A 136987-nucleotide genomic window follows, 5' to 3' on the forward strand; every position below is an offset into this window, starting at 1 on the left:
GCAAAAATTTGGGGGAAGTTTACCTGTGGCTCATGTTCTGTCTCTTTCTCCTGTGGATTCTCTTTAACACGTTGGCTGGGTTGGCTGTCATGAGCATCACCGGTGGGATCACGTAATCATCTCTGTGTGGCTATGAGTATCACCGGTGGGACCAAAAGCTCACTTAAATTTATATTGGGAGCAATTACTGTAGGTGTATTTAGTATGGTGGGCAGCCAACGTTTTAAATTAACCATTAAATGTCTGAAAGTTTCAAGAGTCGCCCTAAAGAAAGGGATCGAACATGATTCTGCCGTCATTATATCTTTACGCACCTCAAAAGACTTCGCGCGCCAATTCCATGGGAAACAATAACGTATAAGTTTCTTGGTTTGTCTCTTTCAGCAAAATGGCGCCTAAAAAAAGAAAAATAAAGAAGAATAAACTCACCACAAAATTGATTTGTCTCTCACGTGCGAAATCTATCATGGCGTCCATATTCTCTGCTAGAACGTATGTGAAGTTCTGTCAAGAGACAACGTTACATGGCCTGAAGCATACTGTTTCCGAGCAATTTCACTGGGTGGAGAGGTAAGTGGAATTTTTATATATTTTTTTGCAAACCATAGTGACGGACACGGGAATTTAAGTGACAGACGTAATATTCTATTTGAGTGACAGTTTTGGTTTAGTTTTTCAAGGGGGTTTGCGGCCAGTTTGATTTGGTCTTTTTAAAGTTTTTTATAGTCTATGAAATCTATGGAGTAAATTGAACTGATTTTAATCAGGCTTTTTAATTATCGTAGAAATATATTTTGCGATATGGATGATATGGATCGCTAATATAGTATGTCAAACAACTTTGTCAGTACAAAGCAAAGAATATAATACTCACAAAGAGAAGCAAAATTTTAATTTTCTAAGGGATGATAACCCTTCGCGCCTACATTTTTTTTGCCTCTTTTTTCAACTCACGGAAATGGCTTTATTTTTATTTTATGATGAATACGCAGGCGTTTGATCACGATCCCACCTGATGGTAAGTGATGATGCGGTCTACGGTGGAGCACGCTTACCTATGACTCTTGCCTTGAAGAGCCCCAGATTGTACTCATGCGGAAACACAGACTCGGTGTTCGCGGTAGGCCCTCAGTTTATCTATTTTTCAGGCTGCTATGGTTCATCGTGACGTGCGCAGCGTTCCTCGGTGCGGTGTACTGCGCGCTTCGGCAGCTGTCAAGATACAACTCGGAGCCGGTTTGTAAAGCCTGTCTACAAACTTTAGGAATTTTTGAAGTAAAACTTCTTTAGGCGCGACTAGCAGATTTTTTTTCTGACGGAAGTAACGCTCAGTAGTGACACACGTCAAGTGCCAAGTGAATGTGTCGCGACTGACGAAAAGTGTATTATTGCTCAACAATTTATAACTAATATTAGAAGCAGAAGGAATTGAAAATAGAGTTCCGGTTACTCTGTTTATAATATTAGCGAAAAATCGTTGAACATTGGACTTTTTGTTTGCCGCTACATCTAGTGTCGAGTAGCAGTACTGATGATTCCGCTACTCGACGCTAGATGTCGACTACGAAATAAAGCGCTTTTTGGTAAGAAAACTGATGTATGGAGTGGAGTTAACACTCTTTCTTTAGTTATATTCCTCTATGGACTTACCTGATGGTAAGCGATTACCCGTAGCCTGTGGATCTTTCTTATTACCTTTAATTTAAGACGATCATGCGCACTTGTTTTTATGTAAACAGGTGGTGGTGTCCCTGAGACGTGATTATCGCAGCTGGTGGACGGTATTTCCGGCTGTCACAGCCTGCTTTCTGGATCGAGTGCAGCGGGCGAAGGCGCAGGATACGATAGAAATGTTTGTAACGTACAGTCGAAGGCAAAAATATCGATCCAGACTAATGGCTCAAAAATATGTGAACACGACTTTATTGTCTAAGGTGTAAGAGCGTACACATATGTGTCGTTTTCAAGCAAAAGGTACCACGTTGTCGCTTGCCATAAGGACGCTCTGACAGGTTGTTCGTGTAAAGATACAAGCAATTTTCGTCCTAATGGTAAGTGACAATTTGGTACCTTTTGATTGAAAACGTCACAGTAAAGTACAAACAGCCACACTCTTAGCTGTCCATCGGTGGATATATGGATTATAATAAGGTTTACAAACAATCAGTTAACAGTGTGGGCGCAGGTACCAACATAGAGTAACTTATACTAGAGCGGTACTGTCATAGTAAATTTTGTAACCCCAGTAAATTCACTGCCATCTGTCGACACACTTTAAAACTAAAAATGAAGATTTATAAAAATACGATAAAATGTATTTAAATATGAATACATGATTTTTTTTATTTGCATTAATTATTTTTATGATTTTGACCCATGTTCTTTCACTGATATGCGTTAAAATGGTTAAATAACAAACGAAACCGTCAACGCCATCTATACAACAGTAGGCCAAAGCTAGTAGCGCCCTCTGAACGAGAATCAAATTTTCTTGATTTTCGAGGCACGTTTTTTCCTTAGACTGTATCCATCTATTACGGAGTTATATCTATCTTTGGTACCAACTATAGTTTAATGGCCCTCCACACTCATGCGCGAATCACGGCGAGAAGCCGCGAACGCGAGTGTGGAGTCTATTTCGCAGATCTGCGACGCCGGCTCCACACTCGCGTACGCGGCTTCGCGTCGCGATTCGCGCACGAGTGTGGAGCGGCCGGGCTATACGATAAGAAAAAAAACAAATAAGGCTAATAACAAAGACAAAATGACAAATTAAATTAGCATATTTATTACAAAAGAACCCATCACGACTGCTAAATGCATCGCATCGTAACTCTGTGAAGCTCGCTCCTGACTACGCGGCGCGAAGCCGCGAACGCGAGTGTGGAGTCGATTTCGCTGATTAGCGAACTAGTCTCCACACTTGCGTTCGCGGCTTCGCGCCGTGATTCGCGCATGACTCGCATGAGTGTGGAGGCACCTTTAGGCTCCGCTAGTGCCTGCTTGAACTTTGCTTTCAGGTTGTGGAATGTGACGAAAGAGTCAGACCCGCACCGCTACCAGTATTATCTGGGCTTCATCGAGCTGGTCTCTGACGTGTCCTTCCGCACCAACTTGCAGGTTAAGCACAGACTTTTTTTAACTTTTCTATGGTTCCTTAACCCATATATGACCCACGCTCTTTAAGGTTACAAGCTCACTCCCCTACTAATTTTAACGTGTAGGAGCTTGTTTTATTCATTGGGTCGAAAACGGCTCAATGGGCATAACTGGGTTAACTGTGTCCCGTGGACTACGCAGAGTTTCGCGTAATATTCCCTATAATATTTTTGCGAGCTGCAGCTGACTTGACTTTCCCAACTTCCAGAACTTCTGGAAATATCAGACCGACGATTCAGTGAAGGGAGTGGACCTGCTGCAATTAGCGCTGGACGTACACCCCACCTTCCCACTCAGGGTTATGGTTTCCAAGCAGGATAAGGAAGTGAGTAGAGTGAAGAGAGTGTGCTGGAACTGAAACGCATGATCATCATCAGTGCAGACTTTTCTTGGTTTGACTAGCTCTATATTTCGAAATTAAACTATCGTGAGACATGAAATAAAACTATGAAAACGGATTATATCGCGTATATTGAATTTATAATACATCCCGACGTTTCGAACTCTTTACAGCGTTCGTGGTCAACGGGTGACTGAGGAAAAATTACAAAATGCAAAAATACCCACATACTAAAATAATGAACAATCATAGACTACAAACTTTAAGGCTGGTTGTACATGCAAAATCGGTTCATAAGGCTAGTTATACACTATAATTATTTTTCAAGTAAAGATATATATATATACGCGATAAAAAACTATGCCGGCTCCAACCCTACACCACGGACCCGAGAAGATTTAATTCCCTCCTAAATTGTAGGAGGGTATCCCAATATGGGACCGGCAACAAACTCGGCGGGACACATCTTTTCAAAACATCAGAATGTCCAGCATCATCCAACACTACGGTCTCACAGTCTATGTCTCGCTTGCTCCTTTATCAGGTGGACTACAGGATCCCAAGCTGGTGGTAGAGAAAAGCCATCTTCCCTATTAAAGTTTGGATATTTCTTAATCTCAATGGCCTCGCGCAGCATTCTGGGTATGTAACGCTTCTCCTTGGCAAGAACCAGAGGCTTATCAAACTTGATTGAGTGATTGGCTTTATCCATGACATGCTCACAGACAGCAGACCTAGGTCGACGGTGCTTGACATCAGCTATGTGTTCCTTCACCCGAGTGGAAATGCTCCGTTTCGTCTGCCCGACATATGATAGGCCACACTCACAGTCCAGCCTGTACACTCCTGCAGTCTGTAGAGGGGTATTGCATTTTACAGGCCTCAGGAATTGTGACATCTTCTTCATTGGCTTGAAATATGTTTTTATAGAAGCACGCTTCAAGATGTGGCTGATCCTGTCCGTGACCCCCCTGACAAAAGGCAGAATGGCAGGCCTGCGCTCAACTGTGGGGATCTTAATGTGGGACCTCTGGTTGACCCGCGGTATCCTGAGCTCGTTTGCCTGGAGCGCGCGCCTGGCATGCTGGAGCTCCGCGGCCAGATGCTGGTCATCACATATCCTCTGGGCTCTCTGAAACAAAGATTTGCCTACTGTAACAAGTTGACTGGGATGGTGATGCGATTTGCCATTTAAGTACCTATCAGTATGAGTAGGTTTCCTATACACAGTGCGACCTAGGGTGTTATCAGGATTTCTTTTTACCAATACATCTAAGAAGGGGAGAGAACAGTCTTTTTCCAACTCCATAGTAAATTTTATTTTGCTATGGATGGAATTTAGGTGATCCAAGAAAGTTGAAACACTACTTTTTGGAAGTATAGTAAAAGTGTCATCTACGTATCTTTTAAATATCTTCGGTCGCACAGGAGCCAATGAGAGTGCCCTCTCCTCGAAGTCCTCCATAAAGATGTCAGCGACTACTGGAGACACCGGAGACCCCATGGCCACGCCGTCGACTTGAAGGTAGAATTCACCATTCCATAGCAAGTAGCCAGATGTAAGGCAATGTTCCAACAGCTTAGCATATTCCTCTGACATGTTCTGCTCACATAACCTCTTCTTGACAATTTCAATGCAGTCTTGTACCGGTAGGCTTGTAAATAGCGACTGGACGTCAAAACTGACCATGATCTCATCATCAGTCAATGTTAGGTCTTTAATCTCACCGATGAAATGGTAAGAATCCTTTGTATGCGTGCTAGTGTTACCACGTAATGCTGAGAGGGCTCCCGCGAGGTACTGAGCCAATTTATATGTGGGAGCATCTATCTGGCTCACTATGGGACGAAGTGGGGCACTAGGTTTGTGTATTTTTGGCAACCCATACAACTTTGGAGGCACGGGGCAGTCAGGAACTAAACTTGCAACATTCAGATCAAGGCTGTCCGAGTAATCACTAATTAGTTCTTTAGTGGTTTTCAATACTTTCATAGTCGGGTCCGTCTTTACATGTTTGTAGGTAGTAGTATCCGCTAATAATTCCCTAATTTTCTGGTTATAATCTGAAGTATTAAGTACAACCGTCGCATTTCCCTTATCCGCTCGAAGAATAGTAAGGTCTGGATCATCGCGTAACGTTTTCAACGCGGCCAATTCATCTCTAGGCAAATTCCTTTTCGGAGGCTTGGCTTTCCGTAATAATGACGAAACATCCTGCCGTATAGCCTCCAAATCTTCCTTCTTTACCTGATTTTTCACCAGACAGTCTTCTACACTAACAATAATGTCCTCAAAAGGGATCTTTCGCGGAGCCACAACATAATTAAGACCTTTTTCTAATACTGAAAACTCAGACGTCGACAATTGTTTACTGGATAGATTGACAACCGACCGATTTGACACTGACAGCGACGTTCCGTTAGCGCTATTATTCTGAAGCCCTCCGTTATCGCTGCGTCTCGTTTTCGATTTTAACTTGTCAAACTTGGCACTTTGTCGTTTCTTGCATTGTTCAAATGTAAATGCGTAACGTTTATTACCTTGTTCAACAACATCATTAAAATCGGTGCTTGTCAACACTTCCTGCAATTGACCGGTGCCTACCTTAATCTGTTGCTCAAGTCTATAAGCCGTGTAACCTACCTTCAACCTACCTTCAACCTACCTACCTACCTACCTCCTACCTTACCTTCAAGTCGACGGCGTGGCCATGGGGTCTCCGGTGTCTCCAGTAGTCGCTGACATCTTTATGGAGGACTTCGAGGAGAGGGCACTCTCATTGGCTCCTGTGCGACCGAAGATATTTAAAAGATACGTAGATGACACTTTTACTATACTTCCAAAAAGTAGTGTTTCAACTTTCTTGGATCACCTAAATTCCATCCATAGCAAAATAAAATTTACTATGGAGTTGGAAAAAGACTGTTCTCTCCCCTTCTTAGATGTATTGGTAAAAAGAAATCCTGATAACACCCTAGGTCGCACTGTGTATAGGAAACCTACTCATACTGATAGGTACTTAAATGGCAAATCGCATCACCATCCCAGTCAACTTGTTACAGTAGGCAAATCTTTGTTTCAGAGAGCCCAGAGGATATGTGATGACCAGCATCTGGCCGCGGAGCTCCAGCATGCCAGGCGCGCGCTCCAGGCAAACGAGCTCAGGATACCGCGGGTCAACCAGAGGTCCCACATTAAGATCCCCACAGTTGAGCGCAGGCCTGCCATTCTGCCTTTTGTCAGGGGGGTCACGGACAGGATCAGCCACATCTTGAAGCGTGCTTCTATAAAAACATATTTCAAGCCAATGAAGAAGATGTCACAATTCCTGAGGCCTGTAAAATGCAATACCCCTCTACAGACTGCAGGAGTGTACAGGCTGGACTGTGAGTGTGGCCTATCATATGTCGGGCAGACGAAACGGAGCATTTCCACTCGGGTGAAGGAACACATAGCTGATGTCAAGCACCGTCGACCTAGGTCTGCTGTCTGTGAGCATGTCATGGATAAAGCCAATCACTCAATCAAGTTTGATAAGCCTCTGGTTCTTGCCAAGGAGAAGCGTTACATACCCAGAATGCTGCGCGAGGCCATTGAGATTAAGAAATATCCAAACTTTAATAGGGAAGATGGCTTTTCTCTACCACCAGCTTGGGATCCTGTAGTCCACCTGATAAAGGAGCAAGCGAGACATAGACTGTGAGACCGTAGTGTTGGATGATGCTGGACATTCTGATGTTTTGAAAAGATGTGTCCCGCCGAGTTTGTTGCCGGTCCCATATTGGGATACCCTCCTACAATTTAGGAGGGAATTAAATCTTCTCGGGTCCGTGGTGTAGGGTTGGAGCCGGCATAGTTTTTTATCGCGTATATATATATATCTTTACTTGAAAAATAATTATAGTGTATAACTAGCCTTATGAACCGATTTTGCATGTACAACCAGCCTTAAAGTTTGTAGTCTATGATTGTCCATTATTTTAGTATGTGGGTATTTTTGCATTTTGTAATTTTTCCTCAGTCACCCGTTGACCACGAACGCTGTAAAGAGTTCGAAACGTCGGGATGTATTATAAATTCAATATACGCGATATAATCCGTTTTCATAGTTTTATTTCATGAGTAACTATCGCGGTAACCGAAGACAATATCGTGAGACATATTTCAAAATATTGCGCAATATCTATATATTGATGGGGCGGGGGGTCCGCACCATCAGCGCGCGCGCAACGAGCGACGAGGCGGGCGGCGCGGACACTCTTGTCTGAGGAAGGATTCCCGAAGAATCCGAAACATGTCGCCAAAAGCGACTAAAAATAATAGTAAGTGAAACCGTACTGATCTAAATATTTTCTAGCTCTATATATATATATTTTTAACAAAATTGATATGTTTAGGTCCAATGGGTCCCCGTAATGACCGAAATGGGCATGTGCATGACCTTTAACTCGGAGTACGCGGTGTACCAGTTCCTCCTTCCCAATGTGGACTGGTCTGTAGACCAGATGCTCAAGTGTCACTACTTGAGCGGGCAGTGCTTCGTGAGGGTGGACTCTATGAACAACGCTATAAAGGTGAGTTTTGCTCACTACAAGCGCCTGACACTCTTTGATAGAGAAAGATAGTCTTATTGCGATTCCTTTAGTCATTATTCTGAGCGATTCCTATAAGAGGAAAGAGAAAATAGTGCCATGCTTTGTCTTTGTCACCGACCGGGTGGCATCATAAGTAGGAAGCGATGGCGAAATACCGAAATTTATAAGAGTGAAAGAGAAAAAATCCTATGCTACCCAAATTTTATATGAATATTCTTTCTCTTACCCCCGGTCCAACATCAGAGGGTCTACGGTAAAAATCAAAAATCGAAATTTCGTTATCTGCCTCTCTATAGTCTCTATCGCTCGAATTTGCATTTGATAGAGAAACAGATAACTAAGTTTAAATTACGATTTTCGATGTTCACAGTAGGCCTTCAGTTCTTGGAGACTGCATATCATATGATTCAAATAAAAAGTGCCAGAATACCTACTCATAAAGTCCGCTCCAGACCACGCGGCTTCGCGCACGAGTGTGGAGAGGGCTTAAAGGCTATAATGTAGAATACACGAATTAATAAACTGCAGATTATGACTGGTAATAGTGATAATTGATTTATTTTGCAGTATTTTGTCCATTCCCCATTTGACATACCCAACGCTCTGTCGAACCCTACCGGAGAAGTTATGCCTGGTGAAGAATTGGTCATGGATTTCAAGGTAAATTACCTATTTATTATTACGAATCTGACTATACCGAGGTACTTATATATAGAGTCAAGACTAACGCCTCATTCTCACGAGCGCTTTTTCAACGCGCGTTAAAAAGCGCTTGAAACTGCCCGCACGCTAAATTCGATTTAAAGACCAAGGCTTAAAGTTATTAATCCAACAACGATTGATAAAAAGCGCTACCGCTATCGTGTGAATAAATACACATGTTTCCATTTGTGTCATTCAACGCTTTTTTAACGCGCGTTGAAAAAGCGTTCTTAAGTATGTATGTATAGTAGTGAAGGGTGGTATTCCACCTGTCTAATGTGTATTTGTGTCTCAAGCCCGCTCCACACTCGTGCGCGAATCGCGGCGTCAAGCCGCGAACACGTGGAGCGGGCGTCGCAGATCTGCGAAATCGACTCCACACTGGCGTTTGCGGCTTCGCGCTGCGATTCGCGTACGAGTGTGGAGGCCCTTCACATTTTGCTTAATGAGAGTGTTATATATTGGACCAAGAAATTGGACAGGTGAAATATACCATGCTAAGCACTGACTGACTTCGCAGCAACAAAAGAACGACAGTTTGGTGTTTATGACGGTGCTTCCGCACACAACAAGCAATTACATTTCCATCTTCACCAGAACCCCTAGAGCCCCTCCAGACTATGTGCGTGAATCGCGGCGCGACTATCGAGTGGCGAGTATTTGTGACCTTGCATGCCTAAAGGGAGCATATGCACATGGAGCATATGCACATGGAGCATAAGGACCCTTTAAGGCCTAACACACCGTCGCACCGCACCAAGGTCATTGTGCGACGCAACCATAAGTAAGAGCGAGAAAGCGATATCTCTTTCTCGCTTTTACTTATGGGTGCGTCGCACAATTACCTTGGTACGGTGCGATGGTGTGCTACGGCCCTTAGGCATGCAAGGTCACAAATACTCACCACTCTACTAAATTACTTACGTAGTCCGAACTAGGCTTAAAAGGGCGTACTTCCATCTCAATTTATTTATTTATTTACATTTATATCATTAAAAAAACTGTGGTTAGTGAAGTCATAGAGTAACTTATACTAGAGCGGTACTGTCATAGTAAATTTTGTAACCCCAGTAAATTCACTGCCATCTGTCGACACACTTTAAAACTAAAAATGAAGATTTATAAAAATACGATAAAATGTATTTAAATATGGATAAATGATTTTTTTATTTGCATTAATTATTTTTATGATTTTGACCCATGTTCTTTCACTGATATGCGTTAAAATTGTTAAATAACAAACGAAACCGTCAACGCCATCTATACGACAGTAGGCCAAAGCTAGTAGCGCCCTCTGAACGAGAATCAAATTTTCTTGATTTTCGAGGCACGTTTTTTCCTTAGACTGTATCCATCTATTACGGAGTTATATCTATCTTTGGTGAAGTAAAACCAACTATTAAACTATATATCGCCTGTCTCAGACCGTGGAAATCCAAGCAGCTTCAGGAGTGAAGAATCTCCGGCCGGAGCAGCGACGTTGTCGGTACCCGGACGAGTGGATCAGCGACTCCATCCGGGTACAGAACCATCTACTTAAACCAACTTAAACTGTAGAATTTGTGGCTATAATATTTTTTGATACTTCTATCCTTTGTCCCAAGCTCCCAAGGGACCGTGCTCTTTGAAGGGGTTTTCCACCCGGGGCTTAAATTGTAAACTAAAACATTGAAGCTGTAAGCTGTAACGGAGGGTTTATCTATATGGACTTATGGGTCTGAAATAAAGATATATTTAATTTAATATTAACTTATCGCGAAAATCAAAGTTCTAAACTTTATGTGCCTCTCTATCGCTCAAATATGCAAGAATGAGAGTTTATTATAAGCAATGCAGATTTTTGAAGGTTATTAAGGCAGTTGTCACACGCGTCACTTCTCTGAAAAACTAGACCTTTTTGTGGACCGCCCCCGCTGCACATGTGTCTCGCTCACACACCAGAGGCTTGAAGACCTGCATCATGTTATAACCGCTACCATTTATTTTCGATTTTGTAGGCATACAGCTTCGGGCTTTGCCAGATGCACTGCAGAAGCCGCATGGCGATCATGTTTTGCGGATGTCGACCGTTTTTCCATATTAAAGGAGGTAAACATGTTTACTGCCTACCGAGGGCGTCGCCAGGGGGTGCTCCCTCTCCTCTTGGCCATCGGCCACATCAACTCCCCCCTAGGCCAATATCAATATCAACTGCCTCCCCCTAACCCATCAGCTGGCGATGCCCATGCTGACTACGTATTGTTAAGCCATTCATTAAAAAATATTAACAGAAATCAAGGCGAGACCAAAGAATATGGCGAGACGAACAAGCACCCAGGTAGCAAAATGACGTCAGGGACGTCATAATGACGGTATTATTACGTCATAATGACGTCGCTGACGTCATAATGACGTATAAATGCTACTGGGGCATTAACTCCGCAGTCCGCACACACCGTTTTCTTTTTGTGGTGGGTAATAAATGGGTAATAATGTCAGTAAAAAGTTTAATTACTTACCTTACATAACAAACCTCCAACATTGTACCGTCTTCATGACATTTAAAAACTGGCCGTCAAAAAACACATTCGTCAAACTACAACTGACAAAAAACCCAAGAAACAATCCCGATTTGCAATATCACGTAATATATTTCAAAATAGTGTTAACGAGCTTCGATTTTATTTAAAATAGTGTATATCGCCGCCATTTCGCGTTCCGTGTTTTTCAAGATGGCGAAGTGTGCGACGCGCACGGCATGGCGTGTATCGGACGGAATGTTGAGATTCTCATCAACCTGCCAAAGAACCTGGCCAAATGCCCCTGCCTTCCTCAGTGTGCCGAGCTCAACTACTATTCTCATACCAAAAAGGTCGTTATTAGGTAAGTGCAGTCTGATTTAAACAATTAAAGTGTCGCTACAATTTTTCCTCCTCACGACACGCGATCATGCGTTTTTATATTGATACTTGCGTTTTAAATGACATTATATACAAATCCATATCCATACTAATATTATAAATGCGAAAGTCTGTCTGTCTGTCTGTGTGTTCCCTCTTCACGCTTAAACCGCTGAATCGATTTAGATGAAATTTGGCATAGAGATAGGTTGAGTCCCTGAAAACGACATAGGATAGATTTATCCCGAAAATCATCCCTTAAGAAAGTAAAAAGCGGGGTGGAATTGAGATAATTAATGAAGTGCCTGCTAATTTGTGTGCATAATATGCTCAAACTGAAGGATTGCTATGAGATTTTTTCCAGGCGCTATACTTACTTTAGCTGCTGTTACTAAGTCCACGCAGACGTAGTCGCGGGCAAAAGCTAGTTCTAAATATTACAAATCGGCCGGAACGCAGTGGCGTACCTAACTATACAAACTAAGCATGCGCTTGTCAAGTCATCGTATTGGTCGCCTGCAGCTACAGCTTCTTGGTGAAATTGGGGTCCTCTCGAGCCTCGTATCAGTTACTTACTTGACGTTTTATCAGGCCTTCCTGTGAATAGACGAGATTCTAAGATTGATGCCATAATGCGATCCTCATGAAATAAACGCTCACTACTATCAGTATACTTACTTCGGTGGCTCAGCGACCCGAAGTGGATCTTGGCCTCCGACACTAGATTTCGCCATTCCTTCCTGTCCTGTGCGATCCGACGCCATTCAGCCGCTTGGCTGTCACACAGGTCTTTCGGGACAACATCGATCCATCGGTATCCAGGCCTTCCGATCGGACGCCTCCCAGTTGCCCCAGATAAGCTCTCTTGGTCTTGGCAGCACGATCCTCTTTCATCCTCTCCACGTGGCCGAGACAACGAAGCCAGCCTTGCTCTCGCCGATTATGCTCGCCCACCAGTTCTTCCACCTCCAAGTTCCTCCTCACTCTCCAAGATCCATTATCATACGCTCTTTCTAATTTTGGATACGAGAATAACTTAGTCTGTCTGGGTAGAAACGACTCGGATTCTGACGGTGACGAAGGTCCGGTGGCAGCTGTCCGCATCAACCTGATGCCGCCGAAATTACGTCTGCACAGGGACGTCATCTTCACACTCGAGGACTTATTCGGTGGGTCAAACGGGAAAGTACATTCTATGTGAAGCGACTTAACGTCGAGAATTGCACTAGTGTTATGCTTGGATCTGCTAGAAATACCTGTGAGCGTCTTACCGTCTTCGTATTTGTATTTGGTCTTTTTAGGGTTCCGTACCCAAAGGGTAAAACCGGGACCCTATTACTAAGACTCCGCTGTCCGTCTGTCTGTCACCAGGCTGTATCTCATGAACCGTGATAGCTAGGCGGTTGAAATTTTCACAGATGATGTATTTCTGTTGTCGCTATAACAACAAATACTCAAAACAGAATAAAATAAATATTTAAGTGGGGCTCCCGTACAACAAACGTGATTTTATTTGCCGTTTTTTGCGTAATGGTACGGAAGCCTTCGTGCGCGAGTCCGACTCGCACTTGGCCGGTTTTTTTTATATATTTTTGCATGTCACTAGTGTCACCGCGGACGTTATCTTAATTCACACTTGACTTGAGGACTTACTCGGTGGGTTTCAGGCCAAAATACATTCAATATTCATTGAGAGATTAAAATTTGAGAATTTTATTGCACATACTGTATTGCACTAGAAATACCTGTCTCACCTATTTTGCACTTGCATTTTTGCCACGTTTTCTGTGTGTGGACGTCAAACCTGGAAAACGTTTACTTTGGAGCTTGGGATACATGGGTACCAACCCAACGGAAGTGGAGGGACTCAGATATTACTTATTGACCTTATTGTTTTGTGCTTTTGGATGTGATTGTGATATTTTTTGTGGCTTTGTGTAATGTGCCTGTTCTATTGTTTTAAAGTAAGTACCGATTTGTTTAATTAGGGTTTTTTTAATGTAAACTTATAACTTCACTACTTTTTTTTATGAAATAGGAGGCAAACGAGCAGACGGATCACCTGATGGTAAGCCCGCAACACCAGAGGGGGACTGCTACTTACTGTTTAACTATTACCTAATATGTTAATCTGTCTTACATCAGCATGAGCAAATATCTAACGACCGCTTCAAACTCGTGCCATATGACTTGCATCCTGGCTTCCAAGGTGACATTGCAAGCTTCTAACCACAGATTATATAATACCAAAGATAGATATAACTCCGTAATAGATGGATACAGTCTAAGGAAAACGTGCCTCGAAAATCAAGAAAATTTGATTCTCGTTCAGAGCGCGCTACTAGCTTTGGCCTACTGTCGTATAGATGGCGTTGACGGTTTCGTTTGTTATTTAACAATTTTAACGCATATCATTGAAAGAACATGGGTCAAAATCATAAAAATAATTAATGAAAATAAAAAAAAAACATTTATCCATATTTAAATACATTATATCGTATTTTTATAAATCTTCATTTTTAGTTTTAAAGTGTGCCGACAGATGGCAGTGAATTTACTGGGGTTACAAAATTTACTAGGACAGTACCGCTCTAGTATAAGTTACTCTATGATAATACTATTCTAACCATGTAGATGGTTTGCCACCAAATGGCATTGCATCCCGACCAAGGTCAGGACCTTGGACCGTCAGAAGCTTGGTTGGTTATCATGGCCTTAAATTTCGTTTCTTCTCCAGCATCCCTAGGCGGCACTACAGCATTATTCGTGGGCGCCAGCGTGCTGACTGTCGTGGAGACGGCGCTCTTCATCATCAGGCATGTGGTTGACTTCTTGCTGGGCAGGGGGACCGGCAGGACCGTGGTGTTGGAGTATAAGGATTAGGGATAGGTGTGCTATAAAGAAGAGATAGAGATAGATTACTTTCTTATTATTATTTATTTCGCATGTTAGTATGTAAGGAAATTATTCAAGTTTTTGTACGCCATCAGGCAGGGTATAGTGCTACAAATATTTATTTACCGCCACTGTAATCAGTTTGACATATACTCACAAATAAAAACACTTTGAACTTTGAACTTTGTCTGCGGTTATTGATCTAATGATAGTAACCCAAAATATATTTTTAACTTAATGGTGCACAAATTAGAAATTCATAAAAATTAGCACTTATATAAAGCCCGCTCCAGACAACGCGGCGCGAAGGAGTCGTGGCTCGATTTCGCTGATTAGCGAACTAGACTCCACACTCGCGTTCGCGGTTTCGCGCCGCGATTCGTGCACGAGTGTGGAGGGGGCTTAACAACTGCCTTGCTCTTCTCGGCATTTTACGCAACATATTTATTTAATTTATGTGAATTTTCACCATAGGAATAAAATCATATTTACAGTACACTTTCTCGCACTAGTGCGTAAAGAGCACTTTTCGTGCATATGTCGAAAGTTTAAAGGGCCATATGCACTGTAAAACGTTGTACGATACACGTGCGAATAGGTAATTCGCAACTCGTGTCGATTAAAAACACTCCCTGCGGTCGTGTTTTAATTTATCGCCACTCGTTTCAAATTTCCTCTTTTCCGCACTTGTATCGTAAATAACTATTCTCTCTGTGTAACCTAGTTTATTTGTTCAACTGTTGTTAATTAAGGTGTGCAATAGAGTTATATTGTATTGTAGGTATTATTCGCACCTGCTTCTATTAAAGAGTTTTTTTGTACTCGTCGACTGTACTGGTTGAATTAAGATTTCGTATACCAAACTGTAAATGGGTACTTTTCATGTATGGGCTCCCAAGTCTCCCAACTCAACTATAATATTCATTTCGAAACGGTTTAGTCAACTACAATGAATTTGACCAATCACGTGGCGCCGCGGTCCAGTGGAAATGACACTAACGCGCGACTATTTCATGAGTAATACCTATTCATATATTATATATGCACGCGTTGATGTCTTTTGTACTACTGAGATACAAATTTTCTTAAATGTTTAGGTTTTATAGTAGAAAAAGTATTATTTTAAGCGATATTTAGACTAGCAAGAACTTGCATGCAATTTACGTTACATTGCTGACTACTAAGGTAAACTGCATTCAAAATGTTTATCAGATACCGCAATGTAATGAAAATTACATGCAACTTCTTACTAGTCTAAACCTCGTTTTGTGCTTCAATCGCGCGTAAAGATTACTCGCACACACTTTTTATTTATTTAATTTAGATTATAATAAATAAATAAAGAATTATTGTTTTAAACTTGCTTATTCTTTTATTTTCGACGTACTTAGAAAGTAGAGACTTTCAGGGCATGAGAAATGAAAGGTACAGTCAAGGGCATAAATATATATACATTTCCAAAGTTTAAAACTATGTGTACGCTCTTACACCTTAGACAATAAAGTCGTGTTCACATATTTTTGAGCTATTTGTCTGTATCGATATTTTTGCCTTTGACTACATTGTCGTCACCGTCACCTTCACAATGGTGGAGGTTGTAGAGCAGTTGTACATAAGGTTTTGTGTAATGTTGCTCCTACAAAAAATAGCGCATATGATATGACTAAGTCACGGATGTAGATTTAATAAGCCGGATGGAGTACTCAGTACAATGGTTAAAAAGTGTGTCCATATGAGAACTCAAAGTGGGCGGTTGCATCTCTTTCTAATTAGGGTGACAATAAGTCATATGTATGTGGGATATTAGGATAAGTTGGAATGTGTCTAAAAATAAATAAATCTAGTTGGTCAAGCAAATCTTGTCAGTAGAAAAAGGCGGCAAATTTAAAAAATGTGGGCGCGAAGAGTTATCGTCCCATAGAAAATTTGAATTTCGCGCTTTTTTCTCTTTTCATTAATATAAGATGGTATTTAATTTCAGTAGTATATTGATATAAATACAACCACAATGGTATCTTTTTAACATTGGCAACATGTGCGAGTGAGACACCGCGACCCCCTTTTGCTATCTCATGTGGACCGTTTTCTCTAGCCTGGTACGAACACCTTTCTGGCTCGGTGATACGGTTCAGTTTAGTATGGCAAAAAAGTGACATCTCGCTCCACCTTAGTAGGTTTTTTCAGTGCCATCATTTGGGTAGTTTACCTGGTACAAAAATCATAAATGCAGTATAATCTAAACGCACTGTAGTATTTGCATTTGACACGAATCGAAATTCAGTTAATCTTTTAGAAACATGTTTTCTCTAATGTGGATTAAAATACATAATAAAAGCGTTATTACTGGAAGTGAGTAATTTTTTTCAGAATTGAATTCTCAACTACCTATTTTAACTCCTATGTTTATTTTTTTCAGTTTGCATTATATTGAGGTTAATTTAGCCATATGTATTTGCATAGTTTCCTTTAGATTTTAGAATGCCATAATAGTTATTACATAATTATGATTTCAAAACGGAGGAATATCAAAACGCACCTGTCAAATAGCCCCTCCCCAATTTGTATTTATTTTCGATTTTTCGATTAACCTAACCTAAACAAACACTAATAAATACGAACGAACGACCGAAAAATGTTTACAACGATGTTTAATATTATCTACAACAGTTTTAGTTACACATTTTCGTTTATTTACTTTATTTTCTCTCTTATTTACGTAGTTTTACCGTTCGGACTGGACGTTGGTCTGCTCGGCATAGGCGCGTACTATTGTACGCGTTTAAAGAAGCCAGACCCTGTGAATGTTATGAGTATATTCGGTCCAGAACTTGGGTCTAAAGAGGCTGAAGCCAATCCCGACCAAGTGGTGCAGTGCATAGCTCATAGAGGCGCAGGTTTGGACGCGCCAGAAAACACTTTGGAGGCATTCAAATATGTAAGTTTCATCGATTTTCTCTTTTATTTTAATCTATTATCGTTTGTTTATATAGTTTTTAGCAGGTTTAATAAGTATCTTGTTTTGATTGTTAGTTTAAATGGTAGTGTTACATTAGTAATTTGTTTTTATATTTAAATTTTCTATGGCATGATTATCCTTCCTGCCGATATTGTAAAAATTTGCCGCTTTTTTCTACTGATGCTTGACCGCTTGGCTAAATGGCTTGACGGACTTTATGTAAAAAACTACTTCAAAGATTTTATTATGCTGTTTGTTAGTTACATCACAAGCATCTTTTAATTTCATCTTGTTTTATTGTTCCATGTTCACAAGTGTACACTACCGCTCATAACTATTTAGGCACTCATTATTTTTTGTTTGTTAGTTACATCACAATCATCTTTTAATTTCATCTTGTTTTATTGTTCCATGTTCACAAGTGTACACTACCGCTCATAACTATTTAGGCACTCATTATTTTTTGTTTGTTAGTTACATCACAATCATCTTTTAATTTCATCTTGTTTTATTGTTCCATGTTCACAAGTGTACACTACCGCTCATAACTATTTAGGCACTCATTATTTTTTGTTTGTTAGTTACATCACAAGCATCTTTTAATTTCATCTTGTTTTATTGTTCCATGTTCACAAGTGTACACTACCGCTCAAAACTGTTTAGGCACTCATTATTTTTTGTTTGTTAGTTACATCACAATCATCTTTTAATTTCATCTTGTTTTATTGTTCCATGTTCACAAGTGTACACTACCGCTCATAACTATTTAGGCACTCATTATTTTTTGTTTGTTAGTTACATCACAAGCATCTTTTAATTTCATCTTGTTTTATTGTTCCATGTTCACAAGTGTACACTACCGCTCAAAACTGTTTAGGCACTCATTATTTTTTGTTTGTTAGTTACATCACAATCATCTTTTAATTTCATCTTGTTTTATTGTTCCATGTTCACAAGTGTACACTACCGCTCATAACTATTTAGGCACTCATTATTTTTTGTTTGTTAGTTACATCACAATCATCTTTTAATTTCATCTTGTTTTATTGTACCATGTTCACAAGTGTACACTACCGCTCATAACTATTTAGGCACTCATTATTTTTTGTTTGTTAGTTACATCACAATCATCTTTTAATTTCATCTTGTTTTATTGTTCCATGTTCACTAGTGTACACTACCGCTCATAACTATTTAGGCACTCATTATTTTTTGTTTGTTAGTTACATCACAAGCATCTTTTAATTTCATCTTGTTTTATTGTTCCATGTTCACAAGTGTACACTACCGCTCATAACTATTTAGGCACTCATTATTTTTTTCATACAATTGTATACAAAATCGACTTTCAGAATTATACCGCAAAGTCGCAGTCGGGTAACAGTTTTTTGTGCAGTTAACTTTTTTAATTTAACAGAATATTCGTGTACATTGCCTATTTACCAAATGGCAAGCGTAAAAAAATCCATAAATAGTTTTCCAGTACAAAATCGTTTTATTTTGTATGAACTAGTACATAAGGCTTTTTTAAATCGTTGCATACAGTAAACTCGATTTTTTAAAGGATGTCTTTGGCAACAATTTGAGGCTCAATATATTTACCTTCTTAATCTTGTAACAAAATGGCCAGGCCCAGCTGGAAAGAGAAGAGCGGGAAGGCAAAGAAAAAGATGGGCAGATGACATTGTACAGGCTGCGGGAAAAAAATGGATGGATGTTGCCACCGACAAAGAGAGGTGGAGACAGATGGAGGAGGCTTATACCCTTGGGGACCACTAATGTGGGATAAAGCTAAATAATAATAATAATAATATTTACCTTAATAAAAATTCAATCCAACATGTAAGAGAGTCATTTGCCTGCAATCAAACAGTATGATTTTGAAAATAATTTTTGTATACAATTGTATGGTGAAAATTGCGGGTGCCTTAATACTTTTGAGCGGTAGTGTATAAGTTTGTTAAAAATAAAAACAGTGTGTAGAACGAGAATGCAACTTTGTGGAACTGGACGTCCGGACTCTGAAGGACGGGCAGCTGGTGCTGCTGCACGACCAGGGGCTGCAGCGGCTCTCCGAGTCCAGCATCACGGACGTGACCACGCTCAGCTGGGAGGATATTAAGGATATCGATGTTGGTGTCACACATCCTAACCGGTAAGTTTTACAAACTCAGTTGGGTTTCCTTTGTAAGCAGAGAAGTACTGTGTTAAACAAAGCTCCAGCAATGTATTTTCATACAACATTGATGGCCTAGGCCAGCAATTACCACTATTAGGCAGATACTCGTGCGGAAATGTCATTCTTCACTCGTCCTCGGTACTCGCACTTCCCGCACTTCTATACTACCAAAGATAGATACACACACACACACACACACACACACACACACACACACACACACACACACACACACACACACACACACACACACACACACACAATCTTTAATAAACATCATCCATGTTTACTTGTTCTAGGCAACGCTATAAAGAAGTAAAACTGTGCTTGCTGGACGCGGCGCTGGACTACTTGCTGGAGCAGCGTGTACGCTGCATCATAGACGTGAAGGGCGACAACAAGGAGGTAACCTCATGTTTACTCACCCAATTGTAGAAGAAAACCGTCACCTCAACCATTCCAACCAAAGTTACATCATCATCATCATCATCATCATTTTATTCGTAAAGCTAATTTACATGTCGTCTGGAACTTTGGATACAAATTAGAAAAATTACTAAATATAAATAATCCCATTAAATATCAATTATAAGTTATACATCAATAAAACCAAACAGATACAACATAAAAATACAATTATAATTGGTACATTGATACACAAAATCTAATTGTAAGACAATTTCGTGCTTCAAAATTTCAGACTCAAAACTTTATAGTTTTTGTTTAAAAAAAAACGAAATATGATGTTTCTTCGATATCTTTTTTTCTAGCTTGCCGATTTTGACGTGCGTCACGTATGTTGTGCGTATAGTAATTACAGTTATATGACATCAATTATAAGATATAGTTGGTCAAGCAAATTTTGTCAGTAGAAAAAGGCGGCTTTAAAAAACGCGACGGGTTATCGTCCCATAAAAAAATTGAATTTCGCGCCTTTTTTTACTAACAAGACGTGCTTGACCAACTATATAGCTATTGCAATAAAAAAAATTAAGTACTTTCAGATCAGAAACCGCTCCAAGTTTTTCACCAAAGCGCCAAAGCTAGCCTCTTTAATGAGCTACAAAATGAATATTTACTTAATTTTATCTATGGGAGAACAAGGTGTTTTTTTTTTCTTGAATACATCGTTATACATTTTCTATACCCGCTCGTACAAGCTAATCTATAAACTAAACCCGTAAATTCTAATAAAATAAAATAAACTTTATTTCAGATCAAAAGCGATCCATATTTTGTTAGTAACATTTTAGCCTTAATACTAACTACACTAATGATATTGCTTCAGGTTGTAAATGGCATCATTAAGACGTTCGAGACTCGGCCCGCGCTTTACAAGTCCGCTGCTGTCACTTGCTTCAATCCTGCTACGCTTTATCAGGTACTGTTTTAATAATGTAAATGATGGCACAGTACTACACTGGGGCCACTTGCACCATCCCACTAACCCGGGGTTACATTACAAACAAACATTTATTCAGCAAATAGGCCACATAGAGGTAATGAGTTAAAGTTATAGAGTTGTTGGTGTTGTTGTTGTGTTGTGTGTTGTGTTGAGTTATAGTGTTGTGTTGTTGTTGTTGTGTGTAGTTGTTGTCTCGTTCACTGAAAAGATCGCTCCCAACTAATACAATCTCACAACTGTACTAGTTTGGTCTTTAAGTACAGTAGTACACGGAGAGAGTCGACGTTTAGTTTTAGCATAGAGTAACTTATACTAGAGCGGTACTGTCATAGTAAATTTTGTAACCCCAGTAAATTCACTGCCATCTGTCGACACACTTTAAAACTAAAAATAAATATTTATAAAAATACGATAAAATGTATTTAAATATGGATAAATGATTTTTTTATTTGCGCTAATTAAATTTATATGATTTTGACCCATGTTCTTTCACTGGTATGCGTTAAAATTATAAATAACTAGTGGCGCCATCTGATCGAGAATCAAATTTTCGTGATTTTCGAGGCACGTTTTTTCCTTAGACTGTATCCATCTATTACGGAGTTATATCTATCTTTGGTTTTAGTTCGGTCGGATGAGTCGGATCGCTTTGCTATCACTGTCACTCTTCGGTCCTCGCTCCCATTCTGTTTCGTTCGCGTGTAGTGTACTAAAACGTACTAAGAGCATAATCATTAGGGAATAGTTCGGTCTAGTACAGTGGAGGGAATCATGTCTTTTTGATTTTAGTACATGTACTACACAAGCCTACTGTACTAAAATATCGAACTAGTACAGTTGTGAGATTGTACTGGTTGGGAGCGATCTTTTCATAAAGGAGCCAAGCCAAAGGAGCTTGTCATATTATCATTAGTCATAACTCTGAAACTGTTAACATTTCAGGATTTTCCTCGGGTCATCCTATAAGACAGGTTAGGTTAGGTTTGTTTTATGGCAATCCTGAAAAGTTACGCGTTTCTGAGAAAAATCAAATTATGACTAAAGGGGCCCACACTGACTAACAGTCCGCCGGACGATATCGGCCTGTCAGTTGTTCGGAACTATCAAATTTTTGTTCTAACTGACAGGCCAATATTGTCCGGCGGACTGATAGTCAGTGGGCCCCTTAACTAAAATGTGGACAAACAATATATTATGACTTAAAACCATGGAGACTATATAACTTAAAACTATATGGGAAACAATAGAGAGCCGTTCAGATATTGTGGACACCATGGCCGTTCCGATATATCCTGGGGCCCGTTTCTCAAAAGCTTGTAACTTGTTATACAAGCGGATGTCACTTATTGACAGCTTTTATTAGAAAAAGCATGGAGACTATATAAAGGAGCCAAATCTCTATGTATGAAAAGTGTCCATCCAAAAACAGTAATTAGGCGGCGCCACCATACACCGAAATACTACCAAAAACAACTTACGTAATTTGGTCGGGTTATTTGTTGCCTTATATTATGGTTCATGTTATACTCATGTTCCAGAGCCTAACTAGCGCCACCGGAGAGATTAGGAACTATTATTTAAAGCTGAAAGCGGTCACTTTTGCAACAATTCTGCCATAAGAAATTGGCATCCTTTCTATACCATCCATATTTTCAGTAAACGAGCATGCACAACTCCAATATAAATTCCATAATAGCAAATCGTTTTGACAGTTCGAAATAAGAAACTTATTTGACTAGTAGTCAAATACCCTATACGTACAATTTCCATAATTTGCCGCGATCCAAAATGGTTGGCCTGACTATGACTATTAGTTTTTTGTTCCACAGATAAGGAAAAGGGACCCGAAGATAGTAGGAGCCATCAGCTACCGGCCATACTGCTTTAGTGCGCAAGATTTTGATGCGGAACACGGCCCGACTAATCCCAGGTGCGAAACATTGAAACTAAAAGTTTGATATATTGTTTATTTAATTTCTATCTGTGAGTACTCTGTACACCCCAGGCCAAAAGTATGGAAACAAGCTTGTATTTCAATAGAAAAGTGTGATCTTTAAGCGATGGATTTTATACTACTCATTGACAATTTGGTAAAAATAATAATAGAACATTTTAAAAGTAAATTACTCTGGCTGTGATAGTTGCCAATTCAACATTTTGTCATGTAATTAAAGGGTAGGTATAATTATGTAACTTTTTCCTACTTTATTTTTTTAGCTTTTTGACAATATTTTAGGATGTTTTGATATTAAGCGTGTATTTTTAATCTTTTGGATTTGCCTAATGTAAGTCTTAGTTTACAAATATATACAACAAAGATAGAAACATGAGACATTAAAGAAAACAACGTTGTTTCCATACTTTTGGCCTGGGGTGTAATTGTCTTTGTATTGTTACCTAAATAAGCATAATGTTTTTGTAGCTGTTGGTACTACTTAAACAATAAAATAAAATATAATCAGTGCTTTAAGCGCGTTTACCTATACGTCCATCAGAAAAAAAAAACATTACTAATTTAGTAAGTGTTTTCAAAAAACTGACCTGTAAAACGGCAAGATGAGAAAACAGTACTTGTTATTTCTTTTACGTATCAAAAGGTGTACAATTTCTGCTAAATCTATCAATTTTACATATTTGCGACTAAAATCGATAACGGGCTCTTAAATCTAAAATAGGCCCTTGAGACATTGTGTACCAAGGATGCTGGCGGCATTTCCTCGCTGTATCGCAATGCTGATACGTTGTGCGAGGAAGCCGCCAGCTCTTCGGTCACCATCTATTATTATTGTGTTAAGACGAGTCTAACAAGTCCATGACAGTTTGTCCTTATCCGTCATTTTGATATTTGTGTTTGTTAGAAAGGGACAAAATTTAACAGAGTCTTGCTGGTTTAGATTCGGCGACAACCTTCCCGTGCACGTAATGCTCCGCTTCCTGGACCTGCTGCACTCACTGTTGTGGCGCTGGACGGCGCGCTGGTGTGGCGTCAGCGCAGTACTGCTACATAAGGACACCGTCAGCCTGTGAGTTACAGTGGTTGCAGGTGTATGGGTGTGACAGCCTGGACCTGCTGCACTCGCTGCTGTGGCGCTGGACGGCGCGCTGGTGCGGCGTCATCGCAGTACTGCTACATAAGGACACCGTCAGCCTGTGAGTTACAGTGGTTGCAGGTGTATGGGTGTGACAGGCTGGACCTGCTGCACTCGCTGTTGTGGCGCTGGACGGCGCGCTGGTGCGGCGTCAGCGCAGTACTGCTACATAAGGACACCGTCAGCCTGTGAGTTACAGTGGTTGCAGGTGTATGGGTGTGACAGCCTGGACCTGCTGCACTCGCTGCTGTGGCGCTGGACGGCGCGCTGGTGCGGCGTCATCGCAGTACTGCTACATAAGGACACCGTCAGCCTGTGAGTTACAGTGTTCGCAGGTGTATGGGTGTGACAGCCTGACCTGCTGCACTCACTGCTGTGGCGCTGGACGGCGCGCTGGTGCGGCGTCATCGCAGTACTGCTACATAAGGACACCGTCAGCCTGTGAGTTACAGTGTTCGCAGGTGTATGGGTGTGACAGCCTGACCTGCTGCACTCACTGCTGTGGCGCTGGACGGCGCGCTGGGACCCGTTTCTCAAAAGCTTGTAACTTGTAATACAAGTGGAAGTCCCTTTCTAACAAAAGCTGTCAAAAAGTGACATCCGCTTGTATTACAAGTTACAAGCTTTTGAGAAACGGGCCCTGGCGTCCGCGCAGTACTGCTACATAAGGACACCGTCAGCCTGTGAGTTACAGTGGTCGCAGGTGTATGGTTGTGTGGCACCGTAGTCTTCAACAGGTGATTTGGATGCGTTTTTTTTTAATTTGAAAGCAGGTCTGGCGACAGTTCTTACGCTTCTCAGACATTTTTTATCAAAACCGGTCCATCCGTTTCACTGCGTTGTTTTTTTTTGTTTTTAAAACTAACTAACATCTAAAACCAGCCCATTTCCAAAGCTATGTTCCGTTGAGAGGCCATTTTCTAAATTTCCTTTTTTTTTCAGATGCGAAGTTCGCTACTGGCGTACGCTCGGCGTACGCCTGGCGGGCTGGAGCGTAAACCGGCCAGTCGAGAAGCTGTACTGGCGTTGCGTGCTCCGCGCGCCTTATCTCGCCAATACGCTCGCAGGCGAACGAGAAAGAGAGAAAGAACCACAGGTAAAACTAGCATACTATTACTACTAGAGTCCCCGGCAAGCTTGGCCGAATTGCACATTCCCATACAAACGTAGTTCCGCTTTCATTTTAAAACTACGTGTTGGATTGTAATGAAACTTTGCACATACAATTACATGAGGTATATCTAGATCTGAAATTATATAGCTCCAGTTTTAAAAACAAACGAAAATAGAGTAAAAACAAGTTTTGTATGAATAACATAAATTCGCTGTATTTTATGGAGAACCGAGGTTTTTTTTTAAAATTATAAACTGATCGGCGATTGGCCCTAGTCACAGCTTTCCGGGGACCCTTCGGCTAAACATTAGCTGCGTCTGCGTGCGCTAAAATGTTGAAGCCGAGCACACAATAAATTAGTACCACTGAAAATCCGCAAAATGGCGAAGATCAGATTAGTATACACTAGCGACCCGCCCCATCTTCGCACGCAGGTTACACCCCCCCCTCAAAATTGCGTTACGTAACATTTGAACGCCCCCAAAAGGCCTTTTTATACTGTGCAGGTGAACCGAACCGAGCGCTGACCGCCCCGCCAGCTCACTGGACGGTGAGTAAGGTCTTTTAGGGGGGCGTTATATGCAAAAAAAATAATTGAAAAAAGTATGAAATATATTAATGTATTTAATACATTAATGTATTATTTAAGTGTTTCAAGGAAAATTTGTTATTAAAACGTGATAAAAGCAGGGACCGGACAACCCTTTCCGCGATAAAACCCTTTCAATGGGCGACACTTAAACACGGCTAACACATTGAAAGACTTTCCCTTTTGAACTGCAAGCCCATTCATACCCTTACCTTTGACTAACCCTTACCGAAAAGCTAACCAAAAATAAGGCTAGCTCTTAATAAGGGTTACCCTTATCTTTAAGCGCTTTTTATAAAGGTTTCCCTTTGCGTGAAAGAGACAGGATTAGTATATATCTACGGTAGTGTATGATAAGGAAAGAAAATACGTGCCTAGTCAAAGAACGCCGCCGTCGCCGCCGACGATCGCTCGGATTCGAAGTAATGTGTGCTTTATGAACAAGTTAGACGACTTAAATTAGCACGCTTATATGCTAAAAGGGAAGCCCTTTATAAGGTTAACCCTTATAAGCAATATGCAAGGTGTTGGTGAGCGGATGATAAGGGTTTTGTAAGGGTATTTGGGCTACCGATTACTCAAATGTGGTAGCTTTATATAAGGGTTTTTAAAAGCAAAACAAAGGGTTTCGTCTGGCAAAGGGTATGGTGAGTTAAGCCTTATGCAATAACCCTTATAAAACCCCGATAAGGGATAGCGGGCCGGTCCCTGGATAAAAGTATTAGTATAATAGGGGATATTACTGCAATGTTCTGCCACCAGAGTGCAGCACTAGCCTTTTTAATAAACCATAGAATAACTTATAGATACTGTACCTTTAACAGGTTTTTGACAAGTTTTCAGAGATAATAAAATATGACATTGATGCATCAAGGCAGTTTGCTTACAGAGGACCTAGCGTGAAACGCGAATCCGAAATTTCGCTATCTGCCTCTTTATCGCTCGAATATGCAAGAGTGACAGGGATGTTAGATAACGTAATTTCGATTTTCTTGTTTCGCGATAGACCCTCAGATTGTGGTAGTGCCGCCCCCTACGCAGAGTTTCGCGTAATATTCCCTAAACAGTAAATGTGTATAAAGGCGAACTGTCAAAAAGTGAAAAGTCAGGCTTGTCAGTAAGGCGCTATTTCCATATAGCTTCAATTAGAAATCAACCTTATCGACAAGCGACAATGTGGTACCTTTTGATTGAAAACGTCACATTTAAGTCGTTAAGTGGCTTCAAATCGAAATGTCGTGCACACTTGTTACAAATTCAATTACAGACATCACAGTAACATATCAGTCACTCACTCGCACACTTATCACACACACTTTTACATTTCCGCGGCAATTTGATGATTTGTTTTAGTTTTAGTCTTAAGTTTAGTTCGTTCTGGTGTTGGTTTTTTCTGTAACTTTCGTTATAAATATATTTAAAAAAGGCGGTTATTAATATTTTGTTTGTCTTAATTTTCTGTTTAATAATGTTTGTATTTTTATGTCAATGTAAATTTTATTTGTGTGTCGTTGGCGTACGTGTCGCCATTATTTTTAGATTAAGCCAGGTCCCCACAGAAAACCAGCGCCACGGTTTGCCGCGGCACTATGCTGAGTGGGGATCCTTTTTGGCGTCCAAATGTTTTTTTGTCTGCATGCTTTTCTTTTTTATGTACTATGTTGTGGCGTCAAATAAATGTATTTTCTTTCTTTCTTTCTTTCTTTCTTCTATTTAAAGTAAAATATGGTTTTAGGCTAATTATCATCTTACTCGCGTTATCCCGGCCTTTTGCCACGGTCCGGTTTCCTCACGATGTTTTCCTTCACCGAAAAGCGACTGGTAAATATCAAATGATATTTCGTACATAAGTTCCGAAAAACTCATTGGTACGAGCCAGGGTTTGAACCTGCGACCTTCGGATTGCAAGTCGCACGCCCTTACCGCTAGGCCACCAGCGCTTCTATGGGTGTTTTCTATGTATATAAGTATGTATTTATCTATATAAGTATGTATATCGTCGCCTAGCACCGATAGTACAAGCTTTGCTCAGTTTGGGGCTAGGTTGATCTGTGTAAGATGTCCTCTAGTACGTATGGTTAGTAGCGGCTGCGCCCGCGCCCCCCCGCGGTAGGCCTATTGCTAATAAACCAGTGTGCAAATAGCTACGGTGCGTTTCACTCGTGTCCTCATATACATACCAATTGGCGGCGATGGCTGGTACTTTTGGGTTAATTTCGGTTTTTAATCATGAAACACAGGAGTGGAGAACCTACAAGAATCGGCTGACTCAGTGGTTCATAGCCAACGATATTAATGACGAGACAGATAAAGCGGAAGTGAAACGTCGTGCTATCTTGATAAGCGCACTCGCCGAATCTACCTACCGGCTGGCAAGTAATTTAGCATTACCGGCTACATTAGAAGAAAAAGGATTTTCGGATGTAGTGAAGATTTTGGACGCACATTTCACACCAAAACGCTGCGGGTACGTGGAGCGATTCCATTTTTATTCGGCCACCCAGCAAGCGGGCGAAGGTCACGTGCAATGGGCTGCGCGTCTGAAGGGCCTCGCCGCGCACTGCGATTTTAAAAATATGGAAGACGCTATTCTCGATAAGTTTGTAATGGGTATGCTCCCCGGCCGAGAGCGTGAAAAGTTATTCGCGCAAAATGTCGGTGAGCTCACATTGACTAAGGCGATAGACTTGGCGGAGAGTATCAGAGTTGCTCGCACCGGTGGCGCTGCCACCGCCCCAGCTGGAGCCCTGGTGGCTACGGAAGCCAGCAGCCTGTTCCAGATTGAAAAAGCATCTGCGCGCTCGTCCGCATCGTCGTCTAACGTCCAGTGTTCGGTGTGTGGTAGATACAAACATAGTGCTACAAAGTGTCGTTTTAGAAATTATAAGTGCAGAAAGTGCCAAACAAAAGGCCATTTAAGTAACATGTGCAAGGCGGTAAAATATATCGAGTCGGAGGAGGTGAACGAAAGTGATGACGGTGAGTTTTTTCATATTCGTTCGGAAGGTGGGGCACCTATGGTCGAAACTATAAAGGTAAACAACATTTCGATTAAGTTCCAGATAGACAGTGGGGCGGCAGTCTCGGCTATCTCAGACGAAGCTTATAAATTTTATTTTAGCGACGTGCCATTGTTACCCCCAAAGAAAAAGCTATTCGGCTACACGCGACAGACATTCGATATTACGGGCGTAATTAATGTACCGATATTCTATGACGGCCGCGAAATCTATTTGGACATTTATGTGATTCCAGACGGTGGACCACCGCTCCTAGGTCGCGATTTTATCTCGAAATTCCACCTAGAATTAGCACGAATTTCCCCCGTACCAATCAATTATTGTACCGATACAGATATGGTACAACAAACCCTATCTGACTATAAGGATATTTTTGTAGACCGCCTGGGCTGCTTTAATAAATACAAGATAAATTTAAACTTAAAAGAAAACGCACAACCAGTATTTATTAAAGCTCGCCCAATTGCATTTGCGCTTAAGAGTAAAGTGGAGAACGAAATTGATCGATTAGTGGGCTTAGGTATTTTGGAACCCGTGGAATATTCAGAGTTTGCTTCGCCTATTGTACCCGTGTTAAAACGTGACGGCTCCGTGCGCATCTGTGCGGACTACTCGCGCACTATCAATAAACAGCTGATTGTGGAGACCTATCCGCTCCCAACGGTAGATGAATTATTCGCGAAACTACACGGCGGAGTTCAATTTTCGAAGTTAGATATGTCTATGGCCTACAATCAGTTTCCCATAAATGATCCCAATAACATAACATGCATAAATACCACCCGCGGATTATTTAAGTATAAAAGATTAATTTTTGGGTTAACAAGTTCTCCGGCTATTTTTCAACGCGCCTTAAATACGTTGTTAGCAGGAATGGATGGCGTATTATGCTTTTTGGATGACGTGTTGATAACGGGGCGGGACAAGACAGAGCACCTGCAAAGATTGAATAATGTACTTGCGAGGTTCAAGGACGCCGGCTTAACGCTACAAAGAAACAAATGCGAATTCTTTAAAGATGAGATATCGTATTTAGGTCATGTAATAAATAAACAAGGTATTTCAAAATCGCAAGAAAAGGTAGCTGCAATTAGTAAGGCACCGCGACCTGACAATGTAGCACAATTACAGTCCTTTTTAGGTCTAGTTAATTATTATCGTAACTTTGTACCTGACGCATCTAGCATTTTAAGCCCTCTATATGACCTAATAAGGAAAAATGTTAATGGTCGTGGACGCCGATTCATCAAAATGCATTCGAGACAATTAAGCGGCAGTTGTCCTCCGATCAGGTTTTAGCGCATTTTGACCCATCGGCTAAAATAATTGTAACAGCTGACGCGTCACCAGTCGGCCTGGGATGTCTGTTATCTCAGGTAGGTATTGATGGAATTGAACGGCCCGTTTCCTTTGCATCGCGAGTCTTACGGGATGCCGAAAAAAACTATTCCCAAATTCAACGGGAAGCAACGGGAATAATTTTTGCAATTAAAAGGTTTCATCATTATCTTTATGGTAGATCGCAGCCATTTGTTCTCCGAACAGACCACAAACCGTTACTTTCTATATTTGGGCCTCAAAAAGGTATTCCGGAGGTCACGGCAAATCGTCTACAGAGGTACGCAATCTTCTTATCGGCATACAATTATGTTATTGAGTACGTACGAAGTGAGAATAATAGTGCAGATTATCTCTCGCGCGCGCCGCTTACACTTGACAACAGCGCCTCGTCGCCGGGGCGTGACGTCACCACAGCTCAAGAGTTCGATGACCGCGCGGCGTATATAATAGACCTGTACCGCTGGCTATATTTTGACCCCTAGGTTATAAAAATATTAAAGTCAATTCTGTTTTCGCTTATGAATACTTTGTTAAGATGTACATCTTACATTTTGTTTTGTGTCATATATATAATTTGCTTTTCTAGTAATTTGTTATTTTGTGGTAATTATTTTTTATTTTGAATTATCTTGGAGAAAAAAATATTCGAGAGAAAACATGTAACTGTGTTGCATTTAGGATAGTGTTTTTAGTGTGAAAACATAGTTTGTGTCAATTACATCCACTGCAATCTGATACTATGTCATAATATTCTAAATGACACAAAAAAAAAATTTGAGTTAAAAAAAATTACTTAGGTCGAATTTAATCGTTTAAATAGGTCCATTAAATGATTTTGTGTCTTATTAAGGCATAGCTTCATAAGATATTTGATGATTTTGTTGTAACAGGCTGTCACCGTTACAAAAGAATATTAAAGATATTAGAGTTTACATCTTATTAATTTGAAATGCGGGATAAATAAGATGTATGAATTTGTGTCACTTGCATCCACTGCATAAACAAATATTACAAAAATATTATTTGCGTTCAAACGAAGCTAGCGGGCGGTCTGAATGGGCAACGGAGGCCGTGCAGGGTGGGGCCGCGGCGTGACCTTGCCGTACGCAACGCATGTTTACTTCGCCTGTGCGCCAAATTAACGCAACTTATTCAAAGAAGTTACGCAAACAACACAACAACAAGCAACAAGCAAGCAAAGAATGCGTCGAATTATCTTTTACCTATTTAAAACTCATAGATATTGTACAATGTCACCATTATGCAAAAGAACTGTAAGTACATGTTTGATTTGCGAGCGAGCTGGCAACATTGCGCAGGGAAATCTTAAAAATATCGCGTTTACGTGAACGCCACATACATTTGTGACAGTGATAGGGAAAAGGTACCACTAAAGTAAAATTTGGTTATTAATACCGTGACTTTCTTTCATTCTTTGATAAAAAAAATTGCTATTTATGCAACAAGTGCGGAAATCATCTTTACGCACGTGTATCATACAATGTTTTACTATGCATTGTGCGAGTAAATAAAAAAACATGTCATGGCAAATAAGTTTAATTATTAAAAGGAGTGTTTTAAATCGACACGAGTTGCGAATTACCTATTCGCACGTGTATCGTACGTTTTACAGTACATATGGCCCTTTAAACTTTCGACATATGCACGGTAAGTGCTCTTTTCCGCACTAGTGCGAGAAAGTAGCACCATATGTACTGTAAAAAAAAATTGAAAACAAAAAGCACTAGTGCGGAAAAGCAGTACTTTCCGCACGATATGGCTCCGTAGGAAACGCACTTTTCGAGCACATGCATTGTAAAAATATATATAGGACTGTATCTCCTAAACCATGCGTCGTAGCGCAAAAATAATAAAATTTTCGTTCCCCTTTATGTAACCCAAAAGTAATACATGAAAAATACAATGAAAAAAAAAGAAACAAAATCTTTATAGGGCTGTATTAGCTGTATCTCCTATATCGTGCATCGTAGCGCAAAAATAATCAAATTTTCGCTCCCCTTTAAGAAGCCCCTAATTAAGATTTAAAAACGCAAAAAAGAAAAAAAAGAGGAAAAAATCTTTATAGGGCTGCATCTCCTAAACCGTGCATCGTAGCACAAAAATAATCAAATTTTCGTTCCCCTTAAGAAACCCTTAATTAAAACTTAAAAAAAACCAGGAAAAAAACTTTATAGAGCTATTATAGCTATATATATAGATATAATATCTCCTAAACCGTGCGTGGTGGCGCAAAAATAATAAAAATTTCGTTCCCCTTTATGAAGCCCCAAAGTAATATACTAAATACACAATGAAAAAAAAGAAAAAAAAATAACAAAAAACTTTATAGGGCTGTATCTCCTACACCGTGCATCGTAGCGCAAAAATAATTAAAAAAATCCCTTTAAGAAACCCCTAATTAAGATTGAAAAACGCAAAAAAGAATAAGGGGAAAAAAAACCATTTTAGGGCTGTATCTCCTAAACCACGCGTCGTAGCGCAAAAATAATAAAATTTTCGTTCCCCTTTACGGAACCCCAAAGTAATATACAAAAAACACAATGAAAAAAAAAAACAAACAAAACTTTATAGGGCTGTATCTCCTAAACCGTCGTAGCGCAAAAATAATCAAAATTTCGTTCCCCTTTGTGGAACCCCAAACTAATATACAAAAAACACAATAAAAAAAAAAACAAAAAAAAAATCTTTATAGGGCTGCATATCCTAAATCGTGCATCGTAGCGCAAAAATAATCAATTTTTCGTTCCCCTTTAAGGATCCCTTAATTAATACTTAAAAAAAAAAACAAAAAAAAACAGGAAAAATCTTTATAGAGCTATATCTCCTAAACCGTGCGTGGTAGCGCAAAAAGAACAAAATTTTCGTTCCCCTTTACGGAACCCCAAAATAATATACAAAAAACACAATGAAAAAAAAAAACAACTAAAAAAATCTTTATAGGGCTGCATCTCCTAAACCGTGCATCGTAGCACAAAAATAATCAACTTTTCGTTCCTCTTTAAGAAACCCTTAATTAAAACTTACAAAAAAAAACCAGGGAAAAAAACTTTATAGAGCTATTATAGCTATATATATAGATATAATATCTCCTAAACCGTGCGTGGTGGCGCAAAAATAATAAAATTTTCGTTCCCCTTTATGCAACCCATAATTTATATTTTAAAAAAAAACGCAAAATTTAAAAAAAAAATCATTATAGGGCTGTATCTCTTAAACCATGCGTCGTAGTGCAAAAATAATTAAAAAAAACCCCTTTAAGAAACCCGTAATTAATACTTTAAAAAAAAAACAAAAAAACCAGGAAAAAAAACTTTATAGGGCTGTATCTCCTAAACCGTGCGTGGTACCGCAAAAACAATAAAATTTTCGTTCCCCTTTATGCAACCCATAATTTATATTTAAAAAAAAAACGCAAAATTTAAAAAAAAAATCTTTATAGGGCTGTATCTCCTAAACCATGCGTCGTAGCGCAAAAATAATAAAATTTTCGTTCCCCTTTATGCAACCCATAATTTATATTTAAAAAAAAAACGCAAAAAAAAAAAAAAAAACATTATAGGGCTGTATCTCTTAAACCATGCGTCGTAGCGCAAAAATAATTTAAAAAACCCCTTTAAGAAACCCGTAATTAATACTTAAAAAAAAAAAACAAAAAAAAACCAGGAAAAAAAACTTTATAGAGCTGTATCTCCTAAACCGTGCGTGGTACCGCAAAAACAATAAAATTTTCGTTCCCCTTTATGCAACCCATAATTTATATTTAAAAAAAACGCAAAATTTAAAAAAAATCTATAGGGCTGTATCTCCTAAACCATGTGCCGTAGCGCAAAAATAATAAAATTTTCGTTCCCCTTTATGAAACCCCAAAGTAATATACAAAAAACACAATGTAAAAAAGAAAAAAAAAACAATAAAAAAATCTTCATAGGGCTGTATCTCCTAAATCATGCGTCGTAGCGCAAAAATAATAAAATTTTCGTTCCCCTTTATGCAACCCATAATTTATATTTAAAAAAAAAACGCAAAATTAAAAAAAAAAACATTATAGGGCTGTATCTCTTAAACCATGCGTCGTAGCGCAAAAATAATTTAAAAAAACCCCTTTAAGAAAGCCGTAATTAATACTTAAAAAAAAAACAAAAAAAAACCAGGAAAAAAAACTTTATAGAGCTGTATCTCCTAAACCGTGCGTGGTACCGCAAAAACAATAAAATAATTTTCGTTCCCCTTTATGCAACCCATAATTTATATTTAAAAAAACGCAAAATTTAAAAAAAAAAATCTTTATAGGGCTGTATCTCCTAAATCATGCGTCGTAGCGCAAAAATAATAAAATTTTCGTTCCCCTTTATGAAGCCCCAAAATAATATACAAAAACACAAGAAAAAGAAAGAAAAAAATAATAACAAAAAAACTTTATAGGGCTGTATCTCCTAAACCGTGCATCGTAGCGCAAAAATAATCAATATCCGTTCCCCTTTAGGAAGCCCCTAATTAAGATTTAAAAACGCAAAAAAGAAAAAGAGAAAAAAATCATTTTAGGGCTGTATCTCCTAAACCGTGCGTCGTAGCGCAAAAATAATAAAAATTTCGTTCCCTTTTATGAAACCCCAAAGTAATAACAAAAAACGCAATGACAAAAAAAAGAAAAAAGAACAACAAAAAAAACTTTAGGGATGTATCTCCTAAACCGTGCATGGTAGCGAAAAATAATCAAATTTTCGTTCCCCTTAAGAAGCCCTTAATTAAGATTTAGAAACGTAAAAAAGAAAAAGAAAAAAATCTATATAGGGCTGTATCTCCTAAACCGTGCGTCGTAGCGCAAAAATAATCAACTTTTCGGTCCCCTTTATGTAACCATTAATTTATACAAAAAAAAAAACGCAAAAAAAGAGTTTTTTTTATAGGGCTTGATCTCCTAAACCATGCGTCGTAGCGCAAAAATAATTAAATTTTCGTTCCCCTTTATGAAACCCCAAAGTAATATACAAAAAACACAATGTAAAAAAGAAAAAACAATAAAAAAAACTTTATAGGGCTGTATCTCCTAAACCGTGCGTCGTAGCGCAAAAATAATCAAATTTTCTTTCCTCTTTATTCAACCCTTAATTTATATTTAAAAAAAAAACGCTTTCACTAAACTGCTGTAACTCGGAAACTTAGAATCCACAAAGGGGACTTTCTAAATTATGACACATATTAAAGCCTGACCAGTAATATATGATCATTGTCAAGAGGGCGCTGTTCATTCTCATGTATAGGGTGACAGTTCAGTATAGTATGAAAAAATATTGTATTTAATGAACATCATCATCAATGTAATTAATGTTGCTTGCCACGCTTAAACATAACAAAAATCACAATAAATTGCGTCTTAAAATAAACTTAAAAAGTCTACTAAAAATCGAAACAAAAGTAATTTTTAAGTCGCTGTTGTGACATTCTCAATCAAAAGGTAGGTACCACTTTTTCGTTTACCATAAAGACGAAATTTGATTATATCTTTATACAAATAACCTGTCAGGGAAAGTGGTACCTTTTGATTAGGAACGTCACAAATGTTGGTCAGTATGAGGAGTGCAGCCTACAGTTTATTTTTAATTATATTTATATACCTACTACGGTAAGATTGATAAGACAATGTAATTATGCCTCCGAATGAAATAAATACACTGTATCGCAAAACTAAGTGGCGAGACAGCTCATAATGCCATCTCTTGGTTGGTCTTAACAAGGGTAAAGGAGATAGTATTAAGATCTCAGTCGCCAGCTGATATTGCGGCAAGTATAATAAGCACCCCACCCGCGTAGGTACCCTTCCCCGCGCACGCCCTTCTTGCTCAATTGAGTTTTATTTTGCCAGATAGTAAAAAAACCGTGGATCAAAATGACCCAAATTATGAATGATGTCTCAATGTGGTATTATAATATTGTAGACGTAAACTTAATAATATGAATTTTTTTTTGTGGCAGATACAGGGTGTTAATTAGAAAAAAATTTTTTTTAAATAAAAGCGGTGGATGAATTTGACACAGATTTGTTTGAATAACATATAACAATGTTCTGTAAAGTACAACACTTCACTTACCGACTCTAATATTTTTTTAGGCGTTTTAGGATCAATATTAGGTATTTATTAAATGCCATTATACCCGTGGATGAAAATGACACAAAATGCGTGTGTACGTCGGAAGCCACTTTGCCTTTACAGGGAAACAAAGAATTTCGTCTCGAATATTTTTTTTACAGAATGCTGATTGAAAAAAGAAATACCTAAATTTCTACCTAAGCAAATACCTAGGATGACACAAAATATTATTTTTAGGTTTAGTATATGGTCTGGAAACTATATATAAAAAATAAGCAACATTAATATTCTTATAACCTCAGAAGTTATTGGTACAGGTCTATAAACTTCGTAGTAGATGGATGCTTACCTTTAACAGTTGAAGATTTGCGTCGCGAAACGTTAAAAGATATTCAGCTGCATAAAGTATGTGACTTTGTTAGGAAGGGTTGGCCGAAAAAAGTTAGTGATAACCAATTAAAACCGTATCATTTGTGCAGAAACGAATTATCAGTCGAGAACGGCTGCTTAATGAGAGGGCACAAAATTGTTATACCGCTAGCGCTCAGGGAACAAGTTTTGCAGGAAGTTCATAGTTCACATCTAGGAATAGTTAAATGCAAATCGGAAATTCGTTCGAAATTTTGGTTTCCTGGTGTGGACCAAGCAATTGAGAGAATCATCGGCGCTTGCAACGAATGTATTCAGCTACGTCCTTCTCCTCCGCGGGTAACAGTAGTGCCATGGCCGTATCCTGAGTACGCGTTTCAAAGGTTGCATATCGACTTTCTCGGCCCAATAAATAACCACTCATATTTCGTTATAGTTGATGCTTACAGTAAATGGGTCGAGTGCTTCGATATGAAATCAAACACAACGACGCATAGTGTTATTGAAAAACTCTGCGAAGTTATATCTCGATTCGGGACCCCGCAATGTATAGTGAGTGACAATGGCACGGCGTTTACGTCAGACGATTTTAAACAATTCTGTTCGCTAAACAAAATAACACATTTAACGAGCGCGCCGTACCACCCCCCTAGCAACGGCCAAGCAGAATCGTATGTGAGAGTAATTAAAAAAGGTATAAAATCTGTACTTATGTCAAATATTTCCAATGCTAAAATTAACTGTAAATTAATGAAGTATTTATTCGACTATAGGAATTCTATTCATTCGACCACTGGTACTTCACCAGCGCAGTTAGTTTTTGGTAAAAAGTTGAAGTCCAGGTTAGACTTATTAACCAATGTAAACTCACCGCCGTCTTCGTCCACCAACTTCGCCTCGTCGGTTAAAGATAAACAGTCCTCACAGGTTAATTACCACGGTGGCGTTGAAAGAACCGGTTTTAATATCGAGGACCAGATATTATATAAGAAATACGTTAATAAAAACAAATTCTACTGGATAAGAGGAAAAATAACGAAAAAACTAGGACAACGCTTGTATTTAATAGAAGATCAAGAAACATGTAACATTATAAAAAAACATATCAACCAAATTGTTTTATACAAAGGGAAACCAACCGATTCACCCACTACGGAAGGTATGGTGGCCACTACACGCATGGTGCCGAGCACACAGGAGCCAACCGTATTCCTGCCCGTGCCTGGCCCGGTCGCCCCCACCAGCGTCAGCCAGCCAGACGTAAGGCCGACTTTGCCGGCGCTTCCAGGGAAACCCGAAGTCTTGGACACATTTCATCCGGCAGAGGGGGAAGAGGGTAATAATATATCTCCAGAGGGTCAGTGCTCTCAGCAATCCGAGAACCTCCCCTCAAGACTACTCCCAGACCCTCAAGACACGAATGCCCTAAAACCCTTGCCACCGCGGCAAGCTAAACTTAATGTAGATTTTAAGAAATACTTTTAAGGTATTGTTAGATAAAGGTGGAGGGATAGTACGTATGGTTAGTAGCGGCTGCGCCCGCGCCCCCCCGCGGTAGGCCTATTGCTAATAAACCAGTGTGCAAATAGCTACGGTGCGTTTCACTCGTGTCCTCATATACATACCATCCTCTAATATTTATTTATTTATATTTTGTTCGCAGGTCGACACACAGAGCGCGGTGAAGACACAAAAGCAAGATAAGGAATTGGCCTAGATTAACCGACGTGATTATTTTTGACATAATGTTAGATGGGGTAAGCTAAAACGTTGGGACAAGAGAAACACTTATAAATAATCCTCATACTGTTTATCTTGCCCTGAGCAGGGGGGTGTCACTACGCAGTTTAGGTACATTTGGCCGGCGCGCCTCCCGGGCAGGCGTATGGCAATGGGCTGCCGCTCGACTCGCGCAAAATTGAAAATACATAATGCCTTCGAAACCTAAATCTATAGATATTGTTCTGTTTACGGATGTCTGAATAAACGGAAGAACAAGGAAGCAGAAATAACTTTTTTTTTAATTCCGGACTATATTGACCGACATATTTTCAAAGGAATAAGTACTTCTGTGGCATAACTACCTCCGTGAGAAAAAACTATGTTTACAGAGTCAACGTTTGTAATTCCTACATGTTTATCTTAAAAATAATAAATCAGTAGGTATAGGTACAAAAACTTGTCAAGTGACAACCCCGTGCCGACACTCGCAACTCGGTCATAAAACTGCGGCGCGCAAAGAAGATTCACGGTTCGTGCGCGGTTATAAGTTTCAATTTTGCTTGCAGGCGGCGAGTGTAGGTATAATTTTATACCTAAATCTGACTTTTGTAAAGGAGTGAAATTTCTGTACGGTAGTACTATTAGTTATTCTGTGCCCTGAGCAAAATAAACTATGCTTCTCTTACCCCACATAACTTAATATTTTTTTACTGAGGTACAGTCGCGTTTAGGATATATCGGAGCGGCCATGGTGTTCACAATACCTGAACACGCACTATCGCCTTGACAATGAGGGCTATCGTTTTCGTGCTCACCAGTTGGCGCCACTGTAGATGTAGGTCCAGAAAAACAGATCTCAAAATTCTTCTATGCTTATTTTTATAAAATCAATACGTTTAAATATACACAAAAGTATTTTAACGTCTAAATGTGCCATTTTTTCATCCTGTTTAATTTTGCATATATTATAGTTGGCACTTGTAGTGGTTTTTAAACCAATAACATTTATTGAGCTATATCTATTGTTTACCATGATTACACAAAAATGGACCAAGATTTACCACAATTATGAATAAGGAGTGAAAATTCCCGATAAAAAAGCTTGAAACCCCCAAAGCTTCTATGCATCTGACTTTGAAAGACCTCCATCTACACTAGCGCCCCTAGCGGCGAAATTAAACGCAGTAGCCCTCATAGAGGCGTGTTCAGATATTTGTGAGCGCCTTGGCCGCTCCGATATGTCTGATGGCGACTGTAGAGTTAAATAATTTAATTTTCTACCGATTTTGTACTTTGTCACAGTGACAATAGTATGAGGTATCTAGCGACTTTCATATTGATTGTTACTGTGACAAGGTATTAAATGGGTCGGAAACTAAATTTTTTCCTAATGAAAATTAAAGTATTCTTTAATAGACAATTATTTTGTTAAAATAATAAAAGGCACCTACGCTTTTATATGCACATATTTAAAATAATGAATATACCGATTTTAACCGTTATTGTGATGGCGCCAAATATACGTTTGCAAACGAAATTATATTTTTTTAATTAATAACTTTAATACCAATAATACGAGTTAATTGTATTCGAAAGCAGTATTATTGGGAAAATACTATTAATTTTAACGCCACGGCGCCATGATTTTGTAGGATTATTAATTATTTCAATTTTTTAATTTCACTTTCCATCAGGTGTGACTAGGGCCAATCGCCGATCAGTTCATAATAAAAAAAATAAAAAAAAGATACATTAGAAACCTCACAATTTCAGAACAACTAGTGATACTCAGTTAATAATAAATTATTATTTTTAATTGTAAAATAAATAATTTATTAAAAAAATAACAATACATTTGTTAAAAACGAACATCTATAAAATAAAACTAAATTAAAACTAAAAACTAAAACTAAATAAAACTAAAATATATCTTGAAAATGTGGCCCCTTTGGCATGGTGCCGAGGATGCTGGCAGCATTTCCCCGCTGTATTGCGATGCTAATACGTTGCGCGAGAACACTGCCAGCTCTTATTTTTAATTATTTATTTAATTTACGTACATAATACCAAATGGACTAAATAGCAATATTATTATAGCTTTATACAAATTAATATATAAAATAGATTTTATTATAAACTAAGCTTTTTCACTATACCCTGTATTCCACTGCCAATGTTGTGATATTATTTTAGCCTTTTTAACCAATTTTTAACATAAATAAATGTCATATACGAAGAAAAGTGACCAATGCCTCCAGTGACCAGGGCTGGAATCGAACTACCCAGGTAGCAAAGTGACGTCAGTGACGTCATAATGACGCAATTATGGCGTCATAATGACGCAATTATGGCGTCATAATGACGCAATTATGGCGTCATAATGACGTAATTATGCCGTCATAATGACGTAAAAATGCTGTTAGGGTAGCGTCCTCTGCTATCACGGCAGGTGCCTGAGCCCCTCTGCTATCTTGGCCACGCGACATGGGTCGAATTTTTCCTAGTATATGCCTTTGATCTGTTGATCGCCACTTTTAGTACAACAAGCAAGCCACAAGCAATAGTAAACTTTATTGATAATGTATTAAGGTTCATTTAAATCATAAAAAACTCGAGTTGCGAATTACCTATTTGCACATGTATCGTACGTTTGACAGTACATATGGCCCTTTAAATTTTCGACATATTTACGTAATGTGCTAATTATCGCACTAGTGCGGTAAAGTAGCACCATATATACTGTAAAACATTTTATTAATAGCTTTTAAACTTGCTTAAAACTTGATACTTTGTTCAAATACAATAGTAAATGTGGTATTTTCTATAAAAAGGGACCTTATTGTCGATGGCGCTTACGCCATTATTAACGATGCTCTGATATAAATACATATCGCCACCGACAATTGTATTGTATTGTATTCATTTAATTCAAGCAACATGGCTCATAAAAGCTTTGAAACATAAAGATCTATTAAAATTAAAATACAAACTTAAAAATTAAAATATGTATTAATAAGGTCCCTTTTCATAGAAAATGCCCCATATGGTGGAAATATTCGCTGTATTGTGTACGGTCTTGGTAGCTCAGATGGCAGCGCACTGGGCTAGCGATTCAATGGTCGTGGGTTCAAGACCCACTCAAAACAGTGAATTTTTCCACTTTTGATTTGTTTCTAAGCTTGATATTGTTAACCCTTAAATGCATATAAAAGATTCAACAGAAAAAAGCTTAAATGTGCCATTTTCAACCAAAAGGGTACTTATTGTCGCTTGTCAGTAAGGCGCTATTTCCATATAGCTTCAATTACAAATCAACCTTATCGACAAGCGACAATGTGGTACCTTTTGATTGAAAATGTCACAAATAATTAGATAAAAACATTTTTTCCAACCAGAAATAATAAATCATGCACTTTGCGTATTTATTTCTACGTGTTGGTTGATTTATTTTATAGACATAGTTTTATATTTATTTTACGTTTTTTATAAAACGCAATGAAGTATTATTATACCAAATATAGGTAGCTATAAAGGGGGCCACTGACTATCAGTCCGCCGGACGATATCGGCCTGTCAGTTAGAACAAAAATTTGACAGTTCCGAACAACTGACAGGCCGATATCGTCCGGCGAACTGATAGTGGGCCCCTTAATAATTAGTTTTGCACAAATTCTCGTATGGCAACTGATGTACAAAGTAATATAAGTTGTATGTGTGCGTTTAGACATTGTGTTTGATAACTTTGATATAATTCAATAAAATTGTTTATCTATAGTTGATCGTTTTATTTTCACTTTTGAGCATTTAAAAAAAAATTTAAACCTGATCCTCGCAGATTCTTGTTTGGGTTCTTCCAACTCAGAATCACTAGCACATTCAATCCTGATGCTAAAAAAATGTTAAAAATTTGTATGGACATTTTAATTTCCACTACATCACGTACATACAAACAAATACAAATAAAAAAAAACACATAAAACGGTCATGTTTAGAGTTATATATTGACCGGGATATAGACCGTGATTACCTTTAAATAAGTAAGTAAGTTTTATATAAGTCTAGTGAAACTAACCGTGAATCATTCAAAACTCTTATTTTTAGGGTTCCGTACCTAAAGGGTAAAAACGAGACCCTATTACTAAGACTCCGCTGTCTGTCTGTCCGTCTGCCACCAGGCTGTATCTCATGAAATTTCCGCAGATGTATTTTTGTTGCCGCTATAACAACAAATACTAAAAACAGAATAAAATAAATATTTAAGTCCCATACAACAAACGTGATTTTTTTGCCGTTTTTTGCGTAATGGTACGGAACCCTTGGCCGGTTTTTTTAACGGTAGGATAGAGAATGCTGACGATTCTGTGTAGAATGAGCCCAAGAAAGTCAAGATTCGTAAGAATCAGATTTTCAGTATTTTTTTTTTAACGCTCTTCCCAAAATCCTGCCTGTCCCACCGACATAAGTGGGTCAAATCATAGACATAGCATATACAAGTAGTTATAGACGCGCCACCGAGCGACCGGGGGTAAGAGAAAGAATATTCATATAATATTTGGGCAGCATAGTTTTCACTCTTATAAATTTCGGTATTTCGCCATCGCCTACTACCTATGATGCCACCCGGTCGGTGATAAGGACAAAGCATGGCACTATTTTCTCTTTCCTCTTATAGGAATCGCAATAAGACTATCTTTCTCATCTTTCTCTATCAAAGAGTGTCAGGCCCTTGAGTGTCAAACACAGATTTTAAAACAAAAGTTGTCACTTCTAAGAGTGATGACGATAAAACTAAAACGTAGTGGTTATAATACTCTTTGGATAAGACTAACAACCCAGAATCCATAACACACCACCATTTCGCACTAGCAGTTGGTTGACACTTTAAATTTTACTTCTTTTTTTAGGGTTCCGTACCCAAAAGGTAAAAACAGGACCTTGCTATTACCTATTACTAAGACTCCTCTGTCCGTCTGTCACCAGGCTCTCCAGCACAGATTTAATATATATGGTATATTTATTTCTGTGCTCTCCAGGCTGTATCTCCTGAACCGTGATAGCTAGACAGTTGAAAATTTCAGATGATGTATTTCTGTTGCCGCTATAACAATACTAAAAAGTACGGAACCCTCGGTGGGCGAGTCCTGTCTGGTTTTTTGTATAATTTTTGCAACCGTATCGCCATCTAAAGGAGATCGTATGAAGTTGCTGCACTATATTTTTCGGTAACGTCAAGTAGCATCCAGTGATTACAAGTCTCTAAACGTATGAAAGATGGCGCTGTTTACAAAAATAATTGTGTAACAAATCATTAAAATTTTAGATTTACCACCACGAGTATATATTATATATTTTTTTTATATTTATGTTTTGTCTTATTATTTAACAGCAAGTTTGATTGAAATTGTCTTAATAGAAATCACAACCAAGTCATGATTGTCCTAAATCATTCATGTTTATCTTTAACGATGAAAAAACGCCTCTGCGCCTTCATCACGTTTTTGACAGGTGGAAGCCAGCGCCGACCAAACCGAGCAACTGGATCAATCGAAATAAATGTAGGTCTCCTGGCCTCACGACCAAAATTTCGTTAAAGCAGCGTCAAAATATAAGTGAAGTATCAGTTCCGTCATCCTACACACGTAAGACACGAGCTATCCTTTAAATAACGCTTCAAAACCGATGTGGACTCGATAATCTAACACGGTGGTGCCGCCTTGTCATGAGACCGAGGCTTATGTAACATTTTTGTCCGTGAATTTAACCAAACTGTGCACTGATTACAATTGTTTACCTAGGTCAGGAGGTAAGGGTGTGGTTTTTATCAATAATACTTGTGCCAATACTTACGTATTTGTTAACCTTGAAAAAATCTCATGCTATGTGCTTTAGCAGTGCATTTTGTGCATTGAAATCTTGTTAAATATCAACAATAACGCAAAAAATCTGCTTTATATTTCCTTATTTTATAATTTTCAGCAAATTTTATTCATACTTTCACTTCTCGTTTCTCTGCTAGAAATGACATCAGGCATTGATCCAATTTCGCAATTGTTTTTTTTTTAAGAAATTCACGGAAGGTTATACTTTCTTTTTGATTGTCTACACCATAGACAATCAAAAAGAATTTTATGCTTTTAACACTTGTTGCAAAGTGCTATAAGTACTAATTATTAAAAATTAATTATTACACCACTGCCCAGAAAAAGAAGTGTATTGTTTTTAATCTATTATTCCCTATGGGTTAACCTAGTAACAAATAATGATATCATCTATTGTCACTATTATCAGATACCGTTGCTATGGTGTTATCTTGAGATTTGTTGATTTAATATTGATTAGGAGGATGCTGGCAGCATTTACCCGCTGTATTGCGATACTAACAGCAGCTTACTTAGAATAAGTATATAGAATATGTAAAAATGTGACCTCACTGCTAAGAGAAAGAGATACTTGTTATATCAATAATAAATGATTGTATTCTTAATGGCAATCAAATTACTTACTAATTAACAATTAATGTGATTGTAATAAATCATTAATCATCTCTAGTTTATTCTGGTTATAGATATATTTGCTTGGATTTTTCCTATTTTGATTTGATTTAATTTAATTTTTAATAAATTCTAATAACTTTTAAGTGTATTTGACAGCAGCATCAATCTAATCTGTTATCAGATGAGTCTAATCAGTTATTTAACAGTCAAACCATGTACCGACAGTATGAAAAATTGAGCCCACAAATTTTAACATTCATCCTATGTCAAGCGTGATTAAACTTTTTTGGACTTTAGTTCCCTGACTGGCGAGACTTGTTTAGATACATTACAATCACCTCTTACCTTTGAGCAAAATAACAACCGTGATAAGATATTATACTATCACACTTATAATTGCTGAGGGTTATCTAACAAAACAAGGTGTTTTGATTTAATAGGTTCTGCAAAGCAACTTACTACGGGGCTAACCCTAAAATCACAAAAAAGTTGCTGTTTTATACTTTTTGGTTGATCAGATGTTGATGTGTTTATATGGGAGAGATGGGAGACAACATTTTTTTTGCAATTTCAGGGTCACTCCCATATTAAGTGTTGAAAAAACAACCTATATTTTCATTACAGAAAACTTTAGTTTATGCTCTTCTTGTCTGTAACCAAACTCATATATATAGTAGGTATATAGGTAGATTAGGTAGTAGGTATAGACATTCCATAGTATCTATGAATTGCATAATAATTCAATGTTCAGTTTTTATATTTGTTTCTGGCATATCTTATGTGGAGAATCAGACATTATGTAAACATCACAAGCATTATATGCCAGCGTAAATAACAGTAGCCGCCAAATTTGCATTGCCATTTAATTCTCAACTGTATGTAATGATGTACAAGGTCGTTTCGAATTGCATTTGACGGGATCACGCCAGTTTGGCTGATAATGTGTGGGTGTCATCTTAAACACAGCTACTATGTACAACTAGCTATGGTTATAGCCGGTTAGTCATGTGTTTTTTAGTCTAACTTTTCAGTTTGTTTTTAATTTCATAAACATTTCTTTGATTGAAAATATGTTAAAAGATATAAACTTCTTATATACTTTTGGCTTGCTTAAATGAGTCAAATTGCCGTTTTAGTACTTTTAGTATTGGGGATGTTAATAACATTAAAAATACACAATAATTGTTAGGTGCTTATTATATACTCTTAATTGATTTGAAATGGTGAAATATTTCTTAAGTTTATTTATATTTTAAATTGACAGATTGACTAAAAACCACGTTATTAGTGTTATTACCCACTTCCAATTGAAATATTTTTCAAAAACTGAAACAAGAAAAACCTTTAATAAATTATTGAACTTGCTGACAACACCTTAACAGAATCGGTTGAGAACTAACAAGTTATAAATGAGAAATACTGTACAGATGCACTCACAAAAGCAAATTTTTGCCAAACTGATGCGCAGCACTCACTCAATCTATAAGTAAAATATATATTGTTCTAGGATAAAGTAACTCACGTCCAGGATGCTCCGACGCTGCTCGAGCCACCTGCAGAGCCTGTACCGGCGGCAGCCGGTGCGGCTCCGCTCCACCAGGGTCCTTGCCCTGCCCCGCAACACCGTCGTCGCAACTAAGCAGGTGACAAACTGAATTTTTGACTTATGTCATCTTGTCCATCATTTCTTCTAGCTTTCGTCAGTGACAAGGTTTCGTGGTTTTTACGCCATTTTAGTCATGGGAATTAGGTATTATCATGACAAAATTCTAAGATTACTGGGATATTTTTTATCAATATGCTTAAATGAGTAGACATCAATTTAATATTTTTATAATATACAAAAATCAACATGTGATTTTTTTTCTTTTTTGACAAAATGAGACACTGCTGTGTCACTAATATCTGTTTTTAGTTCATTCTATAATCCATTTCAATTCTCTTCCACGCATCTCTGGCAATATCAACCCAATCGTCTTGAAAGTCGTCCAGTTCGTGCTGCCCTTAGAAGCTAAACTACTACTACTATTAAACATAAACTTACGTTTAATTCCAGGCGCTCCCACTGGTGTCCCACAATCAAGTGGCGCCCATCCACTTCACCAGCCCCCTCTGGGAGACGCAGGACGTCATGACGCCCGGCTTCCCCGACTCCGTGTCCGAGGGCGACGTCAAACTCGGCAAGAAAGTCGGCGACGCAGTCGCCGCCGACGAGGTCGTGCTAGAGATCGAGACAGACAAGACCGCTATACCTGTCATGGCGCCAACCCATGGTATAATTAAGGAGCTGTATGTGAAAGATGGTGAAACTGTTAAAGCGGGACAGAAGCTGTTCAAGCTTGAGATTACGGATGCGGCGCCGGCTAAAGCTGCGCCTACACCCGCGGCTGAGCCGCCTAAAGCTGCCGCTCCACCGCCGCCACCACCCCCAACACCAGCTGCGGCACCCCCACCACCACCGCCAGCGGCCGCCGCTCCTCCACCACCCCCTAGACCGGCCACACCTCCCGCAGCCCCTATCTCATCCATCCCAGTTGCTGCTATTCGTCACGCGCAAGCGATCGAAACCGCCTCCGTCAAAGTTCCACCCGCTGATTACAGCAAAGAGATCGCCGGTACACGCACGGAGCAGCGTGTCAAAATGAATAGGATGAGGCAGCGTATCGCCCAGCGCCTCAAGGAAGCCCAGAACACCAACGCCATGCTTACAACCTTCAACGAACTCGACATGTCCTCCATCATGGCTTTCAGGAAGAAGAACTTAGACGCTTTCACTAAGAAGCACGGCGTCAAGCTGGGCTTGATGTCGCCTTTCGTAAAAGCTGCAGCTAACGCGTTGATGGACCAGCCTGTGGCCAACGCCGTTATCGAAGGAAATGAGATTATCTACCGCGACTACGTTGACATTTCCGTAGCTGTAGCGACTCCTAAAGGTCTAGTTGTACCTGTGCTGAGAAACGTTCAGAACATGACCTATGCTGATATCGAGTTGACTGTAGCAGGTTTAGCGGAGAAAGCTAGAGATGGAAAGTTGACCGTTGAGGAGATGGACGGTGGCACTTTCACCATCAGCAACGGAGGAGTCTTCGGGTCTTTAATGGGCACTCCGATCATCAATCCGCCTCAGTCAGCCATCCTGGGTATGCATGGAATCTTTGAGCGACCCATTGCTGTGAACGGACAAGTAGTCATCAGACCGATGATGTACATCGCGCTGACATACGACCACAGACTAATCGATGGACGCGAAGCGGTTATGTTCCTAAGGAAAATCAAGCAGGGAGTGGAAGACCCGACCAGCATTATCGCTGGCTTGTAAAGTACTGGCCAGTTGTGATTGTGAGTTACCAAGACATAGACTCAGCTGAACTTTTTTTGGCAAAGGAACTTAACTTGCCAGCCAAGTTATTTTAACTTTTGTCATTCGACACTGACAAGACGTCATTTAGTCATTTCAATTTATTCTCCTATTTTTCTGATCTAATTATTTGTCTCAAGAAAAAAATCATTATGATTGTTTGTGAATGTTATTTATATGTGTTAGTTAATTTTTGCATGGATAAATCCATGTAATAAACGGGTTAATTAAAAGACAAGGCTGAGTCTGTGTACCATCTAATATGCTGGCAATAAGAAAATTGTGAAGATCATGTAAATTATGTTTATTAGTAGTAATCGAACTGGCACCGTGGGTGTATTTATTTTACGTACGCTCGACTGTATGTGATTGTATTATTTATCATGTTTTAAGTAATAATATACGAAGCAGTACATTTCTCCTATGTGAGTTCGTCTTTTATTTATCTCATTAATTAATCTGTAGTACCAAGTAGTACGTACACCTCTCGTGTCGAAGCCAGTTACTATTAGCTGGGCTTAGTTAAAAATAAAATTATAAAAATTTATGTTTGTACTGTAATTTTATTATATATGTTTTTACAGTAAATTTGTGCTAAACTTCCAAAAAATGTACAAAACATTTTACGTAACAGCTACTCCATACAAAAAAAATAATGTCATAGACTGTTATTCGATATGAGAGGTATAAAAAAATATAAATTGAACACTTGTTCTTCAATGAAAGTACCACCGCTAGAAAGATGAATGTTTGCTCTAACTTTTTCGAGTGACGCAACTATTTAAAGATATATTTGTATAACAATAAAATACTTGATTGAACTAGAAACTTTAATTAAAATGAAAGTTACGTGGCTTTGCCACTCTACGTCTGCATGTCATATTACTTCTTGGACTACAAAAAAAAGGTTTCATTTCGAAAAAAAAAAAGCCAAATTACATATAGTCGTATCTATGGCGCCACCGTACTTGTAAAATGTGTGTAAAAAAAATTAGATCCTTTTTCGCCACATGTTCGCCACCGACAAATAAATTTTCATTTCTCATGCTCTGAAAGAGGGTCATTGTTGTTCTAAAAGGTGTGCAGAAAATGATACGTGTCTGCACTAGAGCATTTTACGTTCGAAGTACGATTTTTTGAATTTTTTTACGATAAGCAATTGAAATTTGAATTTAAATGTATTTGTTATACAATTTCCATTCTGATATTTGACTCTCCATTCTATAAATAGAGACACTTGCCTAAATTGTTAACTGAAGGTAGGGTACCTAAAAATACTATAAAAAATTATACTTGGTCATGTTTTAAAAAAGACATGCATTTTACTTTCCTCGTATTCGAAATGAAAAGTAGAGTGTTTAACTCGGGTGAAAGGCATCATTTCAGCCTCGGACTATTAGCGCTCTCACTGCGTTCGAGCGCCAAAAATACCTCGGCAGAAATGACTGCCTTTCATCCCTTGGTTAACAATCTACTATTGCAGTAGTAGTACAAACAAAGATACCTCGGTCGATAGCGGCGGCGCCACTGTCTATGCTAACGTGTGCCGATTCTAAGTAACTACTTTAGTTCCTTTTTTCGTCGTTGTATCAATAAAGCTTTGTTGTGTCAAATTCGTTACCATGACAACGAAATGTATTCTTTTTGTACGATTCTCATGAAATTGCGAAAATAATATTTAAAAGTAATTATATATACGTGTTAAATTAAACTGTTGCGAATACTTTTAATTTTGAAGTTTTTTTGTAGTGACACAATTTTTACTGTTGACCCATAATTGTTATGAAATGATGTCAAGGTAAGTCAAATTATATGTAATTGATTTTCTATGAATAAATTCGCATCGCAGTTCGTTCATTGTCTGCGTCGTACAGCTTATAACTTAACTCAGGCGTTTAGTGAGGTATTGGTGTGATGGTTTACTAGAAGTTCTAGTGTAGAACTTACTTTGGGACTTAATACCTCATTATCTTCTTCGCGTTGTCCCGGCATTTTGCCACGGCTCATGGGAGCCTGGGGTCCGCTTGGCAACTAATCCCAAGAATTGGCGTAGGTACTAGTTTTTACGAAAGCGACTGCCATCTGACCCAACCCAAAGGGTAAACTAGGCCTTATCGGTATTAAACCGGTTTTCTCACGATGTTTTCCTTCACCGAAAAGCGACTGGTAATGTCAAATGATATTTCGTACATATAAGTTCAGAAAAACTAATTGGTACAAACCGGGGTTTGAACCCGCGATCTCCGGATTGAAAGTCGCATGCCCTTATCTCTAGCCCACCAGCGCTTAAATTAATACCTACCTACTATTTAATATTTACTTTGCTGCCATACAAATGAAGTGTATGCTCTCATTTTATGACGAGAATCTGAAATAACATAAAATTTGTCATGAATATTCAAGGGATATACGCGGTGGTTAAAAAAATAAGTGCATTCCCGTTGCCACGGAGGTTTTGGGATTATGCTGAGAAACTGAGAATGCCTGCTAATGGCTGCTCCGTTTGGTTATATCCTCCTAGATTTTTGTATAGTAGTTTATAGCGTGTGACAGAGACGGGATGCCTAAGCGTGCGTTAGTACGAGATAGCACGCCTAGTGGGCATTTTCCCAATAGAGCTAATCTAAGTAGACCCCGGCTCGCGTATTAACAGACTAAGCCGCGGGTCAATTTATAGTAGTCGCGTGCGCGGCCATGTTTGAGTATCGCGCGGAAGGCAACAGCGCTGCGCGCGAGTTTAGGTCGGTAGCCGGTACCTTTGTGTATAGACGTGTGCGCGTATCCGACCCTACGACCGATCACGAGTATCATAACATTGAATTGTAATAGTTTTTTAGTAATTTTAAAGTATAGTGGACTGTGTTGTATCATAAACCGTGTTCTTTAAGTTTAATAAACTGTTTTAACTTCAGTGCCGGTTATTATTATACCTACACCCGCTATAAGTTTTTCATGTAAGGGAAATGGGAAAGTCTCTAGTATCGTGAAATTGCCACATTGTAAATTTTCAGAAATTTCTCACATATTTGTTTAGAGATCGAAATTTTCCGCCTCCAAAATGAAAGTTTCCGTAGTTTCGTATAAGATCTCCAAATTTCCGAGATCTTTTCCAACTTATTTGAAACTTTCCACAATTTGCATATTATGCAGTTGTTTGCATAAGTAAGCTTTGGATTTTTTACTTGAAAATTATTTTTACTTCAATACTCTAGTAAAGATAGACTTATATCAGAAGTTGTAACATTTTAGGTGTTTCTGAAAACATGCAAGCTGCCAAAAAAACGATAAAAAAAACTACAAGCAAAGACAAACTGCAAGAAGAAAAAATTAAGCTTCAAGATGAAAAACTAAAGAAAAGCACTTACAATGTTTCGACTCCGCGGAACTTCGTGCAAAAGTCCTCTACCGCTGATATTTATAAAACTCCAAAAAAATTACCAGGGTCTTCAAAAGACCATAAAAGTTCACCAATGAAAGATTATTTAAAATCTTCACCGTCGTCCATAAGTCAAATTAGTAATTCAAGCAAAATTAGTACTAGTAGAACTAATAATAGTACTAGTAAAGTTAGTAGCAGACCTAGAATCAATGAAGCCAGTAATAGTACTAGCAAAGCTAAAACAAGTAGTACTAGCAATGTAAGAGCTAGAACAGCTAAAGATTTACCATTTGTGAATGTTACTGTTAATTCTCCTATAGCTAAGAGGAAATTAGATATAAATATAACTAACGATAAAGCTGTAGATAAAACTAAACAAAAAGAAAATAGAAAAGTTAAAGATGATAAAGAAGTTAAAGATAATAAAACGAATGAAAAAGATCATGGGGAAAGAATTAGATCGAAAACAAGGACTTTAGATGAAGATGAAGTGAAAGAATTGACATCTGATAGAATAGATAATAATGAGGAAATGATAAATTTGAAGCAGAAGTTGGTGGCGAGACCGAAAGCTTTCTACGTGGGGCTCAACGAAGATAAGGATAAGGTATGTGGAATGTTTAGATGAAAAATACTGTTAGACTACAATTTTGGTCATAATGTACAAACAGCAACACTAAGTGTCCATCGCTGGACTCAGGGGCGTAGCTAGAGGATATGGCGCCCGGGGCACAGTCACCAAATTTGCGCCCCCTGACGACTGCTGCTGCCTTATGCCCATTTTGGCGCCTCCCCCCCCACCCCTTGGATGGCGCCCGGGACACTTGCCCCCTCTGCCGGGGGCCCCCCCTCTAGTTACGCCACTGGACATGGACTTTATGCCTTTTATAATAAGGTTTACGTACTGTTAGTTAACAGTGTGAGCGATGGTACTACTAGCTGTAATATCGGTGCCTGTTTTTAATTTTTTTGTTGCTCTAAAACCGACCAAGGCTGCGAGAAATGAGCGAGGATTCGTAGCGAGGGGTGTTTGTTAAGAACCATCTTCATCTGTTCATCATTCATCTTCCAAATTACCACTTTAATGGCTTATGCGCTTTATGATAAGGGTTCTGACCGAATTTTGCAGTCTTTTATTTAACTTGCAATGTACCTGACGATGACTGCTTCCCATCAGGCGGCTCGTCTGCTCGTTTGCTGACTATAACATAAAAAATTAAAGACAGCGACTCGACTTAATTTCAACGTAATTTTGATACTTAAACAATCTACTGCAGTTGCTGGAACTATTATTATACATCAATTTGTATAATTTACCACCGTAATTTTTTGATGAATTTTTAAAAACTGCCCCTTCTCTTCATATATTACCGGTAACGCACGCTCGCGACCTCATTATTAAAAGGCAAGATGAGAAGACGTGCTAATAGAAACCAATACTTGTTATTTAGATATTACGTAACAAAACGTGTATAATTTCAACGACTAAATCAATCAATTTTACATTTTTGCTCCAAAATCGACTACGGCCTCTTAACTGACAGTTCGTCAACCTTATTACAATAGGCATAAGTTCCACCGTTGGACAGTTGACTGTTGCTGTTTGTACATACAGTCGCCCTCAGATATATCGGAGCGGCTGAGGTGTTCACAATATCAGAACACGCACTCTAACGCCTTGACAATAGAATACCAAAGAATTTTGTCCTTACACAGGCTCCAACTAAAAGCGACGAAGAAGTAAGTTACGAGGATGACTTTGAAAGCTATGAATCTGACTTCGACTCTTACCATAGCGAGAATAGTAACCAAGGAGGCTCTGAACAGGAGACTGAAGGTGGGAGAGGGATAAAGGTTGGAGACGAGGCGGGAGAAAGAGAGAAGGAAAAGGATGAGGAGAATATGCTGGATTCAGGTATGATCTTTATTGCTGCATCGGTGGTCTGTTTGGATATTAACGCATTCACTTTCAGTGCGAAATTTTGTAGCGAAAAGTGCTTATGAACATAGAATTTGCGTATACCGGTAGAAGATGCCCACAATAATGACTGTTTAGATTAACTAGGTACTTAAAATTTAAATCATTCTTAGGGAGCTTTGATCTTCGCGAGCAGCGCTCAGCCAAATCCAAGCCGGCGGCCATGGAATTCATCCCGGAGACAGCAGAAGACAAGGCCAGTTCGCTGGACGAGGGCTTCCAGGACAGCTCCAGTGCTGTGTCCAGCATGAGGACAGTGGAGGTGCTGGAGAGGTATTTATCATATGTGGATTATCCATCAGAGAAGGGTCCTTATGCTCTGGAATCTGCTATCATGTGGCCTTTGAACTGAACTTTAGGGGTAATGCGCACTCCCTTTCTAAAGTAAAGTAAAGTAAAGTAAAATAAAGTAAAATAAAGTAAAGTAAAGTAAAGTAAAGTAAAAGTAAAGTAAAGTTAAGAGTAAATGTCAAGTTTAAGTTTTCGATTTAGGACACAGGGTGACTGGCACTCCAACTGCCTGGCGCGTTTACTGATAATATCAAACAAAAAATACGGAACCCTAAATATTCTCTTTAGGCCCAGCCCAAAATATCCAAAATTAACCAGTGAAATTTGAACCTATAACGTAGGAAATAGAGTAAATTTTGTTTTGTTTTAAAATTAATGTATTCGTCTTTTCAGACCTCTCTTTATAGATTTCAACAAATCAAAAGAGAAGAAACGTAAGAAACGCATAGTCGAAAACATGATGCGTCGAGCAAAAGACATTTTGAGCATGGTAACACTGCACGAAATGTCATTCACGCTCTTCGAAATGAAGCCTATATCCTACGACTTGTATATGGCAACATTCGGCCGAACGAATTATAGTCAAAGTGCAGTTCAAACTTTTGATGATGGTATCACTGAAGAAATTCAAACTGATGAGATTGATGTGGAGAATAAATGGACGCAGCATCCCGTTAAATTTTCTAAATCAGATGTATACTTAAATGATCATACTTTAAAGAAAAACAAAAGGAATAGTGATGACTATACGTCTAAATTTAAGTTTTTATTTGAAGATCGTGGGACCAATGATTTTGATGCATTCAAAGAATACAAAGAGAATGAATTAAGGATTTTACTTGAGCAAAAAAGTGGGGTTGGCAGTTGTGAAATGTTGCCATATGAAACATATAAAAGTAAATTAAAGGATGATTTTAGTACAAACGCATTGGGAAGGTTTTTAAAGAAGGTTGAAAGAAAAGTCAGCCATGTTTTAAACTTAAATGGCCCCGTATCTGACAATGTAACAAAATCAAACTTGCCGTTTAGTTCTGGATATGTCGGTATAACAACAAAAGAAGTCTCGAAAGAGAAGTATTTTCTAAAACACGCAAAAATTACAAATTTAATATTTTCAGAGGATAAAAGCAATTTAATTTTGACAGTGCATAGGAAATTTACTAATGGAATTTTGGCGGGAAAAAGTCTCGTTTGTCTATGGGATGCTAGTGTTGCCAGGAGTGAGCCGACAAAAATTTTGGTTGCCATAGATAATGTGGTTTTAGGAAGATTTAGAGGAAATACTGATGGATTGATTGTAGCCGCTTTAGAAGATGGGTAAGATTTTATATTAGCGATTTACATAAGGTTTTATATAAGCAGAATTTAATCAGTATTTGATGTCCGATATAGGTGAAATTTAGAACACTTTAGTACGGTGATTATAGAGTCAGGCCAAGTTAACTCTGCACGGCATTTGCAATGGCAAAGTGTAACAATGTAATCCAAACCAAATCCAAATTCCATGTTTCCATTTTCAAATTTTAGTTAAAATGACGGTTATAATGAATAATGACACTCGCTCAGTTAGTTCTATTCAAATCGGTGCAAAGTTAGCTTAGACGGACTATATACCTAGTGAGACCAAGATATTTCTACAGCGATTTTGATAGCATAGACTGTGCAAGTGTTATTTACACGTCATATTTTCCACTATATCATACAAGTTTGACGTTTAAAAGAACACTTGCACAGTATATGCTATCAAAATCGTTGCAGAGTTATCTTAGTTTAACTCTACAATGTTTATGGTATCATCAATTGTTTTTATTATAAAAAGACAGTAATATCTGTCAAACAATAATATAATTTCTTCGAATTTGGGCTGGCTAGAATCCTCTTAACATGAACCTAGTTGACGCTTGTAACAATAGTGTCATCTTTCGTCATATTTTTTATTCTAATGTGTTGAAACCGAAGATCATTACGGAGATATAGTTTGTCAAGGGACTGTCTCATTTCAAACATAGACAGAGAGAATCATACTATCTTTGTCTTACACTAGTACTAGCACCCAAAAGAAAAGGATGAGTATAGTTTTCTTTGTTCCTATTTACTGACAAGATTTGCTTGACCAACTATATGTATTTTTATTGAAATAATTTTAGTTCCTTGCAACTATGGGACTTATCAGAAGAACCGTCATGGCGGGACGATGTTGCCAGCTCAAAAAAAGATGAAATGGTCCAAATAAATACGGAATTATTGACCGCAGCGGAAATTGATAGAGAATTTAATCAGAAGAATATCAATGTTAATGATCAGGTATTTATTATCCTTCCTGATATGTTACTTCTAAAAGCTGTAACGGATGGGCGTACCGGACTGCGACCATGGTCCAGTCCGAGGCTTGTTCGATCGTGCGGCCTTCCGCCATCTTACGTTCGCTAAGGATGCATCTATAAGTGAGAGTGAAAAAGAGATATACTGATCGCGTACTGGACCGATCAAGGTTACGGTCCGGTACGCCCGTCTATAGAGCCCTCCACACTCATGCGCGAAGCACGGCGCGAAGCCGCGAACGCGAGTTTGGAGTCGATTTCGCAGATCTGCGACGCCCGCTCGCACGCGAATGTAAACTGGACTTGAAAGCAGTAGTATATGCGCCAATGCCATTTTTAACCTCATTGACGTGTTAATTGCAACATTTTATTGACGTACTTTCAAAATTTTACGGTTTCTTTGACAGCGCCTACAGATACCTCAAGCCTTACAAGCGTGCGGGTACACGAGCAGTGCTGTCAACTTGACGGACGGAGAGGTCATTGACCGCACCGTTGGGCTGGAGTTCCTCAGAGCGACGCAAGCGCAGGACAGCGGGCGGAGAGTTGTGGGACAGGTATAGTTTGTCAAAGGAATGTCTCATTTCAAACATAGACAGAGAGAATCATACTATCTTTGTCTTACAATAGTACTAGCACACGAAAGAAAAGGATGTATAGTTTTTTGTTCTTATTTACTGACAATTTGGTTTGACCAACTATATGATGGAAGTACTACTGATCTGCCGTTGGAATGTTTCTAAAATTGCGAAATTTTCAAATACGTTGGTGTGTTATATTTGTATGGAACATGAAAATTACCATTTCAAAAATCTCCTTTGTTACTTGAGAAATTTTGCCAGAATTTGGTATCCGGAAATTTTTATTTTTAAATTTTTGGAAACTTTTCGCTGTTAGCCACTAATATATTGTTAGAGATTAGTAGTAATTTAAAATTTCGTAGTAGGCCCTCTGGATTACTAGTGGCGATGGAAAGTTTCCGAAATTGCGAAGCTTTTCACATGATATCGGCACAATTTTGGAAACTGTCTACAATATAATCAGGGAAGCGAAATAAAAGATCTTTTGTAATTATCTAGATATATCTGAGATTATTTTCCAACTTTTTGAATTTATTTGCAACTTAAAAAACGGAACGTTGCCACTCGTCTTTCCTTTTCACCGAGATTGTAAATTAGTAACTCAAACTAACAAAACTAGGCCCAGTAAGTTCAAATAAGTACATAACTTGTCATCCTTTTATGTTAACTAATAACTAATTCTTACAGGTCTGTTCATTACAACGACTAGGAATCCTAACAATATGGACGGTAATTCAAGAAAAATCCAAAACTCACGACTTAGGCAAAGCGTTCTGTTCCAAAATGAGACTAGAGAAAACTCAAACCATATCTATAGCCAAACTTCTAAGCGCTAAAGACATAAGCGACAATGCTTTTAATTTAAACGCTGGTAAAAAGAGGTTATTCAAAAGAAAACAAGACAAAATACTGGCCAGAAATTTTACGCGCCAAAAATCGGCAGAGAGTGACATTGACAGACCGCGCAGTGTTGCCAGCGCAAGAAAATTGCCAGTTGAAAATAATTTACCCCACGATTGGGAAAGTGGGATTGTGTGTTGTGATTTGAAAATAGTGCAGTACAATAATAGTGATAGGTTTTTGGTGGCCAAGAATAATGGGGAGGTTTTGAGTTGTACGAGGAGTTTGGGCGCTGTGAAGATTGAGAGGCTGTGTGTTTCTAGTGAGTATAAATCATTCATTTTTTACCCAACTTACCTGTTAAAACTTAGTGGGAACACAAATAAATGGATACTTATATTGACAATATTAATTCCAATTTTTATTACATATTCCGTAATCTAATCTGAATTTTTAAACGGTCTCTAAGAGTTCCAAATTCGAAAACAAAACAACTGTTTCTGGGTCTCAGGACCTCAAGAGGAGATGCTCAGAAACAATATCAAAATAAGTGAGTAACAAAGAATGTGATAGAATTTATAGTACTTTAAACACGAACCAAAAACTAGTCTTAAGTTTTTAGAACACTACTTATTTCCGCGAATTATCATAAGAGAAATATAAATACCACGGCTGGATTTAGCATTGCCAGCTTCGTGTTACCTAATGTTCGCTTGTTAATCACTCTATCTGGTAATACCCAATCTCCGGCTCTAATATTAACCACATAATTGCAGCGGACACCTCCTCCATAACTTGCCTGGAGGTTTCACCCCATGGACCCTATTTCCTCGCAGCATCAGACGCTGGAACTATCAGCCTGTATTCTCTGGTGGAGGCCAGAGTGCTGCTTACTCTTGACTGCCGGTAAGGTTACATGACGTTTTTCCCATCATGGCGACCCCGCCAGCCTTTGACTTGGCTCTAAACAACCGAAGCGGCGATCTTCAACAGGTCGCATCACTCCATGGACCCTATTTCCTCGCAGCATCAGATTCTTGTACCGTCAGTCTATACTCTCTGGTGGAGGCTGGGAGTGTTACTTACTCTTGACTGCCGGTAAGGCTACATGTAGTATTGATAGAAACTTACAGCGGACACCTCAATAACTTGCCTGGAGGTTTCACCCCATGGACCCTATTTCCTCGCAGCATCAGACGCTGGAACTATCAGCCTGTATTCTCTGGTGGAGGCCAGAGTGTTACTTACTCTTGACTGCCGGTAATACATGACGTTCTACTCATCAATCATCATGGCGACCCTGCCAGCCTTTGACTTGGCTCTAAACAACAGGCCGCATCGCCCCATGGACCCTATTTCGTAGCATCATCAGACACTGGTACCGTCAGTCTATACTCTCTGGTGGAGGCTGGGAGTGTTACTTACTCTTGACTGCCGGTAAAAGCTACATGTACAGTCGCCATCAGATATATCGGAGCAGCCAAGGTGCTCACAAATATCTGAACAAGCCTCTATTGTCATGGCGCTTGGTGCGTGTTCAGATATTTTTGAGTCTCTCGGCCGCTCCGATATATCTTATGGCGACTGTAGTATTGGTTAGAACTTACAGCGGACACCTCAATAACTTGCCGTGAGGTTTCACCCCATGGACCATACTTCCTCGCAGCATCAGATACTGATGGTTCCAGTATGCATTATCTGGTGGAGGCCAGAGTGCTTGAATGCCGGTAAGGCTACATGTCAACCGCAACTAACCGTGAACATAGAGTAACTTATACTAGAGCGGTACTGTCATAGTAAATTCTGTAACCCCAGTAAATTCACTGCCATCTGTCGACACACTTTAAAACTAAAATTGAAGATTTGTAAAAATACGATAAAATGTATTTAAATATAGATAAATGATTTTTTTATTTGCATTAATTATTTTGATGATTTTGACCCATGTTCTTTCACTGATATGCGTTAAAATTGTTAAATAACAAGCGAAACCGTCAACGCCATCTATACGACTGTAGGCCAAAACTAGTAGCGCCCTCTGAACGAGAATCAAATTTTCTTGATTTTCGAGGCACGTTTTATCCTTAGACTGTATCCATCTATTACAGAGTTATATCTATCTTTGCCGTGAATCATTCAAAACTCTCTCCATGTTGTCAGGGTTTCTGCGAGCGAGAAGAAAAGCATAGTCAGCGATAAAAGCTTCTATCAGAATGAGATTTAAGAGAAAGCTTATTTTAATCGTCGTTATTTTGATTATTTCCAGCAACTGCCCTCCACAAGAATCGTCGGGACCGCAAGCTGACTTCAAGGGAAGGTTCGTTGATAAATCACGCAGTCACATCAGCCATAGCGGGGATATCAATTTAACTAGCAGAGTAAGTTTTAATAACAAAACTTCCGTGAGACACAGACATATTAAATATATTAATAACGGTTCACTCACGTGTTTTAAGTCGAAAACGCTCGACATGTTTCACTCCGTACCGAGGAGCGTCATCAGGAGCTTGCGTCGACGGTGACGGACCGGCGCAGACTGCGGCAGAGGGGGGTTTTCGACTTAAAACGCGTGAGTGACCGTGAGTTATTAATATATTTAATAGAGTAAGTTTTTATGACGTTTTCAACCAAAAGGTACCACATTTTCGGTTGTCGATATGGTTGATTTCAAATTGAAGCTATATGGAAATAGCGCCTTATTGACAACCGACAATAAGTCCCCTTTGGTTGAGAAAAGCACATTTATTTTATCTTAAGCGGAATGGGGACGACCGCTTAAAACGTAGTCCCCTTTTTCCTCTCTTATCGACATTATGGAATTTATTTTTACATAATTTAATGATTTTTACATAGTGATGCCCCTTTGTTTGACTTTTTTCGATTGTTTGATTATTATAAGAAATAAGAGCGAAAAGCCAATTCTATGCAAATTTTAAAATACTCCTAACTCTTATAATAATTAAAAAATCAAACTAAGAGGCATAGCGGCGGTTGATATACATCAAATTGTGTAAAAATATATTCCATAATGTCGATAAGAGAAGAAAAATGGGACTACGTTTTAAGAGAAAATCTATTTATAAATTAACCTGGACATTTAATATTTAGCATCATTATTTTATTATTTTACTAATTTTCTAAACGAACTTGACATTTAACGTTGCATAAACGTCGATAAAATATAAAGTTATAAATATAGATTTAATTGCTATTTGTATGAGATGCATGTAATTTTACCTAGACTTAAGAAAATTGAGTGCCCTGACAGGGTGTCATGTACCTACCATCCTCAAACTGTAACACCTAATGTATTATGAACATGACTGCAATACAATAAAGAATAAAGAATAAAGAATAAATTGACAAAGCAATATCTCAATATTCAAAGAATACGTAACGTGTTATCCACAAACTTGCTATAGTTTGTCAAAGGACTGTCTCATTTCAAGCATAGACAGAGAGAATCATACTATCTTTCCATGTCCATCATATCCCGGTCAATATAAGTCTAGTGAAACTAACTGGGAATCAATTAAAAACTGTCATACTATCTTTTTCTTACACTAGTACCAGCACACAAAAGAAAAGGATGTATAGTAGTGTAGAGGATGTGTAGACACACACACACACACACACACACACACACACACACACACACACATCTTTTCTATATTAAGTACCCCATAGTAGTATAATTACATTGAAATCATGTTTAGTTGTTTTGTTAATGTTAAAAAAAAATGTAATTAAATATACTTTATATACTTCTAAGATAACTGTTAACTAACCGCGTGGAAGAGCGGTGCTCTCTTAGCACAAGTGTTTTCTTACTTAAAAAGAGGCACCAGCGCAGATATTGTAATTTGTGTTTTTTAAGCTACCGAATAAAAATATTTTGATTTTTTGATAGTATGTCAGCTGAGCCACCTTCCCTTTGTAAGCATTATCGTGTACTTTTATTATGTACCTATGTTCAAACTCAACACCAGGCGGGCCGTATGCTTGTTTGCCACCGACGTAGTCATCTTCCTCGCGTTGTCCCGGCATTTTTGCCACGGCTCCATGGGAGCCTGGGGTCCGCTTGGCAACTAATCCCAAGAATTGGCGTAGGCACTAGTTTTTACGAAAGCGACTGCCATCTGACCGTCCAACCCAGAGGGGAAACTAGGCCTTGTCGGGATTAGTCCGGTTACCTCACGATGTTTTCCTTCACCGAAAAGCGACTGGTAAATATCAAATGATATTTCGTACATAAGTTCCGAAAAACTCATTGGTACGAGCCGGGGTTTGAACCCGCGACCTCCGGATTGCAAGTCGCACGCTCTTACCGCTAGGCCACCAGCGCTCTTTTATGTAGTATAAAAAAAAACGAATAAACGTCTTTTTTTTTGTTCTTATTTACTGACAATTTGGTTTGACCAACTGTAATATTAATTCGTAACATTTTTTCCAGCTGTCCTTGACATCAGTCCTCTGGTCTCGCGTCAACCCGTTCTGCATCTTCACGGTTTCCCCGGAAGGTCTTTCCTGCTGGGAGCTCACTCACAGCGATATATACCCTAAACACACTGGAGTAAAGTCTACAATCACCTGCATGTCCAGCGATGGAACTTTAGTAAGGATATTTAATTTGGCCATGTTTAACCCCCGACACAAACAGAGGGGTGTTAATACCTATGTTTGACACCAATGTCAGGCTGTCTGTGTGTCTGTCTGTGGCATCCTAGCCCTCAACGGTTGGGCCGATTTCGATGCCGTTTTTTTACGCGGTGGTTATTAACTATGTTTCATAAAAATCGATCCAGTAGTTTGAAGAGTAGCAGCTCTTTACCAAAATGATGTAATTACTTTTGGCATTAAATTTAATGGATTTTGTTAGCAAATTTTAAATTTAATGGTTATTCAATTCAATTCAATTCAATTCAATTAATTTATTTCAGAATAAAAATTCCATATACAATTACATTTACATTTAAAATAAATATATTTATTTTACATTTAAAATAGTTATATTGAAAGTTGTAGTTTTTAGGGTTCCGTATCCAAAGGGTCAAAACGGGACCCATTACTAAGACTCCTCTGTCCGTCTGTCTGTCACCAGGCTGTATCTCATCAACCGTGATAGCTAGAAAGTTGAAATTTTCACAGATGATATATTTTTGTTGACGCTATAACAACAAATACTAAAAAGTACGGAATCCTCGGTGGGGGAGTCCGACTCGCACTTGTCCGGTTTTTTTTATGTTATTTCTACTCAGAATCACGGGCTCTTGCGATCTTAATCGGAGTAAAAACAGGTCTCAAAATCTACATACTTTTTTGTTTCCATTTCGTAACCGTCATACAGTCTAAAAAAAATTGTAACTGCGTAAAAATAAAAATCTTGCAACAGTTTTTTCTCTAAGATGGAAAAGCTCGTGATTTTGAATAGAAAATATATAAAAAAAAATCCAAATAAGAAAAGAGGTACCTAAGTACCTACAACTTTAAATGCTAAAATTGCTGGTCGCTTCTAGAATTTAAATTGACGGACGAGTGCAACGAGGCTGTTTAGTAACACGAGGCTGGCAATTCCGCCGATTTATATTTTTCCAAAAAATGCGCCGTGATATTACCAAATTTTCAACCAATATTACTTATTTTTATTACCCAATTTATCCAATATAACTTTTTCACAGGCACTGGTGACCAACGAAGGAGACGTCCAAGTACATCGGCTGTCCGACACCAAAGACAAAACCATAGACTATTCGAATCTATTCCACAAATACATAGCACTTTTATAGACCATAGACCAGCCGTATGTAATTTAAAAAAGCGCTGAACCGCACCACCTGATTTGATCAGACAATTTAATCAAATTGGCTACAAATCGTTCCCGTTTGGACTGGCCTTTATCTCTCTCTGGGCTGGCTCTGGGCTGGCTCACATTTCGCTCTATTCAAGTGGATGCAAAGTTAGCTTAGCCGGATTCTAGTGAAATTATTTATTTATGTAGAGTTTAACTTTCACAGTTTTTGGACATTTCTAATGAACCCTTTGGCTTTATGTCATAAAAAGGCCAGACGAGACGAAAACAATTTTGTTGTCCGATCAAATCAGGGATATAACCGCGAAAATCGAAGTTCGCAAATTGCGGGCATTTTACTCTGTCACTCTAATTACGCCTACATTGGAGTAAAAGAGAAAGATCCCCGCAATTTGCGAATTTCGGTTTTCGCGGTAGCCCCTCAGGCCATAATCGGCGGTCGAAATCAGCGAGCCAAATTGGCGTTTGCGTCCGCACGGCCTGATTTGATCGGACTATTTTATCAGGTTGACGAAAAATTGTCACGTCTGGACTGGCCTTTATACATCCCATGTAATCATATAGGTATTTTGATCATTTAAAACTAAGCTTATGTCAATTAAAGTAATTAAACTTATTAAACATTATAATTAACTGAAATAAAATTCACGCAAAACTTTTTGAAACGATTTTTACACACATTTTTAAAATATGATTGTTAAGATTCAAATTTGTTTTTTTGTCTAAGATGATTGTAAATATTAATATTGTCTATATATTAAAGCAATAAGATTGTCCTTGCACTGATGTCTTGAAATAAATTAATATTAAGCAGGTTATTTCCATTTTATTTTATGCCTATATTAAGTCAAAGTTAATATTATACACTTAGTACTACGTCAAGACATTCTTCTTTCTTCGAGGCGCACCCAACAAAAATAACTAAATACTACGAACAGTTAGCGATTTGATACCTACTATTATTTAATTTATTATTTGGGTCATTTTTAGGGTTCCGTACCCAAAGGGTAAAAACGGTACCCTATTACTAAGACTCCGCTGTCCGTCTGTCCGTCTGTCCAAAGATAGATATAACTCCGTAATAGATGGATACAGTCTAAGGAAAAAACGTGCCTCGAAAATCACGAAAATTTGATTCTCGATCAGATGGCGCCACTAGCTTTGGCCTACTCTCGTATAGAGGGCGTTGACGGTTTTGTTTGTTATTTATAATTTTAACGCATATCAGTGAAAGAACATGGGTCATAATCATATAAAAATAATTAATGCAAATAAAAAAATCATTTACCCATATTTAAATACATTTTAACGCATTTTTATAAATCCTTATTTTTAGTTTTAAAGTATGTCGATAGATGGCAGTGAATTTACAGTGGTTACAAAATTTACTATTACAGTACCGCTCTATCTTATTATATCCTCTTTGGTCTGTCTGTCACCAGGCTGTATCTCATGAACCGTGATAGCTAGGCAGTTGAAATTTTCACAGATGATGTATTTCTGTTGCCGCTATATATAACAACAAATACTAAAAAGTACGGAACCCTCGGTGCGCGAGTCTGACTCGCACTTGGCCGGTTTTGAATTTTCTTGTTGATTTTATTTTTTGGTAGGTTTTGATGAAAAATGGTAGGTTTGAAAAATCCAAATTTCGGACATTTTTTTTTATGAAAACCATCATGTATCATTTTTTTTAGGAAAATTACATAAGTTTTCCGTAACTCAGTGGAAGATTTTGTAGGACATACGGTGAGATTGCGCTTATATTGTATACTAAATAGAGAACTCTTGTCCCTACCCACCAAATTTTATCAAAATCTGAGAAAAATTAAAAAAACCAATTAAAAATTGACTTGATAAAAATAGCTTTTGACTTTTTATAAAATAAAAATGATAATAGTCGTATAATTTGTTAAGGGTTGTTAAGGGTAACCCGTGCGAAGCCGGGGCGGGTCGCTTGTGTACAGGATAAAATTCAACTTTGCCCACTGATTTAAAAAAATCGGCCAAGTGCGAGTTGGACTCGCGCACGAAGGGTTCCATACCATTACGCAAAAAACGGCAAAAAAAATCGCTTTTGTTGTATGGGAGCCCCACTTAAATATTTATTTTATTCTATTTTTTGTATTTGTTGTTATAGCGGCAACAGAAATACATCATCTGTGAAAATTTCAACTGTCTACTATCACGGTATTCACGGTTCATGAGACATAGCCTGGTGACAGACGGACAGACAGACAGACAGACCGTTTTTACCCTTTGGGTACGGAACCCTAAAAAAGAGTGTGATAAAAGAATAATTGTTCCGAGATTCTATCTCCGTCTAAAAGTCCAAATCAAAACTTAACAAGCCTCTTTTCTTTCCCCTAAAAAAAATCGGCTAAATAAAAACTAGGCTTATTGTCTTCCTTCATTCTCGCGTCATTCTTTCGTGAAAATCTGTGAAAATGGCGATCTTTTTAGCATTACTCTTTATCAAAACTTGTGCCTGCATAACTATGCCTGTTATACTTATAGATCCTCAGGCAGTTTTGAGTCCAGACATTTCTAAAAACCCCTTGAAGGACATGTCTTCCGAAAATTTTGCTTCTATCGCCCTTGATGCGATACACAAAGGCGACGGAGTCCTCATTTTCGTCGAAGAAAAGTTTAGCGTAGAAGATGTTGCATCTAAAGATGAGCTCGGAAATCCCTACAGCTATATACATAATAACTTTCTAGAAGATAGGGCTAAATATATGCCTAGAGTTGTAGAACCCTTAAGGATTTTACAGAAGGTTCTTCCTCCGAAAGGAGATAATGTTATGAACGCTGCTACTATGAAGTTTGATGATAGATTGAACTATCATTATATACATTTTGAGGAGGGTATAGACAACGAAACTAGAATACAGATGCTGAGGCGACATGATGGTTTTATTAAGAATGCTTACATGAATTTTCGGTCGAAGCATAAAGGTATGTTTTTATGAGTTTTACTAGTACTTAGTCTACTTACTGCTGTGGCGCGACGACCCAAAGTGGATCTTGGCTTCCGACACCAAAGACCGCCATGCTACTCTGTCCAAAACCGTTTCTGTCTAGTCGACGGCGCCGAGTTCGCTGAGGTCTTTCTGCACTTCGTCTCTCCACACATTATTCCCCGAACATCATTGGATTTTACAAGTACTTACTACTTACTTACTCCGTTGGCTCAGCGACCCAAAATGAGACTTGGCCTCCGACACAAGACAGCGACACTTTTCTCGATCCTGTGCGACCTCTCGCCAATTGGTGACTCGAAGCTCGCGCAGATCCGCCTCCACCCTGTCGCACCAGCGATACCTGGGGCGTCCAATAGGACGTCTTCTTGCTGAGCAGCCCAGGTATGCTGTTTTCACGTTCCGATCCTCATCCATTTATTAGTAAATTTGCTATTTTTTTTAATACCACGACGGTGGCAAACAAGCATACGTCCCGCCTGATGGTAAGCAGTCACCGTAGCCTATGGACGCCTGCAACACCAGAGATATTACATGCGCGTTGCCGACCCTTTAAAAACCTGTACACTCCTTTTTTGAAGATCCCCATACTGTAGCCCCTCGGGAAAACCTCGGCAGGGAGCTCATTCCACAGCCGAAGCGTACGCGGGCGGAAATTCCTCTTAAACCGCACAGTATATTCTTTAATCGATTTTGGAAGACCTTTCCATTGAGGCGGAGATGACAGTAGACGTGCGGGAATCAACCATTGGTTGTATTGTATCCACACACGCCGTAATATAGACAGTTTCAAACGGTCAAACAACTCGTGCAGAATAACCCGCCAGACCGGGCGCCTGCTGCCTGTGCGGCGTAGACTGGCGCTGCTCGACAAATCACCGCGCGTAATCGGCCCTGCATTCTATGAACGCCTACTAGACCTGTACCGCTGGCTATATTTTGACCCCTAGGTTATAAAAATATTAAAGTCAATTCTGTTTTCGCTTATGAATACTTTGTTAAGATGTAAATCTTACATTTTGTTTTGTGTCATATATATAATTTGCTTTTCTAGTAATTTGTTATTTTGTGGTAATTATTTTTTATTTTGAATTATCTTGGAGAAAAAAATATTCGAGAGAAAACATGTAACTGTGTTGCATTTAGGATAGTGTTTTTAGTGTGAAAACATAGTTTGTGTCAATTACGTCCACTGCAATCTGATACTATGTCATAATATTCTAAAAGACACAAAAAAAATTAGAGTTAAAAAAAATTACTTAGGTCGAATTTAATCGTTTAAATAGGTCCATTAAATGATTTTGTGTCTTATTAAGGCATAGCTTCATAAGATATTTGATGATTTTGTTGTAACAGGCTGCCACCGTTACAAAAGAATATTAAAGATATTAGAGTTTACATCTTATTAATTTGAAATGCGGGATAAATAAGATGTATGAATTTGTGTCACTTTCATCCACTGCATAAACAAATATTACAAAAATATTATTTGCGTTCAAACGAAGCTAGCGGGCGGTCTGAATGGGCAACGGAGGCCGTGCAGGGTGGGGCCGCGGCGTGACCTTGCCGTACGCAACCACGGAGTAGGATGGAGATGGCAAGTGGGCGTTCCCGCCTATCCGACAGTTAGTAGCGACCGACTCACTTTATGCACAGTTGTTGTGTAAACTTCATGCTCGAATGACATTCACGTAGTACGTACGCTCGTCTAACAAAAATTGATAATTAAATTTAAAATGCCGTATTGTGCAGTATTAAGCTGCAGAAATCACAGCGGTTTAAAAAATCTTTCACGTGGAGATATTTCCTATCACCGGTGGTTATTTATTTAAATATAATCCGATAAATACGAAAAATCTGTTTATTTTGCATTATTTAGGAATGTTCGTTAAGTAAATCTATATTTTATCAGTTAGAACTTAGAGTTCACAATCCTTTGTCACTATTCTTTACTTTTATCTGGAATATTCGCTATCCTAAATGTCAAATAACTTCGCTACTCAGATGCTGCGCAATGTCGATATTTATATCGATAAAGTTAAAGTTACGATATTTCAATTTTGGGGGTTATTGTTGACTGCGTCCGTAGGCGAAGCACATGTGCTTCTTGACTCTAGATACCCTACACGTGGCCCCCGGGTAGTGCTAAATGGTCAACACAATTCCTTCGGGTAGTGGGGTTTGTCAGTGGCCCCACGTAATTTCAAATCACTGTACATAAGCTGGTGGTAGAGTCCTAAAGAGGACGATCATTACAGTCCAAAGGGTTCGTCTGGATAGCAACCACCTTCGCGTTGTAGTTGGCCGCAAAGCATCCTTCCCTGCTGATGTGTTCCGGTTGAGTGCGCGAAATCCAGCCCCCTCGTACCCGATCAACTAAAGTTCCGGCAGCCCTTGGTCTGTTGAGGCCTGTTACCTTGCACTGCTGCTTCAGGCGTGCTTCCTTGGCGCGGGGGCCAGGGAGACCCGGTGAAACGGTTGTCCGCTGGCCGCCCGCTGGTTCGTAGAGGACCCGAACCCCGGCCGTCCCTGCTGGGGAGGCTGTCCTGCCGCCAGTGAAAAAAGCCTGTGTGTTGGTCGCTGCGCCGGAATGGGAAACCGGAGTGGAACGTAGCGCTTGACCACGGGTCGGACCGGGGGCCCTTCCGTCCCCCGTGCCAGGGAATCACTCTACCTGTTGCGCCCAGGTGAGGATTGGCCCTGCCTGTGACCTTGTGACTGTGGGTATTTTGGTTGATCCTCTTTTCTCCCTTTATTACCCGCTCATTCCAAATATGAAAAAAAGACGAAACAAGAAAAACCGTAATACAGCGGCTTCGTTTTCCACACTCACTGCGGATTTTTGTAACGTCAGAGGACTCCACTCCAACCTCAATTCCGTCCATCACCACCTTGAGACAGACAAGCCAGCCTTGCTTTTCTTGACGGAGACACAGATATCTACCCCGGCCGACATCTCTTACCTTATGTACCCTGGATACAGCCTCGAACACAAGTTCGTGTCACGGGCTGGGGTGTGCATATTTGTCCGGGACGATATCTGCTGTCGTCGTTTGGGCAGTCTTGAAGATAGAGATCTGTCACTTATTTGGGCGCGCGTAGATTACGGTGGCCACGTCCGTATCTATGTGTGCTTATACAGATCTCACAGCGGAGACTCGGAAACCAATCGTCTGCTGGAGCGTATCCAAGTGGGACTAAGCGAAGTTCTCGAGCGGCTTCCCTCGGCGGAGTTAGTAATCCTCGGCGACTTCAACGCGCACCACAGCGAGTGGTTAGGGTCAGTGCGCACTGACTACGCCGGGAGAGCTGTTCACAGTTTTGCTGCAGCGTATGATCTCTCACAACTAGTCGATGGTCCCACTAGAATTCCGGACATTGAAGGTCATACCCCTGCTCTCTTGGACCTACTGCTGACCTCGCATCCAGAACGCCACCAGGTATACCGTCTCGCACCCTTGGGTTCGTCAGACCATTGCTTGGTGCGTTCTGTTGCCACCACGGAGCGGACAGGGCAATCTCGACCTCCTGGGTTGCGCCGTGTCTGGCACTATGGATCGGCGGATTGGGATGGACTGCGGGAGTTTTATGCGTCCTACCCTTGGGGGCAGCTCTGCTTCTCTTTGGATGATCTTGACAACTGTGCGAAATTCGTTGCTGACACGATCCTGCAAGGTATGGAATGCTTCGTTCCTAGCACATTAGTTCGTGTTGGCAATCGTTCTCAGCCCTGGTTTGATAGAGCGTGCGCTGAAGCCCGTAAATCAAAGGAAGAAGCTTACCAAGCTTGGGCTGCTGCTCGTCAGGTCAACGATCGTAACTGTTCCGAATTGAAGAAGCGACTTAATGCTGCTACTAGGTCTTGTAAGAAGCGAATTGCTGCAGCCAAGTATGAACACACCCGCAGAATTGGTGAGAGACTAGTCAGTCAACCCTCTGGGTCCCGAACTTTCTGGTCTCTCGCCAAAGCTGTTCAGGGGACCTTCTGCAGGGTTTCCTTGCCATCTTTGCACAAACCCGATGACTCACTGGCTCATTCCGCAAAAGAGAAAGCAGACCTTCTATGCTCTCTATTTGCGTCGAATTCAACACTGGACGACGGGGGCAATTCACCTCCCACTATTCCGCAATGCGAGTACTCCATGCCCGAGGTGCGCTTTACGCAAAGCGCAGTAAGGCGTGCACTCTTTGCCCTCGACGTCAAGAAGTCCAGTGGGTCAGACGGTATTCCTGCTGTTGTGCTAAAAACGTGCGCTCCAGAGTTGACTCCGGTTCTGACGCGACTATTCTCGCTCTCATACCGCTCAGGGAAATTCCCGTCTTCCTGGAAGATTGCCTGGGTTCACCCTATACCAAAAAAGGGTGACCGTACCGACCCTTCCAACTATCGGCCTATTGCGATCACCTCCCTGCTCTCTAAAGTAATGGAGCGTGTGGTAAACAACCAGCTCCTTAAGTACCTCGAAGACCACCAGCTAATTAGCGACCGGCAATACGGGTTTCGCCGTGGTCGCGGCGCGGGAGACCTTCTTGTTTACCTCACTCACCGATGGGCCACCGCCATAGAGAGCAAGGGAGAGGCACTGGCTGTTAGCCTGGATATCGCAAAGGCCTTCGATAGGGTTTGGCATAAGGCACTTCTTTCCAAACTTCCCTCGTACGGGCTTCCTAAGGGGTTGTGCACATGGGTCTCCAGCTTTCTATCTGGGCGTAGCATTTCAGTCGTCACTGACGGAATATGCTCGGATTATAAGCCTATAAACGCTGGAGTACCCCAAGGATCTGTACTATCGCCTACCCTGTTCCTTCTGCATATCAATGATATGTTATTAACTAACAATATTCATTGCTATGCAGACGACAGCACTGGCGATAGCTGTTATACAGGTCGTGCAAACGCCCCCCCTGAGCAGGTGTCGGAGTGCAGGATGCGACTTGTGTCTGAGATCGAGACGTCCCTTGAACAGGCCTCCGAATGGGGTAGACGTAACCTCGTCCAGTTCAACCCCAGTAAAACACAAGTCTGCGCGTTCTCCGCCAAAAAAACCCCATTTGTCACGGCGCCAAAGTTTCAGGGCATTCCCCTTACCACCGCTAAAAGTATCGGGATACTTGGTGTCGACATTACGAACGAAGTCCAGTTTCGTAGTCATCTGGAACAAAAAGCCAAACTGGCCTCCAAAAAGCTTGGGGTGCTTAACAGAGCCAAACAGTACTTCACACCGGGTCACCGACTTTTGTTATATAAAGCGCAGGTTCGACCCCATATGGAGTACTGTTCTCATCTCTGGTCTGGCGCTCCACAATACCAGCTCCTTCCCCTTGACTCCATCCAACGTCGGGCAGTTCGTATTGTCGGCAATTCCGAACTTACTGACGGCTTAGAACCTCTTAGTCTTCGGAGAGACGTTGGCTCTCTTTGCATGTTCTACCGTCTGTACAATGGGGAATGTTCCGAAGAACTTTTTGATCTGGTGCCATCGTCTCGTTTCTATCACCGCACCTCCCGCCAAAGGAGCAAAGCTCATCCTCACTTCTTAGACACATGGCACACCATGAATAAGCGGGCATCCCGCTCGTTTCTTCCTAGAACGTGCAGAATGTGGAATGAGTTGCCTCCTGAGGTATTTCCTTTGTGCTACGACATGGGATTCTTCAAGAAGCGGGTATTTAGGGTTCTCAAGGGTCGGCAATGCTTAAGTGGCTCCTGTGATGTTGCTTACGTCCATGGGCGACGATGACTGCTTCCCATCAGGCGGCTCGTCTGCTCGTTTGCTGAACATCACATAAAAAAAAAAAAAAAAAAAAATTTCAAGTTTGATGTTTGGTTCGGTAATAAATTATTATTTTAGACACGTTTCTAATTATTATTTGGGATAATCAATGTCTTAGTAAATATGGCAGATCTGGTCATCAAGCACTAAGTTAAGTCGGGGTCATTTCATGGCAACCTTTCAAACCTTCGTATTCCTTTACATACGTTTTTGTTTTTTACACCCATCATATTTTCATCGTTAATATAATTAGACTAGGTACTTAATGCACTTATGCGTACAATGCATGCAATGTGCCATGAATAAACGTTTTATATTTTCTATTTCTTTATTATTAATTATTGTAGGTTACCACAAGTTGCCGATATTAAAAATAAATGGATCAATGCTACTGGGCAAGAAAATTAGTTTTCGCAAAAATATAGCACCATTTGCTAGGAGCATTTCTTAGAGAAAGATTTCTGGGGATAAAATTGCCATACATCTCATCTAGCGTCCACACGCAACTTAGTTACTAATTTAGTAATTATTAGTGACATTCGGGCTCACTAAATTAATAAAAAGTGTTCCGTACCACGCAAACTAGCGTCAAATATTGGAATTTTGCCGCCCCCCTTCCTGATTTGATAGGTCACAATCTTACAATCAAATCAAGTGGGATCGATGAGCCAGTTTCATGTATGCTTTCACACCATACAATTAATTTGACAATTTAATCAGGTTGTCCCGTCTAGATTGGCCTTAAGTGCTGCTACAAGTAAATATATTGTTAAAGACGAATACTTACCTATGTAAGTAATTGCAGATTTGTGATTACAAAATAACAGCAATACCGAGTTAATAGACCTTTAAAGAACTATGATTTTATCTGTTTGACTTTAAGATATATTTAATGTTCACATTAACAACCTAGTTGGTCAATTAATAAGAAACAAATTTCTAGTTAGATATTTGTTGTACTGTACTACATATTATTTTTCTTACAATCACGATTATCACTACCTATATTATAATCATAAATAAAGTATCATTTAAATGTGTTAAAACATACGGTAATTAAATATCAATACCTAACTGAACACACAAATATCGATAAAACACTCCGATTACACTGTCCCCTCCCTATATCGTCGAATGGAAAGAAGTTCCAACGGTTAGCTACTCGCAGGCGTGTAGAGATCTCGAAAGCACCAGTGTAACGTGACCGTGAGATCCGTAACAAACCATGCGTAATTAGACCTTACTTATACTGGTTTTTTAGCCCTTTTCTCGCCTGTAATAAGTAAGTGATTTTAAAATTATATAAAATAACGCCATCTGGTGTTGAGTAGTTGTATTAGGTGAACGTTGAGCGAGCTTTTGTGAGATGAATGAGATAATGAAAGAGTCGTATGTCATATAGCTTTGACATTATATTTTAAACCGTCACTCATGTAGCCTACAGTTGATATTCGTTCGAGAAATGTCCACCGGTAATAACCTTTTGGTATGGATAGTTGCTACGAATCAGAGCAATTTTGTAAGTGTGTGACATATTTTAACGTGGCTATGAATGTGTGAGTTTAGCGACACTGGTTTTCATACTAAATAGGAGTCATTTCACATCCACTAGTTTATTAATTCGTGTACGCAACGCATGTTTACTTCGCCTGTGCGCCAAATTAACGCAACTTATTTAAAGAAGTTACGCAAACAACACAACAACAAGCAACAAGCAAGCAAAGAATGCGTCGAATTATCTTTTACCTATTTAAAACTCATAGATATTGTACAATGTCACCATTATGCAAAAGAACTGTAAGTACATGTTTGATTTGCGAGCGAGCTGGCAACATTGCGCAGGGAAATCTTAAAAATATCGCGTTTACGTGAACGCCACATACATTTGTGACAGTGATAGGGAAAAGGTACCACTAAAGTAAAATTTGGTTATTAATACCGTGACTTTCTTTCATTCTTTGATAAAAAAAATTGCTATTTATGCAACAAGTGCGGAAATCATCTTTACGCACGTGTATCATACAATGTTTTACTATGCATTGTGCGAGTAAATAAAAAAACATGTCATGGCAAATAAGTTTAATTATTAAAAGGAGTGTTTTAAATCGACACGAGTTGCGAATTACCTATTCGCACGTGTATCGTACGTTTTACAGTACATATGGCCCTTTAAACTTTCGACATATGCACGGTAAGTGCTCTTTTCCGCACTAGTGCGAGAAAGTAGCACCATATGTACTGTAAAAAAAAATTGAAAACAAAAAGCACTAGTGCGGAAAAGCAGTACTTTCCGCACGATATGGCTCCGTAGGAAACGCACTTTTCGAGCACATGCATTGTAAAAAAAAATATAGGACTGTATCTCCTAAACCATGCGTCGTAGCGCAAAAATAATAAAATTTTCGTTCCCCTTTATGTAACCCAAAAGTAATACATGAAAAATACAATGAAAAAAAAAAGAAACAAAATCTTTATAGGGCTGTATTAGCTGTATCTCCTATATCGTGCATCGTAGCGCAAAAATAATCAAATTTTCGCTCCCCTTTAAGAAGCCCCTAATTAAGATTTAAAAACGCAAAAAAGAAAAAAAAAGAGGAAAAAATCTTTATAGGGCTGCATCTCCTAAACCGTGCATCGTAGCACAAAAATAATCAAATTTTCGTTCCCCTTAAGAAATCCTTAATTAAAACTTTAAAAAAAACCAGGAAAAAATCTTTATAGAGCTATTATAGCTATATATATAGATATAATATCTCCTAAACCGTGCGTGGTGGCGCAAAAATAATAAAAATTTCGTTCCCCTTTATGAAGCCCCAAAGTAATATAATAAAAACACAATGAAAAAAAAGAAAAAAAAATAACAAAAAAACTTTATAGGGCTGTATCTCCTACACCGTGCATCGTAGCGCAAAAATAATTAAAAAAAATCCCTTTAAGAAACCCCTAATTAAGATTGAAAAACGCAAAAAAGAAAGTGGAAAAAAAATCATTTTAGGGCTGTATCTCCTAAACCGTGCGTCGTAGCGCAAAAATAATAAAATTTTCGTTCCCCTTTACGGAACCCCAAAGTAATATACAAAAAAACCCAATGAAAAAAAAACAAAAAAAAATCTTTATAGGGTTGCATATCCTAAATCGTGCATCGTAGCGCAAAAATAATCAATTTTTCGTTCCCCTTTAAGGATCCCTTAATTAATACTTTAAAAAAAACAAAAAAAAACAGGAAAAAATCTTTATAGAGCTATATCTCCTAAACCGTGCGTGGTAGCGCAAAAAGAACAAAATTTTCGTTCCCTTTTACGGAACCCCAAAATAATATACAAAAAACACAATGAAAAAAAAAAACAACAAAAAAATCTTTATAGGGCTGCATCTCCTAAACCGTGCATCGTAGCACAAAAATAATCAAATTTTCGTTCCCCTTTAAGAAACCCTTAATTAAAACTTAAAAAAAAACAGGAAAAAAAACTTTATAGAGCTATTATAGCTATATATTAGAGATCCACGCCGCAGCCAAAAAACCCAGCGGCGGCGCGCTGGGTTTTGAACCCGGCGCGGCGCGGCGTCGCCGGCGTGAGGACATTTTTTAGGAGGAATAATTAAAAAAAAACATAACTATGCTAGGAATAAACATTTATTTCTTATCTCCATCAATCACTGACTAAAAATTGTTTACAGTACAGCTACAGTGGTTGTAATTATCGTGAATAAAAAATATTTTGTTCACCTTTGCCGGATTTAAGCGCGATCGCTTAGCAGTCAAAACCATCCCAGCTACAGAACACCCTTTCACTGGGTGTACTTGTAGCTGGAATGCTTAAAAGTGACCGCGCCAACCCTGCAAGCTAAGGAAACATTTTTTTTTGTTCCCAATACAATATCGCCTACCCTGTTCGTTCTGCATATCAATGATATGTTATTTACTAACAATATTCATTGCTATGCGGATGACAGCACTGGTGATAGCTGTTATACAGGTCGTGCAAACGCCCCCCCCTGAGCAGGTGTCGGAGTGCAGGATGCGACTTGTGTCTGAGATCGAGACGTCCCTTGAATAGGTCTCCAAATGAGGTAGACGTAACCTCGTCCAGTTCAACCCTAGTAAGACACAAGTCTGCGCGTTTTCCGCCAAAAAAAAACCCATTTGTCACGGCGCCAAAGTTTCAGGGCATTCCCCTTACCACGGCTAAAAGTATCGCGATACTTGGTGTCGACATTACGAACGAAGTCCAGTTTCGTAGTCATCTGGAACAAAAAGCCAAACTGGCCTCCAAAAAACAGAGCCAAACAGTACTTCACACCGGGTCACCGACTTTTGTTATATAAAGTGCAGGTTCGACCTCATATGGAGTACTGTTCTCATCTCATCACTGGTCTGGCGCTCCACAATACCAGCTCCTTCCCCTTGACTCCATCCAACGGCGGGCAGTTCGTATTGTCGGCGATCCCGAACTTACTGTACAATGGGGAATGTTCCGAAGAACTTTTTGATCTGGTGTCATCGTCTCGTTTCTATCACCGCACGCACCTCCCGCCAAAGGAGCAAAACTCATCCTCACTTCTTAGACACATGGCACACCAAGAATAAGCGGGCATCTCGCTCGTTTCTTCCCAGAACGTGCAAAATGTGGAATGAGTTGCCTCCTGAGGTATTTCCTTTGCGCTTCGACATGGGATTCTTCAAGAAGCGGGTATTTAGGGTTCTCAAGGGTCGGCAATGCTTAAGGGCTCCTGTGTTGTTGCTTATGTCCATGGGCGACGATGACTGCTTCCCATCAGCCGGCTCGTCTGCTCGTGTGCTGACTATCACATAAAAAAACTAGTCAAGCCAATCACTGCAATGAAGTGAGTGAGCCAGCGTTCGTTCTTTCACTTCACTCACGCGGCGTGATGGATAGATGATGCGGTGGGGATGGGGGTCAGTGGAGCGGGCGGGAGTGATGCATGCAGCGACCAGTCGCTAGCGCACGGAATGGCGACAGCGCATTGTTTGTTTTGGTCGGTTTGTTCATCATATTTATTCGAATTTCGAGGTCGGCGCGAAATTTTGAACGAATATAATATCTCCTAAACCGTACGTGGTGGCGCAAAAATAATAAAATTTTCGTTCCCCTTTATGCAACCCATAATTTATATTTTAAAAAAAAACGCAAAATTTTAAAAAAAAATCATTATAGGGCTGTATCTCTTAAACCATGCGTCGTAGCGCAAAAATAATTTAAAAAAACCCCTTTAAGAAACCCGTAATTAATACTTAAAAAAAAAAACAAAAAAAACCAGGAAAAAAAACTTTATAGAGCTGTATCTCCTAAACCGTGTGTGGTACCGCAAAAACAATAAAATTTTCGTTCCCCTTTATGCAACCCATAATTTATATTTAAAAAAACGCAAAATTTAAAAAAAAAATCTTTATAGGGCTGTATCTTCTAAACCATGCGTCGTAGCGCAAAAATAATAAAATTTTCTTTCCCCTTTATGCAACCCATAATTTATATTTAAAAAAAAAACGCAAAATTAAAAAAAAACATTATAGGGCTGTATCTCTTAAACCATGCGTCGTAGCGCAAAAATAATTTAAAAAACCCCTTTAAGAAACCCGTAATTAATACTTTAAAAAAAAATAAAAACCAGGAAAAAAACTTTATAGAGCTGTATCTCCTAAACCGTGCGTGGTACCGCAAAAATAATAAAATTTTCGTTCCCCTTTATGAAACCCGAAAGTAATATACAAAAAACACAATGTAAAAAAGAAAAAAAAAACAATAAAAAAATCTTTATAGGGCTGTATCTCTTAAACCATGCGTCGTAGCGCAAAAATAATTTAAAAAACCTCTTTAAGAAACCCGTAATTAATACTTTAAAAAAAAAACAAAAAAAAACCAGGAAAAAAAACTTTATAGAGCTGTATCTCCTAAACCGTGCGTGGTACCGCAAAAATAATAAAATTTTCGTTCCCCTTTATGAAACCCCTGTAATGTTTAGTAATAAAACGTTTCTTCAGTTAACACCGAGTTTATTATAATAATCCTTTAATGTTTCGTTTACACAAGCACCACCATTGATCGTCCAGACAAGAGAGAGAGATCTAATATTGCTAATCCTATAGTTACACAGTTCATTATAATCTGACAGCGTCTGTACTCAGAAACGACGCTCGTTGTCCCCCCACTCCCGTATGCATTGGGTCATTATAAGCAGTCTGTAGTTGCGTTCTGTTACAAGCATACATTACTACATCATCCCCCTTTTACAAAAAATAAAAAATAAAATCATAAGCTAAGTAGACCAACAAAACAGTCTTACAAACTCAAATCATCCTTAACTTAAGTTACAGCAAAGAAATGCAATGCTCCCGCACTACACATTCACAACAAACACAGTAACACCGAATTATTGAGGTCGAACATGAAATGAAGTTCTAGTATATCTAGAACCATAACTATCTTCTATATTATGAGATCTAAAATTATTATTACTAACAATTTTACCCAACAACCATTTCTTAGAACTAGGGTCTATTTTAAACCAAACATTTTGGCCTACTTGAAAATGAGGCTTCTCTTTAGTATTTTTATTATAATTAGTTATGTTTCTATTCCTAACTTTATCAAATTCCATCTTAGTATTATAATTTAACTTTGGTTTCAAATATGTATAAGTACAAGGTAATTTTGTTTTTAAATTCCTATTCATCATTAATTGAGAAGGTGTAAAATGTGTGCCCGATACAGGAGATGATCTATATTTTAACAAAGCCATTCTATAGTCTGTTTTATCTTCATTACATTTTGTTAACATTTTTTTAGCAATTTGCACCCCTCGTTCTGCCATACCATTGGACTGTGCATATCTTGGACTTGAGTAAATGAATTTAAAACCCCATTCACTCGCAAACTGTTTGCATTGAAGTGAATCAAATGGAACATGATCCGCTACTATTTCCAATGGTATGCCAAAACAACTGAAAACATCTGTTAACACATTAATTATGCACTGAGAGGACTTATTTGAAATGGGTTTAATATCTAACCATTTCGACATGTAATCATAAATAACTAGATAACTTTTCCTCTTAAACTCCATTATATCAATTCCAATTTTTACAAATGGTAAGGATGGTACATCATGACATAATAATGGTTCTTTTATATTATTATTTTGATACATTTGACAGATGAAACATTGTTTAACAAATGATTCAATGTGAGCATCCATTTGTGGCCAATAATATAAACCCCTAACAGTTTGCTTCATCTTGGTTATTCCTAAATGACCTTCATGTAACCTTTTTAAAATTGTTAATCTTAGTGACTTTGGAACAATTAATCTGTCATTCATAAAAAGCAATTTCTGATCTATAGTAACTTCATGTCTCAATTTAAAAAAATGTTTTACAGTATCTGGTACCATATTAATAGTCTCTGGCCATCCTTCCTGTGTGTACAACAACAATGTTGTTAAAGTGTCATCTTTTGAAGTTTCTTCAATTAATTCTTGTTTCTGTTCATCGGTACATTGTAAATAATTTCCTAATCTAATACAATGTATAACTTCAAACATGTATGATTGATCTTCATCTACTTCATTTAAATAACTACGTGACAACAAATCTGCAATATGCATCAAGCGGCCTTTTAAATATTTAAAATCAATATCGTATTTTAATAATTTTAGTTTAAGTCTTTGTAATCTAGCCGAAGGGATTTCATGTATTCCTTTCTTTAATAAAGTTTCCAACGGTTTATGATCATTAAGGACAGTACATTTTTTTCCATAAATGTAATAATGAAACTTTTTCGTGGCCCAAACTACACTCAACAATTCTTTCTCAATCTGTGAAAAATTTTTTTCTGCACTGGTAAGACTTCTTGATGCATAACATACTGGCTTGCCCTGCTGCATTAAGCAGCAACCTAAGCCGTCCTTACTAGAGTCACATTGTATTGTTACAGGTAGGGAAACATTAATTTTTTTTAATACAGGTGCCGAACTTATGCATTTTTTTATATCACAGAAAACATTTTCATGTATTTCTGTCCAAAGCCAACCCACATGTTTCTTCATTAATGCTTGTAAAGGTGCTACCAAATCTGCCAGATTACTAATAAAATTTCTTAAATAATTTACCATGCCCAAAAAAGATTGCAGTTCAGTTTTATTTGAAGGGCTTTTAATATTTAATAATGCTCTTATTCTTTCTGGATCAATTTTCATTCCCTCTTTTGAAAATACATGACCGAAATATTTGACCTCGTTTACTTTATGTTGAAATTTTCTTTTATTAAATTTTACATTGCTTACTCGGGCTCTTTCAAAAACTCGTTCTAATATTTTATCATGTTCGTCTTCATTATCAGCACAAATCAACAGATCATCACAGTATATGACCACACCAGGAATGTCACCAAAAGTTTGTTCGCTATATTTTAGAAAAATTTCAGGAGCTACAGACAAACCGAAAGGTAATCTTAAAAATTTATAACAACCAAAAGGACTACTAAAAGTACACAGATCTGTTGAGTTATTTGTTAATCTAATGTTATAAAAGCCATCTGACAGATCAAGTACCGAAAATACAGATTTGTTACTTAACTTTGTAAGCATTTCCTCTAATGTTGGTATGAGATGATACTCCCTTATTAATACCTTATTTAATTCCTGTGGGTCGAGGCAGATTCTTAAATTACCATCACTTTTCTCAATTATTACAAGATTACTTACAAAGGATTTCGGATGTTCGACTTTCTCAATAATTCGCTGTTCTTGTAGACTCTTTAATTTACAAGCCAGACGCTCCCTTATTGTATGAGGAACTCGCCGAGGTGGCTTTACTACCGCCTGTGCGCCTGGTTGAATGTGTAGTTCGAGAGGTACCTTAAATTCTCCGACTCCCTGGAAAAGTGACAAATTTTTATTAACTATAGCCTCCTTGTTATTAATATTAATACTGTTAATGCTACTATTCTGTAGTAAATTTAATTCAATTAATGAGTTTAAACCCAAAATTGGTTTCACATTTTTCTTAATTATTATGAACTCAGTGTCAACCTTTTCATATTTATTTACCCCAGTTTTCAATGTTATTTTCCCTAGTGGCTTAAGCTTATTACCCCCAAATACTTCTAATATTATATTTGTCTCAGACCACTTAGGATTTTCATCATTGACAATATTTTTTAAATCATTTAATGAGATGACATTTACCTGAGCCCCTGTGTCACATTTAAAAGTCAATTGTTTATTTTCAATGTGCAAGTTTGACAACCATTCATTATTATTAATGTTACTAGTACTTCCTATAGAGTGAACCAACTTAACTAGTCACAAATCATGTACTAGGTTATTATCCTCAGTATGCTCTACTTCAATTGAAGTTACATTTTTATTTTTGCAACCCTTAGCAAAGTGATTTAATTTTTTACACTTATGACATGTTTGGCCAAACGCTGGACATTCAGCTGGTCCATGTTCTAGATTACATTTCAGACACCTATAAAATTTACTACTATACTTCATGTTTTTCTTAGAATTATTAAAATACTTAGCTTCACGCTTTGGCTGACTTGACACAAGATCAACCGACACAGGTTCTTGCTTCCGGATCACCTCTGCATGTTCCTTCGACAGCTCAGCGACCCTGCACTTGTCCACCGCTTGTTCTAAAGTAAGGTCCTGTTTTTCCAATAATTTCTGTTGCAGCTTTCTGTCCCTGATGCCCATGACAATTCGGTCCCTCAGCATTCTATCTTCCAGGTCCTTGAAATTACAATTTTTTACTAATTTTCTGATAGCGATGTAGAAGTTGTCAAAAGTCTCGCCATTTTCTTGTTTTCTGCTATTGAATTTAAATGTGTTAATGAGTTCATTTTGCTTGGGTTCAAAGTATTGGTCGAACAATTTGAGCAGATCATCAAATTTAGGGGTATCTTCAGAGTCTTTTATTAAGTTATAATACAGTTCCAGCCCTTCTTGTCCGATACAATTCAACAAAATTGCCGACTTTCTTGCTTCATTCACGTTTGTTAATCCAGCGGCCGTAATAAAAATCTTAAGCTGTTGCTTGAAATTCGTCCACTTTAGCAACATATCACCAACTGAATCCAATTGCAGCGGTGCAGGCATTTTAAATTCTATACCCGACATAATTGTTTCTTCTGTGCCTTCCTTGTTCTCCGTTTTGTATTAATTTATTATTCACAATAAATCTTAATATGTTCGATTGACGGCTGCGCCATGTAATGTTTAGTAATAAAACGTTTCTTCAGTTAACACCGAGTTTATTATAATAATCCTTTAATGTTTCGTTTACACAAGCACCACCATTGATCGTCCAGACAAGAGAGAGAGATCTAATATTGCTAATCCTATAGTTACACAGTTCATTATAATCTGACAGCGTCTGTACTCAGAAACGACGCTCGTTGTCCCCCCACTCCCGTATGCATTGGGTCATTATAAGCAGTCTGTAGTTGCGTTCTGTTACAAGCATACATTACTACAACCCCAAAGTAATATACAAAAAACACAATGTAAAAAAGAAAAAAAGAAAAAAAAAACAATAAAAAAATCTTTATAGGGCTGTATCTCTTAAACCATGCGTCGTAGCGCAAAAATAATTTAAAAAACCCCTTTCAGAAACCCGTAATTAATACTTTAAAAAAAAACAAAAAAAAAAACCAGGAAAAAAAACTTTATAGAGCTGTATCTCCTAAACCGTGCGTGGTACCGCAAAAACAATAAAATTTTCGTTCCCCTTTATGCAACCCATAATTTATATTTAAAAAAAACGCAAAATTTAAAAAAAAAATCTTTATAGGGCTGTATCTCCTAAACCATGCGTTGTAGCGCAAAAATAATAAAATTTTCGTTCCCCTTTATGAAGCCCCTAAATAATATACAAAAACACAAGAAAAAGAAAGAAAAAAATAATAACAAAAAAACTTTATAGGGCTGTATCTCCTAAACCGTGCATCGTAGCGCAAAAATAATCAATATCCGTTCCCCTTTAAGAAGCCCCTAATTAAGATTTAAAAACGCAAAAAAGAAAGAGAAAAAAATCATTTTAGGGCTGTATCTCCTAAACCGTGCGTCGTAGCGCAAAAATAATAAAATTTTCGTTCCCTTTTATGAAACCCCAAAATAATAACAAAAAACGCAATGACAAAAAAAAGAAAAAAAAACAACAAAAAAAACTTTAGGGATGTATCTCCTAAACCGTGCATGGTAGCGAAAAATAATCAAATTTTCGTTCCCCTTAAGAAGCCCTTAATTAAGATTTAGAAACGTAAAAAAGAAAAAGAAAAAAATCTATATAGGGCTGTATCTCCTAAAGCGTGCGTCGTAGCGCAAAAATAATCAACTTTTCGGTCCCCTTTATGTAACCATTAATTTATACAAAAAAAACGCAAAAAAAATAGTTTTTTTTTTATAGGGCTTGATCTCCTAAACCATGCGTCGTAGCGCAAAAATAATTAAATTTTCGTTCCCCTTTATGAAACCTCAATGTAATATACAAAAAACACAATGTAAAAAAGAAAAAAACAATAAAAAAAACTTTATAGGGCTGTATCTCCTAAACCGTGCGTCGTAGCGCAAAAATAATCAAATTTTCTTTCCTCTTTATTCAACCCTTAATTTATATTTAAAAAAAAAACGCTTTCACTAAACTGCTGTAACTCGGAAACTTAGAATCCACAAAGGGGACTTTACTAAATTATGACACATATTAAAGCCTGACCAGTAATATATGATCATTGTCAAGAGGGCGCTGTTCATTCTCATGTATAGGGTGACAGTTCAGTATAGTATGAAAAAATATTGTATTTAATGAACATCATCATCAATGTAATTAATGTTGCTTGCCACGCTTAAACATAACAAAAATCACAATAAATTGCGTCTTAAAATAAACTTAAAAAGTCTACTAAAAATCGAAACAAAAGTAATTTTTAAGTCGCTGTTGTGACATTCTCAATCAAAAGGTAGGTACCACTTTGTCGTTTACCATAAAGACGAAATTTGATTATATCTTTATACAAATAACCTGTCAGAGAAAGTGGTACCTTTTGATTAGGAACGTCACAAATGTTGGTCAGTATGAGGAGTGCAGCCTACAGTTTATTTTTAATTATATTTATATACCTACTACGGTAAGATTAAGACAATGTAATTATGCCTACGAATGAAATAAATACACTGTATCGCAAAACTAAGTGGCGAGACAGCTCATAATGCCATCTCTTGGTTGGTCTTAACAAGGGTAAAGGAGATAGTATTAAGATCTCAGTCGCCAGCTGATATTGCGGCAAGTATAATAAGCACCCCACCCGCGTAGGTACCCTTCCCCGCGCACGCCCTTCTTGCTCAATTGAGTTTTATTTTGCCAGATAGTAAAAAAACCGTGGATCAAAATGACCCAAATTATGAATGATGTCTCAATGTGGTATTATAATATTGTAGACGTAAACTTAATAACATGAATTTTTTTTTGTGGCAGATACAGGGTGTTAATTAGAAAAAAAATTTTTTTAAATAAAAGCGGTGGATGAATTTGACACAGATTTGTTTGAATAACATATAACAATGTTCTGTAAAGTACAACACTTCACTTACCGACTCTAATATTTTTTTAGGCGTTTTAGGATCAATATTAGGTATTTATTAAATGCCATTATACCCGTGGATGAAAATGACACAAAATGCGTGTGTACGTCGGAAGCCACTTTGCCTTTACAGGGAAACAAAGAATTTCGTCTCGAATATTTTTTTTACAGAATGCTGATTGAAAAAAGAAATACCTAAATTTCTACCTAAGCAAATACCTAGGATGACACAAAATATTATTTTTAGGTTTAGTATATGGTCTGGAAACTATATATAAAAAATAAGCAACATTAATATTCTTATAACCTCAGAAGTTATTGGTACAGGTCTATACCCGCTAGTCTCAGAAACGAAACCTCTGATGATATTTTTGGACGCCGACTCAAAGAAATGTTATTAACAAAATCGCTGTATTCTGTTAAAGAATACACAAACTTGAAACGCGATTAAAATGTATAATATTTTTTCTATAATAATTTAATCTGACATTGTTATTTTTATGTTCTATTGTTGTTTTTTATTTCTTATTGTTTTAGTTACTTTGTTAATTAGAATTTTATTTTAATTTGACTTTGCAATACTATTATTAATTCTGACATCATATTAACTAGGGTGCCCTAGCAATATATATATTTTGTCCGCTTATTTATACTCTGAAGAGATAATTTTTGACATTGTGTTTAGTATAACTATCATTACTTTCTGACATTTTATCTCACTGTATTTGACTTTTAATTTTTTTATTTTGTTATGATTTGTTTGTTTTTATTTTATTTTTTAATTATTTTACTCAATTATTATTTTTTACAATTTGACGATCTTTTTGTGAGTTCATGTTATTTAGATACATTGTGACATTGTTAAATATCATGTAATTCCCAATAAGAAATATATTAATCTAATCTAATCTAATCTACATCTTTTCTCCGCTCCGCTAAATTACAACTAAATGCTATTAGTTGATTTCCGCACCTTTTTTTTAATACTACGTCGGTGGCAAACAAGCATACGGCCCGCCTGATGTTAAGCAGTCTCCATAGAATATGTACGCCTGCAACTCCAGACGTCTCGTCTCATATCCGCTATTCTCCGCCAAACGACCCGGCCACGACATCGCGCGGCGGCGGCAGCGGCGAGCGGGGGACATAGGTGGGAACGAAAGGTCCGATCGCTGTGTCTCGCTCCAACCTATGGCCGCCGCTCGCCGCCGCCGTCGCCGCGCGATGTCGTGGCCGGGCCGTAACTTGAGCGCCGTCATAGCGGCCGTCTCCATACTAAATACTACTCCTTACTACACTACTACACACCCACACTACTTACTAAATACTACTTTTACGCGATTAAGTCCCGTCGTTGTTGAATAATAATAAATACTACTCATCCATATTTAGCCGTATTATTTTGTACGACACAGGTATCCTAGGAAAACAGAGGGCCTATCGCGAACACCGAAATTCGCAAATTGCGGGTATCTTTCTCTGTCAGCCTAATTACGCCTTTATTATTATCAAAGACAGATCTCCGTAATAGATGGATACAGTCTAAGGAAAAAACGTGCCTCGAAAATCACGAAAATTTGATTCTCGATCAGATGGCACCACTAGTTTAGGCCTACTCTCGTATAGAGGGCGTTGACGGTTTCGTTTGTTATTTATAATTTTAACGCATATCAGTGAAAGAACATGGGTCAAAATCATATATAATTAATTAATGCAAATAAAAAAAAACATTTATCCATATTTAAATACATTTTAACGTATTTTTATAAATTTTCATTTTTAGATTTCAAGTATGTCGATAGATGGCAGTGACATATTAAATATATTAATAACGGGTCACTCACGTGTTTTTAAGTCGAAAACGCTCGACATGTGACGGACCGGCGCAGACCGTTATTAATATATTTAATATGTTTATGTCTTACGGAAGTTTTGTTATTAAGATGGCAGTGAATTTACAGTGGTTACAAAATTTACCATGACAGTACCGCTCTAGTATAAGTTACTCTATGTTATTATTAATATGTGTCATTTTCAACCAAAAGGGTACTTATTGTCGCTTGTCAGTAAGGCGCTATTTCCATATAGCTTCAATTAGAAATCAACCTTATCAACAAGCGACAATGTGGTACCTTTTGGTTGAAAACTTCGCTATATATGCAAAATTAAACAGGTTGAAAAAATGGCACATTTAAACGTTGAAATACCTTTGAGTATATTAAAATGTATTGATTTTATAAAAATAAGCATATAAGAACAAGATAAAAGCTTGTATCATTTTTTTTGTCAAAAAACTTGTTTAACCTTTAGAATCTTTAGATGCATGAAGTCTTGTTGTCTTGTAATACTTTGTGATCTAACCCTCAGATTCTAAGGGTTATGTTTTTTTTTATTTCAGGGCCAATAATTGTCTTTTACACGGGCAAGTCCAACCCCATGCTGGACACCGACCGGACATATAAGCGTCCCAGCCTCAGCAAGCGAGACACGCCCTCCGACACCATCATGTTGGTGACTGAGCACGCGCTCATTCGGCTGTCTGGTACGTATCTATTGCTTAAGTTGACGATATTGTCGGTGTTGGGCAGTGATGGATAATGTTGGACAACACTAGTCTTCTACACGTGCAAGTCCAACACCATGCTGGACACCGACCGGACATATAAGCGTCCCAGCCTCAGCAAGCGAGACACGCGACACCATCATGTTGGTGACTGATCAGGCGCTCATCCGGCTGTCTGGTACGTATCTAGTATCTATTGCTTAAGTCGGACGATATTGTCGTTGTTGGGCAGTGATGGATGATGTTGGACAACACTAGTCTTCTACACGTGCAAGTCCAACCCCATGCTGGACACCGACCGGACATATAAGCGTCAAAGCCTCAGCAAGCGAGACACGCCCTCCGACATCGTTATGTTGGTGACTGATCAGGCGCTCATTCTGCCGTCTGGTACGTCTTGCTTATGTTGTACAATATTGGATGATGTTCGAAATTTTTTTTTGTAAATTAAGTTAGAATATTAAGCATTGAGAGATTAGAGTGTACTAGCTTTAGAGATAATACATCTATGTAACCCGTGTACTGCGTTTGGCGTATCAACCCTCCCCCTCCGGCGCTCCACTTATTACATGGCGACCGTGACAGGACTTGTTCTCGGCCTGTCTCGACGAGTGTGTAAAGCCCGCATGAAATTGTCTTTTGTTAAATAATTAAAAAAAATAATTTTACAGAAGTAGTACACCATGAAGGTCCAACGCGCACGCATCTGACCGAGCCGCGCGCGTCCACGCGCAGGTTCGCGAGTCGGCGTGCGTCGACGCGCGTATTTTATGATGGCGATTTTGAGTTGGACTTCAACTTCGAGTACCTGAGGGATGGCTGGCTGCTTGGTATGACGCGTATATGCGTTTTTGGCAATAGTAGTTATATAATTCACAATGACTTGACTTAACCGCGTAGAAATAAGTTTTAAATTTACCTCCTCTTTATTTACCTTACACACTTCATAGAACTTTGTTTGATGTTTAGTTGTTTACAGATAGCGTTGTCCTATTAGAGGACGGCGAGGAGGTCGGGCGAACGCCCATGGGCGTCGGCGCGCCGTACGACTGGTCCTACTTCTGTAGTGAACCTCTCGTCATTGGCAACTCCAGGGATAAGAGCTACGTCACCATATCCAAGTATCAGGTATGTGACGCCTATGTGCGTCATGTGTTACGACTGGTCCTATTTCTGTAGTGAGCCTCTCATCATAGGCAACTCCAGGGATAAGAACTACGTCACCATATCCAAGCATCAGGTATGTGACGCCTATGTGCGTCATATGTTACGACTGGTCCTATTTCTGAAGTGAACCTCTCATCATAGGCAACTCCAGGGATAAGAGGATTTTCACCCCCATATATAAGGACGGACCTAAAAATGAACCTTGCAACTATAGACCTATATCCCTACTTAGTGTCCTTTCGAAGATTTTAGAGAAACTAGTCAATAAAAGACTCGTCAGGTTCTTAGAAAGGAGCGGAGTACTCTCTGAGAGACAATTTGGCTTTAGGTCTCGCAAGTCCACTGAGGATGCCATCTCGCTCTTGGTCAATCTAATATCTGCCAACTTGGACAATAACATAAACTGCATCGGCGTCTTCTTGGACTTGGCCAAGGCCTTTGACACGGTGTCTAGACCAATACTCCTTCATAAGCTTGAAAAATTGGGGATACGGGGCGTGTCACTGGCCTGGTTCGATAGTTATCTATCTGGCAGAATGCAACTAGTTAAAGCGGACTGCCACAAGAGCGAGCTGGACAGGGTGGATTTTGGGGTTCCGCAGGGGAGCGTGCTTGGCCCCACATTATTTTTAATCTACATTAATGACATTCACAACATTCCCCTTTCCCAAGCGGAAACAATCTGCTATGCCGATGATACAGTGATCCTTTTTAAAGGCGACACTTGGGAGAGTGTTTTTACTGCAGCAGAAAAGGGTATGAGTAACGTCGCCTGCTGGCTCCGAGATAACCTTCTAACCTTAAATAGTAAAAAGACTAAATTCCTGTGTTTTCATAAATCTGCCGCTTCCAGCCCCTCTAATGCTAGAGACTCAATCAAAATTCATAATTGCAATAATGTCAGTAACTTATCATGTACCTGTGAAGTAATATGTCGTACCGACTCTATAAAATATCTCGGCTTACTTTTAGACGAAAATTTAAATTTCAAAGCCCATATAAAGTGCCTCTCCAACAGAATTAGGAAAACGATGTATATATTTAAGAAACTTAGACATTCCGCAGACTTGAAACTTTTAAAGAATATATATATATATCTATATGTCAGTCTCTAATCACATACGCCATCTCAGTATGGGGTACTGCCGCCAAGACGTTTATCATAATGGCTGAAAGAGCTCAACGTTCGGTCTTGAAGGTAATGCTCAAAAAGCCCTTTCGATATCCGACAAACAGCCTTTACCAAGATGCTGAAGTACTTACAGTCCGCCAGCTCTACATACATAAAGTCTGTCTTTCCATTCACAAAAAAGCCGTTAAGTCTGAAAATTATGAGAAATTACTTGCTAAACGCGTGTTTAAGTTACCTATCCCGTGGGTTAACACGGCTTTTGGGAGACGATTTGGCGACGTCCTCTGCTCTTCGATTTATAATACGGCCGTAAAGCGCCAGAGCGAATTAATCGGTTGCACTGTGCAGGTGGCTAAGAAGTTACTTTTTAGCTGGTTATCAACACTTGATTATGATGAGACTGAGACATTACTTTTGAAAATTGTTTAACACAAACTGTAATAAATACAAAACTAACTAAGTTAGACTAAAATATTGTAACTTTATAAAATTGTTTAATACAAAGCCGTAATAGATATAAAACTAACTAAATTAGACTAAAATATTGTAACTGTATAAAATTGTTTAACACAAAACTGCAATAGATATAAAACTAACTAAATTAGACTAAAATACCGTAACTTTATAATACTGTGTAACACATAACTGTAATAGATATAAAACTAGCTAGATTAGACTAAATATCATTCGAATATAACTGAACTAAACTAAAGTTGTACCTAGAAACAAATTTAATAGCAATAATGTAATAACTAATAACAGAAATTGTATTTATCTTATTCCAGGTATATAAACCTGAATCTCATTTTTGTCCTCAATTGTAAAAATTCTTAATCCAGGTATATAAACCTGAATCTCATTTTTGTCCTCTATTGTAAAAATATTATTCTAGTTAACTCGCATGACATAAAAATGTACATCTGGTCTCCCGCGATACAGGCCTAGCCTAGTGCGGGGACTCCTGGAACCTCCGAATGTCAATTCAGTTATGCACCAACTCTTTTCTGTAATTTGTGATATGTACCTACTATGTACTACAATTGTATTCGTTCTGTGCAATAAAAACATTTTTTATCTTTTTATCTTTATCTTTAAGAGCTACGTCACCATATCCAAGTATCAGGTACCTGACTCCTATATATAGACGCTTAAAGCTCATTAATTTGGAAATTAAGTGCTATTTTGTAACCTTTGTCGTATCATCATTTGCCTGCCCTTTTCCCATCATTTGGGGTCGGCGCAGCATGTTTTTTTCCTCCATACCTCTCCGTCGTTCATCATCTGATCATTTATCTGCTTCCTTTGTCGAATTTGTCGTATGTACCTATACCTAAAGAAAATTATATTTTAACTGTTTAATTATAATTAAGTAATACCCTTAATATATTATATGTTATGTTATAGGATAACATAGGATACTCCAATACTATAGATCAATACGGATAGATCCAACACGTAGTTTTAAAATGGGAGCGGAACAACGTTTCTATGGGAAAATGCAATGCGGCCGAGCTTGCCGGGGCTCTTATGCCTCTGATGCGGGCCCCCGGGCGGTGGTAATCGCTTAGCATCAAGCGATTCGTCTGCTCGTTTGCCTCCTATATCATAAAAAACGATTTACAGGTGGAGCCACTACAAGTCAACTCGAGCAACTTTAAGTTACAAGATGAGGACGCACCGGCACCACCTGCTGATGATAGTGGTGGTGGTGGAGACAAGACGGGCTTTACTAACACTCAGAGCTGCGGTAACTATGCAAAAAGCACACATTGTCGCCTAAACTTGCAAACCTCTCATGTCCTCTGAAATATATATCATCATTTTTTTTTTGCTCACTTACTTTCTCCTTCTAGCATCATTCTATTGTCCCCAGGCACAAACTTCTATATCATCATTTCTCTTTTGCTCACTTACTTTCTCCTTCTAGCATCATTCTATTGTCCCCAGGCACAAACTTCTATATCATTATTTCTCTTTTGCTCGCTTACTTTCTCCTTCTAGCATCATTCTATTGTCCCCAGACACAAACTTCTATATCATTATTTCTCTTTTGCTCACTTACTTTCTCCTTCTAGCATCATTTTATTGTCCCCAGGCACAAACTTCAACTGCCACATCCTAGCGGGTCTGTTCGTGGCGTTCATGGTCATAAGCATCACGTTTCTTGGCATCACCTTACTGTTCGACGTCAAGAGTAACGATCGCATGGACGATCCTAACCAGAAGCCTCTAGTTATTGTAGCTCAGCTGTAGTGTAGTTGTAGTGCCACGTGACGCATATGAGCGTCACTGCAAGACTAACATAACTGCGCCATCAAGAACGCAAAGACGATCCTAACCAGAAGCCTCTCGTTATTGTAGCTCAGCTGTAGTTGTGTAGCTGCAGTGCCACGTGACGCACGTGAGCGTCACATACAACTTCAACTGCCACATCCTAGCGGGTCTGTTCGTGTCGTTCATGGTCATAAGAATCACGTTTCTCGGCATTACCGTACAGTTCGACGTCAATAGTAACGACCGCATGGACAATCCTAACCAGAAGCCTGTCGTTATTGTAGCTCAGCTGTAGTGTAGCTGTAGTGCCACGTGACGAACATGAACATCACAGACAACTTCGCCACATCCTAGTGGGTCTGTTCGTGGCGTTCATCGTCATAAGCATCACGTTTTGCGGCATCACCGTACTGTTCGACGACAAGAGTAACGATCGCATGGACGATCCTAACCAACAGCCTCTCGCTATCGAAGCTCAGCTTTAGTTGCGTAGCTATAATGCCACATGACGCACATGTGCGTCATAGTCCTTTATGACTGCACCAGAAACGACCGCATGGAAGACCAAAACTAAAAGCCTCTGGTTATAGTAGCTGAGCTGAAGTGACGTAACTGTAGTGCCAGTGCCACATATGCGTTATCGTACTATAGGACTGCGCTAGCAACGACCGTATAGATGACACTAACCAGAAGCCTCTTGTCATAGTTGCTCGGCTTAAATTGCGTAGCTGTAGTGTTATATGACGCACCTGCATGTGCGTCACTGTACTATGACTGCGTTAGAAACCAATGCATAGACGACCCTAACCAGAAGCCTCTTGTTATAGTTTCTGAGCTTTAATTGGGTAGGTAAAGTTTTTTGAAGATAGGCAAATTATATTTTTATCCGATAGTATTCGTCTTAGCGATCACGGAAATGCAGCTCTTTTATTTTTATTTCGTATTATTTATTAAATATATATTTTTAAGTGACCGAGATGACGTTTGTGAAATTTAACAGCAGATCGCACTAATGCCTGTGCACGTGATTTAATTGATGAGATAGAAAAAAAACGATGACAACTGTCAGTGTCACTTAGCCTTAGCTGTCATTGCCGAAAAAATAAAAATAACGGCCCAACCTTTCTGTTACCTTGCGTTTTGCGATTTACTGTTATCATTGAGATTTTTGACGACCTCAGCACGACCCAAGGACTTCTGATTCACCACGACATCTGCGAGTATTTGGACAAAGATTGAATCTACTTTCGACAACTTGGCACTGCTTATTGGACAACGTTTTCTTCCCTTACGACGACCCGACCCCTGCGCTGACTCTTGGACTAATAAATTAGTAAATTAAGATCACAGACACCATGGAACCAGAATCTGAAAACGCACGAATGGATCTATAATATTACAGGGATGAACTTTAGTGTTTTGTGCCGTCGTGTAAGAAGCGCAGACTTTACCACGTCGGCTTATTTAAGCATACCAAAGTCTTTACAAGCGATTTGGTGCCAAGCATTGGAGATATATTGCCCAAAACGCAACTTATATGTATGTGAGGACCATATCAATGTAAGTATTGTTTATTATAATCTACATATGTGGTGTTTTCTATAAAAAGGGACCTTATTATCAATGGCGCTTACGCCATTATAAACGATGCTCCGATATAAATACAATGCCGCGCGACGCTGTGCGGCGTAAGCGCCATCGACAATAAGGTCCCTTTTCATAGAAAATGTCCCATATTAAGATTGTAGTCTTTAATGTAGGTCCTTTTTGGCTACAAAGTTGCCGTGTTCTTTCGTTAACATCATTATTCTTCATTTGTCAAATATTACATATTTTTTACACATTGCTACTGTAGGTATTACTGTCTAAAATCATAACCCTCTAGCTGCAGTTTAAGGAATGCTGTTTAAAAACTTAAAATCACTTTAAACAAGTTCTTTAAGGCTTGTGTAATTAATTTACTCACAACCAACTTGGATCATTTTGTGTTAGTGACAGTATTAATCTTAAGGCTAATAAGTAAACATTTTTAAATGTTTTAAATGTTATTGAACAAAAGTTTTATCGTTTCAGGAAACTGCTTGCAACTTTCTTCGAAAGAGACACCTTCCAAACCCGAGGTAATACAAACCAAAGTGATCGCCAGCTTGCGGGTACACATGGAACATGTCATACGGCGGTTGAGGGAATCCGCATTCTTGGAACCTCACTCGACTGTAAACCATAATCATGTCCAGTATGTAGATGAAGCCGTTTTGATAGCATGTGCTCTAGTAAACTTGCAAAGCAGTATAATAAAAATCAAATATTTTTTATCTCGTTTTATTATATAAATCCACAAATGAATATCCTTTTACATAAACAAACACTTATCAAATAAATCATATAATAAGTATTAGGGGACATCCTACACGAAGATCGACCTAGCCCCAAACTAAGAAAAGTTTGTAAGTACAGTCCCCATCAGATGTATCAGACCGGCTAAAGTTCTCACAAATATCTGAGCACATCTTTATTGTCAAGACGTGAGGGTATGTGTTCAGATATTTTTGAGCACATCGGCCGCTCCGATATATCTGATGGCGACTGTACTAAGGGTACTAGGAGACGATATACAACATACCAATATAGATGAGTACATACTCATATACATAGAAAACACCCATGAGTCAGGAACAATATCTCTCTTGTTTATTAAAAAACTGATGAGAAAGTTGTATTTTATCCACATGTGGGGCAAAGTAATCAGATGCAAATTTTGAGTTGTTTCCTTAGGTTAGCTGGTGGAATTGACTTTTAAATGATGATTTTGAATGATCATTTGGATTTGGTCTTGTTTGATAGTTAATATTTTCTTCGGGTTGGTGTGGTGAAAATTTTTGTGTTTCACTCGGGGGCAAAATTTGTTTAATCCTCGTGCTTTGAAACCCTTGCAACGCTCAAAATTCCACTTTAAACAACAACTTTGCCCCCCTGTAAAACAAATAACGATTGCTCAACACACAAATACCAGGGGCCCATTTCTCGAACGGTAAGGTACATACCTGCATCAAACAAGGGCCATTTTAATACAAATCTAAATATTTTGTAGAAATGAAGAACAAGAATAAAACGTAGGTTATTATAGTACTTAATATTCACTTTATTGACCGTCTGAAAAAGTAATTCACTGTGACCCGCTCTCCCCTAATTTGAGATTTAGGTATCACTACACTACAATGATTTGAAGTTTGAAAAAAAAAAAAACATTCTAAGATTCAGGCATTTAAATAAACATTTATAGCGCCCCGGCTTCGCACGGGTTACACAAAACCTTAATGTGGGCTGTACACACTCGTTCTCGGCCTGTCTTGGGGTGTCTCGATAACCGATTCTGTGTGCCTTTGGGCACTTATTATAAGACTATTTACCAGCTGATGCAGGGCAATCCTCACTATCACATGATGCATCATTGACATTATTATTATTTTTGTCTAAGTGAACGGTCACAATATAATTTTTTTTTCTTAATTTGGTCTCCGTTACAACTTCAGCCCGAAGAATACATTCTGTGTTGCTTCTTTTTATTTCGACATAGCCTACATTATTTTCCACATATCCGTTCCTTGATGCCCTAAAACAATAAAAAATGAATGAAGTTAAGGTTTAAGGTCTATATGTAGACTAAACATTGCAGGTAAAATATAAATAACAAAATGTTTAATGTATGTATTTCACTGATACGTACAGGAGGGCCTTCGCTCCTCTAATTTCGGCGGCATTGCTGTGCTTATCACTGTTATGATAATAATTTAAAATCATAACTAGGTCCATGTGGGGCAAGTTTGTACAATCTGCTCGCATAAACTCGCTCATCCTTCTTGCAAAACTCAGTCCAGGGTCTGCGCAAGGGTCGGGTCGTCGTGAAGGCAAGAAAACGTCCAATATGCAGTGCCAAGTTGTCGAAAGTAGATTTAATCTTTGTCCAAATACTCGCAGATGTCGTGGGGAATCAGAAGTCCGTGGCTCGTGCTGAGGTCGTCGAAAATCTCAATGATAACCATATGATAACACTAAATCGCATCAGAATATGCTTTAGTTATTATTCTGAGATTTCTGAGGTTATTTTTCGGCAATGACAGCTAAGTGACACTGACAGTTGACTTGACATCGTTTTTTTTTCTATCTCATCAATTAAATCACGTGCACAGGCATTGCAGTGCCTGATCTGCTATTAAATTTCACAAACGTCATCTCGGTCACTTAAAAAAATATATTTAATAAATAATACGAAATAAAAATGAAAGAGCTGCATTTCCGTGATCGTTATGACGAATACTATCGGATAAAAATATAATTTGCCTATCTTCAAAAAACTTTACCTACCCAATTGCGTAGCTGTAGTGCTATATGACGCACATGCACGACACTGTGATGTACGACTGCGCTAACAATGATCTTTTACAGTATTTTGTTTTCATTAGTTCACGAGTATATTGTTAGGATTATTTTAGGTAAAATAAAATTAACAATTTTAATTGCATAGTTAGTTCGATTTGTAATAAAATTATTAAAAATAGCATGCCTTTTACTATCCACGCTGACCACGATCTTAGGATTGATTGTTAATGTATTTTTCATCACACTTGCACGAAAAAGATCATATTCCATGCAGGTGTACTATTCTAAAAGGATTTTTGTCGCAGAAGTTAGGGATTGTAAAAAGAACTAACTCCCTAGGGAGTTATAGCTTTTACACATAAAACATAGGACCCTAAAATTATAAGCTCCGTCATTGCCAAGATCACACAACGACCTCGTAAAACATATCGCCAACGCCGCCAACCAAATAGAGAGGTTCACAACTTGATCGCCAGCCCAGCGAACAGGTTGCATATCAAAACGGGTCGGTTAAACGTCAATAACTTATTTTTACCTTGAGTTTGTGTTTGTTCGAGCAGACGACACGTCTTGGCTTAATAAGCCGGACGTCAGGATTTTTTTGTTTAAAAAAAAGTTGACGCGAATTTAGGCGGGAAGTTTTAGGTTCTTTTTGAGAGAGATTTATTGGTGTAGTTGTTTTATGATTTTTTTAAAGGTTCTTTTTGAGATTGGTGTTATTGTTTTATGATTTTTTTAAAGATTATTCGTTGGAGTTTCGTGTGTAAAAATGTGTTTAAAGGTTTTGTTTTTGTTTGTGTTTGTTTTTTTAAGTTCAGTGTCGCCTCAGGGATCAGGATCAGGGACTGATGGAAAATGTAAGTTTTTATTTTATTTGAATCATAGGAAATTTTAAATCTTTTTCTTCTCTCGTGTCGAGGTTCCCCTAAACAGTGGATGCCCAGAAAGCAGCGGAAAAATTAATAATCAATAATTTGCGACGCTATGCGACGTAACGTAAGCGCCAGCCGCCATAAGGTACCTTTTGCCGTTAAATGTCACATATCTTTATTATTTCATATTTAGTGAATCTCGAATTCATTTCTCGAATCGCGCCGAAAGAATATTGGAATTGTTTTTGACTTCATAAACGAATATGTTATCCCATAGTTAAGTAATAAGATGTTATGTGGCAAAATAACGTGTCTATTATATTTTTAATATTGTGTAAGAAGATAGCTACCGCGAAATACACAAAATGTTATAACTTATGATTTGATTTTATTGGTGGTTTTCTAATATTTTGACACTGTGTACCTACTATAAGTATACGTGGTACTACAGTTTATGTGACGAAATTAGGTACCGTTTTGTATTTGATTTGCATTCTTGAAATTTCTCGGTAAATTACAGCGAGTAGAAGTTACATTTTTTAATTATTACTTTATCTACTTATGACTGACTTGTCGATAAAAGATTTATCGATGTTTCATTTACTCAAACACTCGTTTTTGCCACAAAAACTTCTGTGTCTAAATTTATTACAATTCCGGGGCGGATTAGATCCTGACCATTCTGTATAAAAAAATATTATTTAATCATGGATGTAAGTAAACATCTATGTATTTAATCTATTTTAGTGTCCGACCGAAACCGGATTTTATCCGAAATCGAAGGTTAGGTTTTGCTCAAGTATTGACATTGACCGAAAACAAACATGATTTTTACGTCGAAACCTGCCGAAACCTAAACCAAAACTTTGGTCGGACACTAATGAAAACAGGACAAGTGCGAGTCGGACACCCACCGAGGGTTCCGTACTTATTAGTATTTGTTATAGCGGCAACAGAAATACATCATCTGTGAAAATTTCAACTGTCTTGCTATCACGGTTCATGAGATACAGCCTGGTGACAGATAGACAGACAGACAGACAGACGGACAGTGGAGTCTTAGTAATAAGGTCCCGTTTTTATCCTTTGGGTACGGAACCCTAAAGACTATTAAGGCGAAGGCACTTTTGGCCAGACAAATACGCCCCCGCAAAGTCATCAGGAAAATCCAAATTAATCCATTAGCATTGCCGGATTAATTTGATTAACAGTAATGTTATTATTGTATGCTGTTAAATACTTCATTATTCTGATTTCCCTATACTCGCCCTCAACCAAAATGACGACTAGGGCAATAAAACTCTTAGCTCGCGTTATCAGTTTCCCATTGTATTGCACCAAAGATAGATATAACTCCGTAATAGATGGATAAAGTCTAAGGAATAAACGTGCCTCGAAAATCAAGAAAATTTGATTCTCGATCAGAGGGCGCTACTAGCTTTGGCCTACTGTCGTATAGATGGCGTTGACGGTTTCGTTTGTTATTTAACAATTTTAACGCATATCAGTGAAAGAACATGGGTCAAAATCATAAAAATAATTAATGCAAATAAAAAAAATCATTTATCCATATTAAAATACATTTTATCGTATTTTTATAAATCTTCATTTTTAGTTTTAAAGTGTGTCGACAGATGGCAGTGAATTTACTGGGGTTACAAAATTTACTATGACAGTACCGCTCTAGTATAAGTTACTCTATGGCATGGAGCGAGCGGAGACCATTAGTGCTGGTAGTAAACCCACATAAAGTAATGTCGATATTGTCGATAAGTTGAGTGAGTAAATAGGTACATTTCTTGTACATGAATTCCATAGGTATATAAATAAAATTCAATATACGCGGTTTTTCCTGTAACATGAGCAATAAATTAAACTGGAGGCTGTACGCCTCACTGACCAACATTTGTTCAGCAACTTTTTAATATTATGAAATTTATAGATTATGCCTATTCATACTAATTAATTATTATTTTCAATGTACCCTGCTATCTGTGTGTTTGACGTTGCTTGTCACCCTTTAAACATAACAAATTTTGCAATACATTGCGTCTTAGAATAAACTTTAAAGTGTAATGAAAATCAAAACACAAGTTATTTTTAAAATTTGCTGAACAAATGTTGGTCAGTTTGAGGAGTACAGCTTACAGCTTAATTTAATACTCCTGTTACAGGAAACACCCGGTATAAAATAAGTGACAGTCTAATTACTTACAGTTAAATGATAATAAAATATGTGATTTCTTAATTAACGATATTTTAACGGCCAGAACCGGTTAGGGTAGATACTTAGATAGACAAAAATGCAAGTTACACAATAGGGTACTTGACTACTAGTCAAATCAGTTTCTTTTTACAAACTGTCAAAACGATTTGTTACTATGGAATTTATGAAACACTAGCATGTGACGTCACAATCAAATTACCTACTCTTTATAGTTTAATACGGGTTTTAAAATTTGTGTCTAAAACTAACTGCTGTCTACGTTTCTCTATTAATCTTCTGGTGCTTTATTTCATGCATGGTGTAAAATAATTTATTTTAAAAACAGTCAAATACCCTATTGTTAAAAGTACCAAAGATTAATTTATTGTAGGTACCTACCTACATATAACGGAATTTTATATAATTTAGAATGTTATTGCTATTGGTTATTGTTTAACCTCTTCTTTTCTGTAATGAGGTGTGCAATAAAGAGTATTTGTATTGTATTGTATTCTTATTTTAGAAAAGTGTATTTCGTATATCTCTTTCTATTTGTGTTTATATTCGTATAGTTTTTATATCTTATTATGTATGTATAGGTAAAACTCCTTTATACGGTTACCTATTGTTTCCTCTTCACCCCGATGGTTATCTGGTAAAGAATGCATGTTGGCTTTAAGTCCACCCATTGTTACTTGTATCATTTGCAGCATGTGCTTCTGTGACTAAATATAGTTTGTCAAGGGACTGTCTCATTTCGGGCGTAGACGGAGAGAGTCATACTGTCTTTATCTTGCACTGGTGCTGGCGCCAAGAAGAAGGGGATGAGTGTAGTTTTTTTGTTTCCATTTACTGACAAGATTTGCTTGACCAACTATAGTTTCATTACCTACTTTTATTATAATACTTACGATTTAAAAAAACTGACGTTCATTAAACGCAAGGGCACCGCGGTTTTCTGACCAAAAAACACCTAATTATCATGACCTAGAAAAAGTTTAATGTCTATGCTTCCTATATATAGGTATGATTTAAAAACTAAAATTTACAACGCACAGGTAAACACATTGCATCATCAATGCAAAATACTTTATTCGCTATCTACATTTTTTGATTCACAAAAAATATACGATTCAAATGTTGGCATTATAATTAAGACACGCCTTGGTATTTATTAACCTAAAAAAAACGCTGACGTAAGTATCCGCGGGAAAACATTTTGGCTGTTTCTGGACATTGTTTGTAGGCCATTATGGCCAAGAATAAAAAATATTGTTGCCTTGTATAATATTTTGACGTGATCAATATTTATTGTGATTATTTTTAATAAAAGTAATCGCTTTCACCTAATCCTTCATTTTAGATTTCGTCAACTCTCAATAGTCCTGACACCTGGCGGGTGCTGCCTTTACTGCGTCCCATGACACGGGCAAGGGCAGCAACCGCTCGGCGTATCAAAAGGGCCTCTACTTGTTGGCTTCGGCTCCGCGCACACCTCTCAAATATCCAGAACACGTTGTTGCGTGATGGGAAAGACTATAATTTTTAGTCAGTAAATTTTAGGGCAATTTTTTTCGACGTAAAATAGGTGTGCCTTATGCTTATGATAAGGGCATTTGTAAAAAAGTGTACCATTTACTTTTTCTTAAAACCCCCACAAATAACATTGATTCGGATATTTCTTCGTGTAGCGAGCTGCAAAGGGCCTACCGCGAACCACGTTCGACGTGTTGCTCTGTCGCACTTGTAAATTCATACGTAAGTGTGACAGGGAGGCAAGGCAACACGTCGAACGTGGATCGCGGTAGGCCTTCCGAGAGTCTACCGCGAACCACGTTCGACGTGTTGCCTCTCTGTCGCACTTGTTAATTCGTGCGTAAGTGTGACAGGGAGGCAACACGTCGAACGCGGGTAGTGCAGTCGGGTTTACACGCGGGTATTCCCAGACTACTTGTAAGTTATTTACTCGCACTTTTTATATGTATGTAAAGTGCGAACGTAAGGTGCTAGTGCTAGCAGTATTTTAACTCCACCCGAAGTTTTCTTCTATTCTTCCTCCTCGCGTTATCCCGGCATTTTGCCACGGCTCATGGGAGCCTGGGGTCCGCTTGACAACTAATCTCAAGAATTGACGTAGGCACTATTAGTTTTTACGAAAACGACTGCCTGACCTTCCAACCCAGAAGGGAAGCTAGGCCTTATTGGGATTAGTCCGGATTCCTCACGATATTTTACTTCACCGAAAAGCAACTGGTAAATATCAAATGATATTTCGTACATAAGTTCCGAAAAACTCATTGGTACGAGCCGGGGTTAGAACCCGCGACCTCCGGATTGAAAGTCGCACTCGCACGCTCTTACCACTAGACCACCAGCGCTTTATTAAGGGCAAAGGGAGCGTGCATAAACTGTAGGGGGCAGCACAGGAGACGTCAGATTTTTGGCGCGAGGCGTAAATGTGTAGTTTATGCTTCCAAAGTAGCCCACAAGATGGCAGCACTTGCTTTAGTGTGAAGTGTCAATGTATATGTGATGTACATGTTTATGGTTCCGATTCAGGCCACAAGATGGCAAGCCCTTCAACGCGCACCGTCCCTATTTGTAAGGTAAGAAGTCAGTTTTGACAGTTGAACCTTATATTTATGACACTAAGGCTATCAGTAAAAACTAGTAAAAAGTTGTTCATAACTGTCAAAATTGACTTCTTAACACGACTATACATGCTCTTTCGTCGCTTTTAACTCTTGCGTTGGTACACATGCTCCACTTACAGAAGTTCGGAAGAGCAATAGGGAGCGTGCATGTACAGTAAAAGGGAAAAAGATCCATCCAGACAAACGGCTCAAAAATATGTGAACACGACTTCATTGTCTAAGAGCGTACACATATTTTTGAAACTTTGGGAATGTATATATATTTATGCCCTTGACTGTACCTACTGTGGGAGGCAGCACAGGAGCCGTCAGATTTTTGGCGCGAGGCGTAAATGTGAAGTGAAGTGTAAATGCAATCATTGTGTAAGGTCTTCTGCCCGTCCGGCAAGGTCGTCTGACTGTTGTGTCTTGTGTCGCTATACCAGTCCCACACAAAACGAAGTATACTTAATAATTTGCTATTAGTAGCTCATCCTGAAGTCATTGTACTGATTGTATTCATTGTGTAAGGTCTTCTGCCCGTTCGCAAGGTTTTTGTGTCGCTATACCAGTCTCACACAAAACGAAGTATACTTAATAATTTTAGTAGTTCATCCTGAAGTCATTGTACTGATTGTATTCATTGTGTAAGGTCTTCTGCTCGTTCGCAAGGTTTTTGTGTCGCTATACCAGTCCCACACAAAACGACATATACTTAATAATTTGCTATTAGTAGTTCATCCTGAAGTTACTGTACTGTCAAAACCTTTATTAACATAACTCTTATAAGACACATTTTAGGCGTCTCTAAACAACATTACAGACAGTTTAATTTAACTATACATTATTAACAAATTTCAATAACTTAAAAACTACTACATACATAACATACATTCAATTGCATCACTTAACACAAACTATTACTACACTACAAAAACATACATCAACTACTACAGTACAAAAAAAACAAATAACCAAACCAATTATAACTAATTTTTTTTATACTACGTCGGTGGCAAACAAGCATCGGTTTGCCGCTGTCTTTGTCACATTTCGCAAGAAAGAACGGGAAAGAACATACACGCCAAGTGTCAATTTTGATCAAATTTTGTCGGTTTTTATTTATTTTAAAAACGTTACCTTACAATATTGAAATTCTAAAGCTATGAAATTACTATTTATGTTAAGATTGTATTTTCTTCTTTTTTTGTTTCTAGTATCACATAATAAATAAACGAGTAAAGTAGGATTAAAAGTCAGAGTTAGAGGTTACTTTGGGAATTAATTGTATCGAGCGAAGTTTCATAATTTGTGTATCAGAAGCTATGTTGTTAAAGATAATATAGTCAAGAACTACATATATTTTTTCCACGTCTACGAATATCAACGCCTCGTAGAAAAACATGATCATATCATGAGATTTTTCGCCTTCTGGCTCAGGGAACCGCCTTAAGCAGTCTCCGTAGCCTATGTACGCCTGCAACTCCAGAGGATTTACATGCGCGTTGCCGACCCTAACACTCCTCTCCCTCGAGCTCTGGCAATCTTACTCACCCGCAGGAACACAACACTATTAGTAGGGTCTAGTGTTATTTGGCTGCGGTTTTCTGTAAGGTGGAGGTACCTCCCCAGTTGGGCTCTGCTCTAGATCTGGAATGACATCCGCTGTCCTGTGCCCTACCACACAAAGCGAGATGTCATTCACAGTGCCCATACCTCTCTTTTGGACGTAGTTTAAGAACGGTATGTCCGGGTACTGTTTTATATTGATAGTGTAAGGTCTTCTGCCAGTTGCAAGGTCGACGGACCGGGTTTTTTGTGTCGCTATACCAGTCCCACACATAACGAAGTATACTTAATAATTTTAGTAGTTCATCCTGAAGTCATTGTACTGTTTATATTGATTGTGTAAGGTCTTCTGCCAGTTGCAAGGTCGCCGGACCGGCTTTTTTGTGTCGCTAGACCAGTCCCACACGAATAAACGAAGTATAGGTACTTAATAATTTGCTATGTCCTTGACTGCACAGTACACTATAACCCGTTTAACACGAGCACGTTTAGTAAAGTCGCCATCAGATATATCGGACCGGCCAAGGTGCTCAAAAACATTTTAACATGCACTTTAATTTCTAATAGAGGCTTTGCTCAGATATTTGTGGACACCTCGGCCGCTCCGATATATCTGATGGCGACTGTACCTACAGTCGAGTTTATAAAAATGTATACATTTCTTCACCTTAATCCACTGCAAATTGTATACATATTTATGAACTCGACTGTATAGTGGAATTCAATTGAAATGGCAAATATTGTAAACAAACCAATTTACGGTAAATTTCTTCCTAATTTCGCACTTTTTGTGACAACCATGATTTTATTAATAGTTTCTATACTTTCTATACTTAAATCTTTTATTTACAGCAAACTAGTAAATTAGAAACTATTAGTAAATTACTAGCAGTAGATGTCCCCTGATATTTATTTATTATTGCCAAATAATAAATAAATATTAGGGGATATCTTACACAGATCAACTTAGCCCCAAACTAAACAAAGCTTGTACTATGGGTGCTAGGCGACGATATACATACTTATATACATAGAAAACACCCATGACTCAGGAACAAATATTTGAGTTCATCCAATTGAATGCCCTTACCGGGATTCGAACCCAGGACCATCGGCTTCACAGGCAGGGTCACTACCCACTAGGCCAGACCGGTCGTCAAATCGTATATGTGCAATATATGTTAATTATTAATATTTCAATGAAAACAAGCACCGTAAAACTTTTACGTTACTTACACCATAGAGTAACTTATACTAGAGCGGTACTTTCATAGTAAATTTTGTAACCCCAGTAAATTCACTGCCATCTGTCGACACACTTTTAAACTAAAAATAAATATTTATAAAAATACGATAAAATGTATTTAGAGTTTTGAATGATTCACGGTTAGTTTCACTAGACTTATATTGACCGGGATATAGACCGTGATTACCTTTTGTATTATTTGTGAGCTCCCGATATTGCGCGTCGGCTGCGCAAGAATGAGGGTAGACAGAGCGCTGTCTACACAACTTTGACACCCACCCGCTATCTTCAGTCACCCGTGAACATGATGCATGTAACTGCGTCGAAATATCGGGAGCTCACAAATAATACAAAAGGTAATCACGGTCTATATCCCGGTCAATATAAGTCTAGTGAAAATGTATTTAGATATGGATAAATGATTTTTTTTATTTGCATTAATTATTTTTATGATTTTGACCCATGTTCTTTCACTGATATGCGTTAAAATTGTTAAATAACAAACGAAACCGTCAACGCCATCTATACGACAGTTGGCCAAAGCTAGTAGCGCCCTCTGAACGAGAATCAAATTTTCTTGATTTTCAAGGCACGTTTTTTCCTTAGACTGTATCCATCTATTACGGAGTTATATCTATCTTTGCTTATACGCCAAATGCTAAAAAAATCTGTCATATGTTATTTGTTTACATTATTCGCAATTTCTATTGTACTTCACTTTATATGCACTTGAATCAATGTGTTAATTTGAAAGTCACATTGAGTTGTATAAATAAAATCATGAATCATATTGTAAAGTTCAACATGATTGCCGGGCCTTGGCCGCCGTTTACCCAACATGAGGAAAATGAGAACATTATATCTTCCTAATGCGTTTACTCAACTGTGACGTTACCAGTGGCGTAGCTAGGGGGGGGGGGGGGCAGAGGGGGCAAGTACGCGGGCGCCATCCAAGGGGGCTGCCAAAATGGGCAAAAGGCAGCAGCAGGGAAACTTTTGTCAGTCGTCAGGGGGCGCAAATTTGGTGACTGCCCCGGGCGCCATATCCTCTAGCTACGCCCCTGGACGTTACCACTATATCTTGACCTTCAGGTCATAGATATGGGGTGGTCTCTAAAGAGAGCGTATTAACATTGTTCGATCCGATATCGGATGTTGGATGATCTTTAGAGATAAAAAGCTGCTAGAAAATGCCCTAAAATGTGACCTAGTTTATTCCTATTCTCGATTCTCCATTTAAGTACCCAAATAAAATTAGCGTTACTTAGTTTTTTTAAGCATACCAAGTACTATTATTTATTCTGTGGTATAACTTAGTAACTTGCTTACACTCGGCCTAGAAGCCCTAGAATATCGTCTTATAAAAACCGGCCAAGTGCGAGTCGGACTCGCGCACGAAGGGTTCCGTACCATTACGGAAAAAAACAGCAAAAAAATCACGTTTGTTGTATGGGAGCCCCATTTAAATATTTATATTATTCTGTTTTTAGTATTCGTTGTTATCGCGGCAACAGAAATACATCATCTGTAAAAATTTCAACTGTCTAGCTTTCACGGTTCATGAGATACAGCCTGGTGACAGACAGACAGAGGGACAGACGGACGGACAGACGGACAGCGGAGTCTCAGTAATAGGGTCCCGTTTTTACCCTTTGGGTACGGAACCCTAAAAAAGTAGGTATCATATTTTCTGATGAGATGGGCGTAAACTGTAAATGTATAACTTCGATAGAAATAGTATAGTAGATTGTGTCACAAGAGAGCAAAATGACATATTTACGGCGTGGGCTTCACAACGTTATAAGTTTATAACATTTCTGCTTTTCAAAGATGATATGAGGAAAAACTATCAGTAAACACAAGAGGTAATCGACATACCAATATCCATCAAAGTCAAATTGACAAGATCATTAGATCATTACCTATAATTTGTATAATAACGTACCTAATAACATAATAAAATATTCCTTTGTATCTGCAATAATTTACGAGCAATTTTATAGTGCAGTTCTTTTTCAATTAGTTTTTTCAAGCGGGTTAACTGGGGACAGATGGGGTAACTATAGACAATATTTTTTGACTGAACAAATTTGGCTAGTTAAAAAATAGACCCAAGACTGTTAATTCCTGTCTTAAAGTTTGTAAAAAGTACACTGCTGTCAGCCATGACGTTCATATAATTGGGGAATATTTCCTGTCTAATGTTACCCCTCCTGTCCCTAGTTATTCCACTTGACGATTCACGTCTCTCCTGTGGACAATATAACTCTGAAAGACTGCTTTTGTGTAGGTAAGTATGTCCCACATACAACCCATTATAAAACGTTTGCTAGGAGATTATTTGTAGGCGTTTGATTTTATGTATGTACTTAACTGTTCCCGCTAAAGAATTTCAATATGAATCTTCCTAATATTTTCATCATCTTAGCTTATTTAAAAAAAAACTAGTGCCTGCCCGCGACTGTCTGCGTGGGATGATCATGATCTCCTCCCCTGGGCCTCAAACTATATCAAATTTCATCTCAAACGGTTCGGCTTAAACGTAAAGAAGTAACAGACAGATAGTTACTTTCGCATTTATAATATTAGTAGGGATATAGGTATAGTAAGGTTTTTTTGGAGCCTTACGTGTCCCACTGCTGGGAAAAGGTCTTCCCCAATTTCTCCACAGATCTCTGTCCAATGCTGTGTCTGGCCAGTCCTTCAAAAAGGAGTCAAGCTCATCCCGCCATCGCCAGCGGGGTCTGCCAAGTCCCCGATTTGAGTTTTCGGGCTCCCACTCTGTGGCGATTTTGCCCCACAATTCATTCGGCATTCGGCAGACGTGACCAGTCCAGTCCCATTTTAGCATGGCCGCCTTCCGAGCTACTTACATCAACGATTTGGGTTTTGGAGCGCAGCGTGGTGTTCCGGACTCGATCCACCAATTTGACACCTAATATGCTACGCTCCATGGCTCGTTGGCAAACCCCGGACTGAGCTTTTGTCAAAGACCAAGTCTATACCATAGGTTAGAACTGGGAGTATGCACATGTCCATGAGCTTCCGTTTGAGTGACATTGGAAGATTACCTTTCATCAGGTGTTTTATGGACCAATAGCTCCTCCAGGCGTTTTCAATCCGTCTTTCGACCTCTTTTTCCTGACGCGCCTGGAAGGAGATTAATTGGCCCAAATAATAGTTATTTGTTATACAAGGGTGCAAAGTTGTATTTTACCAGCGAGTGTTTCAACACACAAGAAGTAAAATACATTTGCACCCGTGTGTAACACAAAACTTTTCCCCTCACTATAGCGAGGAAAGTGCAACATCCACAGCTAACGCCTGTGGAGATCATCTTCATCACTGGAATCACTTATTTTTGTACGATATTATAACAGAAAACACTGGAAATTTTGATTTTTACGTAAGTCGGTGAGAAGTGTTTTTAAGTAAAAATTTTGTTGACAATGTTGACATTTCTGTTCTGACGTATGAAATGTCAACGATGCGTTTTGAAATTGCATCGACTCAACTTGTGCGTTCAGAATTATATTTAACATCATTATAAAAAAATCTAACGTTTCTTATGGAATCTTAAGGTTTATGACTTAAAATTATTAAATAAAGCTAAATTTGGTATTTTTTATTAGATTATCAAACCATTTATTTAATGATTATTAATATCGAACGAACCATTATTATGAGCATTTTACGTTTTGTTATCTGTCAAGCTACTTAAACACGCTCCATTCAAGGTCAAATTACTTTCCCCACTATTGGATAAAATGCGTTTTTCCCCGCTTGTTTTAAAGGATAAAAGACGGCTTTCCGAGCTAGTGAGGGGAAATAGTTATTTGTTATACAAGGGTGCAAAGTTGTATTTTACCCGCGAGTGTGGAATTGAAACACGAGTAAGCGAAAGGATTCTATAGTTGAACCACGAGCGAAGAGAGTAGTTCTAAAATAGAATCCTGAGCGTAGCGAGTGTTTTAACACACGAGAAGTAAAATACACTTGCACCCGTGTGTAACACAAAACTTTTCTCCTTACTATAGCGAGGCAAGTGCAACATCCACAGGCGTTAGTTACTGGAAGTTGTGTATTTTTACGTGTCGGAGTCGGTGAGAAATTTTTTGTTGACAATGTTGAGATTTTCGACGATGCGTTTTGAAATTGCATCGACTCAACTTGTGCGTTCAGAATTACATTCAACATCATTTAAGAAAACAAATGTTTCTTATCGAATTTAAGGTTTATGATTTAAAATCATTAATAAAGCTAAATTTGGTATTTTTTAATCAATTCTCAAACCATTTATTTAATGATAATTAATATCGAACGAACCATTATTATGAGCCTTTTACGTTTTGTTATCTGTCAAGCTACTTAAAAACGCTCCATCCAAGGTCAAATTACTTTCCCCACTAGTGGATAAAATGCGTTTTTCCCCGCTTGTTTTAAAGGATAAAAAACGGCTTTCCGAGCTAGTGAGGGGAAAATGTATACTCATAGTAAGGTTTATAGTTAATAAATTATACTTAGCTTTTTCAAAGTTTCCAAAGCATAGTAGGCCAAGGCTTATAAGTAGGCGTAATAAAAGTGTTGACAGTTAAATAATAACCGGCCGCCATTTTGAATTTTGTTATCAATCACAGCGTATTGGTGGGTTGCTTTTGACGTAGATTTATATGGGTTCATTGTTATAACTTGTAAATGAAAAGTTCAATGATAAACGTACAATTGTGTTTAGACATGTCGGAGTATGTAATTAGTTAAATAAATAATTGTTATTTATTTAATTAAGTATATAAGTACAATATTTGTGTCGTTCACAATTAAAAGGTACCACATTGTCGCTTACCACAAGGACGCTCTGACAGGTTATTCGTATAGAGATGCAAGCAAATTTCACCCTTATGGTAAGCGACAATGTGGTACCTTTTACTTAAGAACGACACATTTAAAACTCGCGTTTTGAACACATATTAAATCACATTAATTAATGATAACATGTTAGTTGTAAATGCTTGCCTTAGCCTTAGAGTATTTTCACATTGTCCTATCCGATATCGGATGTCGGAAGGAAGTATAGATAAAATTTTCTCTACCTACTGAGCTCGTTCACTTACCTGTACTAACAATGGCATTCTGTTAAACAAAAGCCATTATTTCTTTTGTGTGCGCGCGTGGCCTTTGTGCAATGGCCACGCGCTCTGGCACAATGGTCACGCGCGCACACAAAAGAAATAATGGCTTTTGTTTAACAGAATGCCATTGTACAGGTAAGTGAACGAGCTCAGTAGAGAAAATTTTATCTATAAAATGTAAGATATATGTTTCGCTGTATTTATTTATGCATTTAATAAATTATTATTACTAAAAATGATAAATAAAAATAACGCAAAAAGGCAGACTTAATGCCAATGGCACTCTCCTGCAGCTGTTTTTGTCTTAGCCGCCTTCCGACATCCAAAATCGGAAAGGCGCTTCCGATAAATTTAGCCATCGGAGCCCCCCGTCAGCTGTCGGACCGATAATATAATAAGCTTAAGGTATTAGCACAGAATAAGTAATAGTATTATCATACAGAACGGCCACGCACCGCCCCGCCCCGACTCGAATTACTTCGCCCCGCGACAGAAATCTGGCGGATTTCTGGCGTACTCTCAGTACTGTTTTTAAGCAACTTACACTATGACGCATGACGCGTGTACAGACGTGCCGTTCACACATAGAAACGCAAGTGATTTTTTATGTATACATACGCTATAGTGCGTCCGCCCAGTGGTATAAGCCCATAGACATAGTATATACAAGTAGTTATAGACATGAAACCGAGCGACCAGGGGTAAGAGAAAGACATATTCATGTGTTGACAGTTTCATGTATGGCAGCATAATCCTTTTTCACTCTTATAAATTTCGGTATTTCGCCATCGCCTCCTTGCTATGATGCCATAACCCGACCATGAAAAAATGCCCGGTCGGTGATAAAGACAAAGCATGGCATTATTTTATCTTTCCTCTTATAGGAATCGCAATAAGACTATCTTTCTCTATCAAAGAGTGTCAGGCCCTTGTATAAGCCTGTTTTTATCAAGGTTTAATTTGTTTGCCTTTAAATTTCTGAGAACGTTTCCCTTAGTTTGTCAAGTTAAACCTCCTTGGTGCAATGCTAATTTTATCACTGTTTTATTTCCAGTAAGGCTCTGCGTGGTAGAGGGCCGAGGCTCTTATAAGCGCGCGAGCAAGTACTGTCCCGTGCTCGACCAATCAGACTCGGGAGTCGAATGCGTCATCGGCCAGGACAGGTTAGTTAGTACATAAAATTGCATAAACATACATATAATCACGCCTATTTCCCGGAGGGGTAGGCAGAGACCACGAATTTCCACTTGCTACGATCCAGACATACCTCTTTCGCTTTCACTTTCATAACATTCCTTATACACGCTCGCCGGTTTAGGGTGCTCTTTACCTGGCCTTTCTTCAGGATTTCCCCGATCTGATCAGAGAAAGTCCTTCCAACTCCCGTTTCTACCTCTCCCTTATACACTCTTTGTTAGCCTTCTTTCACTCATTCTTTCCATGTGTCCAAACCATCTCAACATACCTTTCTCAATTTTTGTCCACACTTTTCCCTTATCACACTGTTCCTAATTCTATCTTGTAATCACACACCACACACACTTCTCAACGCTCTCATTTCCACTGCATTCACTTGGCTCTGATGCCTGCATTGCATTTCTGAAAACCAAAAAAAAATTTGTAACCTTCGAATACGAGAGTTTTCCGAAACTTACTATGTAGGTAGGTAGGTGTACAGTCGCCATCAGATATATCTGAGCGGTCAAGGTGCTCACAAATATATGAACACGCCTCTATTGTCAAGGCGTTAGAGCGCGTTATTTTGACATGTAACACATGTGACATTGACATGTGACATGTTATTTATTACCAATAAAATATATGAATATGAATATGAATATATCTGATGGCGACTGTACGAAACATGATTTGACATTGACTAGCTCGTACCAATGAGTTTTTCGGAACTTATGTACGAAGTATCAATTCAATCATTTGTTATTTACCAGTCGCTTTTCGGTGAAGGAAAACATCGTGAGGAAACCGGACTAATCCCAGTAAAGGCCTAGTTTTGGAAGGTCAAATGGCAGTCACTTTGGTAAAAACTGGTGCCTACCTACACTAATTCTTAGGATAGGTTGACAAGAAGACCCCAGGTTGCCATGAGCCGTGGCAAAGCCGGGATTTTGGATTTCTTGTAAATAATGTTCAAAAATCGTGAAATGTTTCAAAATATTTAGATCAGTACGGTTTCACTAACTATTATATTATTATTAGTCGCTTTTGGCGACGTTTCGGATTCTTCGGGAATCCTTCCTCAGGCACGAGTGTCCGCGGCGGTTGTACGTCGTGCACTGAAGTATTCCCGAAGAATCCGAAACATGACGCGAAATGCGACTAAAAATATTAGTGAGTGAAACCGTACTGATCTAAATAATGAACAATTTATCAATAGAAGACGAGTGTGCTAGTAAAAACATCTTTAAATCAAAAATTAAGAAGTTGCTATTGGGTACAACGCATGACTAAATATATAAGATAGGTAAATATTGTATATAAATAAATATCCTTTATTGCACCAAAATCATACATTTTACATACATGTAAAACTACAAATAAATTCTTAAAGAATAACAACAACATATATACCTACAACGGCTACAACTTACACTTTGTTAATGTAATATAAAAGTATTAACCTTAGTAATATAAGTTAATCATTAAATTTAGATTAAGGTACTAACATTGAAAATGAGTGCACCATTTCGCCGTTAAACGCAAGTTTGGCGAAACTTTTATAAGTTTAAAATGTGTTATACTTTTTTGAAAAAAAAAAAAAAAAAAAAAAATATTTTGAAATATGTCTCACGATAGATTTCGATAGTGAAATGTCGTTGCAGATTGGACTGCCTCCGTCGCATGAGCAAAGGTGTGGTTGACTTTGGAGTGTTTAGCCCTGAGGACCTCATCGCCACACAATGGGCCAACATCAATGTGCTAGTGACAGATGAAATCAGGTTGAGGCCGCGTGAGTATCTCATCATCATCATCATTTTATCGTAAAGCTAATTTACATGTCAGTCTGGAACTCTGGATACAAATTAAAAAAATACTAAATATAAAAAATCCTTACATATTTAGTTAGCATAATCATGGCATAATCCCATTAAATATCAATTATAATTTATACATCTATAAAACCAAACAGATGCAACATTAAAAAATCAAATCATCATCATCGTCATCATGTTAGCCGATAGACGTCCACTGCTGGACATAGGCCTCCCCCAAGGCTCGCCACTCCGACCGATCCTGTGCCGCTCGCAACCACCGAATTCCCGCGACCTCGCGAAAAAATCAAATATATAGATCTAATATTTTACTATTCCTTGCTCATTATGAATTCGTCATAATTGTATAACGGGCGCTCAATAAGCCACTTTAGGCAGTGCTTAAAGCTGCTTACGCTTGGGGCCTCAGTAATATTTTTTGGTAGATGGTTATATGCCGTGGGGCCTGTCACATGAGTCAGTTTCGAGGACTTGGCTAGCCTACGGCTGATAGCAACGAGTTTATGTGAATTTCGAGTATTGCGCCTATGTACCATCTTCAGCTTATTCTTGCGAATGGGCTATTTTGTATTTTATATATGTGACGTTTTGCGATAAGGGTAATTATGAGTATCAAATAGGTAGTAACACTCCCACCGTAGCGTAGGTACTCCCATCATAAGGGCCGGTTAGGCACTTCAACCCCTTTGGTGCTGCGGGTGTCCATGGTCCAACGTAGCAGTGGAGACGAATCGGCAGTGCGACGTGGCAGGCGAACCGCCCCATCAGGCGATTTAATCTGCTCGATTGCCTGCCATATCATAAAAAAACTACCTTCGTTATCAAAAAAATAAGTACCTATGTGTTCAGATATATTTGTTCACTTTGGCCGTCATTGTTGGCTTGATGCTGACTGAACAGGGTTTGCTTAAGCATCATAATATTATGAAGCTTAACATAGATGGCGCTGCAATAGTTTAACAAAAACTTGTCTTTTAGATATATCAAATCCTAAGAAACATCAACAACATGACATACTACATTTGGTTTGGTTCCAACTGTTCCAAGACAGTTGAAACCGTTTATAATCAGTGTTTTTAATCTCATTACAAAAACAAACATTCTTCTACATACACTTTCAGGCAAATTCGCGAGCAGCATAGTAGCGGTTATCCATAAAAGTCTACTGCCAGGACTAGACACAGTGTCTTCTGTGCACTCCATCCTGAAAGGGTCCAGAATGTGCCACATAGGACTGGGAGCTGACGAGCGACGGCCGCTGAGCGAGACCCTCACTGAGGTACGTTAGAACTTAGAATCATCGACAGAATCTAAAAAATGATAAAAATAAAATATATTTAATTATTTCCACTTCCTCCGTAATATTGTGGGTTAAATTATGGCATAGAAAGAAGTCATAGAAAAGGGGGTCATGGACCTGAACCCCAGAATACCTACTACTAAATGGGATGGCATCTTCTGCTCTACTATTTAGGGCGTCTCGGAGCGGGTTAGCGAAAAATAGTATGAGCAACGCTAACTGGCGCGTACGTGTGCGACGGATTTTACCTACCCGCGTGCGTCGCCCGCTACGTGCACCTGCGCTAGCTAGCGTACGCCCTTCCGAAAATATACCAATTAAGAGTGCCTCTAAGGATATCTGAATTTCAGAGACTTCCATTAGTGTCTTTTAGCTCTACTGCTAATAAAAGGAAGCCAATTTAACATTAAATCATTTTACGGTTTAGACTCACTTGTTTTAGTCACTCGCGCAACAATAAAACAAAATGAAAAAAAAAATGATTTAATGAAATGAAATGTAAAATGATTTAATGTTAGTATGTCTCACAACAGTTTAAATTCGAGGAAGCCTATTTATTAGCCTTATAACTGGTGGTCTATAAGTTCTATAACTTGGCTTGTAAAATTTACAGTGTCAAAGAATAACTTGGCTTCACCGCATTGTCAGAAAAACTAAAAAAGTTATGTTCTTGAGCGACATTCTAGTAGTGATCCATTTGTTTCACCCTATCAATATCAACCCTACTATTTAATTAATTGAACCGCCACTCAACCCAAATGATTGATGATTCAAATGAAATTTGGTATGAATATAGTCGAAGTCTGGGAAAAGGACACAAAATAGTTTTATTTAATAAGTAGGCTAAAAGTAGGCTAAAATTTACTATGCAAGTACTTATTTTATGCGTATGCTGATTTTATTTTATGCGTTATCTTCGTATGAAGATGTGTACGAAAAAGGTCTATAATTATGGTTTATCTATTCCAGTACTTGGAGTCACTGGTGACGAGGAAGTCATGCAACAGCGACCTGTCAGTGGCCGAGAACCGTATCAAGGGCATGGCGGATATGTTCGGCAATTCCTGCCGTGCTGGACCTTGGGTGCTAGACGCTAAGAGAGATGCGGAACTCAGTAAGTAGTTTATAATATATTTCCACTAATATTTAGGTACAATCAATTTATAAAACAACGTAGAATTAAGTAAAACAAGGTTGACAAAATCAAATCCGCAACGTAGTCTTCGTCAGGTCATAATATAATTTTGGCAGGAATGATGTGCATTCCTCATGGCTTTCATGGTCAGTTAGATCAGAGAGTCATGGAGCTTTTTGATCAGAATAGGCGCAGTCTTTGCTGATAAGGAAGCCTTAATTTGAAAACGATTTAACTCAAGTTCTTTCCATTTTTCCGAAATATTTGAAATGAATCAAATCTCCCGGGCTCTCCATTTATGTAGCCAAAATATATTATTTGTTTTTTTTTAGGTAAAACTCTATTGTAATAGCTATCAGGTAACTATCGATCAGAGCCTTGAATTTTCTGTATTGTTTTCTTCTTATTCATTGTTATTCTTTAATTATTGCAGAAGCTAAATTCCCCTCCCTCTGCGCGTCATGCGACCGGCCGAGAAAGTGCGACCGCCATGACCGCTACTGGGGCCCGAGCGGAGCCCTATCCTGTCTCATCGAGGGTGCGGGCAACTTTACGTGGGCTGAGGCGGACTTTGTGGCAGGATATTTTGGTGTAAGTACTTTGATTTTGAGTTTTGAACTTGAATGTCTATTGTCTACCTATAGGTTCGAGAATTTTCAGCTGAGTAAAAGTGGATTTTTAAGTACCTATAGGTATAAGTTAGATTAGATCTTTTCATTACCTTACCCCGCTGATTATGTGAGCAGCTTCCGTGACTGGATAGATATTTTCTTTGGTGATGAGTTTGGTGTAAGAAACGTATTAAAACTCAGAAAATATAGATTAGGAAAGCTTATTATTTACTACTATACTATATTTAGTGTGGAGTGCGGATAGATTTTGTTAAGTTTGTAAGAAGGTGTAAGATATCCGGGCCTTAGGAAAGCCTGTTGTGCTTTTATCTATTCTGTTCGAGTGTATTTAATTTGTACACATTTCGTTACAGAGTAGAACCGGGTTTGCGAACCCCGGGGACTTCGCGTACCTGTGCCGCGACGGCTCCTGGCAGGAAATCCACGAACACGATGAGCCGTGCGTGTGGCTGCGAAGGCCGTGGGCACTACTCGTCGCTAAAACGTATGTAGTACATAAGTACATAAAAGTAGGGATTCCCTGGTTCAGTCCCATGACACCCTCCACACTTTTCTTCCACGAACACGAGAAGCCCCAGTAGTAGGGGTCCTTGGGTTCCGTCCCATGATCCCAATCTTTCTTACCTGTGCCGCGATGGGTCCTGACATCCACGAAACGAAGAGCCATGTGTGTGGCTGCGGAGATCTTGGCCGCTTCTTGTAGCTAAAACGTTTGCAAGCCTAATTAATTGTTTCTATGATAATATATAAACTTTACCTACATTAGTACATTTTACAACTAGTGTGAAAAGACATTTCACACGTGTTGTAAACGACGTTTTTTAATACAACTGCGAAAAAATAATAAATTAATATATCATTAGTAGAATTATACCACCAAACCAAACCAAAACCAAAAGTACCGATACAGCTCGCGATACTTGAGCTGCCGCAGCCCGCGATACCTTCATACTCGTGCGCGCCCCGGCCGCGGCCGCCGCGGGCCCGGCGCGGGTTGCTCAACGACACCTCCTCATAACTCATGAGGCCCTGGTACCTGCTCAAGCTAAATTACATTTTAACTTCGTTTCGAAAGTATAGTTTGGAACTAAAAAGTAAAAAGCACTAGTTCGAGAAATTGAGCTTCTCGCACGCTACGCAGCCACAAAAAGTACCACTTTTTGAGCAACTGTATTAAAAACAATATTTTAGTTTATAATTATCACCTTACAGGAAAGCAGCGGAAGAAGTGAGTCGTCTCGCAGCCAACCTCACCAGCGCTGGTGTGGTGGTGGGCGGTGGTTGGCGCGGCGCGCTCACAGCTTTACTTGAGGCTAACGGCGCGCTGCCGGCGCCGCTGCGGCCGCCCAGCACGCCGCTTGACTACCTGGCGGGTGCTGGAGGGTTTAGAGAGGCTTATAGCCAGGCCGGATGTACTCCATCACGGTAAGAACTTCCATCCCCCTTACAATTTAACACGCCTTAAGGCAATTGCAATTGCAACAAACCGAAACTCGGGACTTGTAATGTTTTTCCGCTACCACATTTATAGAACTTTGTGTGACAAAACGAAAAGAAAATATGTATCGGGATGACAGATGCTACGAAAGGTCACGTGACTATTTCCATTTTTTTTACTAGCCTATTATGGTGTCCCACTGCTGGTGCCTCTCCCCTAGTCTTCAATAACCCCCGATTTAGTGCCTCTTGCGGCCAGTTGTTGAGAAAGGTGTCTAGGTCGTCCTTCTTCCATACATTATTAAAATTTTGGTTTGGTTTTTGGTTTTATATCAACGTTTGCCATTACACCATAGTCGTAATGTAATAGTAACATGTGTAACCGAATATTATCGAATTTTTCAGCCATATAGTAATGTGCACCACATCAATCCTCGAGCAGAATAAATGCGAATGGCTGAGCGAAGCAGCTTCCGTATACGGAGTAGAGCCTGCAGTCCAGTGCTCCAGGAAAGGTGACCGAGCTGCTTGTATGGCAGCTGTCAAAAATGGAACCTGTGATGTCACGGTGGCTAGTGGGGACTGGCTGGTTAGAGCAGAGAGGTGAGTCCTGGTGACAGCTATCTTTGTTTAAATATCGCACTTAACAAGGTGGCTTGTCATACGTCATGATAGAAGAAACTGACTAGGACTGGGTAAAGAGTAAGAGGTATCATGAGAGCTGGGGATATTTGCCAAATTTTCTTATATAATAAGAAATGAGATAACATTTTTTGACGGATATTTAGCGAATGGAAGATTGGATTGGAATGAGTAAGAATGACATTCAATTGCTAGTTTTCATCATCATATCAGCCCATATCAGAGTTAAAGTAAAGACGTTTTGTCACTGTGAGCCTAAATTATCTCTAGTTGTCACTACGTTATGACATTTTTTTTAGTCACAGAAGATAATCGATTGTGTTCAAAACTAAATTGCTTTATGCTTTATTACAGAGATATGTCCCTCATACCGATCCTCCACGAAACGACCCCCATCATCAACCAAACCACAACAGTCGTGGCCTACGTCCGAGAGGACGCGAATATATTCAAGATGGCCGACTTGAAGGGAACGCGCGCAGCTTTCCCGCGTTTCGACGGTTTGACTTGGCATTCTGTGCTACGCTACCTTGTGAATATAGAAAAAAATACTTGTAAAGATATCTTGAACGGATTCTTTAAAAGTATTTGTGCGCCAGGTGTAGATGAATATGTAACTGATAGTAAGAGGTGGATAGAGGGGTGTGTTGTGGAGGGCGGGAAAGTGGTGGAGGGAGAGTGGGGGGCGCTGAGGTCGCTTGTGGAAGGGAAAAGTGACGTCGCGTTTTTAAGCATGGCTACGTATAACCAATATGTTGGTAAGTTATGTTAATTATGTTTTTATTATATAAGTAGTTCTTATAACAACATGTAAACCGCGTCTTATTCTTTTTGTTGCATATCTCAACTTAAGATAAATTATCGAATTTATAAAAAAAGGCGTACTTGGTGAATTATTATGTACATCTCGAATAAAAGAAAAACAAATCGAATTAATGTGTCTATTTTACCGAAATGTATTGTATTTGCCTGTTTGTTTTCCAAAGGTTTATAAATAAATAATCCATTCCAATGTGATGAAGACAGATGTAATTCAAATACTGCCACCAAAATTAGTTTTTGATTCTTAAGAAAATTATTCTACTCAAGTACCCAGCCGAGGAATCTTTTAGGCACTCTTTAACCTAACCCAATTTTCACTTTTTCAGCCAAACAAATCCCTGAACCGTGGGTCAAAGATGTCAAAATCAAGCCCATTTGCGCCGAAGACAACGAAAAATACTGCTTCATCTCCTGGTCCAACATTGGCCATGTTTTCGCCAAAAACACCACAGCAATGCGCCGCCAAGAAATTATCAACGTAATGACGAAATTAGACCAATTGTTTGGCAAACATAATCCGAACCAAGCATCAGCAGTCATGTTTTCTCTCTACGGACCTTATAATCATCAGAATAATATCTTATTCCATGACAACACTAAAGCTTTGTCGACGAGCGACGTTTTACGAACGCATCCGTTCGATAAAGTGCCTCTGAATTTTGAACGCAGCTTAAAGGACATTGACAGCTGTCATATGTCAGATTTGACAGGTGGCGCGGGTAGTGTTGTGCCGAAGATAGTGTTGATTGCGTCGATGGTTAGTGTGTTTTTTGTATGAACTGAATGAGTGTGAAATTGTGTTTAGATTTAAGATAGAAATGTTTGACGATAAAGTAGTGGAATATACAAATATAGTGATGCCGATTATAGTGAAAATAACTTTTTTTTACTGTATTATGTTGCCAGCGTAGTTGCCATATTGCAACAAAATGTTAGTCAGATAAGACATTGACGACAAAGTTATTCAAATATTTTAGAGGACGTATTAAATCATGTACTGGAAATAAAATAAAATAATTGTGATATTAACTTAGTTTTTTTTTTATTAACTAAACCGACCACTTCTCTCCTTATGCGAAACGTTATGTATATATAAATTATACACACATTTTAAAACAAAAGTCACCACGCCTGTGGATAATTAGCTTGTGTGTATACATATAGGGAAGTAAATACAAATTTTATTACACAAAAAGGGGTTCTCTTTAAGCGAATAAAGGATTTATCAGGAGATTTGCTTTTATACTCTTTCTATAGCCCTTGAAGTACGCTCACGCTGATTTGTGCATGCGAAAGAAGTGAAAGTCGTGCATGCGTGCCAATCGTCAAGGCCGTATCAAAACCAGTTTTGAACCATTACAAATTGTTAAGTCAGAATTGGTCAGAATCAAAACTTTACATATGTTCCGGAAAGACAAACCTGACCAAAGTAAAACAAAATTGGAAATCAAATAAAAAGCTTATGGTATTTAGTTAGTATACCTAATCAACATACGTTATTTACGTAGTTGGTACACGTGAAGTTAATTAAATACATTTTTATAAGATAACGTTTGCAATGCCAAGAGTAATAAAAAAAAGTCATTTAAAACGGAATTTTTTTTCATTGTTAATTTTTTTTATACCTGCTAAAGTAATAAATCAAGCCGATATTATAGATACTACACAATTACTGGCAATTTTTCTATACATGCTATACTTAAATTAGCAGGGTTTTTTTCAACTGCAACAATTATTCTCTCTGTGTTTTATTTACATTTCGCTTAAGTTTGCAAGATAATTTATGTAAATATATTTTCTAATATTATAGGACTATTTTACACAATGCGACACTAGGGTCCCACAGGTACTATATAAATACTTATATACATAGAAAATATCCATAACACAGGAACAAATGTTTGTGATAAACACACAAATAAATGTCCTTACCAGGATTCGAACCCGGGACCTGATTCTTGAACAAGGCTAAGAGGCCGTCAATATGTAGATTATACTGAACAACTTTTCCTTTAACCAAGCCTGAAAAATGGCTAGACTAGAAAAAAAGTAAATCTTAGCCCACCACCGCCCACGTTAAATTTGCACCTCGGTGGTGAAATGGTGAAAATGCATACATACCTAAGATCCCATGGGAATCTCGTAACACTTGGCATGAAAACTTAGCGAGAGATGAGAAATATATGAAATTTCTACGTTACAGCATAGATAAATAACTGAATGTCAGTTACTGCTCATAACGTCATAACCAACTCCCATTTGCCTTCGGTCCTTAGACATAACACACGCTTAAAGACAGTACTATTGCCCTCTCTCTGCCTTTCCACAAAAATGTTATTAAATACAGAACTCTAAAAAACATTAAATGCGTACAAAACGCGTGTATTAACAATATAAAAGCTATCCACGCTTTTCAATTCTACAAACACAAAATGTACGTCCAAATTATCTGTTTTCTGTGTCTTTTTACCGACGTTCTGAGCTTGTCTCTTTCCGCGGCTCAGCATGTTCCAAAACCGACGGTGTGTCGTGGAACTGATTTGAATACAGAAAATTTTGAGCATTTTGATTGGAGGGAATGCGGCGGGGTAAGTCCGGTGAAGGATCAAGGTCATTCGTGTTTATCTTGCTGGGCTTTTAGTGCCATTGGTAAGTCTGTTTTTAATATAACACCATAAATATATTTTTCTCCTACTGTTTCTCCTCTGTTGGAAAGTCAGATTGGCAGTCGTTTTCGTAAAAACTATTGTCTACGCCAATTCTTGGGATTGATCGCCAAGTGGACCCTAAGCTCCAAGTCGTAAGAAGAAAAACCCTACAGAAGGTTGACCTTTCAATTTTGATTACACATCACATCGCTGTTATTCACTCGTGACTTAATAACACATATGAACAGAAGTACTTATTTGATCATTTTGGACCACATTTGAGAGCTTTTCGACTATTGTTGGGTAGTTTTTATTTTATTTTCTTTTCTTTATTTAGGATTACCAACAGATAATACATCTTACATGCTCTTAAATCTATATAAATTCAAATTCAAATAATTTATTTCAGAATAAAAACTCCATATACAATTACATTTACATTTAAAATAAAATAACTAGTCCTAAATTAAAACTAAATATGTTAGTAACAATAGGTAATACTTAGAACAACTATGTTAGTACACAGGAAATAAATTGTTAATAAAATACATTAAAATAAAATAAAATTACAATTTTAATAACAAATGCATGTACAATAAAAAAATCTTTAAAATTTATTTCCCCACTGTGGAATGGAGTTCAATCCATCGCCGCAGTATCGGGGAGTCCCACCTCTCGGCCAGTGTTTGTAGGATGGTGCTCGTGGATATAACAGCCATGACTGATGCTTATCTAAATATAGGTAACCACAACTTATACAAGTGTCTTGTACCTGTGAACAATGGTGAACATGCAGTAAACTTATGGTTATATGAATTTAAGTTTTACGGTGTATTAAAGCACAGCTTAACACATAACAATTTTCAGCAAACATCGAGAGTCAGTTTTGGATGAAAGGTTATCCCTTCATCCTTTCAGAGCAGTTCCTATTAGATTGCAACAATATGAACGCCGATTGCAATCACACGGTCAGCGTTGTTCACACATTTGCGTAAGTATTGCTGTTTAAGAGTCCCCGGCAAGCTCGGCCGAATTGCACCTTCCCATACAAACGTACCGCTCTCATTTTAAAACTACGTCTTGGATTGTAATGAAACTTTGCACATACAATGACATGAGGTATATCTAGGTCTGAAATTAGTTTATATAGCTCCAATTTATAAAACAAAACGAACTAGAGCAAAAACAAATTTTGTATGAAAAACTTAAATTCGCTGTATTTTATTAACTATGGTATCTGAAGCTAGATAAACTAATTACAGACATAGATATACCTTATCCTATTATTGTAAGTACATAGTTTCAGAGCAATCTAGCTAGTCGTTTTAAAATAAGGGCGGAACTACGTTTGTATGGAGAACCGAGCTTGCCGGAGACCCTTAAGGGCTTATTAATGCCAGACAAGTTTCTATTTGGCTTTGAGATTGTGTAGCTACAAGCAGCTTACATGCCATTAAAAGACAAGAAATTAAATCAGACAAACAGACAAGAACCGAATGAAGTGTCTCACGTTAATGCTACTTAAAAGTAAAGTTACATAGGTACCTATAACATAACATTTAGCCCGTGTAAGCTTAAACAGACCGGTCTCCACAAACAGCACCCGTTTACGAGTATGAGGCGTATCTTAGCCATCGCCTCCCTCAACCTTCATTCGGGAAAGTGGCGACCTGATCAACGACGCCACCGTAAGACTTTTAAGCGAGCATGACATGTTCAAATTACCGGGCTGTATTAATATATATAAAAATTAATTAATTAAGTAAGATAAAACATTTGTGCTTGTATGTTATATTAAAGACGGCATAGCGCCACATAATGTGCGTTTTCATGGATAACTATAACTAAATATTTTGGCTCAGTGATCCAAAGAGAATCTTGTCCCCCGAAACGAGAGCGTGCCACCTGTCCAGAATGCCAGATCCTGCTCAACTTCCTGCCAGTGCCAGTTACTGACGCGAAGCTGAAGCAGATCCGCCGTCACACTATCTTCCCAACGATACCTGGGCCGACACACCGGACGCCTACCAATCGGTCGTCCCAAAAACGCCCTCTTGACAGCCCAATCCTCTCCCATTCGTCATGGATAGTCAAATAAAATGTTAAACCCCTTTTACAATTGAAAATCCCTTTTGATGCAATGAAATACAAGTATGTAAAAATATAATAATAACACTTTTCATATATTAAATATTGTTTTAGTGATATAATAACTAATCTCGGAGGTGTGCCCCTCGAGTCACGTTACCGGCCGTACAGTGATTCAAAGTGGCAATGCCCACAGACGAAGCCTGAGTTATATAACGTGATTGGGCTAGAGCGAATCAAGCCAGGAGATGAAGATGCAATGGTTAAAGCTTTGAGGAAACATGGCCCGCTTTCTGCTGGTAAGGCCTAATATAAATCTTTCATATGTGTGTGGTGGTCAAAGATCGTGATTTCGTGGGCTCGTCGAAAAATCGTTCTCTAAAAAATGCAAAAAGTTAACTAAAATACGGTCAGGATCCTTAACATAAAGTACACATTCAACACCTGGGGAGTGGGGACAAAACCTGACAATCCTTACTACTAAATCAATGGGAAATGATTGGATAAATTAAATATGTAAGATGAGTGGGTAAATAAATAGTAAGTTGCCCCTTCGTGCTCTTATTTTAGTAGATGGACGAATCAACATTTTGACAGACGGTTTTGAGCGTCTCTTGCGTTACTTAAAATGTCTCTGGTTACCAAGAAATGGGACTTCTAATATACATAATTTCTGTTTATTAGGTTTAACAGTTGGGGCCATAAACTGAATCATAGAAAAGCCATTATTTAAAAGTAAAATTCTACAACGAAGTTTAAAGGGGCCCACTGACTATCAGTCCGCCGGACGATATAGGCCTGTCAGTTAGAACACACACAGTTCCGAAACTGTCAAATTTTTGTTCTAACTGACAGGCCGATATCGTCCGGCGGACTGATAGTCAGTGGGCCCCTTAAAAGTTGCAGACAAATTTGTGTCGGTCAAAAAGTTGATTCGTTCGGGAACGCGACTCAACGAGTTTTGTCAACTGAGATTTTTTTTTGTTACAGGTATTAACAATAAAATGATGCTAATGCCTCGCAACGCTACAGATATAGACGAACCCACGGAGGAACAGTGCCCGCCGGAAGGTCGGAACCGAAATCACGCCGTCCTTATAGTTGGCTACGGCGTCGCTTATAGTAAGTTTCTTCTTTTTCAGCCATGGCTTAAGGGCTGAGGGCTAGGCTAGCTAAATAAAACGATTATAGATCTGATAACGCCAATCGCAATCGAAATAATGCATACTTACTTACTCCGTTGGCTCAGCGACCTAAAATGAGACTTGGCCTCCGACACAAGACAGCGCCACTTTTCTCGATCCTGTGCGACCTCTCACCAATTGGTGACTCGAAGTTCGCGCAGATCCGCCTCCACCCGGACCAGGGTGGAGGCGGATCTGCGCGAACTTCGACACCAGCGATACGTGGGGCGTCCACTAGGACAATAATGTATGGAAATTATATTTAACACATGTTTCCCTATTTGACAGTTTATCCATACTTGTTAAATAAGTTAGTAATCTTATTATATGATAAGATAGTCAAACCAAGAAGTCTGCAGAGATTTTGAATAGCACACGCAGTGCAGGTGTTATTAAGGTGGTTCCCTGAGCCAGAAGGCGAAAAATCTCCTTACATGATCATGTTTTTCTAAGAGGCGTTGATTTTCGTAGACGTGGAAAAAATATATGTAGTTCTTGAATATAATATCTTTAATAACATAGCTTCCGATACACGAATTATGACACTTCGCTCGATACAATTAATTCCCAAAGTAACCTCTAACTCGGACTTTTAATCCAACTTTACTCGGTTATTTATTATGTGATACTATAAACAAAAAAAGAAGAAAAAACAATCTTAACTTAAATAGTAATTTCATATCTTTCGAATTTCGATATTGTAAGGTAACGTTTTTAAAATAAATAAAAATCGACAAAATTCGATCAAAATTGACACTTGGCGTGCATTATCTTTCCCGTTCTTTCTTGCGAAATGTGACAGTGACAGCGGCAAACCGATGGAACGGCCTGAAACGTCAAACTACTATGAAATTATGACGTATAAATAACACTGGCACTGCGTGTGCTGTCAAAATCTCTGCAGACTTTTCTTGGTCTAACCAAAGATAGATATAACTCCGTAATAGATGTATACAGTCTAAGGAAAAAACGTGCCTCGAAAATCAAGAAAATTTGATTCTCGTTCAGAGGGCGCTACTAGCTTTGGCTTACTGTCGTATAGATGGCGTTGACGGTTTCGTTTGGTATTTAACAATTTTAACGCATATCAGTGAAAGAACATGGGTCAAAATCATAAAAATAATTAATGCAAATAAAAAAAATCATTTATCCATATTTAAATACATTTTATCGTATTTTTATAAATCTTCATTTTTAGTTTTAAAGTGTGTCGACAGATGGCAGTGAATTTACTGGGGTTACAAAATTTACTATGACAGTACCGCTCTAGTATAAGTTACTCTATGGTCTAACTCTACCAACTTATTTAACAAGTATAAACTGTCAAATTAAGGATCAAGACATTCTGTAGGTCCCTCCACACTCGTGCGCGAATTGTGGCGCGAACTCGCGAACGTGAGTGTGGAGTCTAGTTCGCTAATCAGCGAAATCGACTCTACACTCGCGTTCGCTGCTTCGCGCCGCGTAGTCTGGAGCGGGGTTGTCACTTTGGCATATCCTAATGCGCATGTAATGCGCTTTTGAATTTTGGCAACACTTTAAATAAATAAAAATCAGGGCATGGAGACTACATAAAGGAGCCAAATCTCTATGTATGAAAAGTGTCCATCAAAAAACAGTAATCATAATCATAATCATCATTTATTAATAATATAAAATTACAAGTCAATAATTAGGCGTCGCCACCATACACCGAAATACTACCAAAAACAACCTACGTAATTTGGTCGGGTTATTTGTTGCCTTATATGGTTCATGTTATACTCCTGTCCCAGAGCCTAACTAGCGCCACCGGAGAGATTAGGAACTATTATTTAAAGCTGAAAGCGGTCACTTTTGCAACAATTCTGCCATAAGAGATTGGCATCCTTTCTATACCATCCATAAATCAGGGAATTCTTTTGGGGCATTCCACAAGAAGCTCTGTCATGGACGTGACGCGTTTGCCAGCTACCTTCAAAAACCTGTGTTATATACCATTGAATTTACCAATACCAAAAACAGTAATCAAAATATTATCGTGCCAAATATCGGCTTCTTAGTTTTCTGAAATGTAAAAAAATTGCCTTATATTGACCGGGATACGGACCGTGATTACCTTTTGTATTGTTTATGAGCTCCCGATATTTCGACGCAGTTACATAGCACCTTGTTCACGGGTGACTGAAGATAGCGGGTGGTTGTCAAAGTTGTGTAGACCGCGCTCGGTCTACCCTCATTCTTGCACGTCGGCTGCGTTCGCTTTCAACGTTACCAACGGTCGCATTCACACTCGTTGGTCTGTCCAAGCATACTACTCGTACACTCACAGTGTCACAACGCATAATAGTCTAGTAAAACTAACCGTGAATCATTCAAAACTTAAAAAAATAGCGTCACGTACCCGACACTTCTGGGATGCCCCCTCAACCTCACTGAGAAAATGTAATTGAAACATTATGTTAAACAGGCCGTGATGGACGAACCGTGCCCTATTGGATCATCAAGAATTCTTGGGGGACGAACTGGCAGGCGGGGGACAAGGGGTACTATTACCTCCGCCGTGGGACCAACGCGTGCGGCATAGCCATGGACGTGTCATTCGCTAAAGTATATATAGACTAGTTTTTGCCCGCGACTTCGTCTGCGTGGACTTAGTAACCCCAGCTAGAGTAAGAATAGCGCCTGGAGAATATCTTATAGCGATTATTCAATTTGAGCATATTATGAATAGAATAGAATAGAATAGAATACTTTATTTGTAAACACACACACAGACAATAGACATACATTAAAAGAACATGAAAATAAAGTGTCACGAAATGGCCCCATCTCAGCATGCTGCTGGCGACTTCCAGCGCTGATCTTCCGATGAGACCATCAGGTGAGAATCACGGAAGGTAACAGACAAAAAGAAAGCAACATAAAAGAAAGAGACATAAAATATGGCGAAAAATAAAATTACACATCGTTTACACAAACTAATACAAAAAGAGATACAATATGACGACATAAGAACATAACATAAGTACATAACATTAAGTTACACGGATCAACCGACCGAACATGTGCCGAACATGATTATGCACACAAATTAGCAGACACTTCATTAATTATCTCAATTCCACCCCGCTTTTTACTTTCTTAAGGGATGATTTTCGGGATAAAAACTATCCTATGTCCTTCTCAGGGACTCAACCTATCTCTATGCCAAATTTCATCTAAATCGATTCAGCGGTTTAAGCGTGAAGAAGAGGGAACACACAGTCAGACAGACAGACTTTCGCATTTATAATATTAAGTATGGATAAATATGGATTAAGGGGCCAATGCTGTGTAACATAATTTTTTTCACCACAGCAGCTCGTACAAGCCTACTTTCGTCACTCCAGGGAGTGAAACAAAGTAGCTTTTTAATTTAGTGAAGGCCATGAACTGGCATTTCATACTTCGGGGTCTATTACAAATTCGAAATACATTTTAATCTTTAATATGTTCTCAATGCTGAGGTGAAAAAATATATGTGTCACACGGGAGCGAAGTATTCTCGTGTTTTTGAGTCCCTCGCTACGCTCAAGATTCCTCTCTTTTTTGTTGCACTCTCTCTTGTTGCACGAATAACTATTCTGTAATTAAGGCTTTTAAATGAAAAACCTAAAAATTGAATATAAAATAAACCGTGTTTTTATTTTTAAGATATTAAAATCAACTGTACACTAGTGTGTGTGTGTTTTTTTTAAAATCAACTGTGTACAGTACAGTACAACCCTAGTTATTAAAACTGAAACGGGACTTTAATCGCGTATACTACCTCTGCCTGCCCCTGCGTGACCATGGACGTAACGTCACATTCGAAACGTCAGTCCAAACAATTATGAGTAAAAATCGTGATAGCAAAGAGGATGAAACAGGATAGAGCGGTACTGTCATATTAAATTTTGTAGCCACAGTAAATTCACTGCCATCTGTCGACACACTTTAAAACTAAAAATGAAGATTTATAAAAATACGATAGAATGTATTTAAATATAGATAAATGATTTTTTTTATTTGCATTAATTATTTTTATGATTTTGACCCATGTTCTTTCACTGATATGCGTTAAAATTGTTAAATAACAAACGAAACCGTCAACGCCATCTATACGACTGTAGGCCAAAACTAGTAGCGCCCTCTGAACGAGAATCAAATTTTCTTGATTTTCGAGGCACGTTTTTTCCTTAGACTGTATCCATCTATTACGGAGTTATATCTATCTTTGATATATACATATTTATTTATTTCATTCACCATGTTAATTTGTTATTTGAATAAAAAATTAAAAATGACTAATTAATATAACATGCGACATATGCACTAGTTGGCTATAAAAATGGTCCCAAGACGTACGTAATGTTAATGTGTTACAGAAAAGGCCATAATTATTACGTCTGGTTACACGTAATATCCAGAGTAAATTTATTTAAAAGTAGTCCATCTTGAAAATCAGGCATTAACTTGGATTAATATGGTCAATATAAGATATAACTTTCGATATTGTAAGGTAACGTTTTTAAAATAAATAAAAATCGACAAAATTCGATCAAAATTGACACTTGGCGTGCATTATCTTTCCCGTTCTTTCTTGCGAAATGTGACAGTGACAGCGGCAAACCGATGGAACGGCCTGAAACGTCAAACTTCTATGAAATTATGACGTATAAATAACACTGGCACTGCGTGTGCTGTCAAGATCTCTGCAGACTTTTCTTGGTCTACCCAAAGATAGATATAACTCCGTAATAGATGGATACAGTCTAAGGAAAAAACGTGCCTCGAAAATCAAGAAAATTTGATTCTCGATCAGAGGGCGCTACTAGCTTTGGCCTACTGTTGTTTAGATGGCGTTGAAGGTTTCGTTTGTTATTTAACAATTTTAACGCATATCAGTGAAAGAACATGGGTCAAAATCATAAAAATAATTATTGCAAATTAAAAAAAATCATTTATCCATATTTAAATACATTTTATCGTATTTTTATAAATCTTCATTTTTAGTTTTAAAGTGTGTCGACAGATGGCAGTGAATTTACTGTGGTTGCAAAATTTACTATGACAGTACCGCTCTAGTATAAGTTACTCTATGATATTGTGAACAATTGAACAGTATGTTATGTTTTTTACTTAGCTAATTTTGCGGTTTCATTCACGTATTTTCATGAAGTATGTCGCGCGAGTGACTAAAAATACGTAAGTAAAGCGGCAAAATTTGGTAAGTTAGTATGTCTCACGATAGTTTAAATTTGTTATATTTTTATTATAATTCATTTTTGTACAAAATCTGCTGTGGAAATGTAACGTGTGCTTAACGATTTTGATTCAGTCTTCAAAAAACAATATTTTGTAGGTCACATTGCCTTAGTAGCATAGAGTAACTTATACTAGAGCGGTACTGTCATATTAAATTTTGTAACCCCAGTAAATTCACTGCCATCTGTCGACACACTTTAAAACTAAAAATAAATATTTATAAAAATACGATAAAATGTATTTAAATATGGATAAATGTTTTTTTTATTTGCATTAATTATTTTTATGGTTTTGACCCATGTTCTTTCACTGATATGCGTTAAAATTATAAATAACAAACGAAACCGTCGATCGAGAATCAAATTTTCGTGATTTTCGAGGCACGTTTTTTCCTTAGACTGTATCCATCTATTACGGAGTTATATCTATCTTTTCTTAGTAGTAATACTTACTGCTATGATGTGTAACTAATTTGTATTTAAAAAACATAGAGTATTTACTCAGACAAAAAAGTGTTTTAGGAAATAAATGTAATTCGATTTGCAATATAACACTAAACTCTCTCGTTTTGTACACATAATTAATCATAATAAAACTAGCTGAAACGTCGGAAAAAAGGTAAAATAATGAAATTTTACTTTATTTAGAATTTGAAATCAAATAGGAAAATGAAATAATAACAATCATAACAATACAACACAAGATTACAACTTTATTACTAGCTACGAGTTAACGAAATTTGCCATTTTTTTATTTATTTTTTTGTTTGATGACAGAAACAAATTTAATCGCGTTAGACCCGGTAATGACATTAATTAAATTTAATTCGCACAGGGACGAGCAGTCGATACCGCGTTCGAGATTTGAACGTCAAACATTACCTTACTAAATGGACGGAGACAGATTACCTACTGTCATTGTACTTATACTGTGTCATAAGTTGTGTATAGATCAAGTACATACTTTATACATAACATTGGTAATAGATGATGAATGTTAGCAACATCATCATAAAGGGATCTTTCTTAGTATTCCATTGTAACTGCTTGGAAGTAGTCTTGAAAAAGGAATTGCTACTAATAATATGAAAATTAATTAGAATAATTTTAATTCGTAATAACAACATTAATTGATTTATGGCAAAGTATAGTTGTAGTGACAATTATTAGCAGTGTAATTAAAAAAAAATGTTAAAGATAATTTTCTTTTTAGTTGCGTTAGGTGAGTAAATTAATATAATTAATGTTTATATGAATTACAATTTTACTTTACAATATATAAATATGTGTTAAAACATACAAACTTCACTTTTGAGAAATTAATATTGCGTTCCGTATAAACCAGAGGTCTCCGCACTTTAACCAAAGATAGATATAACTCCGTAATAGATGGATACAGTCTAAGGAAAAAACGTGCCTCGAAAATCAAGAAAATTTGATTCTCGTTCAGAGGGCGCTACTAGTTTTGGCCTACAGTCGTATAGATGGCGTTGACGGTTTCGTTTGTTATTTAACAATTTTAACGCATATCAGTGAAAGAACATGGGTCAAAATCATAAAAATAATTAATGCAAATAAAAAAAATCATTTATCTATATTTAAATACATTCTATCGTATTTTTATAAATCTTTATTTTTAGTTTTAAAGTGTGTCGACAGATGGCAGTGAATTTACTGGGGTTACAAAATTTACTATGACAGTACCGCTCTAGTATAAGTTACTCTATGCTTTTACGAACACTTTTTAAGTATCTAGGTAATAAAAGGAGAGTTCAGGTAAACAGATAGACCAACACAAGTAAGCAACGATTTTGATAGCACACGCAGTGCAGGTGTTATTTTAAACGTCAAACTTCTATGAAATAATGACGTATAAATAACACTCGCACTGCGTGTGCTGTCAAAATCGTTGCAGACTTCTCTTGGACTAACTCTACCATTTTTTCGTTTTTTAAAATGATTGTTAAATACTAAAATTACTATTCTCTCATTTAAAAATGATGGTACAGTACGCATTTTAAATTAAAATATTGTCTAAGTTTTTAGGGTTCCGTACCCAAAGGGTAAAAACGGGACCCTATTACTAAGACTCCGCTGTCCGTCTGTCCGTCCGTCTGTCCGTCTGTCTGTCTGTCACCAGGCTGTATCTCATGAACCGTGATAGCTAGACAGTTGAAATTTTCACAGACGCTGTATTTCTGTTGCCGCTATAACAACAAATACTAAAAAGTACGGAACCCTCAGTGCGCGAGTCCGACTCACACTTGGCCGGTTTTTTTAAATCGACTGTCATTCGCTTTTTTCATGGCCACATCAAATACCTGTAATGTACATGTGAAATGCAATAAATATACTTACAATACAATAAAAATACAATTCAATATTATTTTTAAATTTTCGATGAAACAATATATTATAGGTAATGTATTGTTTAATGTTTCAGACTTTCACAAGCACTGTTATGGAAACTTGACAGTCTTGGGACAATACGATCATCTAAACTTTAGTCTGACACAAATAAGTTTCAATCAAATAAACAGTCGAAATTCACAAAATCAAAATACATTTAAAACAAAAGTTGACCCAAGAATAGAAGAAGAACATTCTATAGAAACAAATGAAAGTCAGCACGGTAGTCAAAAACGGACAAGAGATAGTCAACATTTTCTAAAACAGGTAATGTCAGGCTATCAATTTAATAAAGAGAGTATTCAAGGTTCTGTTGAAAATAGAAATGCAAATGAAAACACGATTGGACTGAAGGATAATATACGCTTCTTTAGAAGAAATAATTATTGGAAGCCAAAACGCATTTTCTTCAATTCCAGAAACTATCCGAATGAACAAAATATCAAACCATTTAAAATTGGATACGACCAGCCATTCAAAACCCATGATAATGTTCAAAACCAGGGTCAAGTATTTTCTGATTGTTGTACAGTGTTGTCCAACACAATATCAATCCGTAATTCTGGTTCAAAACATGTTCATAATTTCAACGCTCCTGATTATTTACCACCAATAGATAAAACTACATCAAAAGATACTGAATATTTACCACCAAATACTGAAATGAAAGTTCCAAATGTGAAATCAACTACTGTTTCACGTCCTGCCGAGCGAGGAGATATACCCGAAGAAGATGATTTTACTACAATTTCACCAGTGATAGATATGCTTGTTCCTCCTGAGTATGATGAGGTAGCAGAAGAGCCTCCTGAGTCCTGACACAGCCGTACCAACAATCTCATCTTCAAGAGTTACTATACCGACAACATACACTTCTGAGAGTAGCAATATTACTACTATAAGGCCAGGATTACACTTGTAAGTTTTACTTGCGTAAGTAGGGACACAGCTATACTACAAAATGAGATATGAATATCGTTATCTCATTCTAGCAAATAGCTTTGCCCCTACTTACGTAAGTAAAACTTACAAGTGTAATCCTGGCTTTATGGAAGAAAAATCACTTTCTACGACAACCCCATCCATTAAAGAGGTTAAATACTTACCTCCTGAAGATACTGAAACGAGAGACCCAGCAAGGCCTAAGCCACAATTTCCTGGACCAAATCCAGCGATGGCTATGCCTGTACTGTACCTCCAGAACCTGATGATAATGATACTCTACCAACGCCTACGTCAACTACAGCAACAACAAGAATACCCGATCAACCTCAAACAGAACAATCTCATCCACCATCATCTTTCACAGGACCGGAATACCTACCTCCTAAAGATACATCTCCAGCGAGTATGCCGGTACCGGAACCCAATTGTAATTTTGGTTCAAACGAACCAAAAATAGATCCTAGAAGCTCTGCTGCCGACCCTTGTCAAAGTACAGAAAAGCCAAACGAAGCAGCATCAAATGAAAATCTAAACAAATTCTAGAACTGCTGCCGACCCTAGTGAAAGTACAGAAAAGCCAAACGAAGCAGCATCAAATGAAAATCTAAACAAATTCTAGAACTGCTGCCGACCCTAGTGAAAGTACAGAAAAGCCAAACGAAGCAGCATCAAATGAAAATCTAAACAAATTCTAGAACTGCTGCCGACCCTAGTGAAAGTACAGAAAAGCCAAACGAAGCAGCATCAAATGAAAATCTAAACAAATTCTAGAAGCACTGCTGGCGACCCTAGTCAAAGTACAGAAAAGCCAAACGAAGCAGCATCAAAGGAAAATCCAAACATAAATTCTAAAAGCACTGCTGCCGACCCTTGTCAAAGTACAGAAAAGCCAAACGAAGCAGCATCAAAGGAAAATCCAAACAAATTCTAGAACTGCTGCCGACCCTAGTGAAAGTACAGAAAAGCCAAACGAAGCAGCATCAAATGAAAATCTAAACAAATTCTAGAACTGCTGCCGACCCTAGTGAAAGTACAGAAAAGCCAAACGAAGCAGCATCAAATGAAAATCTAAACAAATTCTAGAACTGCTGCCGACCCTAGTGAAAGTACAGAAAAGCCAAACGAAGCAGCATCAAATGAAAATCTAAACAAATTCTAGAACTGCTGCCGACCCTAGTGAAAGTACAGAAAAGCCAAACGAAGCAGCATCAAATGAAAATCTAAACAAATTCTAGAACTGCTGCCGACCCTAGTGAAAGTACAGAAAAGCCAAACGAAGCAGCATCAAATGAAAATCTAAACAAATTCTAGAAGCACTGCTGGCGACCCTAGTCAAAGTACAGAAAAGCCAAATGAACCATCACTCTCGTAACCACCAAAGAAAGTGATTAAAGGCATTCGAGCAGGTTGAGAAGTAACACAAAATTCAGAACAGGAAATTAAATTTAGTCCCCACCCGTAAATACGGGTTTTAATTAAATACAAATTTAATTAATCAAACGAACGACTTTTTATTAACTGAACGGTTTAACTGACAGTCTTAGCGTCGTAGGATTAGATCCACACTTGCGATCGGGCCGATATCAGCACATCGTTAATATTTTTTGAAATGTAAAAAAAATTGTCCAAATGCAAAAATATCAAACATTGAGCATTTTTGGCAATTAATTGTTAAACATGGTCTGGTATTTCGTGAAACGGAAAACGACTTGCTCGCGCCCGATTACAAGTGTGATTCTAATTGGCCCTTAACCTACTCCTACTATAGGTACCTAGTCAAGGTGTAAGCTTCTTGAAGTAACTCATCACACGTAATTACTGCGTCGTAAAGCTAAGAACACGTTTTGAATAATTCGAAATATTCGCTGACTAACATAGCATTATCCTCATATATATGAGATTCTTGACATTTCCTTATCTGTTTTGTATAGGGTTTAATATGGGTTTAATTTATTCTTATATGCGCATGCAATGCATGCATTCAGCAATTTATGGCTAAATCAAGAGCATGACTGCATAGAGTCAGACCAAGATAACTTTCAAGATGGCTTTTGCAATGACAAAGTGTGGCGTTGTCATCATTAATGACAAATTTCTAATCACACTTTCATTAGATCTTTCCCAACTTTTGAAGTAGGATAGGATTATACACGATTACGCAGTAATATCATAAAATACAATAAATAAATTATTGCAACAGTCAGTTTACTTTATTTTTAATCTAGATACGACAAGACATTAAATAAAACAGAAGGTTTAAATTATCGCAGTTACTTTTTATGTTTTCGGTTTTAATTATGATAATATTTGTATTATAATTATGCTTTTGAGCCTGGGTAGAGAGTATCATTTCGTTCCATTTGGAGTTGAAACTCTAGGTCCATGGGGTCCCAGCGCGCACAAGTTGTTTGCAGAAATCGCGAAGCGTCTGGTTGACGTAACCACGTAACTGGTGATCGAAGAGCTGGCGGCTTCCTCGCACAACGTATCAGCATTGCGATACAGCGAGGAAATGCCGCCAGCATTCTTGGTACAATGCCTCAAGGGCCTATTTTAGATTTAAGCTAGTTATTAATTTCGTTTACGTAGTACCACTATAGGTATATATGTATCTTGTATGTAAATAAAGAGTATTGATTATTTGTTTTTTTTTTATACTACGTCGGTGGCAAACAAGCATACGGCCCGCCTGATGTTAAGCAGTCTCCATAGCCTATGTACGCCTGCAACTCCAAGAAGAAGAAGAAGAAGAAGAAGAATAAGTTTATTGTTTACCGTGTCAAACATGATGTTAAAATGATACATAGTACATAGTACCAACGGCTACCCTTTTCGGGTGTACAATATTCTACATAATTACAATATTATATACATCATCACTTATATTTATAATAAGTACATCTACAATTATACAGTTTTAAATGAAAGATACTCATTCAAATCATAAAAATCATGATCTATTAGCCACTGCTTTAGCTGTCGTTTAAATGACTGTCCGCTTAACATCTTAAGACTATTGGGTAAATGGTTGAAAATTTTGATGGCCGAGATAAATGTACTATTGCAGTATGTTGTGTTATTAACCCTCGGGAGCAATATATTGTACTGATAATGAGGGCGTAAGTTATCACGCCGTGCTGACCAGAAATTAAAATAATGTTTATTGAACGATACAAACGAACACAGCTCAAGGATGTAGAGGCCAGTTAAGGTAAGGAATTTATTATCCTTGAAAATATTTCTGAGGGATTCCCTGTGATAGAGGCGGTATATAATGCGTATACATTTCTTCTGTAGCTTAAAAGTTGTTTTGACATTGACAGAATTTCCCCAGTAAATAACACCATAATTTAAAAGAGGGTAAACATTTCCATAAAAGGCTTTTTGTACTATGTCTGCTGAGCAAGTACTAGATAAAACGGA

General features: G+C 38.3%; 6 protein-coding genes across 12 annotated transcripts; all 6 read left to right on the top strand.

The window, feature by feature from the left end:
• Positions 1-466: 466 nt before the first annotated feature.
• On the top strand, positions 467-41989 carry LOC134752201 (uncharacterized). Its single transcript, XM_063687815.1, has 17 exons — positions 467-570; positions 1149-1236; positions 1740-1852; positions 3021-3120; positions 3368-3484; positions 7898-8074; positions 8663-8755; positions 10222-10317; positions 10795-10885; positions 17292-17506; positions 19504-19682; positions 20006-20111; positions 20995-21087; positions 22941-23041; positions 24006-24134; positions 25143-25296; positions 38407-41989. The coding sequence occupies exons 1-17, from the start codon at positions 467-469 to the stop codon at positions 38458-38460; spliced, it is 2010 nt and encodes a 669-aa protein (XP_063543885.1). The 3' UTR covers positions 38461-41989.
• LOC134752382 (uncharacterized) lies at positions 27975-38364 on the top strand. 3 transcript variants are annotated; one of them, XR_010128756.1, is made up of 2 exons: positions 27975-30703; positions 36692-37811. XR_010128756.1 is itself a non-coding variant. In XM_063688088.1 (2 exons), exons 1-2 carry the CDS (start codon positions 28096-28098, stop codon positions 38226-38228), a joined length of 1200 nt encoding a protein of 399 aa, XP_063544158.1. In that variant the 5' UTR covers positions 27975-28095; the 3' UTR covers positions 38229-38364. The 3 variants fall into 3 exon arrangements, 2 of the variants coding, with proteins under 2 accessions (XP_063544158.1, XP_063544159.1); XM_063688088.1 differs by having other exon boundaries at positions 27975-28737; positions 37671-38364; XM_063688089.1 differs by having other exon boundaries at positions 27975-28882; positions 37671-37803.
• A 1946-nt stretch (positions 41990-43935) lies between the features above and the next one.
• Positions 43936-48746, top strand: LOC134752230 (dihydrolipoyllysine-residue succinyltransferase component of 2-oxoglutarate dehydrogenase complex, mitochondrial-like). 4 transcript variants are annotated; one of them, XM_063687854.1, is made up of 3 exons: positions 43936-44074; positions 46467-46602; positions 47016-48746. In XM_063687854.1, the coding sequence occupies exons 2-3, from the start codon at positions 46489-46491 to the stop codon at positions 48276-48278; spliced, it is 1377 nt and encodes a 458-aa protein (XP_063543924.1). In that variant the 5' UTR covers positions 43936-44074; positions 46467-46488; the 3' UTR covers positions 48279-48746. The 4 variants fall into 4 exon arrangements, with proteins under 4 accessions (XP_063543924.1, XP_063543927.1, XP_063543925.1 ...); XM_063687857.1 differs by having other exon boundaries at positions 43969-44104; XM_063687855.1 differs by lacking the exon at positions 43936-44074 and adding an exon at positions 44113-44268.
• A 1236-nt stretch (positions 48747-49982) lies between these two features.
• On the top strand, positions 49983-63512 carry LOC134752191 (cytoplasmic dynein 2 intermediate chain 1). The gene is made up of 12 exons (XM_063687804.1): positions 49983-50115; positions 51567-52303; positions 53413-53611; positions 53788-53947; positions 54359-55282; positions 56113-56269; positions 56694-56843; positions 57555-58029; positions 58484-58613; positions 59974-60085; positions 62161-62322; positions 63386-63512. Exons 2-12 carry the CDS (start codon positions 51581-51583, stop codon positions 63491-63493), a joined length of 3300 nt encoding a protein of 1099 aa, XP_063543874.1. The 5' UTR covers positions 49983-50115; positions 51567-51580; the 3' UTR covers positions 63494-63512.
• Positions 63513-96888: 33376 nt separating this feature from the next.
• Positions 96889-119922, top strand: LOC134752119 (transferrin). The gene is made up of 11 exons (XM_063687692.1): positions 96889-97246; positions 111099-111207; positions 112885-113012; positions 114177-114334; positions 115325-115469; positions 115924-116081; positions 116476-116606; positions 117335-117547; positions 117965-118162; positions 118556-118959; positions 119350-119922. The coding sequence occupies exons 1-11, from the start codon at positions 97159-97161 to the stop codon at positions 119799-119801; spliced, it is 2184 nt and encodes a 727-aa protein (XP_063543762.1). The 5' UTR covers positions 96889-97158; the 3' UTR covers positions 119802-119922.
• A 1414-nt stretch (positions 119923-121336) lies between these two features.
• LOC134752258 (putative cysteine proteinase CG12163) lies at positions 121337-128644 on the top strand. 2 transcript variants are annotated; one of them, XM_063687886.1, is made up of 5 exons: positions 121337-121672; positions 122539-122662; positions 123874-124058; positions 124750-124881; positions 127393-128644. In XM_063687886.1, the coding sequence occupies exons 1-5, from the start codon at positions 121456-121458 to the stop codon at positions 127545-127547; spliced, it is 813 nt and encodes a 270-aa protein (XP_063543956.1). In that variant the 5' UTR covers positions 121337-121455; the 3' UTR covers positions 127548-128644. The 2 variants fall into 2 exon arrangements, with proteins under 2 accessions (XP_063543956.1, XP_063543957.1); XM_063687887.1 differs by having other exon boundaries at positions 121534-121672; positions 122517-122662.
• Positions 128645-136987: the final 8343 nt, after the last annotated feature.

This window comes from Cydia strobilella, chromosome 24 (genome assembly GCF_947568885.1).
Source record: "Cydia strobilella chromosome 24, ilCydStro3.1, whole genome shotgun sequence".
In the NCBI taxonomy this organism is placed as follows: Eukaryota; Metazoa; Arthropoda; class Insecta; order Lepidoptera; family Tortricidae; genus Cydia; species Cydia strobilella.

Coding starts and splice junctions, on each gene's coding strand:
- LOC134752382 (XM_063688088.1), top strand. CDS start 28,096: ATGGCTGGTACTTTTGGGTTAATTTCGGTTTTTAATCATGAAACACAG. Junction 28,738..37,670: donor CGTCTAACGTCCAGTGTTCG/GTGTGTGGTAGA, acceptor CAGTCCTCACAG/GTTAATTACCACGGTGGCGT.
- LOC134752230 (XM_063687854.1), top strand. CDS start 46,489: ATGCTCCGACGCTGCTCGAGCCACCTGCAGAGCCTGTACCGGCGGCAG. Junction 46,603..47,015: donor CCGTCGTCGCAACTAAGCAG/GTGACAAACTGA, acceptor GTTTAATTCCAG/GCGCTCCCACTGGTGTCCCA.
- LOC134752119 (XM_063687692.1), top strand. CDS start 97,159: ATGTGTTTAAAGGTTTTGTTTTTGTTTGTGTTTGTTTTTTTAAGTTCA. Junction 113,013..114,176: donor TGAAATCAGGTTGAGGCCGC/GTGAGTATCTCA, acceptor ATACACTTTCAG/GCAAATTCGCGAGCAGCATA. Junction 118,163..118,555: donor TGGCTGGTTAGAGCAGAGAG/GTGAGTCCTGGT, acceptor GCTTTATTACAG/AGATATGTCCCTCATACCGA.
- LOC134752258 (XM_063687886.1), top strand. CDS start 121,456: ATGTACGTCCAAATTATCTGTTTTCTGTGTCTTTTTACCGACGTTCTG. Junction 124,059..124,749: donor ACATGGCCCGCTTTCTGCTG/GTAAGGCCTAAT, acceptor TTTTTGTTACAG/GTATTAACAATAAAATGATG. Junction 124,882..127,392: donor TGGCTACGGCGTCGCTTATA/GTAAGTTTCTTC, acceptor TATGTTAAACAG/GCCGTGATGGACGAACCGTG.
- LOC134752191 (XM_063687804.1), top strand. CDS start 51,581: ATGCAAGCTGCCAAAAAAACGATAAAAAAAACTACAAGCAAAGACAAA. Junction 53,612..53,787: donor GGAGAATATGCTGGATTCAG/GTATGATCTTTA, acceptor AATCATTCTTAG/GGAGCTTTGATCTTCGCGAG. Junction 56,270..56,693: donor ATATCAATGTTAATGATCAG/GTATTTATTATC, acceptor TTTCTTTGACAG/CGCCTACAGATACCTCAAGC.
- LOC134752201 (XM_063687815.1), top strand. CDS start 467: ATGGCGTCCATATTCTCTGCTAGAACGTATGTGAAGTTCTGTCAAGAG. Junction 19,683..20,005: donor GGTGTCACACATCCTAACCG/GTAAGTTTTACA, acceptor TACTTGTTCTAG/GCAACGCTATAAAGAAGTAA. Junction 24,135..25,142: donor CATAAGGACACCGTCAGCCT/GTGAGTTACAGT, acceptor TTTTTTTTTCAG/ATGCGAAGTTCGCTACTGGC.